Below are 130,854 nucleotides of genomic sequence, written 5' to 3' on the forward strand. Positions count from 1 at the left end.
ATTCTCACAGCAGATCTTGTGTTTAAGAATACTAACAACTAACATTAGCAACAGGACTACTAACTACTGGCACTTTGCTATATGTAATATTAAATAGGATTATTTCCAGTTTTTAAATACTTAAAAATTATTGAAACCTTACTCTGTTTGCTTACTGGTCAATGTTTTATCAGATGTAAATATTTCACATAAAATCCAAACCAACAAGTTATCATTAAAGCTTAGCAAACTGCCTGCTTTATGGAAAGACTTGGGATATTTTTCAGGCTTGTGACAATCATTAGTTACAGGCTTTTTGCTGGAACATTTTTTATTTCTTTCTTTTTATTTCTTTGCATTTCCTTGCCAAACCATCAACATTTTCATTTTGAAATGAACAGATCTTTCCTCAGAGCCAAGTAGATTCATACCTGCTCAGAAATTAGCACAAGAATCTCACACATCTGGCATACTTGCTGCCAGCAGCAGGAAGGAAACAGCCCTTAAACTCACCCTTGCGTTATCATGTGCAAAAGATTACTGAGAAGGTAAAAGGAAATGTCCTGGCTTCAGGCAACAAACCAACACTGCACACTGTCTCTCCTGCTCTGAAAGACTGTTACAAGAGATGGAGCCCAACGTCATGGTCTGGATGAACTCAGCATCTTTATAGGGATTGGTCCATGCACTAAGGAATGATATCTCTCTCTTTCTGTGTGGGTGGGTGTATATATATATATATATATATATATATATATATATATGAGACAAGAATGATGGTATATTGAAAAAGATGGGATCTGAGCATGATGTGAATGGTATGGAATAAGGGGTGGATACTGTCCTGGGTTCAGAAGTAGCAGTCATTTTTTTCCTTCTTAGAAGCTGGTGTAGTGCTGTGTTTCGGACTTTCAGCCTCAGAACAACGCTGATAACACCAATGTTTTTAGTTGTTGCTCAGGAATGTTTACTCTGACCAAGGACTTTCTGAGTCTCATGCTCTGCCAGGGAGGAGGGGAAGCCAGGAGGAAGCAGAGACAGGACACCTGACCCAAACTAGCCAAAGGGGTATTCCATACCACAGCACATCATCCCCAGTATATAAACTGGGGGCAGTTACCCAGAAAGGCTAGATCACTGCTCGGGTCGGGCTGGGTATCTGTTGGTGGGTGGTAAGCATTTGTATTCTCTCCCCTCGTTATTTCCCTTATCATTATTATTATTTTTGGTAGCAGTAGTGGTTTTGTGTTATATCTTAGTTAGTGGACTGTTCTTATCTCAACCCATGGGAGTTACATTCTTTCTTTTCTCCTCCCCATCCCTCCAGGAGCAGGGGAAGGAAGGGGGGGGGGGGGAGTGAGCGAGCAGCTGCATGGTTCTGGGTTGCTGGCTGGCTGGGTTTAACCACAACAGGAAATCACAGGCAAGATTAAGATTCCTAAGTTTCTTTACAAACTGTCACCCTGAAGCACACCCATGGCTCTGCCCCAGTACTGTAAGGACTCCACTAGTTTATGTGCTGGCCTTACCCGTCCATGCAAAGTGAGCAGAGCAGTGTGTAACATGGGATTATTCTGATGAATTTATTGCCCTTTTCCACAAGGCCCAGTAGCTAACTGTGGCAAAAGGCAGATGAGAATCTGGCCCTTGTCTCATCTGAGCCTTAGAGCTGTTGTGAGCACCAGAGAAGTGCTGAAAAAAGGAACAGGAAAAAGATGGGAGATGAGATTTTTTCAAATGCCACAAATATCTAAGACTTTTTGGTCTCACACCTGAGAAAGGCTGGGCAGTACAGCACAGATGCGCAAGGAGAGAGCAACAAGAAGGAAGTACAGCAGGAGGGCCAGGAGACATCCTTGGATGGATAAGGAGCTCCTGAGAAAAATTCAAATTAAAAAACAGGCTTATAAAAGGTGGAAGCAAGGACAGACGGCCTGGGAAGAGTACAGGGATGTTGTCCGGGAAGCTAGGGACCAGGTTAGGAAAGCTAAGTCCCAGTTAGAATTAAACTTGGCTAGGGATGTTAAGGATAACAGGAAGGGATTCTATGCGTACGTAGCGAATAAAAAAAAAGACTAGGGACAACGTAGGACCCTCCGGAAGCTATCGGGAGAACAGGCTACAGGCTACAGGATTTGGAGAAGGCTGAGGTTCTGAATGACTTCTTTGCCTCGGTCTTCACTGGCAAATGCTCTGACCGCACAACCCAAGTCTTGGAAGGCAGATACAGGGACTGTGAGAATGAAGACCTTGGGCCCACTGTAGAAGAGGATCTGGTTCGAGACCATCTTAAGAACCTGAATGTACACAAGTCCATGGATCCTGATGAAATAAATCTGCGGGTCATGAAGGAGCTGGCGAATGAAGTTGCTAAGCCACTGTCCATATTTGAAAAATCATGGCGATCAGATGAAATCCCTGATGACCGGAAAAAGGGAAATATAACCCCCATTTTCAAGAAAGGGAAAATGGATGACCCAGGAAACTACAGACCAATCAGTCTCACCTCTGTGCCTGGCAAAATCTTGGAGCAGATTCTCCTGGAAGGCATGCTAAGGCACATGAAAAACAACAAGGTGCTTGGCGACAGCCAGCATGGCTTCACTAAGGGGAAATCCTGTCTGAACAATTTGGTGGCCTTCTATGATGGGACTACGGAACTGATGGACAGGAATAGATCAGTTGATGTCATCTACCTGGACTTGTGCAAAGTGTTCGACACTGTCCCACGCTTCTAGGTACTAGTTGGCAGAGGCTAGCAGTAAAAGTGAGTCCTCCTGATGTGATTACACTTTGGACTGCTCGTTGATCTTCCCATCTATACAAGGTCCACTTGAAAGGTTGATGAACATTTCTTTCTACCGGGATTAATGTCCATCCCCATATCCAATAGATGATCCAGAAAATTGGTGGGTTACCTCCTCTCATAAATCCAGATTTCCAATTCTTCCCTTGAAATTTGGTAGGGGTCTTACTACCCACCTGGCCCATCGCCTCTTTCCACCATAAACTTTTGGTAACTATGGCTCCTCTATATCCCCACCTTAGTACGTCTCTGCCTCCATCGCCTACTCCGTTGCCTCGAGCAGCGAGGTCATTTTTCTTCTCGGCAGCAGTCGCAGTCTTCAGGGGCTCAGCCATAGTTGAATCCTAATATCCTTGAGGGCATAGTGTTAGGGCTCTCAGGTATATGTTCCCCTTGTTTCAATTGCCTCCCCTTTTGGATATAGGTAGCGGCTCTTAAAGGCACTTATGAGCCCACCAATTTTCTGATTCCCAAAAATCAATTTCCAATTGAATTTTGCAAATTTCAGTTGTTTGATCCCAACCACCTCTGGTGTGTATTCCCTGATTAGATTGGAAGATTTGAACCTTTCCACAGACACAGGGTATTATGGAAGGTCTTTTCAATATGCAATCTTTCCACAGGTGGTTGCTCCCAATCCAAAGTTACTACCCTTCCTGCGGAAGTTCTATATATTCCTTCTAACAGGACTCGTTTGTCAAATCTAAGTACATAATGTCTTATGGGGTTCCTCACAACGTCTCTGGACCTTCCCGCAGCCGCGTTTTAATTATATTTTATGTCCCTTTCTTTAAGGTGATCTTAAGGTCCCCAGGTTGGCTGGTCACTTTCCACTGTATATATTGAATCAGTCCCTTGACGCGTGTCGCATGGGTCCATCCATGTTCGGCCGTACAAATCGCTGTTTCTGTGGTGAGTAAAACAAGAAATGGTCCCTCCCATCGAGGAGTTAAAGATGCCTCTTTCCATGTTTTAATTAATACTTTATCCCCTGGTTTAATGGAGTGTATAAACGTATTTAGAGGTGGTCTCTGGGCTATCATACCCCGTTTGTGCAATTCTTCCCTTCTCTGCATTAAATGTACGATGTAAGGTTTAAGATGTTCATCCTCTACCTTCAGGTGTTCGGCTGGGAGTTCCATATCATATGGCATTCCATACAACATTTCAAAGGGTGATATCCTTACATCAGTTCTTGGCTGAGTTCTCACATTCAATAATGCTAGAGATAAACTCTTTACCCAGGAGGTTTTAGTTTCTAACATAATTTTTGTTAACTGTTTCTTAATTTCCGCATTCATTCTTTCCACTCATCCAGAGCTTTGAGGATGCCACGAGGTATGGTACTCCCACTTTGTTCCCATAGGAGCTAACGCTTCCCTAACTGTTTTGGAAATGAAATGAGGACCCCTATCAGAGTCAATGACTTCTATAATTCCATACCTTGGGACTATATTCTCCAGTAATATTTTCACTGCACTTTTGGCTGTGGCTCTAGCAGTAGGGAATGCTTCTACATATTGTGTCAAATGGTCTACTATTACTAATAAATATCTATCTCTCCCTACCCTAGGCAGTTCAGTAAAATCTACCTGTATTCTAGCGAAAGGACGGGTTGCCAATTCCCGCCCTCCAGGTATTTGCCTTCGGAGGTGTTGTTTATTCACACCCTGGCAAGTCAAGCAACCTCCTATCACCTGTTTTGCAACGTTATGAACTGCAATACACATATATTTTAGGGCAAACTGATCTATTAGGGCTTGGGTTACCCAGTGTGTGGCCCTGTGGAATTCTTTCATAACTTTCCAAGCCAAAGTTTTCGGTAGGATTATTCTGCCATCCGGTAATTTCCATTCTCCCTGACTTTCTTTTACTCCCATCTGTTTGGATGGAGTTTTTCTCGTTCTTGTGTGGTGAACACTACCACTTGAGGTTCCCTATTCTTGGGCTGCTGATCTTGTAGACCTTTTCTCTGATGAGTTATAGATACTGTTAAGAGCGCTGCCCGCTTTGCTTCCGTGTCTGCTAAATTGTTTTATTGTGGGAGATAATCCCTTCTGATGTCCTCTTACATATACTACAGCTATTTTCCTTGGTTCCCTTAAAGCCTGGAGAGTTTGAGTAATGAGTGCTTCATGTATAAGCCCTTTTCCTTGTGAATTTATTAATCCTCTTTCTTCCCATATTTTCCCAAAAGTATGAACTACTCCAAAAGCATATTTTGAATCCGTATATATGGTTCCAACTTTTCCTCTTAATAACTGTAAAGCCTTTAATACTGCATATAATTCACATGCCTGAGCAGACCAACTGGGGCTTAGGGGTCCCGACTCTATTACCTTGAATTCCTTCCCATCAACTATTGCATACCCTGATTTTCGTTTCCCTTCGACTACCCAGGAAGATCCGTCTACAAACAGCTTCTCTCCCTCCCCTAGCTCCTCTTCTTCTAAGTCTGGTCTAATCTTTGTCTGTTCCTCAATGTTGTGCAGGCAATCATGAGTCAAATTTTCACTTGGCTCTCCATATAAAAATTGTGCTGGATTTTGTAAGTTTGTTACTTCAAGTTCTAATTTAGGAGAGGAGATTAAAATGCCTTCATATTTCATAAGTCAGGCGTCTGTTATCCATTTATCGGCTTTCTGCTGTAATATACCCCTGATATTATGTGGCGACAGTACCTTTAGTTCCCCTCCAAAGGTGATTTTATGTGCTTCTTCTACTAGGAGAGCTGCAGCCACTTGTAAACAGGTAGGCCATCCTCTACTCACAGGGTCTAAAAGCTTAGAGAGGTATCCCACTGGCTTCTTTCCTCCTGCCCATTCCTGAGCCAAAACCCCGAATGCAGTTCCGTCATCAATATTGACGAATAAATAAAATGGTCTCTTTACATCTGGAAGGCTTAAGACTGGGGCGTTAACTAAGTCTGCTTTTAATGCTTCTAATTGCCCCTCATCATCTGCTGTCCACTTTAATAATCCATCCTTAGTCAACTTAGTATAGAGGAATTTCACCTTTTTGCTGTAGTCTTCAATCCACTGCCTACAATAACCAAAGAGCCCTAACAGCTGTCTAACTTGCCTCTTAGTTTTAGGGGCTGATAGTGATAGTATGCCATTTACTCTCTCGGGGTCTAACTTCTTTGTTCCTTTGCTTAGTCTATGTCCCAGGTATTTTACTTCTTCCTAAACAAATTGCACTTTTGACTTTGATACCTTCAATCCCTGTAGGCTCAAGAAATTTAATAATTTAATGCTCTCCTGTCGGACTTTCTCCTCACTTTTCCCAGCTAAAAGTAAATCATCTACATATTGAACCAGAGTGACACCCTCACTTAACTCATATGCTTTTAAAATTTTTTCCAAGGCTTGTCCGAATAAGTTCGGAGATTCTGTGAACCCCTGAGGCAGCACTGTCCACTGTAATTGTTGTTTTCTATGGGTATCCGGGTCCACCCATTCAAAGGCCAAGTAGTCTCTGCAATCTTCTCTCAGAGGACATGCCCAAAAGGCATCCTTAAGATCTATTACACTGTACCACTGCTCATCAGGACCTAATTGACTTAACAGAGTGTGAGGATTTGCCACTACAGGGAATCTAGCTACTGTTCTTTTATTGATTTCTCGTAGATCATGCACTAACCTGTATTTTCCATCTGCTTTTCTTACAGGCAGGATGGGAGTGTTAAAGGGAGACATAAAAGGTTCCAGTAATCCTTTCTCAAGTAACCTCTGGATTTCGGGCCTCAAACCCTGTCTCCCTTCTTTAGACAAAGAGTATTGTTTTATCCTTACTGGTATTTCTGGCTTCCTTATCATGACTGAAAATGGTTCAATATCCAATTTGCCTACCGTTTCCGGGGTATACCATACTTCAGGGTTTATCTTTTCTTCATCTGTTACTCGCAGTGGGCACAATTTAATCTTCAGTGTTTCATCCTGAAACTCTAAACTAATCCCTAATTCAGTCATTAGATCTCTGCACAATAAATTATAGTTTTCTTCAGGCACTAACAGCAGGGACCCCACACCCACTTTAGAATGCGTTTCAAAAAGTATATCCTTTATTACAGGTACCCCAAAAGGTTCTCCTTTTGCTCCAATGACCTGTACCGTCTCCAGGGATATCTTACATCCTCGGGGCAATTTTTGAACAGTTGATCTTTCCGCTCCTGAGTCCACTAGGAACTCAACTTCTTGTTGCCAGGGACCCACTTTTAATTTTATCAAGGGCTCTGTTCTTTCTTAAGTCCCCAGCAGATAGACCCCCTGACACCCCTAATCTTCCTTGAACATCTCCTCATCCATCATCCTCTTTCTACAGTCTTTCTTAACATGTCCTTTTCCTCCACAATAGAAACAAAGCACCGTTCCTCGCTCTTTTTCCCTTGGAGGTCTCCGGGGTCCCGATCCCGATTGTCGGGATTCAGGCCCCTTCCTAGGAGGGGGTACCCTCTGTCTTTCTCTGACCGCCGCTACCAGCATTCTAGCCTGCTTCTTTTGTGTCTCCTCTTCCCTTCAAACATATACCTTCTGAGCTTCTCTCAGTAGTTCATCTAAACCGCGGTCCTGCCAATCTTCTATGTTTTCCAGCTTCTTCCTAATATCCATCCATGATTTAGCTACAAATTGTGTTTTTAGTAAGGCTTGCCCTACCGGAGTACTAGGATCTAGCCCTGAATAAAGTTGGAGATTTTTTCTAAGTGTCTCTAACCATTCCGTAGGGGTTTCATCCTTTTTCTGGTGTTCACTGAAGGCTTTCTTAATATTTTGTCCCCTAGGGACAGATTCCCTTATCCCCTGAACTATGATAGTCCTTAAGTCCTGCATATGGCCTCCATCCATTTCATTTTGATTATTTCAATTAGGTCTCTGGAGGGGCCACTTAAATCTGCCGCAGGACCTTGCTGATGTTGCTGGTCCCAAATTCTCATTCCGGCCCTCCGGACCATATCCCTTTCTTCTGCCGTGAACAAAATACCCAATATGGCCTGCAGTTCATCCCAGGTGTAAACGTTGGGCCCCCAAAACTGGTCTACTCGTTCTGCAACTCCCAGGGGATCCTCTAATAAGTTACCCATTTCCTTCTTAAAGTCTCTAACGTCTCCTGAGTTTAAAGGGACAGAGGCATATCCCATACCAGGTTGCGCTCCTCCCACTGCAACCTCTCGGAGGGGATATAGATTACCCCTGCTTTCCTTTGCCCTACTTTGGCTCCGGGTCACCCGCCTGTTTTCCTCAGGGGAACTAGGGGTAGAATCTGAATCACTTGGGTAGTTTGGAGCTGTTGGAGGAGGAAAGGACTGCGGTAGCGGTGGTGGTGGTATATAAGGGGGAGGCGAAATGGGGATTTCATCTTCACTCCGCGTCTTCTTCTTTGCCCCCCCTTGTCTTTCTTTTAAAGGATATAAATTTATCCTAGTCTCGGACCCTATCCATAAACTTGCATACTCGCTTTCCTCCAAACTAAATGGTTCCTTTGTGTTAACATAAATACTTAAAGACTGGCAGATCCAGTCCTCAAAGGACCCAAATACGGGCCAATATAAATGATCACCTCTAATCTGCTTACCTCCCCAAACTTCCATGCAATAATGTGCCATTTTTACTTTGTCCTTACCCCGCCTAGAAGGGTAGTCATCCCAATATTTAATCATCAATCCCAACGTACTATCCAGTGGCATCTGGGGTAGCTTAGCCTTAAGCTCTGACCCCCCCATGGAATCAGAAGGTTTGCTTTTCTTCTGTCCAATTTTCCAGAGTGCCTTCTCACACACACACAGTCTTTTTGCCCCCTGTTCGTGGCCCAGTCCCTCGCGGGAGATGGGAACCGCACTACTAAGGGGTCCGCACTCGTTTCGTCCTTAATTGGACGTCTCACACAGGCACACTCTGGGATACCCAACCCCAACCGAACGGGTAACCGGCCTATACTTACGCACTCCTGCGTCTTCGTTCGGAGCTTCGTGCACAAAGATTGCAGGGTTGCCGGCTTTCTTTTGCTTGCTGTCGAATTTAGGATTCGTCGGTAGAGGGTATGGTGAGATAGCACCCAAGCAAGGGCCACTATACAGCGGGGCGCCTCCCCTGTGTGGGGCTTCGCACCAGATTGCCTTTATCTGAGTCACGGCACCAAAATTGTTATAAATGTGGCTCAAATAAATTGACGAGAGCCAGACCAATGAATCAAATCGGTTTATTGAGCAAGCGACAGCAAGCAAAACAGCACTGGGTGGCGGGGGGGGGGCTCCGCTCTGCCAACGGCACGCCACCCACTTCCCCAAAGTCACTGGTTTTATACTCTTCTTCATCCGATATACGTGTCACCTCCTGGGTCCTCTGCGTCTGTGTGATCTGTAGATAAGGGGTCTCATTCTGTCTCCCTGGTGGGTGTTAGATAAGGGGTCTCATTCTGTCTCCCGGTGGGTGTGGGGACCAAGGTTCCTTATCTCCTTAGGTGTTTCATTCTGTCTCCGGGTGTGGTGAGAAAGACTCCTTATCTCCTTCAGGGTTTCATTCTGTCTCCCGGTGGGTGTGGGGAGAAAGACTCCTTATCTCCTTCAGGGTTTCATTCTGTCTCCCGGTGGGTGTGGGGAGAAAGACTCCTTATCTCCTTCAGGGTTTCATTCTGTTTCCCGGTGGGTCTGGGGAGGAAGGCTCCTTATCGCCTTCCCCATGCATAGTTTACTTTAACAGTGTCGTGGTTTAAACCCAGTCAAGTAATTCGTTGGCTCATTTCCCCCCCTTTCTTGCCCTCCCCCTGCTCCCGGAGGGACGGAGAGGAGAATCAAAAGAATGCAACTCCCACAGGTTGAGATAAGAACAGTTTAGTAACTAAGGTATAACACAGATCACTACTGCTACCACCAATGATAATAATGATAAAGGAAATAACAAGGGAAGAGAAAACAACACCTCAGCACCAGCTGACCGATAACTCGCCCCCCAAGCCCAACCAAGCTCCGACCGATACCTCCTCCAACCCTGCAGTCTCCCAGCCCTTCCGGCTAACTCCCCGTTACATCCTGGACATGATGTGCTGTGGTATGGAATACCTCTTTGGTCAGTTTGGGTCAGGTGTCCTGTCTCTGCTTCCTCCTGGCTTCCCCTCCTCCCTGGCAGGGCATGAGGCTCACAAAGTCCTTGGCCAAACCAAAACATCTCTATCAGCTCTGTTCCCGAGCCGAAAGTCAAAACACTACACTGCACCAGCTACCAAGGAGGAGAAACATGACTGCTACTGCTGAACCCAGGACAAACAGATACCCGCGGTCTATAAGCAACATGTCAAAGCACTGTAATTTTCCAGTAACTATTAAGCAAGCAAGTAACTCTAAGCAAGTAACTCCTAAGCAAGCAAGATTTGATTAACAAACAGGAATTTACTCATTACAGATCTGGTATTAATTTGTGGGATTGTGCTACAAAAAATGATAAAGTTGCTGCCACTTTATAGAGCCTGTGTTGAGTTATTTCTGAAACTTTAAATGTTCACGCCAGCACACAAGCACAGTAAGTAGAAATGGCACCTTCGGCTCCCTTACCACTGATTCGGAGAAAACTCCAGGAACAAACTTGCCAACACAACTTCGCGGGTGCTGAGGGAACTGGCGGAAGTCATTGCTAGACCACTCTCCATCATCTTTACCAAGTCTTGGGAAACAGGAGAGGTGCCTGAGGACTGGAGGAAAGCAAATGTCACTCCAGTCTTCAAAAGGGCAAGAAGGAGGACCCGGGTAACTATAGACTGGTCAGCCTCACCTCCATCCCTGGGAAAGTGATGGAACACCTTATCCTTGGTGCCATCTTAAGGCATATCAAGGATAAGAGGGTTATGAGGGGCAGTCAACGTGGCTTCACCAAGGGGAAATCATGCTTGACCAATCTCTTAGCCTTTTATGAGGAAATAACACGGTGGATGGATGATGGCAGAGCGGTGGATGTGGTCTACCTTGACTTCAGCAAAGCATTTGACACAGTCTCCCACAGCATCCTCACAGCTAAATTGAGGAAGCGTGGTCTGGATGATCAGGTAGTGAGGTGGACTGTGAACTGGCTGAAGGAGAGAAGCCAGAGAGTTGTAGTCTATGGGGCGGAGTCTAGTTGGAGGCCTTTATCTAGTGGAGTACCTCAAGGGTCAGTACTGGGACCGGTATTATTTAATATATTCATCAATGATTTAGATGAGGGAATTGAGTGTACTATCAGCAAGTTTGCTGATGACACTAAGCTGGGAGGAGTGGCTGACACGCCAGGAGGCTGTGCTGCCATCCAGCGAGACCTGGACAGGCTGGAGAGTTGGGCAGGGAATAACTTGATGAAATATAACAAGGGAAAGTGTAGAGTCCTGCATCTGGGCAGGAACAACCCCAGGTTCCAGTATAGGTTGGGGAACGACCTGTTAGAGAGCAGTGTAGGGGAGAGGGACCTGGGGGTCCTAGTGGACGACAGGATGACCATGAGCCAACACTGTGCCCTTGTGGCCAAGAAGGCCAATGGCATCCTGGGGTGTATTAGAAGGGGGGTGGTTAGTAGATCGAGAGAGGTCCTCCTTCCCCTCTACTCTGCCCTGGTGAGACCGCATATGGAATATTGTGTCCAGTTCAGGGCGCCTCAGTTCAAGAATGACAGGGACCTGCTGGAGAGAGTCCAGCGCAGGGCAACTAAGATGATTAAGGGAGTGGAGCATCTCCCTTATGAGGAAAGACTGAGGGATAACTGCAGTTATTTTCCATTACAAAGCCATCAAACTTAACATTACTTAGAACTGATTACATTTTGTACTTTTGTGCCTCCTTGTCTCAAATCCCCCCTTTTTCTGTCCTTTTGCAAATTCTTTTGCAACATTTTATATATTACCATTACCATCTAGAGTCTTTTTGAAATAGTTTCCTGTTTCTACTTGATGCTTGATTTCATTTCTTTTCCAATCTTCATAACTTATCATAGATCGTTACAATACCAGAAAGAAAATTGTATCATAGCACAAGTAATCAATATTAAAACAATTAATATTCCTGCAACCAGTTGCCTTAACCAGGAGAGATTAGGTAACCATGAGGTTAACTTTTTCCATATCTCTTCAAATCCCCAGGAGGTATCATCTTTGGCCATTTCATGAAATATCTTAGTTTGTTTCCAAATTTCCTCCAGATCTGTTTCAATCCTGCCGCGTTGATCTGTATAGGAACAGCAACTTTCATTGATTATGGAACAGACCCCTCCTTGTGAAGCCAGTAACATTCGGTTCTGTAATACCATTTTAGATAGGCTAGTTATCTCTTCTTGTTCAGCTTGGGTTATATCAATGGTTCTCTTTTCTATTTCCTCTATGGTTGCTGAGATATTTACGATTGCCTTCTCTAATTCTCTTACTCCCAAAGATGGAATTAGCCATCTCACAAAACTATGAAATGCAGTGTTTCGTTCAGCAATAGGGTTAACCCCTCACTTAATCCGTTTAGCAAAACTTAATCCATTTAGCAAAACTTCTAACCCAGGTTCCAGGAGGATGCATGTCAATAGTAGTAAGATTTGGTATCACAGCACCTAAGGTGCATGCCCCCTTCCAATTGGGGGGTAGGGTCTTATAAGCATTTTTCCCACATAACCAGTACCATCCTTTTCCTTCAGGAATGGGCCACCTCTGAACCACTATACCATCTATATTACTAGCATGATTACAATGGGAGTAGTGACCTACACCTGTGGCATTTAAACAAACACAGTCTCCTACTCTGGTTCCTAGGGTGATACATCTTTGTATACAGGTATAATATTCTCAACTTGGACTAAGATCAGCTATCCCAAATTTTAACCTTTCCCTTGGATATAGGTTGCTGATGTTTACCCACAAATTAGTCCATGACACAGTATTGGGAATTGGAACGCCAATTAAAGGTAGGTCCGGATTTTCTCCTGATTTAGGCAACTGTGCACACACCCAGCAGTCACTACGATTAAAAACATGAGTAACATTCTGCATTAACTTCAGGTATAAGTTTTGGTCCCAAGCTGGTACGCCAGTTGTCATATAAGTCCAAATTATGACCGATACAATTTCATACGTAAGGGTCCTGAAGGTTTGATCCGCCATGTCTTCTCAGGTTCTGGTGCTTTCTTTATTCTTGAATAATGTATCCAAGCAGGTTGTTCCTTTATCTTCACTGCTGTAAAGGCGGTCAATAATTGTTGCAGAATGACTCTAAGAGCAGAACCATAGAGTTCTGGAGGACTGTGCAAGCAAGGCAGGGGGTGGCCCCCACAGGTAACCGGAGACCGGACATGGGAGGAGAATGTGGAGGAAGCTGTGGGGGCTAACCAATACTGTTATGCCAAGAAGGAGTGGCTGAATACCACTCCTATATATGTGTGAACTGCGTCACAAATAAAGTAGAAGTTGCTTATCACCCGTATTGGGTTGGTCTGTCTGCTTCTCCTCGCCGCTTACAAATGGCGCCCGAACAGGGACGCGGACTACAGGGCCCTGGTCGCTGGGGACCCGGATTACAGGGCCCCGACTAGTGGGGACCCGGGATACAGGGCCCCGACTAGCGGGGACCCGGATACAGGGCCCCGGTCGACGGGGACCCGGGATACAGGGCCCCGACTAGCAGGGACCCGGATACAGGGCCCCGGTCGACGGGGACCCGGGATACAGGGCCCCGACTAGCAGGGACCCGGATACAGGGCCCCGGTTTAACGGGGACCCGGGATACAGGGCCCCGGTTTAACGGGGACCCGGAACGGCGAGTGAGCGGCGCCGGCGGCAGCGGCCGGGAAACGCGGGCAATGCTGCTGCGGTGGCGTGACGGACCCGGGTGCTTGGACCAACCGAAAAAAGGATCCGCCGCTGGGGCAAACCAGACACTGCTGCGTCGGGAGGCCGGTCCGGAGACCGAGGTTACAGGACGACCCAGAAGAAGACGATCCGGAAAAGGCTGGCCATGAAAATGGACCGAGAGGTAGCCCTGGACTTATTACAGTGCTTCTTATAAAAGCGGAGAACTGAGCCCTGAACTTTTTACAGTGCTTTTTATAAAAGCGGGGAATTGAGCCTGAGACTCTAAAGCAGCTAGCAGGTCTAGTGGCTGTAGGGAAGGCTAAGGGATTTTTTGCAGATCCTAATATAATATTTGAGGAGAGTGAGTGGCGAAAGTTTGGTGATGAACTACTTGACTCAGTGCTTAAAGATTATAAAAAGGCAAAGAAACTCGGTAAACCACGGAGGGAAGTAATGAACTGTATAAAAAGATACAAGGCAGAAAAGAAAACTGCCGCGGTAGCAACGGAGAAACTAGGAACAGACGTCCCCGGTCGGTTGAAACCGGGGGAAGATTACAACTCGTTCCCCCCCCCCAACTCGCGGGAGCACAGGGTTTCCCACCCCGTACCCCCCCCTTTCTTTTCTCCCCCCCCCCCATCAGAAGGTGCCGCGGAGGAGGTGTAACCCCCTGCTCCCCCACCACCCCAGTTCCGAAAGTAGGGACTTTGAAAAGGACAGAGAAAGTATATTAGAAGGTATACGCATGATAAATGTCGAGGAAATTCGAAAGAAAGAGGGCGGTGCCTCGGCGCCGGATCGATTGCGGCGCCACTGTGAAGCACGCAGTAGAAAATAGGGATCATGCGCTAGCAGGAGATTTAAAGGAACCGCGAGCCTCTCCAACCCACTACGCCCTAGAGTGAAAAATTTTTTAACTCAGTCACGGAGGAGCCAGGTCTGCAGATGGCTACATACCGAACGAGATACACCTGATAAGAAAGACACAGCTGCGAGCAACGGAGACCCCGAGTTCGGCGCAGGATCAGCCCCTGAATCCGAGCCAGATTTGTATCCTCTGCTTCCAGACCCTGACTCTTTGTCTCCCGGGTCGGTCTCCTCAGACTTACTGGCCCTGGAGACGCTCAGTTGTAACAATGGGTAACCAAAGAGGTGAACATTACTGGGGAATTTTCTGCAATGGGCATCTTTGCATATCCTGTGTTTACTACACAGCAGGGGGCTAAAGAGTGGGAAGCTCTTGATCTCAAAATAGTTAAGGAGGCCTGACAAGCAGTGACCACGTATGCGTTAAAATCCTCTTATACTCAAGCTGTATATGTTATGAGTTTTTTCTTGCAATTGACAGGGGGAGCCCATGCAGTTTCTCTGTGATTCTCATGTATTAGAAGTTGGTAAATATAAGTATGTCCAGGTTTCTATCAACCCTTGGAGACCTCTGTAGATACTGCTGGCCACTTCTTCCAGCACAGGCTGGCCACCTGTGTTGGAATGAGTGTGCATTTTGGTCAGTATAAAAGCCCAAGCCTCATATGATGTGGGGGAGGCAGAGCCACTGTGGGGACACCCGCTAAGGTTGAGCCTGCCACCTCACACTGCAATGATGCTTCTCGGAGCTGGTTTGCTGTTAGTCTCCACAGGGTCCTTGTGCCACATTCTGTACGTGGAACTGTAGTGGGAATAATGATAGCTTTTGCAGGGACAAAAAAAAAAATAGGGGGGAGAGAGAGAGTAATGATGTTACATTTAACTTTAACCTGTCTACTTCTGAAGAACTGATAACCTGGGGGAGGGGGTATATTTGTGCCCTCCTGCCTACAGGTCCATGGTGACTGTCTGCAAAGTTTGTCAAGCCCTGCCATGAGCTGGACAGACGAATGGATAAACCTGATGCCTCAGCTACAGGAGCTGACCGTGATTACCCCAAGCAGAATGAGATAGAGGAAGAGAAAGAACAAATAACTGCAAAACATCACTTGGGGGCAACTGAAAAGTAACATCCTGAATATGTGTGCTTGTAAAGTAGCTATATTAGAGGTTGTGATTTTGTGTATAAAACCACCTGTATTTACTAGCTAGTTGCTAATAAGAAACTGCACCTTGTATTGTATAGATTTGTCACTTGTAAAAGAGATGTTAGAGTATGGAAATTTGCAGTAGCTGCTAGAAAATGCTAAGGCAAAAGCTAGAAAAATTTTAATACAATGGTAGTGTTATAAAGCAGGTGATGGAACAAATTAAGAGGGGGGGAGAATTCCACTGGTAAGAAATTTCTTTGGCTAGTCCTTCACTGCCATCAGCATCTTCAACATGCTGCTGCTGCACCCTGTAATAGTTACTCTGCTAATGTAAATGTGTGTGTGCCTTGCTGTAGTAGTGACTTGTTACTGGATAAAACAAAAGGGGGGAGATGTGGAGACAGTGTTCTCACAGGAGAATGCATAATTGGTACATAAACTTTGAATAGTCCTGAAAGATACAGAAAGGCCATGAGAGGCCTGAAGAAGCTTAAGCAAGCAAGATAAGAGGCTGGAATTCACCAAGTTAATGAGAACTGTGGACTGTTGGCAAGCTTTCAAGGTTGAGTTCTCACACCTGTGTTTAACCAATTATATTTTAGTCACTAAGGGTCTTCAAAACATGTATCCAATCATAATATGCCAAATCACTGTAAGTGCTTCAGCCTGGGCCTTGACTCAACTAAGCAGACTGGGTTGCTGAGTTGCTAAGCAGACAATTCTACATCGAAGGCAATTTCTGATTTGTTTTAATGTTGACTCTGTAAGACATGCAACACTGCAGAACCTTTTGTTGTTGGAACACGGACATGGATGTGAAGAGTTTGATAGAATGTGTTGTATGAGTCTCTCTGATTATGTTAATTTGATGCACGCACAGCTGAGAACCCTGGCTCAGCTTACCCAGCAATAGTAAATGAGCAATATCCTAAGAATAACTAGATGGTTGTCTTCACGGGGCATTACAGGTTGAGTCAAACACTGTTGTTTGAAGTATTGCACTTATGTATCATTGTTAGGTTAATCATCGTAGCTATTAGACTTGTTTATAGTTGTGTGATAAAACAGGTGAACAGAATAACCCATAATGCCTTGCTTGCACAAAGGAAAAGGGGGGAATTGTTGCAGAATGACTCTAAGAGCAGGACCATAGAGGTCTGGAGGACTGTGCAAGCAAGGCAGGGGGTGGCCCCCACAGGTGGTTGGAGACCGGACCTGGGAGGAGAATGTGGAGGAAGCTGTGGGGGCTAACCAATACTGTTATGCCAAGAAGGAGTGGCTGAATACCACTCCTATATATGTGTGAACTGCGTCACAAATAAAGTAGAAGTTGCTTATCACCCATATTGGGTTGGCCTGTCTGCTTCTCCTCGCCGCTTACAAATAATATCTGGTACTGTCCGCTCCACTTCTCCTGTAGAGGATCTCCTGAAAAATTCTTAACGTAAACCCAGTCTCCGGATCTAAAAGGGTGAATTGGGTAATCCAAACCTCTTGCTCTTGTCCCTACTATTCTCTTATTTATTTCTTCTAATTGTTTTCCCAGATTGACCAGAAACTGTTGGAGATAGCCTTCTCCCACTTCCTGAAGGCTCTGTCCTTTAAACTGGGACTGATATGGTCTTCCATATAACGTTTCAAATGGGCTAACCCCTTCTTTTGACTGACGTTTAGTTCAAATTCTTAATAGGGCCAATGGTAAAGCTTGGTACCAATATAAGTTTGTTTCTTGGCGTATTTTACTAATCTGTTGTTTAATCAGATGGTTCATCTTTTCTACTTGCCCACTGGCCTGAGGCCTGTATGGAACATGCAGTTTCCAATCAATTTCTAATTTTTCGCTAAATTTTTGTAACAATTTTGCACTAAAGTGCGAGCCTCAGTCAGAAGAAATTGCCGCTGGTACTCCAAAACGAGGTATTATCTCATTTAATAATGTTTTAATTACTTGTCATGCATTATTTATTCTACAAGGGAATGCTTCTGGCCAGCCTGAAAAAGTATCCGTTAATACCAACAAATATTGGTAACCTCCTTTTCTCAGTAATTCAGAAAAATCTATTTGCCACTGATGTCCTTGATAACTTCCTCTCCCAATTGCCCCATTTTGATTTCTGTTTTCAGTTTTAGGATTATTCTTAAGGCAGAGCTGACATTGCTTTGTCACTAGTTGAACTGTGATGTATAGATTCCTTCCTACAATTTGTTTGTCTAAATATTTATACAAAGAGTTGCTACCCCAATGAGTTTTCTTATGTTCCTCTTGAACTAGCCTCCAGAGTTGGTTATAGGGGATTACAATTCACCCATCAGGAATCTGAACCCAACCGTCTTTGTTTTCCTGTCCTTTGAGATCCTCAATCAATTTTCTATCCTCCTTTGAATATCTAGGTTTAGATTTCTCAATTGTTAGTTTGCCGTCAGGGATTAAGGACATAATTTTAGATTGTTCAGCCGCTCGTTTGGCTTCAAAGTTGGCCAAATTATTTCCAATTTCCTGATGAGAGTCACCTTGTTGATGCCCTGGACAGTACATAATAGCTACTTCCTCAGGTAGCTGAACAGCTTCCAGTAGCCGTAGAATTTCTGTGGCATGTTTAATCTGTTTCCCTTGTGTGTTCAAAAATCCTCGTTCTTTCCAAATGGCACCGTGTGCATGAACCACACCAAATGCATATTTAGAATCAGTCCAAATATTTATCCTTTTTTCTTTAGCCAATTCCAGGGCTCTTGTTAGTGCTATTATTTCTGCTTTCTGGGCAGAAGTGTTCGCAGGTAAAGGTTTAGCTTCTATTACCTGTGTAGTGGTTGTAACGGCATAGCCTGCCTTTCGCTCACCGTTTTTCATGAAGCTGCTACCATCAGTAAACCAAGAATCAGCATCTTCCAGTGGTTTTTCTTTCAAATCTGGTCGGCTAGAATATACAGTCTCTATGGTGGCCAAGCAGTCGTGTGTCAGTGGTTCTGCCGACTGTTCCTGCAAAAAGGATGCTGGATTCACAACATTAGTGACCACAATTTCTATATCATCATGCTCCACAAGGGTGGCCTGGTATTTTAGGAAACGTGAAGGAGATAACCAGTGGGCTCCTTTCTGTTCCAGGACTGCTGATACAACATGGGACACTAGCACAGTAATCCTTTGTCCCAAGGTGAATTTGCGAGCCTCTTCAATATTCATGACAACTGCTGCCACAGCCCTGAGGCATTCAGGCCATCCTCTGCTCACTTCATCCAGCTGTTTTGAAAAGTATGCCACTGCCATTCTGTAGGGTCCCAGTTTCTGAGCGAGGACCCCCAGAGCGATTCCCTGTTTTTCATAGGAGTATAGCCAAAAGGGTTTAGTCACATCTGGAAGTCCCAGAGCTGGAGCTCTCATCAGCTCTGGTTTTAAATTTCTAAAAGCCTCCTCTGCTGAATCAGTCCATTCTAAAGAGGGAGGGTTTCCCTTCAACAGTTCATATGGTGGTCTTACCAAAACACCATAATCATGGACCCAAAGTCTGCACCATCCAGTCATTCCCAGGAACATCCAGAGCTCCTTGATGGTCGACAGCCATGGAGTTTGGCAAATAGCTTCTTTTCTAGCAGTTCCAAGTTCTCTCTGTCCTCCTATTATTTCATATCCTAGGTAGGAAACTCGGGTTTGAATTAGTTGGGCCTTTTGCCTGGATACCCGATAACCATTCAGTCTCAGAAAATTCAATAATCCCACTGTCCACTGGATACATTCTTCCTTTGTTTCAGTAGCAATTAATAAGTCATCCACATATTGTAACAGAGTTCCCGTCTGAGTGGGTGGTTTCCATGACTCTAATTCCCGTGCTAACTGGTTTCCAAAAATTGTTGGACTGTTTGCACATTGATCCGGACTAAGAGAAGTCCTTCTATAATCCCCTCCTCTACCTTTTGTCACCATTCCCCGGCCACGCCCTCTACCTCTCATTCCATTATATCCCTCATTTGCTTGTTCCAATGCTGCGACTGTGGCTTTTGCCAAAACCTTTCCTAATTTTTCTTTTACTTGTTCTCTATTCCTGTATACTTTCCAGGCCACTTCCAATAATTTTTCTATATTTCTTATTTCAGCCGCAGATAATTTTTGGAGCTTTCGTCTGATATCCTCTGATGACTGCCTCACAAAGGAATTTGCAAGCTGTAATTTCCCTTCCTCTGAGGAAGGATCCATTGTGGTGTATTTTCGCATAGTTTCTCTGAGTTTGTCCAGAAACTCTGTCGGTGACTCCTTTGGCCCCTGTCTTATTTCGAATAGCACCGACCAATTTATTGCTTTAGGTATAGCATTCTCAAGCCCATATTTAATCCAATTTTGATATCTCTTTAAAGATGCATAATCTCCAGCATCATTATAATCCCAGTCTGGAGCTGCAAGAGGGATATGATCTTCAACCCTCCCAGCTATCACCCCTGCAGTAATTAGAGCATTTATCTGGGTACAAGCAGTTTTTATAACCAATTGTTTTTCTGTCTCTGTTAATGCATCCAATATTACATCTATATCCTTCCAATCAGTATCCTGACTTTTTACCAGCATTTCAAATTTCTTAGCTACCCCTATGGGGTCATTTCTATAGTTTTTTGCAATCCATTTCCAGTTATCCAAATCTCCCAGAGAGAAGTTTACTTTTATCCTGGTACGCCCCTCCGGTCCCATTGATTCCCTAAGAAGGGCTTGCAGGACAGTCTTGGTTTTACTACGGACACGGGCGGCAACAGGAGTGGAAGAATTCTTTTCTACCCTTTTTTTTTTGCTCTTCATCTGAATCAGAGGATTCCTCCTGAATTGGAGGTGATCTCTGATCCGGTATCTTCGGAGAAACATAATCCTTCATCCTGTCCCCAGCCATAGTATCCTCAGCTCTTTTCTTAAGTTTCAAACACAGTTCCCCAATATCACAACCAGAACAACATCTTTCCAATCTATTCCCACCCTGCTTCCTTTCTTTTTCTAAGGCTAAAATTAAAGGATCCGAAGGTGCTATATTAATTCCACAACCTTTCTGCCATTCTGGGTGGTTTCGCAATGTAAAAAACATATCTGCATACATTACTTCATCCCATTTTCCCTGCCGCCTCAAAACCAACATTAATTGTAACAATGTATTATAATTCAGAGTTTCATTTTTAGTCCATTTCTCCTGATCCTCCAGAGTATACAACGGCCACCATTGGTTAAAATATTTCACCAACGTTTTCTTATTTACTGAGTCCCCAGTAGACCCTCCCAGCTCTTTCCAATGTGCCAAAATGCACCCTAAAGGACTCTTTTTCAAGATTTCTCCACCCTGCTGATTTCCCATCATCAATCTCGCATTCACACACACACAGGATCCCACAGACACACTCCACACAGTTACAACACAGACAAGAGACCAAAATGCTGTCAAACTAACAATTAACAGTTATAAAAGTCTGTCATCAATACCAAAATCACAAGACCACAATCATAACTATAACAAGCCACAACATAAGTCAAATACCAGTAAAATCAAAAACCTTTCCTACAAGACGCCCACTGCGTCTTGTCAGACCCAAACCACAAGATGCCCCCTGCTTCCTGTGCGTAAAACCTTTAGTGCAAGACGCCCAATGAGTCTTCTCGGACCCAAACCACAAGATGCACCCTGCTTCTTGTGTGTAAAACCTTTAGTGCAAGACGCCCACTGCATCTTGTCGGACCCAAACCACAAGATGCCCACTGCTTCTTGTGCATATAATAGTGCAAGACGCCCACTGCATCTTGTCGGACTCAAACCACAAGATGCCCACTGCTTCTTGTGGGTGTATACCAAACGGACGCTAGCAGCAGGGTATACGCCTTTACCCACGAGATTTCCTATCTCGATTTACGGAAGGCTTCCTCACAGTGCGTACGCTTACCAAACCAATTTACCAAACCGAGATGCCCCCTGCGTCTTAAAGACTATATAAAAGAAAAGAATACCTTTTATAAGATGGTCCTTGTCTGCTCCCGCAGTGATCTGAATGAGTCGAGGGGTCCCTCCGGGAAAAACTCCCAAGGGCCCTAGGGAGCCCTGTCCTCAGCGGGTCCTGCAGCCGAGCAGAGAGGGTCCCACCTGGGTCACCAAATTGATTCGGAGAAAACTCCAGGAGCAAACTTGCCAACAGAGTTTCAAGTTGACAAGCAGGTATTCTTTATTGCGGTGCCGGGAGACACGGGGGATAGCTCCTCCTAACGTGTGTCCCCGAATTGCTATACAGGTCATCCTTATATGGTCACTGAGCATATTACATCATTTTCCAAAAGGTTTCCGGCATGCATACAAAAATGTGGTGGTCTTTAAGGGTCGTTTACTTTTCCCAACAAGCTTAATTAACATTACAGACATAGCAATCATCCTGGCCTTCTACTTATCAGTTAGTTTAACTGCTCTCATCCTGGACATCTGCTAGTCCGGGATACTCCCCATCCCAGGTCCTGTCCGTCTATTCTGCTTTTCTCACACCTTTTGTACTGAGGCCCTGAGGGCCTGAAACTATGTCAACTACCTCCAAGCACCGCAGTTATTTTCCATTACAAAGCCATCAAACTTAAAATTACTTAGAACTGATTACATTTTGTACTTTTGTGCCTCCTTGTCTCACCACCACCCTCTTTGCCTGACTCTGCCATGAGATCAAAAAAACAGTCTGCTGTTGTTGTTCCTGTGGTTCTGCCGCCTGATAATTCTGATGCTGACCTGAATGGTCCTTTGACCCAGGGCCTATGGATCCAGAAAAGGATGATGCGCAGATTGACTCCACAACTCGTTAAAGTTGTAAAGTAGGCATACTTTTTATTCAGCGCTGAGACACACGGGGATAATTCCTCAAAGTCATGCGTACCTCAGTGTTGTTTCCCTCTACATTTATTCTCTAAAGTTATATATATTCATAAGGTTGCACAACATGCCTATACATATTCATGTCCTATCCCCGCTTCGTATTATAATGAGCCAGAAGGTCCTCTGCGCCTGCGAAGTGCCCCTTCTGGTCATGGGCAGGGGTCTCAAGATGAAGTAAATGAGTCTTCCTCCTCTGGGTAGGGGTCTTCAAGATGAAGTAAATGAGTCTTCCCCTTCTTGCACTTTTCACCTTTTTTAGTCTTTACGTGTGGCCTTAGAGTTTGGTCAGTGTCCCAGCCGTAAATCCTCTGCTTCTCCCCTTTATCAGTAGATTCAGGCGTCTGCTTATCAACAGGACCGGAGGTCTCTGTTCTGCTTAGCAGGCATTTACAACAGATAGTCCTTTTGTTTAAGCAAGCAAATTCCTCTAACCCCCTTGTATAACCCCCTTGTACAACCCCCTTGTACAACCCCCTGTACTACCCCCCTGTACATTGGTCAACCCTCTGTATCAAGGAGCCTGATTTATATCCCCCAGACCCTCACGATATATGGGCAGCTGTAAAGGGAGAAGCAGGGGGATGCAGAAGACAGGCGGGGGATGCAGAAGTATTGTGTACTTTCCCAGTGGTGTATGTTGGGCAAAGAAGAGATTCAGAGCAGCCCTGCAGAGAAGGACTTGGGGGTGCTGGTCGATGAGAAAATGAACATGAGCCGGCAGTGTGCACTTGCAGCCCAGAAAGCCAACCATATCCTGGGCTGCATCAAAAGGAGCGTGACCAGCAGGTCGAAGGAGGTGATCCTGCCCCTCTACTCTGCTCTTGTGAGACCTCACTGTTAGGAAAACTTCGTCTCAGCCATGGTCTAATTCAATTATTTTATTACAATTGATTAATATCAAGAGGCAATAAGCAAGCAGCGCTGGGTGCGCAGGGGAGTCTCCACTCCACCAAAGATGCACGCTGGGATCTTTGGGGTATAGTCTCTTATACTTCTTGGTCTTGGGTTTTAGCCAATCCATCATCTTCTTTACCCGGATGTCAACGTGGCTCCTTTCCATTGTTCTTTTCTTGTTGCTGGGGTCTTTCTCCGGTGAAGAAGTTGCTGAACTTCTTGGGAACGTATTAACAGGAAAACGCTTACAAGCTTAGCCGCAGACTTACTTCGAATTTTGTTCTATACCTTATATGGCTATTTGCCTAGTACCCAAGTTTCACAGCATCCTGTAACAGGATGTTTCTCTTGGTTATCTAACCCCCTAAAGGCATTCAAGCAGTTAAACAAATCTCTCTTTGAGCAGTAAAGTGGTTGAGTAAGAGGGATTATTCCTTTGTCTTCTCTTCCCTTTCATCATTGTATTGACAGGAACATCTATCATAATAATGATCATTCCTATATTCTCCACACATGGTACAATGGTCACAAGGGGTTCCAATTCCACACAAAGTGCAAGGGTTACAAGGACTTCTAAGTTGCTGACACGAATCATCCCTATATACTCCACATCACTTGGAGTATTGTGTGCAGTTCCGGTGTCCTCAACATAAAAAGGACATGGAACTGTTGGAACAAGTCCAGAGAAGGGCCACAAGGATGATCAGGGGACTGGAGCACCTCCCGTATGAGGATAGGCTGAGAAAGTTGGGGCTGTTCAGCCTGGAGAAGAGAAGGCTGTGTGGAGACCTCATAGCAGCCTTCCAGTATCTGAAGGGGGCCTATAGGGATGCTGGGGAGGGACAATTCATTAGGGACTGTAGTGATAGGACAAGGGGTAACGGGTTAAAACTGAAACAGGGGAAGTTTAGATTGGATATAAGGAAGAAATTATTTCCTGTTAGGGTGGTGAGGCACTGGAATGGGTTGTCTAGGGAGGTTGTGAATGCTCCATCCCTGGCAGTGTTCAAGGCCAGGGTGGACAAAGCCTTGCGTGACATGGTTTAGTGTGAGGTGTCCCTGCACATGGCAGGGGGTTTGGAACTGGATGATCTTAAGGTCCTTTCCAACCCTAACTATTCTATGATTCTATGTGCCGGATGAAGGCCCGTGGTGGGGAGGTCTCTTGTATGCTCTTATGAAAGGTATCAGGCGAACAGTGACGGACCATGGACTTGGGGCCCCATATACAACTCATTTGATACAGTCTGTCTGTGATACTCATGTATTTATCCCAAATGACTTCCAAACGTTGTTTCTTTTGATAATGACAGACATGCAATACACTATGTGGGAGTCGAAAATGAGGCAGCTTGCAGGCACCCAGGCTGCTGAAAACTTAGCATTGGGGGCGCATGACCCATTGCGAGCTGTTACTGCCGATGCATTATTGGGTCAAGCTGATTTTGGCACCAATGCTGCGCAAGCTAGGATTTCCCAGGTGGGCTTGCAGCAAGTTAAACAATTGGCACTGCGGGCTTTGAAATCTGTCCTTGACGCTAGTAAACAGAGACAGCCTTTTGTCCAAATCAAACAAGAGGCAAATGAGCCATTTATGAAGTTTTTAGACCAATTTAATGAGGATCTGGAGAAAAAGATTGATAATGAGAAAGCACATGAATATATTTTCAAACAACTTGCTATTGAGAATGCTAACCCTGACTGTCAGAAAGTATTGCAGCCATTAAAAGATCTGACCATAGATGATATGTTAAACGCTTGTATGAAAGTTGGGTCTAGACAACACGATCTGTCTCTGATTGCAGAAGCATTTGCGGCATTGTCGGTTAAGTCACAGCAGTGCTTTTCATGCGGACAGTACAGCCATTTGAAAAAAGACTGTCCAAAAATAAAAGCAAATAATAAAAAGGGAGCACCTAGAATTTTCTCATGCTGTTGTAAAGGGCGTCATTGCTGATCGAAATTTGACCAGGATGGCCAGCCTTTAACTTTACCGGGAAACCTCAAGCAGAGTGTGGCGAGGGGCTGTGCCATGACAACAAATTACTCCTCTGAATGGCCCCATCAGGGAGCTGCTGCAGTTTGCATGCCAGCACAAGCAGCAGCACCAGAGTGGACTTGGCCACCAAGGGAGAGACAATAATTCAAGACACATTAGTTGTGCTTATTCCAACAGGCACATATGGCCCACTTGGGCATGGAAAGGCAGCATCGTTAATTGGACTATCCTCTACAGCAATAAGGGGTCTTTTTGTGCTGCCAGGGGTCATTTGCAAGGAATTGTTGATAGTGGAGCTGATATAAGGAAAGCAAGTGCCTGGAAAACATAGGGTTAAGATACTTTTAACTTAACTTAGGTCTAAGACAGAGAACAATGTTTGTGTTGTAAGTCTGTGGTGTGATAACAGAATTTAGTAGTTGTCTTGGTTTAAGCTCAGCCGGTAAATCAGAACCACGCAACAGTTAGCTCACTCCCTCCCTTCCTCCCCCTGCTCCCAGAGGGATAGGGAGGAGAAAAGAAAGAACGTAACTCCCACAGGATGAGAGAAGAAGAGAATACAACCTCTCACAACCCACCAACCAATACCCAGCCCGACCACAGCAGTGATCTAGCCCTTCCAGGTAACTGCCCTCAGTTCTACATCCTGGTCATGATGTGCTGTGGTATGGAATACCTCTTTGGCTAGCTTGGGTCAGGTGTCCTGTCTCTGCTTCCTCCCGGCTTCCCCTCCTCCCTGGCAGAGCATGAGACTCAGAAAGTCCTTGGTCAGAGTAAACATTACTGAGCACCAACTAAAAACATTGGTGTTATCAGCGCTGTTCCCAGGCTGAAAGTCAAAATCACAGCACTACACCAGCTACTAAGGATAAAAATGACTGCTAGTGCTGAACCAAGGACAGTAGTCTTACTAACAAGAGTGAATTATTTCTTTCCATCCTTCTAATGAGCGATTTTTTTCTTACCATACTTCTAATTATCAGTTAGTTTGGAGACAGTGACTCCTGAACATCTGCTAGCTTAGAACACTCCTTGTCTACCCATCCTGTTCTGATTGCAATAAATTTTGTACAAAGGTCACACTGTTCTAAATCTTTGCCAGCTATCAAAAACTTACAGATATGTCTGCTTTCAGCTAGTTTTGTGATTACTGGGGCATCCAACTGTGCCAGAGGTGAAAAGTGCACCATGAGGAAGACTTACTTCATCTTGAAGACCCCTGCCCACATGAGGAAGACTACTTCATCTTGAAGACCTCTGTCCATGACCATTGGAGGGCAGTCTGCAAGCTCCAAAGGGAGGAGACTTATGCTAATGAGTACCTAAACTAACTGTAATATCCCCTCCGCTCTCTTGTGAACCTAATGAATATGCATGTTTGTGTGTAATAAATATCTGCTTGCTTAACCTCTCGGTGTGCAAGTTAAGAGGAGTGATCCCCCTTGCACGCAGCACCCTGATAAACATACCTGCTTTATAACTCTCCTTGAGTTGTAGAGTCTGACTCTGTGCTTCAGAGCAAATGTTACAGTCATTTCTGCATCACAATGGCCGGATCATTGGCCTTTAATGGATGCTCATGCCTCATTAGTGGGAATTGGTGGTCAAACCTCTCCAAAGCAGAGCAGAGAGCTTGTTATTATTTTTGGACCAGAAGGGAGATCTGCCTCGATTAGGCCTTTTGATCTGGATCTCCTACCCTATGGGGCAGAGACTGTTTAAGCCCATGGGGAGTACATTGAAGTACTTATTTTTCCTAGGGGACACTATTTTGCAGCAGGTCCCACCTTTAACCTGGAAATCAGATGAGCCTGTGTGGGTAGATCAGTGGCCCCCTCCCAAGAGAAAAACTGATGCAATTACACAAATTGGTGGATGAACAGCTGAAAGCTGCTCACATAGTCCCCACAACCATCCCATGGAAAACACCTGTCTTTGTGATTCAGAAGAAAAATAATGCTTGGAGGCTTTTACACCACCTAAGAAAGATAAATGAGGTCACTGAGGATATGGGAGCTTTGCAGCCTGGGCTCCCCTCACCAAAAATGTTACCACAAACATGGACTCGCATAGTCATTGATTTAAAAGACTGTTTTTTTCATGATACCTCTTGCTCCACAAGATGCACTGCGATTTGCCTTTTCTGTGCCTTCGATCAATGCTGCAGAGCCACATAAAAGTTATCATTGGAAAGTGTCGCCACAAGGCATGAAAAACAGTCCTATACTATGCCAGCAATTTGTAGTGGCAGTTTTAAGCCCTATACAAGAGTGCTTTGAGAATGTTTTAGTCTATCATTATATAGATGACATTTTAATTGCTGCAGAATCGGAACAAACAGCCCAAAAAGTGAAATGGAGAGTGATCCAAGCAGTCTCAACAGCAGGACTCCAAATTGCAGAAGAAAAAAATCAAGAAGCTCCACCCTGGAAATATTTAGAATGGAAAATATCCGAACAAAACACTCAATCTCAAAACATCACCCTGTGGACATGAGTAAAGTCTCTAAATGACTTACAAAAGCTCTTAGGAGCCATAAATTAGATCCGTCCTCTCTTGGGAATATCTATGGAAGAACTCCATCCCCTCTTCAAATTATTGGAGGGGGATCCATGTTTGACGTCTCCTTGAACACTCACCCCCTCTGTGCGATCCACCCTTGATAAAGTAGTTGTAAAATTAATCAGTCAAGTTGCTCATAGGCGAAAAATGGACCATCCTATTAGCTTTTTCATTCTTTATTCATCTTTTCAACCCTATGGGCTCTTAGCACAGTGGGTTCCGCAAGACGTAGATCCATTGATTATTTTGGAATGGATATTTTTGTCACAGAATTTTGGAAAAACAGTTATAACAGCCATTGAAATGATAGCTACGGTCATTCAGAAAGGAAGAGAGCGGTTACTGACTTTAGATGGTATGAAACCTAATATTATCTGTCTCTTGATACAAAACAACTAACATTTTAACTCACCAGTCTTTTGCTTTTCAGTGTGATCTAGCAGATTTTACAGGGCAAATTAGTATTCATTTCCCAGGACACAAAATTGTCAAATCCCTACATTCTCTCATATACGCCAATAACTGAGGCCCTCACAGTATTCACTGATGGGTCTGGCAAGACAGGACAAGCAGTAATAGTTTGGAAAGATGCTGAAGGACACTGGAAAAATTATATACACATTGTCATGGGATCACCTCAGGTAGTAGAACTCTCTGCTGTAGTCCATGTTTTTAAATTATGGACTACTCCAATAAATATTATCACAGATTCTGCCTATGTAGCAGGCCTTGTTTCTAGGCTAGAACACGCTTTTCTGAAGGAAATTTCCAACGGAACATTATTTGCCCTTCCCTGGGAGCTCAGGTGGCACTTGGATCGATGGGTACACCCATACTTTATACAGCTTATACACCCACATACTTCTCTAACTGTACCTGTAAGCGAGGGAAATACACAAGCTGATAGGCTTGCAGGTATTAAAGTCTTACCTGACCATTTTGCACAAGCTCACTTATCCCATGAATTTTATCATCAAAATGCAAAAGCTCTGCAATGTGCTTTTCAGCTGACTCAGGGCCAGGCGGGGCAAATCATACAATCGTGTCCTGACTGTCAAGTTTTGCCCACACCAATGATTGGAACTAATCCTCACAGTCTTTTGTCACTTGAAATTTGGCCAACAGATGTTACTCATGTACCAGAATTTGGCAAATACAAATATGTCCATGTTTCTGTCAACACTTTTTCATCTTGAAGTTATGCAATTCAGGTGAAAAGGCCAAAGATGTTTGTTGACATTTTATTACAGCTTTTTCTACCCTGGGAGTTCCAAAAAACATAAAAACAGATAATGGCACAGGTTATATAGCACACAAAACACAAGCATTTTTTCAGCAGTGGGGAATTCAACATGTCACAGGTATTCCACATTCCCCCACAGGCCAAGCCATTATTGAACACACACACAGCACCCTTAAAACTATGTTGCAGAAACAAAAAAGGGGGAGTTCAGGGTTAACCCCACAAGAAAATATAGCAAAAATATGTTATGTTTTGATTTTTTTAAATCGCTGGACAGAGGATGGACCTCCTATACAGTGCCATTTGGGAGGTTCTAAGAATTTTAAATAGGGGAAAACTCATATTAAAGTAGGTAATCTTGAAACTCATGAATGGAAAGGCCTGTTCCCTTTAATAACCTGGGGACGAGGGTATGCTTGTGTTTCCACAGATAAAGGACCTCGTTGGGTCCCTGCACGATGGGTTCATCCTGCCTTGTCTTCTGTATCTTCCTTACAACAGGGATGACCCTACCGTGGTTTCCTGCCCAGCCAAAAGAGAACATTAGCCAATGTGACAGGACAAGACACCCTGTGCCTGTTGGTTGCTACACCTATGAGTCCTTTCAGACTGCTGTTGAAAGAAATGGCAGCCTTGAACCTGTGGACACATGGGATGGCTGGGGGGTATAACAAAACAGCAGCAAGAAATTGATTTGTTAAGATCTGTAAAAATGGATATGTATAGTTCGAAACCAACTGTTAGTGCAGAATGTTAGCTGCTTTTTAACTGTTTATTTGCTAGGCTAGGAGCACGAGTGAAAAGATTGTATTAAGAGTGTTTGTTTTGTTAGTTTTTATTAGCTTATATGGTTTCTTGTTAACAGTGTTGATAGTGAATATAAAAAACAAAGAAGGGGGAGATGTGGGGAGTGAAGGCGATATGATTTGCATGAAGAACAGTTTGGGAATGAGCTCTGAGGCCTTGGTGCTTTGACAAGCCCTAGGGCATTGAAGGCCAGAGAACGTGTGGGTTGTGAGAGGGTCTGCAGCATTGTGATTGGACTATTTACCTGGAGGGTTTTACAGCGGCCAATGAGACTGAACATTGTATGTATGTGCAAGTTGGGAAAGTACTGAACAGGGGGATAAAAAGGGCTTGGTTGTAATAAAGCTGGATTTGCGTCTCTGCATCAAATTGAATCCGTGTCATGAAATGCCACATTTGAGTGCAGAGTTTTGATGGACAGATAGAATGTACTCTTATATCAGACTCCATCAAAGCATGCTAAAAGTTGATAGCATATAGAATGATAGAATACTTAGGGTTGGAAAGGACCTTAAGATCATCCAGTTCCAAACCCCCCTGACGTGGGCAGGGATGCCTCACACTAAACCATGTCACGCAACACTCCATCAAACCTGGCCTTCAACAATGCCAGGGAAAGAGCATTGACAGCTTCCTTGGGCAACCCATTCCAGTTCCTCACCACCTTCACAGTAAAGGACTTCCTTATATCTAATAAAAACTTCCCCTATTTGAGTTTGAAGCCATTACCCCTTGTCCTATCACTACAGTCCCTAATGAATAGTCCCACCCAAGCATCCTTATAGGCCCTCTTCAGATACTGGAAGGCTGCTATGAGGTCTCCATGCAGCCTTCTCTTCTCCAGGCTGAACAGCCCCAAATTTCTCAGCCTGTCGTCATACAGGTGGTGCTCCAGTGTGGGAATTGCAAGCCATTCCATTCCTGCTGTGTGAATGATTAAAGAAGTACAATTAGCTTCTTTCCTTACATAACATCCTGGGTTCATCAGTAGCAGTCATTTTTCTCATTCTTAGAAGCTGGTGTAGTGCTGTGCTTTTCACTTTCAGCCTGGGAACAACACTGGTAACACACATGGTTTTAGTTCCTGCTTAGTAATATTTACTCTGACCAAGGACTTTCTGATTCTCATGCTGTGCCAGGGAGGAGGGGAAGCCGGAAGGAAGCAGAGACAGGACACCTGACCCAAACTAACCAACAAGATATTCCATACAACAGCACATCATCCCCAGTATATAAACTGGGGGCAGTTACCCAGAAGAGCTAGATCACTGCTCAGGTCAGGCTGGGTATCTGTCGGAGGGTGGTGAGCAGCTGTATTCTCTTCCCTTGTTATTTCCCTTCTTATTATTATTATTATTGTTGGTAGCAGCAGTGGTTTTGTGTTATATTTTAGTTACTGGACTGTTCTTAACTCAACCCATGGAAGTTAAATTCTTTCGATTCTCCTCCCCATCCCTCTGGGAGTGGGGGGAGGAAGGAGGGGAGTGAGCGAGCGTCTGGCTGCATGGTTCTGGGTTGCTGGCTGAGCTTAAACCATGGCTGTTCTTTGTGGCACCCAATGTGGGGCACGAAGGGCTGAGATAAAGACAGATCTGACCAGAGTGTGTTTAATTGTATTTGAGATAAGCATTCATTGTTTTGGATTAATAGTCACTTGTCGGAGAGAGCAACCGGAATCAAGAGAACAACTCAATATGAGTTATGCCTCTTGTTTGTTTTATACAAATCCTTAACCCCTTATATACTATTTCTTACATGCACTTACAGTGATTTGGCACATTATGATTGGATACATGCCTTGAAGACCCTTAGTGACTAACATATAATTGGTTAAGCACAGGTGTGAGAACTTGACCTTAAAAGCTTGCCAACAGTCCACAGTTCTCCTTAACTGAGTGAATTCCAGCTTCTTCTTATCTTGCTTGCTTAAGCTTCCTTGGGCCTCTCACAGCCTTGCTGTGTCTTTCAGGATTATTCAGAGTTTACATGCCAATTATCCATTCTCCTGTGAGAACACTGTCTCCACAGTCACTCATCACAATGCTGACTTATTGGCTCTCAAACTTGTTGCTCTTGATCTCACAGTTCCAGCATGTCGAACCTTACTTACAGCTGATATTTGCTGTGTTAGTGTTTATCGGCTGGGGAACCAGGGCTAAGGTTCTTGTTTCACTGTGCTTTGTGGTAATGACTTGTAATACAATAGACTCATTAAACATGAAACTGATTTGGCTTGCTTTCCCAGTGTGGTCATCACCTCTATACTTTGGGAAGTATATAATAGAAGTGTTTAGCAACTACACATCTTTTTTCCCCTCCTTGGGTTGGCAATCTATGAAGGAGACATTCCCTTACCTTCCCAGCCCCCCCCCCTCCAAACTATTTACAGCAACATCTGAGAGTTATGAGGGTTTAGAATGGCCTTTGGGTACCCTTGAGACCTGCCTGCTGATTGTGATGGATATCAGTGTGTTGGCACACGTACAGAGTGTGTTTTACCCATGACCGTTTGGTCTGATCTTGAAAGTTAGGCAAGTTCAGGTTTGGTTCATGTCTACGGTTAGACGACAATATAGGAGGACGAAGAGATTTTCCTCAAGGCTGGACAGTCATTTGGCAGGGGGTGTGGGATAGTATGGGCAAGTGTGTAGGCCAGCTGGCCCCTCCAGTGCTTTGGAACTTCACCACTGAACAAGTGCAAAATCCAGAAAAAATAGTAAAACATTTAAATAAGGTGTGTTGCCATCCTGCTCATACCAGAGAGGGAGAAATCATGGCAATGTGCTGGGGCTTGGCTGATGCTTACAGAGCCCTGTTCAACACTTTCCAGCACTTTCAAAGGAAAAAAAATGTCTCTGGATCTGATGGCAAAGCAACAGGCAACGCAGCTACTCCAACTCCAAATACAGCAACTATACCAGACAGGTTCCGTGGTGTCATCAGCAGGTAACAATCCAACACTGAACACCGTTTCTCCTGCTCTGAAAGACTGTTACCAGAGATGGAGCCTGACATCATGGACCAGATGAACTCAATAGCTTTATGAGGATTAATCCATACACTAAGGAATGATATCTCTTTCTTTGTGTGTGTAAGAACACAAGGAGAAGCAAGACAGGCCAACCCAATCTGGGTGATAAGCAAACTTCTACTTTATTTGTGGCGCACTTCTATTATATCCACGTGGTGTTTAGCCACGCCTACTAGTCACAACAGTATTGGTTAGTTCTACACAGCTTCCTTCACATTCTCCTCCCACATCCGGTATCTGGTTACCTGTGAGGCCTACACCTTGCTTTGCTCGCACAAGGCCTCTAAGGATCCATGGCCTTGCTCTTGGAGCCATTCTGCAACATGTGTGTGGTGGATAAAGAACTGGATGGATGGCTGCACACAAAGAGTTGTGGTCAATGGCTCAATGTCTGGCTGGAGACCAGTAATAAGTGGGGTCCCTCAGGGATAGGTGTTGGGACCGGTCTTGTTCAACATCTTCATCACTGACATGGACAGTGGGATTGAGTGCCCCCTCAGCAAGTTTGCTGATGACACCAAGCTGTGTGGTTCGGTTGATACGCTGTAGGGAAGGAATACCATCCAGAGGGACCTTGACACACTTGTGAGGCGGGCTGATGCCAACCTCATGAAGTTTAACCATGCCAAGTGAAAGGTCCTACACCTGGGTCGGAGCAATACCAGGCACAGCTACAGGTTGGGCAAAGAAGAGATTCAGAGAAGCACTGCAGAGAAGGACTAGGGGGTGCTGGTTGATGAGAAAATGAACATGAGCAGGCAGGGTGCATTTGCAGCCCAGAAAGCCGACCATATCCTGGGCTACATCAAAATGAGAGTGACCAGCAGGTTGAAGGAGGTGATCCTGCCAATTTACTCTGCTCTTGTGAGACCTCACCTGGAGTACTGTGTGCAGTTCTGGTGTCCTCAACATAAAAAGGACATGGAACTGTTGGAACAAGTCCGGAGGAGGGCCACGAGGATGATCAGGGGACTGGAGCACATCCCATATGAAGACAGTCTGAGAAAGTTGGGGCTGTTCAGCCTGGAGAAGAGAAGGCTGCATGGAGACCTCATAGCAGCCTTCCAGTATCTGAAGAGGGCCTATAGGGATGCTTGGGAGGGACTATTCATTAGGGACTGTAGTGATAGGACAAGGGGTAATGGCTTCAAACTCAAATAGGGGAAGTTTTTATTAGATATAAGGAAGTCCTTTACTGTGAAGGTAGTGAGGAACTGGAATAGGTTGCCCAAGGAGGTTGTGAATGCTTCATCCCTGGCAGTGTTCAAGACCAGGTTGGACGAGGCCTTGGGTGATATGGTTTAGTGTGATGTGTCCCTGCCCATGGCAGGGGGGTTGGAACTAGATGATCTTAAGGTCCTTTCCAACCCTAACTATTCTATGATTCTACGACACATATATATAAGACAAGAGTGATGGTATATTGAAAAATGTAGGATCTGATCATGACGTGAATGGTATGGAATAAGGGGTGGATACTGTCCTGGGTTCAGCCGTAGCAGTCATTTTTCTCCTTCTTAGAAGCTGATGTAGTGCTGTGTTTTTCACTTTCAGCCTGGGAACAGTGCTGATAACACCCATGGTTTTAGTTGTTGCTAAGTAATTTTTGCTCTGACCAAGGACTTTCTGAGTCTCATGCTTTGCCAGGGAGGAGGAAAAGTCGAGAGGAAGCAGAGAACGGACACCTGACCCAAACTAATTGTCCTGGGTTCAGCAGTAGCAGTCATGTTTTTCCTTTGTGTTAACTGGTGCAGTGCTGTGTTTTGACTTCTAGCTTGAGAACAGTGTTGGTGAAGCCGATGTTTTCGGTTGTTGCTAAGTGATGTTTACCCTGACCAAGGACTCTGTGAGGCTCATGCTCTGCCAGGGAGGAGGGGAAGCTGTGAGGAAGCAGAGACGGGGCGCCTGACCCGGGCTGGCCGGGGAGGTATTCCATACCAAAGCACGTCATGCCCGGGGGGGGGGGGGAACTGGGAGTTACCCGGAAGGACAGGGGCTTCCGGGTGGAACTCGCTTTCTTGGCCGGTGGTATCGTATTCTCTTCCCTTGTTATTTTCCCTTATCATTGTTTTAGCTGATAGTAGCGGTGGTGATTTGTTGCTGGACTGTTCTTGTCTCAACCCGTAGGAGAGTTTTGAATTTTTTGAATGGCCTTTTAATGCTGTTGAGACTTGTTTGCTGATGGTGATGGGAATCACCATGCTAACCCGCATACAGAGTGTGTTTTGCCCACTACTGATTTCAAGAGTTAAGCAGATTCAGGTTTGGGTCTTGTCTGGGGTCAAACGACGATGTAGGAGGACCGAGAGATTTTCCCTGAGGCGGGACAGCCATGAGTGGCAGGGTGTGTGGGATAGTATGGGCAAGTATCTAGGTCAGTGGGCCCCTCCAGTACTTTGGAATTTCACTACCGAACAACTGCAAAATCCAGAAGAATTAGTAAAACACTTAAATGAGGTGTGTGGTCATTCTGGCCATACCAGAGATGGACAAATCATGGCAACGTGCTGGGGCTTGGCCTATGCTTACAGGGCCTTGTTCAACACTATCCAGCACCTTCAAAAGGAAAAGAATGTCGGCGGATTTGAGGGCAAAGTGACAGTCGCTACTCAAACTTTGGCTGCAATGAACTGCGCAGCTACCCCAGTGGCAAGTACAGCAGCTGCTCAAACTTCAACTGCAACAGACAGCGCGGTTACCCCAGCTCCAAGCACAGTAGCTACACCACCCCCAGCAACAAGTACAGTCGCTACTCAAACCACAGTGATAAACACTGCAGCCAAACCAGAGGACCAATTCGTACCAATATCAGTTGCCCCTGTACGCAAGAGAACAAGCAAAAAGGAGGCAAAAAGGGTGAAGCGAGATGAAGAACCAATGAATTCACCACCCGGTCCAGAATCTGATCAGGAGTCATCCTCACATGACGAAGAAGAAGAAGAAGAGGTAACTTCTCGACCTCGGACCTCAACCGAGCTGCGGAATATGCGAAAAGATTTTACCCGTCAACCAGGGGAGCACATCATCACCTGGTTACTCCGATGCTGGGACAATGGGGACTGTCGTGGTTTAAACCCAGTCAGGTAACTTGTTCACTCACTCCCAGTGAGTGGTGCCGAGCTGACAACAGTCAAGGTCCGTGTTCGTCTCCGCCCCCTCCCTGCACCGGGGCTCTCCCCTTCCCCGCTCCCGGAGGAACGGGGAGGAGGATCGAGAGAGTGCAACTCCTACGGGTTGAGACAAGAACAGTCCAGCAACAAATCACCACCGCTACTATCAGCTAAAACAATGATAAGGGAAAATAACAAGGGAAGAGAATACGATACCACCGGCCAAGAAAACGAGTTCCACCCGGAAGCTCCTGTCCTTCCGGGTAACTCCCAGTTACCCCCCACCCCGGGCATGACGTGCTGTGGTATGGAATACCTCCCCGGCTAGCCCGGGTCAGGCGCCCCGTCTCTGCTTCCTCACAGCTTCCCCTCTTCCCTGGCAGAGCATGAGCCTCACAGAGTCCTTGGTCAGGGTAAACATCACTTAGCAACAACCGACAACATCAGCTTCACCAACGCTGTTCTCTAAACTAGAAGTCAAAACACAGCACTGCACCAGTTAACACAAAGGAAAAAAACATGACTGCTACTGCTGAACCCAGGACAGGGCCGATGGTCACAAACTAGAAGGTACAGAAGCCAAGCAGCTGGGATCACTTGCTAGAGAAGGGGGAATTGACAAAGCAATTGCAAGAGAGAAAAAGTCCCTCAGCCTTTGGAGGCGGCTCTTGGCAGCTGTGAAAGAAAGGTTTCCGTACAAGGACGATATTACGAGTCGTTCGGCCAAGTGGACAACTACAGACAAAGGCATCCAGTCTTTGAGGGAATCAGCCATCGTAGAGATGATCTATCACATCAAGCCGAATAACGGGGATACACCTATAGATCCAGATGAAGTTGAATGTACACAACCCATGTGGCGAAAACTTACATGGAATGCACCATCATCATATGCCCGTTCATTGGCGACAGTGACCTGGAATGACATAGTACCACTAACAGTGGATGAAATGGTTCATAAACTCCGAGAGTTCGAAGACAATCTCACCCCTTCCATCATCTCAGCTGTGAAAAAACTGTCCCAGGACCTCGAAAAATTGAGGGACGATGTATCTGATTTATCCAGCTCCTCACGTGTACCAACACACGTCTCAGCTATTAACAAAAGGCGTCCTATTGTTCAAGAGAGGAGATACAGAAGGTATACGCCACGGGGTACCCTATGGTTTTACCTGCTGGATCACGGAGAAGACATGACAAAGTGGGATGGAAAACCTACTTCAGCTTTGGAGGAACGGGGGAGTGAACTGAAGAGGGGAGCAAGGGCCAAGACTGATCGTCCCATGAGAGCTACGGCTTCAGTCTCTGGTGAGCAGTTTCCCAGATGGAGAGGAAGACCTGATTTTACTCCAGCTCCTGTGATAATGAAGAATAATCCCTTTCAACACGACTTAAGTGTCCAATGCTGTGACGACCATTAGAGGGGCCCTGCCTCCAGCCAGGTGGAGGTAGGGGACAATCGCATTTACTGGACTGTGTGGATCAGATGGCCTGGCACATCAGTCCCACAGAAGTATAAGGCTCTAGTAGATACCTGTGCACAGTGTACCCTGATGCCATCAAGCTGTCAAGGGGTGGAACCCATCTATATTTCTGGAGTAACAGGAGGATCCCAAGAGTTGACTGTGCTGGAGGCTGAAATCAGCCTGACTGGGAGGGAATGGCAAAAGCACCCTATTGTGACTGGTCCAGAGGCTCCATGCATCCTCGGCATAGACTACCTCAAGAGAGGGTACTTCAAAGACCCAAAAGGGTACCGGTGGGCTTTTGGTATTGCTGCTTTGGAGACTGAGGAAATTGAGCAGCTGTCCACCTTGCCTGGTCTCTCAGAAGATCCCTCTGCTGTGGGGTTGCTGAAAGTTGAAGAACAACAAGTGCCAATTGCGACCACAACAGTGCACCGGCGGCAATATCGCACCAACCGAGACTCCCTGATTCCCATCCATCAGCTGATCCGTAGACTGGAGAGTCAGGGGGTGATCAGCAGGACCCGCTCACCCTTCAATAGCCCCATATGGCCAGTGCGAAAGTCTAATGGAGAATGGAGACTAACAGTAGACTATCGTGGCCTGAATGAAGTCACACCACCATTGAGTGCTGCCGTACCGGACATGCTAGAACTTCAGTATGAACTAGAGTCAAAGGCAGCCAAGTGGTATGCCACGATTGATATTGCCAATGCATTTTTCTCAATTCCTTTGGCAGCAGAGTGCAGGCCACAGTTTGCTTTTACTTGGAGGGGTGTCCAGTTCACTTGGAACCGACTGCCCCAGGGGTGAAAATGCAGCCCCACCATTTGCCATGGACTGATCCAGACTGCACTGGAACAGGGGCAAGCTCCAGAACACCTGCAATACATTGATGACATTATTGTGTGGGGTGATACAGCGGAAGAAGTCTTTGAGAAAGGGAGGAAAATAATCCAAATCCTGCTGAAAGCCAGTTTTGCCATAAAACGGAGTAAGGTCAAGGGACCTGCACAGGAGATTCAATTTTTGGGAATAAAATGGCAAGATGGACGTAGACAGATCCCCACAGATGTGATCAACAAGATAACAGCAATGTCTCCACCAACTAATAAGAAAGAAACGCAAGCTTTCTTGGGTGCAGTGGGGTTCTGGAGAATGCACATCCCAAATTACAGTTCGATTGTAAGCCCTCTCTATCATGTGACCCGGAAGGAGAATGATTTTAAATGGGGCCCTGAGCAGCCACAAGCCTTTGAGCAAATTAAACGTGAGATAGTTCATGCAGTAGCCCTTGGACCAGTCCGGACCGGACCAGATGTAAAACATGTACTGTACACTGCAGCTGGGGAGAACGGTCCTACCTGGAGCCTATGGCAGAAAGGTCCAGGGGAGACTCGAGGTCGACCCCTCGGCTTTTGGAGTCGGGGATATAAAGGATCTGCGGCCAGCTATACCCCAACTGAGAAAGAGATACTGGCAGCGTATGAAGGGGTTCGAGCTGCTTCGGAAGTGATTGGCACTGAAGCACAGCTCCTCCTGGCACCCCGGCTGCCCGTGCTGGGCTGGATGTTCAAAGGCAGGGTCTCCTCTACACATCATGCAACTGATGCTACATGGAGTAAATGGGCTGCACTAATTACACAACGAACTCGAATAGGAAATCCCAGTCGTCCAGGCATTCTAGAAGTCATCATGGACTGGCCAGAGGGCAAAGATTTCAGAATGTCACCAGAGGAGGAGGTGATGCGCGCTGAAGAGGCCCCACCATATAATAAACTGTCAGAAAGTGAAAAGCAGTATGCCTTGTTTACTGATGGCTCTTGCCGTATTGTGGGAAAGCATCGGAGATGGAAGGCAGCTGTATGGAGTCCTGGACGACAAGTTGCAGAAACTGCTGAAGGAGAGGGTGAATCGAGTCAATTTGCCGAGGTGAAAGCCATCCAGCTGGCCCTGGACATTGCTGAACAAGAAAAGTGGCCAGTACTTTATCTCTATACTGACTCATGGATGGTGGCAAATGCCCTGTGGGGGTGGTTGAAGCAATGGAAGCAGAGCAACTGGCAACGCAGAGGTAAACCCATCTGGGCTGCTGCACTGTGGAAAGGTATTGCTGCCAGGGTGCAGAACCTGGTGGTGAAGGTACGTCATGTAGATGCCCATGTACCCAGGAGTCGGGCCACAGAGGAACACCAGAACAACCAACAAGTGGATAAAGCGGCTAAGATTGAAGTGGCTCAGATGGACTTAGATTGGCAACATAAAGGTGAATTATTTTTGGCCCTGTGGGCCCATGACACTTCAGGCCATCAGGGCAGAGATGCAACATATAGATGGGCCCGTGACCGAGGGGTGGACTTAACAATGGACACTATTGCCCTGGTTATTCATGAGTGTGAAACATGTGCTGCAATTAAACAAGCCAAGCGGTTAAAGCCTCTTTGGTATGGAGGACGATGGTTGAAGTATAAATATGGGGAGGCCTGGCAGATTGACTATATCACACTGCCACCAACCCGCCAAGGCAAGCGCCATGTGCTTACCATGGTGGAAGCAACCACCGGGTGGCTGGAAACATACGCTGTGCCCCATGCCACTGCCCGGAACACCATCCTGGGCCTTGAGAAACAGATTTTGTGGCGAAACGGCACCCCAGAGAGAATTGAGTCAGACAATGGGACTCATTTCCGGAATAACCTTATAGATATTTGGGCCAAAGAGCATGGCATTGAGTGGGTATATCACATCCCCTACCATGCACCAGCCTCTGGGAAAATCGAACGGTACAATGGGCTGTTAAAAACTACCCTGAGAGCAATGGGTGGGGGAACTTTCAAGCACTGGGATACGCATTTACCAAAGGCCACCTGGTTGGTCAACACCAGAGGATCTGCCAACAGGGCTGGCCCAGCCCAGTCAGAACTTTTACATATTGTAGAGGGGGACAAAGTTCCCGTGGTGCATATGAAGAATTTGCTGGGGAAGACAGTCTGGGTTATTCCTGCTTCAGGTAAAGGCAAACCCACTCGTGGGATTGCTTTTGCTCAGGGACCTGGATATACTTGGTGGGTAATGCGGGAAGATGGGGAAGTCCGATGTATACCTCAAGGGGATTTGATTTTAGGGGAAAACAGCCAGTGAACTCAATTGTATGCTGTTGCCTGCTGTGTAATACATTTATAGCCCATCAACTAGATGTCTCCAGGTCACCAGCGACTGGCCCTGACTTCCCTCCAGCCATCATCCCAACAGAGAATGAACTTTGAACATCATGGACCGAATGGACTCAGCAGCATTATAGGGATTGGTCCATGCACTAAGAAAATGATTTTTTCCTCTTGGTCTGTATGTATATGGATGTATATATGTGGGAGAGCGATGGTGTATTGAAAATGTGGGATCTGAGCACGACGTGAATGGTATGGAATAAGGGGTGGATAATGTCCTGGGTTCAGCAGTAGCAGTCATGTTTTTCCTTTGTGTTAACTGGTGCAGTGCTGTGTTTTGACTTCTAGCTTGAGAACAGTGTTGGTGAAGCTGATGTTTTCGGTTGTTGCTAAGTGATGTTTACCCTGACCAAGGACTCTGTGAGGCTCATGCTCTGCCAGGGAGGAGGGGAAGCTGTGAGGAAGCAGAGACGGGGCGCCTGACCCGGGCTAGCCGGGGAGGTATTCCATACCACAGCACGTCATGCCCGGGGTGGGGGGGTAACTGGGAGTTGCCCGGAAGGACAGGGGCTTCCGGGTGGAACTCGTTTTCTTGGCCGGTGGTATCGTATTCTCTTCCCTTGTTATTTTCCCTTATCATTGTTTTAGCTGATAGTAGCGGTGGTGATTTGTTGTTGGACTGTTCTTGTCTCAACCCGTAGGAGTTGCACTCTCTCGATCCTCCTCCCCGTTCCTCCGGGAGAGGGAAAGGGGAGAGCCCCGGTGCGGGGGGGGGGGGGAGACGGACACGGACCTCGATTGTTGTCAGCTCGGCACCACTCACTGGGAGTGAGTGAACGAGTTACCTGGCTGGGTTTTAACCACGACACTAATTAAAGAGGTATTCCATACCATAGCATGTCATGACCAGGATGTAGAACTGGGGGCAGTTACCCAGAAAGGCTAGGTCACATCCAGGGTCAGGCTGGGTATCAGTTGGCGGGTGGTGAGCGGTTGAATTCACTTGCCTTGTGTCCTGGGTTCAGCAGTAGCAGTCACGTTTCTCCTTCGTGGTAGCTGGTGCAGTGCTGTGTTTTGACTTCCAGCCTGGGAACAGTTTTGGTGAAACCGATGTTTTCGGTTGTTGCTAAGTGATGTTTACCCTGACCAAGGACTTTGTGAGGCTCATGCTCTGCCAGGGAGGAGGGGAAGCCGTGAGGAAGCAGAGACGGGGCGCCTGACCCAGGCTAGCCAAAGATGTATTCCATACCACAGCGCATCATGCTCTGGGTGGGGGGTAACTGGGAGTTACCCGGAAGGACACGGGCTTCCGGGTGGGACTTGTTTCTTGGCCAGTGGTATCGTATTCTCTTCCCTTGTTATTTTCTCTTATCATTGTTGTAGTTGATAGTTGCGGTGGTGATTTGTGTTGTACATTGGTTGCTGGACTGTTCTTGTCTCAACTCGTGGGAGTTGCACTCTTTCGATCCTCCTCCCCGTTCCTCCGGGAGCGGGGAAGGGGTGAGCCCCGGTGGGGGGGGGGGCGACGGCCCTCGATTGCCATCAGCCTGGCACCACTCACTGGGAGTGAGTGAACAAGTTGCCTGACTGGGTTTAAACCACGACACCTTGTTATTTCCCTTATCAACATTATTATTATTGTTGGTAGCAGTGGTGGTTTTGTGTTATACCTTAGTTACTGGACTGTTCTTACTTCAACCCAATGGAGTTACTTTTTTTCAATTGTCCTCCCCATTCCTCTGGAAGCGGGAGGGGAGGAAAGTGGGGATGTGAGTGAGCGGCTGTCTGCGTGGTTGTGCATTGCCAGCTGGGCTTAAACCACAACACAGATGCAGCACTCCAGCCCCCCTGATCATCCTCGTTACCCTCCTCTGGACTTTTTCCAACAGTTCCATGTCCTTTTTATGTTGAGGACACCAGAACTGGACACAATACTTCAAGCGAGGTCTCACAAGAGCAGAGTAGAGGGAGAAGCAGAGCAGAGCCCAGAAGCAGATCATCTCCTTCGACCTGCTGGTCACACTCCTTTTGACGCAGCCCACGATATGGTCAGCTTTCTGGGCTGTGAGCACACACTGCCGGCTCATGTTAAGTTTGTCATCAACCAACATCCCCACGTCCTCCTCCACAAGGCTGCACCAAATCTCTTCTCTGCCCAACCTGTAGCTGTGCCTGGGATTGGCCCAACCCAGGTGTAGCACCTTGCATGCTAGATTGATACTAACTCACCATCGTTTTGCTGGGACTAGGCACCTGTGGTGTGACCACATTGGCCAGGCCAGTTGTTCCTTGTTCTGGGAACATCCCGGTTCTGGGAACATCCCTGCTCTGGGGTGGGCTTCACCCCCAGGGGTGACACCCCAGTAGTCCAAAAAGTAAATGTCCTTTGTTCAGCAGTAGCAGTCGTTTTTTTTCCTTCCTAGTAGCTAATGCAGTACTGTGTTTTTGACTTTAACCTGAGAACAGCACTGATAACACACCAAGGTTTCTAGTTGTTGCTAAGTAATATTTACCCTGATCAAGGACTTTTCAGTCTCTCATGCTCTGCCAGTGAGGAGGGGCATGGGAAGCCGGGAGGAAGCAGAGTCAGGACACCTGACCCAAACTAGCCAAAGGGGTATTCCATACCACAGCACATTATGCCCAGTATATGAAATGGGGGGAGTTAGCCAGAAGGCCCAGATTGCTGCTCCGGTCAGGGTGGGTATTGGTTGGTGGGTGGCAAGCTGCACCCACTCACAGCAAAGGGTATTGTGCATCACTTGTGTTTATTGTTTTTTTTCCCTTTCCCCTTTTATTTTTATATTCTCTCCCCTTGTTATTTCCCTTATCATCATTATTGGTGGTAGCAGTAGTCGTTTTATATTATACCTTAGTTATTGTAATGTTCTTATCTCAACCCATGGGATTTACTTTCTTTTGATTCTCCTCCCCATACCACCCAGAGTGGGGGAGGGGGAAGAAGGGGGGTAGTGAGCAAGCAGCTGTGTGGTTCTGAGTTACCAGCTGGGCTTAAAGCATGACAAGGACTTAAAGACCTCCTGGTCAATAGCTCACTAAACATGTCTATGCCTCTTCTTCTCTGAATTAACCCTTCAGGAGCTGGGGCTTCCTTTGGATTTGTTAGGACATTGATCACAGATCATGTTTGCTTTCTAAACTCTCTTTCTGCTTTGAACTTGACAGATAGTTTCAGTGTTGCAGTCAAGCAGCAAATTCACTGCAGCCACATGGAGAAAGACAGCTGCAGGGAACAGCTTCTCCTGTGACAGAGATGTCTCTTCTGTAGCCTCCAAAGGAAACAGGCTCGCTGTTATCAGAGAAACTTGTTCTCAAAGGACTTTTCTAATTAAGCAAATTCTGAAATGTTAAACAATTTCAGATATATTTTCAGTATTAGAAAAATTTGTATTAAATTAAAATATGCTTTAGCCTAATTTAGTGCTTCTTTTCCAATTGAAAATCATACCCCTTTTCAGGAAGTGTTTGTAAATGGGCATGAACATTTAAAAGATGACCAGCTGTGATAGCTCCACTGTCTCTGGTTAGGAACAGATTAAAGAAGCTCTTAATAATTGCCGAGGTGAGTAGCTCGAGAGAGGACACCTTCAACACGGGAGCGAGGGGGAGATCAGCGTCCAGGAGCCTCAACTCAGAGAGACAAGAGCCACCGAGGGAGCCTCAAGTCCTCGACAGGACCTGCCCAGGAGCTGGCAGCTCAGCTGATGAAAGCAGGGACTCACAGGGGGCGGAGCCAGAAGTAGCGGCACCATCCCTGACTGGTTAAAAACCTGCCCCAGGGAGAGCAGCGAGGCAGTTTGCGCGGGCAGGCGAGTAGGATGGTGAGCACTCGTCGTATGACCAGGGCCCGGTCTGGGAGTTATGCTCTGGCTGCCCCGGCGGTGGCCAGCATAGGCACCCAGACAGAGCCGATGAGAGGAGAGGCTGCAGTGCAGAGCTCGGAGTGTAGAGAGTGCCTGCACTGGTCTTGTGAGGGGAGGGTGTACAACAGGCAGGGCTGCACTCGGTGTTACCTGGTGGAAGTCCTCCTTCAGCAGGTGGCTGAGCTGCGGGATGCTGTTAATAGGCTGCAAGATGTCAGGGAAGCTGAGAGGAAGCAGGAATGCTTGCTCCCTGCCCAAACTGTGCAGGGCCCTCAAGCTTCCCCTCTAGTTCATGAAGAAAAGAAGGAGGCTGTTAACCTGGGAAGCTGAGAATTAATGACAAAGAAAAACCAACAAAAAAAAAAGGAGGAAAAGGACAATCAAAAGCAAGGGGCTTCCACCTAAATCTGTTGTCCCCACGCAGAACCGCTTTGCTGTCCTGCAGGGGGCTAATGAGAAAACGCACTCGAGCCAGAAACAGCCGGCTGATGCCCTGGTAAAGAAGATCTCTACTGGTGCTGCCAGGAAAAAGCAGCGGGTCATAGTAGTAGGGGACTCTACATTGAAAGGGACAGAAATACTTGTCTGCCGGCCAGACCCCGTCTCAAGGGAGGTGTGTTGCGTACCAGGGGCACGGATCAGGGATGCTGCAGAGAGGCTGCCTGCTCTAGTAAGTCCCATGGACTATTACCCAGTTCTAGTGATACATGTGGGTGCTAGCGATAGATAGTAGTAGCCTGTGGAACATAAAGAAGGACAACAGAGCCCTGGGGGAGGTGGTTAGGGGCTCTGGAGCTCAGACAGTCTTTTTGTCAATTCTCCAGGATACAGGGGAGGACCTAAAAAAAGCTAGGAGGATTGGCCAGGTTAATAAATGGAAAAAAGCGTGGTGTCATAGTCAGGGGTTTGGGTGCCTTGAACAGGGGAGCCAAGATTGTAGGCCAGATCTAGTGGGGGCTGGTGGAGCTGGTCTGATGTGAAGAAGGGAAAGAGCAGTTTTGGTAGGAGGCTTGCCAGACTGGTCAAGGAGGCTTTAAACTAGATGTGTTGGGGGAGGGGGGCATCATTGCATCCCAACACCCCCAGTCAGTTGCCAGAACCTATAATAAATGCTCGGAGCAATGTAGAGATATCCCAGCCGCTCCAGTCAATGAGCCGGCTTCATTTGGAGCTCAGCTCAGATGCCTCTATACAAATCCCCGTAGCATGGGGAACAAACAAGAGGAATTAGAGATGTGGGCACATCTACAGGGGTATGATATAAGAGGCATCACAGAAACATGGTGGGATGGCTCCTATGACTGGAGTGTCGGAATGGAAGGTTACAGGCTTTTTAGGAAAGACAGGGAGGCAGGCAGGGAGGGGGGTTGCCCTTTATATTAGGGATAGTCTGGAGAGTATGCAACTCTGTCTGGGGACAGGTGAGCAGTCAACAGAGAGTTTGTGGGTCAGGGTTAAAGGGAATATAGCTATGTGAGACATTACTGTGGGGATCTGTTACAGACCTCCTGATCAAGGAGAATCTGCGGATGAAGCACTCTATAGGCAGATAGGAAAAGCCTCACTCTCACAGGCCCATGATCTCATGGGTGACTTAAACCACCCTGACATCTGTTGCAAGGACGGTACGGCCCGGCACAAGCAATCTAGGAGGTTCCTCGATTGTGTAGAAGACAACTTCCTTCTGCAAGTAATAGAGGAGCTGAGAAGGAGAGGTGCCATTCTTGACCTCATGCTCACCAACAGGGAAGGGCTGGTTGGAAATGTGACTCTCCGGGGCAGCCGTGGATGCAGCGATCACGTGATGGTTGAATTTGAGATCCTCAGGACAGTGAGAAGAGAGTGCAGCAAGCTCACTGCCCTGGACTTCAAAAGAGCAGACTTTGGCCTCTTCAGGAACCTGCTTAGTAAGGTTCCATGGGATACAGGCCTAGAGGGCAGGGGGGGGCCAAGACTCTTGGTTGATATTCAAGGATCACCTGCTACAAGCTCAGGAGTGTTGCATCCCAACTAGAAGGAAGTGCAGCAGGAGGGCCAGGAGACCTCCTTGGATGGATAAGGAGCTACTGAGGAAAATTCAAATGAAAAAAGACACTTGTAATAAGTGGAAGCAAGGACAGGCAGCCTGGGAAGAGTACAGGGATGTTGTCCGGGAAGCTAGGGACCAGGTTAGGAAAGCTAAGGCCCAGCTAGAATTAAACTTGACTAGGAATGTTAAGGACAACAGGAAGGGATTACACAGGTACATAGCAAATAAAAAACAGACAAGGGACAACATAGGCCCCCTCGGGAAGCTCTCAGGAGAGCAGGCTACACAGGATTTGGAGAAGGCTGAGGTTCTGAATGACTTCTTTGTCTCGGTCTTCATTGGCAAAGGGTCTGACCAAACCACCCAAGTCTTGGAAGGCAGATACAAGGACTGTGAGAATGAAGACCTTGTGCCCACTATAGGAGAGGATCTGGTTCAAGACCATCTTAAAAATCTGAACGTGCGCAAGTCCATGGGTCCTAATGTGATCCATCCGCGTGTCCTGAAGGAGCTGGCAAATGAAGTTGCTAAGCCGCTGGCCATCATATTTGAGAAATCATGGCAGTCAGGTGAAGTTCCTGACACCTGGAAAAAGGGGGATATAACCCCCATTTTCAGGAACGGGAAAATGGATGACCCTGGGAATTACCGAAAAGTAAGTCTCACCTCTGTGCCTGGCAAAATCTTGGAGCAGATTCTCCTGCAAGGCATGCTAAGGCACATGAAAAACAACAAGGTGCTAGGGTTTTTCCTCTTTTTATGTTTTGAAGGTTTTGTTTTTACAATTCTGCATGGACTGCATGCAAGCCATGCCTTTCCCAGTCTGCTATACAAGAATAATCCTCTCACCATACAACATCTAAGTTTATCCTCTTTTTAGGCATTACATTTAATAACAAAACCCCCAGGAAGGTGGTATAAAGCCTCCTCTAAACCTTGCCGTTCCTCAATCTAGAGTGGTTTAGCCCCTCTTTCCTCAAATGATCACTCCCTTTCCATCTATGTTCTGTTGGGTTTAACAGCAATGGAATCTTCCTTTGCGCATCAGCTGAACTTCTCTAAGTATCCCTGAGTGGGAGGAGCATCGGCTAACAAGATGGAACATTTCAGGCCAAGAATGCTAAAATATTATAAATTCATTACAGACAAATCATGACGTGTGACCCTGTAGAGCACAACTTGGATGTCATGTGACAGAGCAGGCAATCATTACAAATCTCTCATTTAAGTGAAACATCTAAATTTTGTGAATTTAACATACTGCCTCTTCCCCTGTTGCATAATCCTAAAGAGAAAGGTTCTCTCCATTTGAATAGTCACATCAGAGAAGATGCCAATAAGAGTCACAATTTAAAGTTCTTATAAACCTGGGAATAATTATCATTTCAGTGCTGCTGCTGGTTTGTGATGTCATACTCAGGATGCCACATCACTTCCCCACTCCAGCATGGGGGTGACAGTTCCCTGCTCATTTCAAAGGCGTGTTGATAGGATCAGTTAACACTTTTCCATCGTTTGCATTGTATTAAGTATGGATCATCTCTATGGTTGGCTGCTACATGAGTAACAGTGCATGGCCCTGGGTTTATTGATCCGGCCCCTTCACAGGAGTCTGGGTGGGCACTGGTCCCCCAAAGGGCCAAAGCCTGCACCTCCTCATGGGGAAGTGGAGTCTTATGCCTGCAGAAAGTATTTGTTTAAGAGGATTTCCTTTCTCATGCAGTGACAGCAATAGCCTTGCCAATAAGGATGGGAGTGATTATGAGAGATTGACTGGTGGAATATAATCCCTGTGCAATACCGATTGGGTCTGGTACAGATTGCTTTTCAAAGGTAACAGCTCATCCTGCTCCAGGAGTGGTGTTCCACACATAAATAGGTCTTTAATGAGATTTCTCTGCTGATACAGTAAAATTCTGATGGTTTGGGGTCCTGACCTTTAATAAGCACTTGCGATGTAGGGCAAACTGCCCAAGAGATGGAGGGGCAGGATGCCAGGGGGACAAGGTTGGCAGATAATGAAGTAGTCAGTATTGGATTTCTGTCACTCAGTGTTTAAGTACAACAGTGAGGGACTTCAGTAAAAGAAACTGTGAAAGAGCACATGCAGAAATAACAGAGACCAGGGAATCTGGGAAGGACTTCAGTTAACTTTTGCTGTGAACTTGGACAGTCCAAGAGACTTTGGTAATGAAGAGGGTGAGTGCAGAAAACATGCAAAGAGAGGAAGAGAACAAGGAGGGGACAAGAGAGTTTAAAGCATACAGAGAAGGAAAGACAAGGGGAATTGTAATGGGAGCAAGTACTACAGTCAGGTCCTGAGACAAAAGAAAGGAAAGGAAGCAACGGCTGCAGCAAAACAGAGGTCTAGACCAGAGGTGACTGAAGATAGAATCATAGAATAGTAAGGGTTGGAAAGGACCTTAAGATCATCCACTTCCAACCCCCCCTGCCGTAGGCAGGGACACCTGACACTAAACCATGTCACGCAACACTCCATCAAACCTGGCTTTCAACAATGCCAGGGATGGAGAATTCACAACTTCCTGGACAAACCATTCCAGTGCCTCACCACCCTCACAGTAAAGAACTTCTTTCTTAAACAGGGGAAGTTTAGTGTTAGGATTAAGTCTGAACCCATTACTCCTTGTCCTAACACTACAGTCCCTAAAGAAGAGGCCCTCTTCAGCATCCCTATAGGCCCCTTTCAGATACTGGAAGGCTGCTATGAGGTCTCCATGCAGCCTTCTCTTCTCCAGGCTGAACAGCCCCAACTTTCTCAGCCTGTCTTCATACAGGAGGTGCTCCAGCCCCCTCATCATCCTTGTGGCCCTCCTCTGGACTTGTTCCAACAATTCCATGTCCTTTTTATGTTGAGGACACCAGAAATGGACACAATACTCCAAGTGAGTGTCGTGGTTTAAACCCAGCCACACAGCTCGTTCACTCACTCCTCCCCTTCTTGCCCTCCCCCTGCTCCTGGAGGGACAGAGAGGAGAATCAAAAAGAATGCAACTCCCAGGGGTTGAGATAAGAACAGCTTAGTAACTAAGATATAACACAAATCACTACTGCTACCACCAATAATAATAATGACAAAGGAAATAACAAGGGAAGAGAATACAACGCCTCAACACCAGCCGACCGATAACTCGCCCCACCCCACCCGACCGAGCACTGACCTATACCTCGTCCAACCCCGCAGTGCACTAGCCCTTCCGAGTAACTCTCAGTTACATTCTGGGCATGATGTGCTGTGGTATGGAATACCTCTTTAGGTAGTTTGGGTCAGGTGTCCTGTCTCTGCTTCCTCCCGGCTTCCCCTCATCCCTGGCAGAGCATGAGACTCAGAAAGTCCTTGGTCAGACCAAACATTTGAGCAGCAACTAAAAACATCGGTGTTATCATCGGTGTCATAAGCAAACTTGTTGAGGGCGCACTCAATTCTACTGTCCATGTCACCAACAAAGATGTTGAAAAACATCAGTCCCAACACCAATCCTTGAGGGACACCACTCGCTACTGGTCTCCAGCTGGACATTGAGCCGTTGACCACAGCTCTTTGCATGTGGCCATCCAGCCAGTTCTTTATCCACCGAGTGGTCCATCCATCAAATTGATGTCTCCAATTTAGAGACAAGGATGTTGTGCGGGACAGTGTCGAATGCTTTGCACAAGTCCAGGTAGTTGACGTCAACTGCTCTACCCCTGTCCATCAGTTCTATAGCCCCATCACAGAAGGCCACCAAATTGGTGAGGCAGGATTTCCCCTTAGTGAAGCCATGCTGGCTGTCACCAAGCACCTTGTTGTTTTTCATGTGTCTTAGCATGCCTTCCAGGAGAATCTGCTCCAAGATTTTGCCAGGCACAGTGGTGAGACTGACTGGTCTGTAGTTCCCTTGGTCGTCCATTTTCCCCTTCTTGAAAATGGGGGTCATATTACCCTTTTTCCAGTTGTCGGGAACTTCACCTGACTGCCATGATTTTTCAAATATGATGTACCTGAATTTCAAATAAGATGGAGCCCTGGATTTGCCCAACAATCATTGCAGCAGCTGTTTGCATCCATCTAGTGATTCATGCCCTCCCCAGCATGTGAGAATGCGCCTGAGCACTGCCCTGGACTAAGACCTACCCAAATCAGTGTACACTGTGGAGCAACGCCCTGACCATGTGTCCACAGCCAAGGTGCCTCCAGGCTCAACCTGTCCCTGCTGCTTGGAAGTCCTCTGAGGTGGCAGGGATGGCTTGTCTCCTTTTAGGTTCTTCTGTGCTGCTATATATGTAAATTTAGTGGGACTATTAACTAGGAAAAAAACACATTTGGTATCAGAATACCTGCTGTGAATTCAAAGAGACAAATGGTAAAATATAGAGGAAAGTAAAACCTGTTATTAAGGAGGCATCAACAGCCAATTGTGTACAAATGTAAGATCTTTCCTTTGCACATGTCTTCCTTTAGACCTGATTTTAACAGAAATATTTCATTACAAATTTGCTAAAACATCTATCTAGGTGTCCTGGGTTCAGCAGTAGCAGTCATGTTTTTTCCTTTGTGTTAACTGGTGCAGTGCTGTGTTTTGACTTCTAGCTTGAGAACAGTGTTGGTGAAGCCGATGTTTTCGGTTGTTGCTAAGTGATGTTTACCCTGACCAAGGACTCTGTGAGGCTCATGCTCTGCCAGGGAGGAGGGGAAGCTGTGAGGAAGCAGAGACGGGGCGCCTGACCCGGGCTAGCCGGGGAGGTATTCCATACCACAGCACGTCATGCCCGGGGTGGGGGGTAACTGGGAGTTACCCGGAAGGACAGGGGCTTCCGGGTGGAACTCGCTTTCTTGGCCGGAGGTATCGTATTCTCTTCCCTTGTTATTTTCCCTTATCATTGTTTTAGCTGATAGTAGCGGAGGTGATTTGTTGCTGGACTGTTCTTGTCTCAACCCGTAGGAGTTGCACTCTCTCGATCCTCCTCCCCGTTCCTCCGGGAGCAAGGAAGGGGAGAGCCCCGGTGCGGGGGGGGGGGGGGGGGGGGGAGACGGACACGGACCTCGATTGTTGTCAGCTCGGCACCACTCACTGGAAGTGAGTGAACAAGTTACCTGACTGGGTTTAAACCACGACAGTTCTTTTTGGCGCCCAACGTGGGGCACGAGGGGTTGAGATAAGAACAGATCTGACTGGATTGATAGTCACTCGTCACAATGCTGATTTATTGGCTCTCAAGGTTTTTCCTCTTGATCTCACAGTTTCAGTATACCATATCTTACGTCCATCCGGTATTGGCTGTATTAGTGTTTTTCAAGTGTGGGGCTTGGGCTAAGGTTTTTATCCCATTGTACTTTATGGTAATGACTTGTAATACAATAGAATCATTGATCATGAAACTGATCTGGCTTATGTTCCCAGTGTGGTCACCACCTTTATACTTTGGGAGGTATATGATGGAGGTGCTTAGCAATTACACATCTTTTTTCTCCTTCTCAGGTGCTCAACCTGTGAAGGAGACATCCTTTTACCCTCCTAGTCGTCCCCCCAGACCATTTACATTTGAGAGTTTTGAATTTTTTAAATGGCCTTTTAATGCTGTTGAGACTTGTTTACTGATGGTGATGGGAATCACCATGCTAACACGCATACAGAGTGTGTTTTGCCCACTACTGATTTCAAGAGTTAAGCAGATTCAGGTTTGGGTCTTGTCTGGGGTCAAAAGACGATGTAGGAGGACCGAGAGATTTTCCCAGAGGCTGGACAGCCATGAGTGGCAGGGTGTGTGGGATAGTATGGGCAAGTATCTAGGTCAGTGGGCCCCTCCAGTATTCTGGAATTTCACTACCGAACAACTGCAAAATCCAGAAGAATTAGTAAAACACTTAAATGAGGTGTGTGGTCATTCTGGCCATACCAGAGATGGACAAATCACGGCAACGTGCTGGGGCTTGGCCTATGCTTACAGGGCCTTGTTCAACACTATCCAGCACCTTCAAAAGGAAAAGAATATCGGCGGATTTGAGGGCAAAGCGACAGTCGCTACTCAAACTTTGGCTGCAATGAACTGCGCAGCTACCCCAGTGGCAAGTACAGCAGCTGCTCAAACTTCAACTGCAACAGACAGCACGGTTACCCCAGCTCCAAGCACGGTAGCTACACCACCCCCAGCAACAAGTACAGTCGCTACTCAAACCACAGTGATAATCACTGCAGCCAAACCAGAGGACCAATTCGTACCAATATCAGTTGCCCCTGTACGCAAGAGAATAAGCAAAAAGGAGGCAAAAAGGGTGAAGCGAGATGAAGAACCAATGAATTCACCACCTGGTCCAGAATCTGATCAGGAGTCATCATCACATGACGAAGAAGAAGAAGAAGAGGTAACTTCTCGACCTCGAACCTCAACCGAGCTGCGGAATATGCGAAAAGATTTTACCCGTCAACCAGGGGAGCACATCATCACCTGGTTACTCCGATGCTGGGACAATGGGGCCGATGGTCACGAACTAGAAGGTACAGAAGCCAAGCAGCTGGGATCACTTGCTAGAGAAGGGGGAATTGACAAAGCAATTGCAAGAGAGAAAAAGTCCCTCAGCCTTTGGAGGAGGCTCTTGGCAGCTGTGAAAGAAAGGTTTCCGTACAAGGATGATGTTACGAGTCGTTCGGCCAAGTGGACTACTATAGACAAAGGCATCCAGTCTCTGAGGGAATCGGCCATCGTAGAGATGATCTATCACATCAAGCCGAATAACGGGGATACACCTATAGATCCAGATGAAGTTGAATGTACACGACCCATGTGGCGAAAACTTACACGGAATGCACCGTCATCATATGCCCATTCATTGGCAACAGTGACCTGGAATGACATAGTACCACTAACAGTGGATGAAATGGTTCATAAACTCCGAGAGTTCGAAGACAATCTCACTCCTTCCATCATCTCAGCTGTGAAAAAACTGTCCCAGGACCTCGACAAATTGAGGGACGATGTATCTGATTTATCCAGCTCCTCACGTGTACCAACACACGTCTCAGCTATTAACAAAAGGCGTCCTATTATTCAAGAGAGGAGATACAGAAGGTATACGCCACGGGGTACCCTATGGTTTTACCTGCTGGATCACGGAGAAGACATGACAAAGTGGGATGGAAAACCTACTTCAGCTTTGGAGGAACGGGGGAGTGAACTGAAGAGGGGAGCAAGGGCCAAGACTGATCGTCCCATGAGAGCTACGGCTTCAGTCTCTGGTGAGCAGTTTCCCAGATGGAGAGGAAGACCTGATTTTACTCCAGCTCCTGTGATAATGAAGAATAATCCCTTTCAACACGACTTAAGTGTCCAATGCTGTGACGACCATTAGAGGGGCCCTGCCTCCAGCCAGGTGGAGGTAGGGGACAATCGCATTTACTGGACTGTGTGGATCAGATGGCCTGGCACATCAGTCCCACAGAAGTATAAGGCACTAGTAGATACCTGTGCACAGTGTACCCTGATGCCATCAAGCTGTCAAGGGGTGGAACCCATCTATATTTCTGGAGTAACAGGAGGATCCCAAGAGTTGACTGTGCTGGAGGCTGAAATCAGCCTGACTGGGAGGGAATGGCAAAAGCACCCTATTGTGACTGGTCCAGAGGCTCCATGCATCCTCGGCATAGACTACCTCAAGAGAGGGTACTTCAAAGACCCAAAAGGGTACCGGTGGGCTTTTGGTATTGCTGCTTTGGAGACTGAGGAAATTGAGCAGCTGTCCACCTTGCCTGGTCTCTCAGAAGATCCCTCTGCTGTGGGGTTGCTGAAAGTTGAAGAACAACAAGTGCCAATTGCGACCACAACAGTGCACCGGCGGCAATATCGCACCAACCGAGACTCCCTGATTCCCATCCATCAGCTGATCCGTAGACTGGAGAGTCAGGGGGTGATCAGCAGGACCCGCTCACCCTTCAATAGCCCCATATGGCCAGTGCGAAAGTCTAATGGAGAATGGAGACTAACAGTAGACTATCGTGGCCTGAATGAAGTCACACCACCATTGAGTGCTGCCGTACCGGACATGCTAGAACTTCAGTATGAACTAGAGTCAAAGGCAGCCAAGTGGTATGCCACGATTGATATTGCCAATGCATTTTTCTCCATTCCTTTGGCAGCAGAGTGCAGGCCACAGTTTGCTTTTACTTGGAGGGGTGTCCAGTTCACTTGGAACCGACTGCCCCAGGGGTGGAAACACAGCCCTACCATTTGCCATGGACTGATCCAGACTGCACTGGAACAGGGGCAAGCTCCAGAACACCTGCAATACATTGATGACATTATTGTGTGGGGCGATACAGCGGAAGAAGTCTTTGAGAAAGGGAGGAAAATAATCCAAATCCTGCTGAAAGCCGGTTTTGCCATAAAACGGAGTAAGGTCAAGGGACCTGCACAGGAGATTCAGTTTTTGGGAATAAAATGGCAAGATGGACGTAGACAGATCCCCACAGATGTGATCAACAAGATAACAGCAATGTCTCCACCAACTAATAAGAAAGAAACGCAAGCTTTCTTGGGTGCAGTGGGGTTCTGGAGAATGCACATCCCAAATTACAGTTCGATTGTAAGCCCTCTCTATCATGTGACCCGGAAGAAGAATGATTTTAAATGGGGCCCTGAGCAGCAACAAGCCTTTGAGCAAATTAAACGCGAGATAGTTCATGCAGTAGCCCTTGGACCAGTCCGGACCGGGCCAGATGTAAAAAATGTGCTGTACACTGAAGCTGGGGAGAACGGTCCTACCTGGAGCCTCTGGCAGAAAGCTCCAGGGGAGACTCGAGGTCGACCCCTCGGCTTTTGGAGTCGGGGATACAAAGGATCTGAGGCCAGCTATACCCCAACTGAGAAAGAGATACTGGCAGCGTATGAAGGGGTTCGAGCTGCTTCGGAAGTGATGGGCACTGAAGCACAGCTCCTCCTGGCACCCCGGCTGCCCGTGCTGGGCTGGATGTTCAAAGGCAGGGTCTCCTCTACACATCATGCAACTGATGCTACATGGAGTAAATGGGCTGCACTAATTACACAACGAACTCGAATAGGAAATCCCAGTCGTCCAGGCATTCTAGAAGTCATCATGGACTGGCCAGAGGGCAAAGATTTCGGAATGTCACCAGAGGAGGAGGTGGTGCGTGCTGAAGAGGCCCCACCATATAATAAACTGTCAGAAAGTGAAAAGCAGTATGCCTTGTTTACTGATGGCTCTTGCCGTATTTTGGGAAAGCATCGGAGATGGAAGGCAGCTGTATGGAGTCCTGGACGACAAGTTGCAGAAACTGCTGAAGGAGAGGGTGAATCGAGTCAATTTGCCGAGGTGAAAGCCATCCAGCTGGCCCTGGACATTGCTGAACGAGAAAAGTGGTCAGTACTTTATCTCTATACTGACTCATGGATGGTGGCAAATGCCCTGTGTGGGTGGTTGAAGCAATGGAAGCAGAGCAACTGGCAACGCAGAGGTAAACCCATCTGGGCTGCTGCACTGTGGAAAGATATTGCTGCCAGGGTGCAGAACCTGGTGGTGAAGGTACGTCATGTAGATGCCCATGTACCCAAGAGTCGGGCCACTGAGGAACACCAGAACAACCAACAAGTGGATAAAGCGGCTAAGATTGAAGTGGCTCAGATGGACTTAGATTGGCAACATAAAGGTGAATTATTTTTGGCCCTGTGGGCCCATGACACTTCAGGCCATCAGGGCAGAGATGCAACATACAGATGGGCCCGTGACCGAGGGGTGGACTTAACAATGGACACTATTGCCCAGGTTATTCATGAGTGTGAAACATGTGCTGCAATTAAACAAGCCAAGCGGTTAAAGCCTCTTTGGTATGGAGGACGATGGTTGAAGTATAAATATGGGGAGGCCTGGCAGATTGACTATATCACACTGCCACCAACCCGCCAAGGCAAGCGCCATGTGCTTACCATGGTGGAAGCAACCACCGGGTGGCTGGAAACATACGCTGTGCCCCATGCCACTGCCCGGAACACTATCCTGGGCCTTGAGAAACAGATTTTGTGGCGACACGGCACCCCAGAGAGAATTGAATCAGACAATGGGACTCATTTCCGGAATAACCTTATAGATATTTGGGCCAAAGAGCATGGCATTGAGTGGGTATATCACATCCCCTACCATGCACCAGCCTCTGGGAAAATCGAACGGTACAATGGGCTGTTAAAAACTACACTGAGAGCGATGGGTGGGGGAACTTTCAAGCATTGGGATACACATTTACCAAAGGCCACCTGGTTGGTCAACACCAGAGGATCTGCCAACAGGGCTGGCCCAGCCCAGTCAGAACTTTTACATATTGTAGAGGGGGACAAAGTTCCCGTGGTGCATATGAAGAATTTGCTGGGGAAGACAGTCTGGGTTATTCCTGCTTCAGGTAAAGGCAAACCCACTCGTGGGATTGCTTTTGCTCAGGGACCTGGATATACTTGGTGGGTAATGCGGGAAGATGGGGAAGTCCGATGTATACCTCAAGGGGATTTGATTTTAGGGGAAAACAGCCAGTGAACTCAATTGTATACTGTTGCCTGCTGTGTAATGCTTTTATAGCCCATCAACTAGATGTCTCCAGGTCACCAGCGACTGGCCCTGACTTCCCTCCAGCCATCATCCCAACAGAGAATGAACTTTGAACATCATGGACCGAATGGACTCGGCAGCATTATAGGGATTGGTCCATGCACTAAGAAAATGATTTTTTCCTCTTGGTCTGTATGTATATGGATGTATATATGTGGGAGAACGATGGTGTATTGAAAATGTGGGATCTGAGCACGACGTGAATGGTATGGAATAAGGGGTGGATAATGTCCTGGGTTCAGCAGTAGCAGTCATGTTTTTTCCTTTGTGTTAACTGGTGCAGTGCTGTGTTTTGACTTCTAGTTTGAGAACAGCGTTGGTGAAGCCGATGTTGTCGGTTGTTGCTAAGTGATGTTTACCCTGACCAAGGACTCTGTGAGGCTCATGCTCTGCCAGGGAGGAGGGGAAGCTGTGAGGAAGCAGAGACGGGGCGCCTGACCCGGGCTAGCTGGGGAGGTATTCCATACCACAGCACGTCATGCCCGGGGTGGGGGGTAACTGGGAGTTACCCGGAAGGACAGGGGCTTCCGGGTGGAACTCGTTTTCTTGGCCGGTGGTATCGTATTCTCTTCCCTTGTTATTTTCCCTTATCATTGTTTTAGCTGATAGTAGCGGTGGTGATTTGTTGCTGGACTGTTCTTGTCTCAACCCGTAGGAGTTGCACTCTCTCGATCCTCCTCCCCGTTCCTCCGGGACCGGGGAAGGGGAGAGCCCCGGTGCAGGGGGGGGGGAGACGGACACGGACCTTGATTGTTGTCAGCTCGGCACCACTCACTGGGAGTGAGTGAATAAGTTACCTGACTGGGTTTAAACCACGACAATGGGCAACTGAATGTGGGGCTGGTCAAGGGTCCCTGTCCTCTCTTGCCCTGCCGTGATGGCCCTGCGCATCGGAGACCAGCTTTGGGAAACCTCTCCTATGGTGCTCAGGCCCAGAGGGACACCAGGGCCTTTATCTCTTGGGTTTTGGTGTAAGCTGAAGTGCTGAATTAGGAACTGAGTCTCCAGATATCTTCACAGGTCTGTTCACCAGACCTGCAATACAGCCTGCAGGAGTGACCAGCCAGCCCCAGCCCTGTGAGGGCTTTTGCATGATCTTCCCTCTCCTCCTGCCACAGTCAGCCTGTGGATTTTGGCTCTGAGTCACGGCTTCCTGTTTGTGATTGCTGACTGGTGGCAGCAGTTGCAGAAGCAATAAGAGAGATTAAAAAGTGTGAACTTTCACTGGGACCAGAAGATACAATTAGGGCTGTGCCAAGAAACACACTAAAGTCAGATGTTGTTTAAAGGGATGTGGAGCACTGCAACCCCCCCATTCCCTTGCTGCAGGAAGTAGGAAAAATGAACATCACTAGCCTTTTATCATCTCTGAACCTGAATAAAAATTGTGTTTGATTTCTGAAGCACACTCTGACTCTTTAACATGCTCTTCCTCAGAGTGTTTGATCCAGCCTTCCAGTCTGGGTCTCCTCTACCTGCTGCTGCCGAGATGTAGGGATCCTTGTTTCTTGCTTTCACCGGAGACTGACTCTCCACAGAAAGCCTACATGCTACTGTGTAAAGGGGGCTACTTTAGAAAGCTTGCACAACCATAATGCGATTTCCATTCCTTTTTAATGGGAAATATCTCTGGGGAGAAGCATGAAAGTATATGGTGAAAGTGCTCCTTGATCATTAAGATCTAAATGCAGAACTGAAACAGCGTGGCTGTTTCTTCATATTACTCTGGAAATTCATCTTCAAGCACTTCTTCTGGGTGGGCATTTTCCCGTTTCTCCTTTCTTGGCTAAAACTTTTGAGGAATTGCCACCAGTTTCATTTCCAGCCCTCCTGATGATTGATTGTCTGCAAAAGCTATTTCTCCACCCTATTGTTTACTGTATTCATATCACCCTTTCAATTTGTGTTTTAATTCCATAGTAACTTTTTTAGCATTATTGTAAGAATATGCGTCCTGGTTATTCAGATAAGGACAGGAATTACAGGAATGTTTCTATGGATTGCGTGTCACTGGTGGACAGAAAATGTGCTGTCATGGTTTAAGCCCAGCTGGTAACTCAGAACCATGCAGCTGCTCAATCACTTCCCTGCCTTCTTCCCCCCCCCACTCCCAGAGGGATGGGGAGGAGAATCAGAAGAATGCAACTCTCACAGGTTGAGATAAGAACAGTCCAGTAACTAAGGTACAATACAAAACTACTACTGCTACCACCAATAATAATAAGAAGGGAAATAAAAAGGGGAGAGAATATAAAACTAAAAGGGGAAAAGGAAAGTTTGCTGATGACACTAAGTTGTGTGGTTCAGTTGAAGCGCTGCAGGGAAGGAATGCCATCCAGAGGGACCTTGACACACTTGTGAGGTGGGCTGATGCCAACCTCATGGAGTTCAACCAAGCCAAGCACAAGGTCTTCCACCTGGGTCGGGGCAATCACAGGCACAGCTACATGTTGGGCAAAGAAGAGATTCAGAGCAGCCCTGTGGAGAAGGACTTGGGGGTGTTGGTTGATGAGAAAATGAACATGAGCCAGCAGTGTGCACACACAGCCCAGAAAGTCAACAGTAACCTGGACTACATCAAAAGGAATGTGACCAGCAGGTCGAAGGAGGTGATTCTGCCCCTCTACTCTGCTCTTGGGAGACCTCACTTGGAGTATTGTGCAGTTAAGGTATCCTCAACATAAAAATTACATGGAACTGTTGGAACAAGTCCAGAGGAGGGCCACGAAGATGATCAGGGGACTGGAGTAACTCCCATATGAAGACAGGCTGAGAAAGTTGGGGCTGTTCAGCCTGGAGAAGAGAAAGCTGTGTGGAGACCTCATAGCAGCCTTCCAGTATTTGAAGGGGGCTCATAAGGATGCTGGGGAAGGACTCTTCACTAGGGACTGTAGTGATAGGACAAGGGGTAACAGGTTAAAACTGAAACAGGGGAAGTTTAGATTGGATACAAGGAGGAAGTTTTTTACTGTAAGGGTAGTGATGCACTGGAACGGGTTGCCCAAGGAAGTTGTGAATGCTTCATCCCTGGCATGGTTCAAGGTCAGGTTGGACAGAGCCTTGGGTGACATGGTTTAGTGTGAGGTGTCCCTGCCCATGGCAGGTGGGTTAGAAGTGGATGATCTTAAGGTCTTTTCCAACCCTAACTATCTTATGATTCTAAGCTGGCAAGGAGCCCTTTCTTGAAGAATATAAGTTTAACTTTTAGCATTCAAGTGTCTGGGCTTAAGTGTCATTATGAGCAATACTTTCCTGCAGTAGAGCCTCTCCTGCCTGGAGGAGGGTTCTGTGCAACCTCATCAGTTTTCCTCTTCCCTTTACTGACTATAAAAATAGGTCTGTCTGTCTGCATATGCTCAGCAAAATTACTTTTAGTGGCAGTGCCTCACTTGGCAAAGCAAGGATGGCTCTGGAGGGGTCCAGGGAGGCTCTGCCCCATCCTGGGGTGGCCAATGCAGGTTCTGCTGCAGCTATGGCTTGATAAAGCAAGCACTATGTCAGACCAGTTGCCTGAATTTAGGTTAAAGTTTTTGTACCCCAGTCGAGCCAGCTAGCTGGGACAGGTGCTCCCCCAAAGCCACTGCTGCATTCAGGGCTTTAGGCTGCCCAGCTTGGGAGCAGCCACACCAGGTACTGCTGCTGTTCCCACTAGCTTGTTTTGGCCACAGGAAGAAAGAGGATCTGCTGGCAAATTGCTTTTGTGAGAAGCAAACTAAAATGAAGAGGAGGGAGGGATGGGCCTGGTGTCATCATCATCACACACACCCTCCCTGTGCTAATCTCACTCTTTGATAGAGCGAACAGAGAAAAAAAATTAGACAGCAACAGACAAACATCAGACCTGGCTGGCAAATGAACAGGTTAGATATGCCCTCCCAAATCATCTTCAGCTGTATATCACTTCAGGGCTGATAAAAACCACACACATCCTGGGCATAGCCCAATCTGTAAAGCTGCATTCCAATAAAAATGCAGCACAGACCTAAAAGAAACACTGCCCAGGATTCCTGCCTTAGGCTGGATGTACAGTGACCCCTCCACTGAATGCAGGGCTGGGTGCCCACGGGGGTGCAGGGGTAACAGTGGAGCCCCCAGCCATCACTGCAGCTCCTTGTCCCAGCCCACCCAGGGGATAAATCAAAGCAGCTATCCAGCTAATAGGGGAGGTTCTGGGTTAGCTGCAGGATATATCACCAGCTGAAATCTGAATTTCAATAAGCATGCCTCACATCAGAAGCTGTGCTGCAAATGTCAAACGTGCTTATGTTAAATACAGGTAATACTGTGAGCGTACGTTTAAGAGCATGATTACCTCAGATATCTTGTCTGATGAATTTTGCATCTTGTGTTTGTGATTTTTCCATGCAAAGAAATGCAAGGAATGAGATCTTACATTTAGAAAGACGTACAAATGAACTACTTGATTAACTGTAGCAAAGATGCTATGTCAGATCAGATTTCTCACTGCTTACAACTTAGGTTTTGAGTACATGGTTACTGTATAGAAAGTGCAGCTGGTATTGGTGCTTCACAGAATAATTTGATGCAGGCTTTTCTGCAAATATCTGTCTTAATTCTAAAGTAATTTGGAAGGGAAGAAGGCAGAAAGAGCTTTTGGTACCTGTCTTGTACTGAAAGATGAAAGGTTCACAGTGCTGTCCCTTGCTCCTGGCCCACAGTGGGGAATGACAATGGGAATGTACCAGCCCTGGGCCAGGGTCCCTCTGCCACTGGTTCAGCCTGAAAGACCTAGAGTAGCCCCAAGATAAGCCACATTGTCTTAGTCATTGTATTGACATACTCTCAATGTTGTGGAAGCTACCCTGTGAACCAGAATTCTGCTCAGTGCTGAAAACATTTTTGTCTTTCTCATTCTATGGGAACTGTAACATTATTTTGTAACTTATTTCACTCTTTTCCCCCTTTCAGATAGTTCCCAAACATTTATTGTGGGATTTTTCATTTTAAATACTTTCCTAGGGAAATTACTGTGACAGCAATTTAATTGTTTAATTAAAATCTGACATTGATGACAACAAATACAATAGGCATGAGGTGATATAGGCATTAAACAAGTGCAATTGTGGAATACATCAAGTACTCCGATCACACAGAACAGCTCACAAAGAAATGATGTTCGGTATTTATGAAGTTAGCGAGTCCAAATTAAATGCCAAGACTTTTTTCTTAATTATTCTAAAAAAAGCAAAGAAATATATAGATGCATTCCAAGTGTTTATTTCCATTGCAAACACATTTATTCATGTTGTGTCGTGGCCTGCCAAAAAAGCAAATTCATACTAAAAAACTGCTAGTTGACTTCAGGGGTATTTACTCAGCCTGACTACAGGAACCTAGCCAGAGGTTTGGAGGTGGCTGGAATAGCCCAGTGATGTCCCATCACTCCCTGTGGCTATAGTAAGTCCAGTGATTACAAAATGGATGGACAGATTTATTATTAATTGCATAAGACCCCAGAAATATATTGAAGACAAAAGAACAAACCTTCCTCTGAATTCCTCTCCCCCAGCCCAAATCTCTCCTAAATCCTACACCATATATTTCTTCTAGAGAAATACATATGCCCCCCTCTAGCATACCCCCACATCTCAGCAATAAAGGAGACAACCCCATGCCCATTGAACCACGTATATGTGCCTCCATTATCTGGCTAGAACCGCTTGGCAGTGTGGGTCTCAGCCCTCTCCTTTAGATCCCTGCTGCATTTCTGCATCCCAACAATTAACACACTGCAGTTGGAATATCCCTTTCCATGTTTCTCGCTGAGCATCTTTAAACAGTAGCAGATCGCTTCTGCAGCTTAGACAACCCTTTGCAATCAGTCACTGGTGATCATCTGCTCTTTCCCAACCCCCCTAAATAACTGCATCTGCTCTAGCCTAATTCATGTCAGCTTTCCCCCCTTCTTGTATACAACTTCATGCAAACAAACTTCCTAAATAAAAAAATAGCTTACCTGAGCAATGCTCAGAGTATAAAATAATAACAACTGATAAAGGCAGACATCCCAACTCCAGTACAGGGATTTGATTGCAGATTTCCATTGCAAAGGAATACAGGGAACTGGAAAACTGACAAATGCCTTCAAATTGACTTGTGTTTTCACAATGCATGATGTGTTTAAAATGAACGGCAGACTTGATCATTTGGAGCTCCTTCAAGTACTCTGGCCCTCTATGCTTTGTTCTGATTCTTCAGACACATTTCCAAAAAGCACAAAGCTACATAGCTGGATAAAACTGTGGAGATCTTTTTCTAAGCAGGATTTCCTCCCCCTCACCCCAATAATTTTTAAAGCCTAAATTTAAACAAGCTAGCCTGTGTCCTGGGTTCAGCAGTAGCAGTCATGTTTTTCCTTTGCGTTAACTGGTGCAGTGCTGTGTTTTGACTTCTAGTTTGAGGACAGTGTTGGTGAAGCCGATGTTTTCGGTTGTTGCTAAGTGATGTTTACCCTGACCAAGGACTCTGTGAGGCTCATGCTCTGCCAGGGAGGAGGGGAGGCTGTGAGGAAGCAGAGACGGGGCGCCTGACCCGGGCTAGCCGGGGAGGTATTCCATACCACAGCACGTCATGCCCGGGGTGGGGGGTAACTGGGAGTTACCCGGAAGAACAGGGGCTTCCGGGTGGAACTCGCTTTCTTGGCCGGTGGTATCGTATTCTCTTCTCTTGTTATTTTCCCTTATCATTGTTTTAGCTGATAGTAGCGGTGGTGATTTGTTGCTGGACTGTTCTTGTCTCAACCCGTAGGAGTTGCACTCTCTCGATCCTCCTCCCCGTTCCTCTGGGACCGGGGAAGGGGAGAGCCCCGGTGCAGGGGGGGGGGAGACGGACACGGACCTTGATTGTTGTCAGCTCGGCACCACTCACTGGGAGTGAGTGAACAAGTTACCTGACTGGGTTTAAACCACGACAGTTCTTTTTGGCACCCAACGTGGGGCACGAGGGGTTGAGATAAGAACAGATCTGACTGGATTGATAGTCACTCGTCACAATGCTGATTTATTGGCTCTCAAGGTTTTTCCTCTTGATCTCACAGTTTCAGTATATCATATCTTACGTCCATCCGGTATTGGCTGTATTAGTGTTTTTCAAGTGTGGGGCTTGGGCTAAGGTTTTTGTCCCATTGTACTTTATGGTAATGACTTGTAATACAATAGAATCATTGATCATGAAACTGATCTGGTTTATGTTCCCAGTGTGGTCACCACCTTTATACTTTGGGAGGTATATGATGGAGGTGCTTAGCAATTACACATCTTTTTTCTCCTTCTCAGGTGCTCAACCTGTGAAGGAGACATCCTTTTACCCTCCTAGTCGTCCCCCCAGACCATTTACATTTGAGAGTTTTGAATTTTTTGAATGGCCTTTTAATGCTGTTGAGACTTGTTTGCTGATGGTGATGGGAATCACCATGCTAACATGCATACAGAGTGTGTTTTGCCCACTACTGGTTTCAAGAGTTAAGCAGATTCAGGTTTGGGTCTTGTCTGGGGTCAAACGACAATGTAGGAGGACTGAGAGATTTTCCCAGAGGCTGGACAGCCATGAGTGGCAGGGTGTGTGGGACAGTATGGGCAAGTATCTAGGTCAGTGGGCCCCTCCAGTATTTTGGAATTTCACTACCGAACAACTGCAAAATCCAGAAGAATTAGTAAAACACTTAAATGAGGTGTGTGGTCATTCTGGCCATACCAGAGATGGACAAATCACGGCAACGTGCTGGGGCTTGGCCTATGCTTACAGGGTCTTGTTCAACACTATCCAGCACCTTCAAAAAAAAAAGAATGTTGGCGGATTTGAGGGCAAAGCGACAGTCGCTACTCAAACTTTGGCTGCAATGAACTGCGCAGCTACCCCAGTGGCAAGTACAGCAGCTGCTCAAACTTCAACTGCAACAGACAGCGCGGTTACCCCTGCTCCAAGCACGGTAGCTACACCACCCCCAGCAACAAGTACAGTCGCTACTCAAACCACAGTGATAATCACTGCAGCCAAACCAGAGGACCAATTCGTACCAATATCAGTTGCCCCTGTACGCAAGAGAACAAGCAAAAAGGAGGCAAAAAGTGTGAAGCGAGATGAAGAACCAATGAATTCACCACCCGGTCCAGAATCTGATCAGGAGTCATCATCCCATGACGAAGAAGAAGAAGAAGAGGTAACTTCTCGACCTCGGACCTCAACCGAGCTGCGGAATATGCGAAAAGATTTTACCCGTCAACCAGGGGAGCACATCATCACCTGGTTACTCCGATGCTGGGACAATGGGGCCGATGGTCACGAACTAGAAGGTACAGAAGCCAAGCAGCTGGGATCACTTGCTAGAGAAGGGGGAATTGACAAAGCAATTGCAAGAGAGAAAAAGTCCCTCAGCCTTTGGAGGAGGCTCTTGGCAGCTGTGAAAGAAAGGTTTCCGTACAAGGATGATGTTACAAGTCGTTCGGCCAAGTGGACTACTATAGACAAAGGCATCCAGTCTCTGAGGGAATCGGCCATCGTAGAGATGATCTATCACATCAAGCCGAATAACGGGGATACACCTATAGATCCAGATGAAGTTGAATGTACACGACCCATGTGGCGAAAACTTACACGGAATGCACCGTCATCATATGCCCATTCATTGGCAACAGTGACCTGGAATGACATAGTACCACTAACAGTGGATGAAATGGTTCATAAACTCCGAGAGTTCGAAGACAATCTCACTCCTTCCATCATCTCAGCTGTGAAAAAACTGTCCCAGGACCTCGACAAATTGAGGGACGATGTATCTGATTTATCCAGCTCCTCACGTGTACCAACACACGTCTCAGCTATTAACAAAAGGTGTCCTATTGTTCAAGAGAGGAGATACAGAAGGTATACGCCACGGGGTACCCTATGGTTTTACCTGCTGGATCACGGAGAAGACATGACAAAGTGGGATGGAAAACCTACTTCAGCTTTGGAGGAACGGGTGAGTGAACTGAAGAGGGGAGCAAGGGCCAAGACTGATCGTCCCATGAGAGCTACGGCTTCAGTCTCTGGTGAGCAGTTTCCCAGATGGAGTGGAAGAGCTGATTTTACTCCAGCTCCTGTGATAATGAAGAATAATCCCTTTCAACACGACTTAAGTGTCCAATGCTGTGACGACCATTAGAGGGGCCCTGCCTCCAGCCAGGTGGAGGTAGGGGACAATCGCATTTACTGGACTGTGTGGATCAGATGGCCTGGCACATCAGTCCCACAGAAGTATAAGGCACTAGTAGATACCGGTGCATAGTGTACCCTGATGCCATCAAGCTGTCAAGGGGTGGAACCCATCTATATTTCTGGAGTAACAGGAGGATCCCAAGAGTTGACTGTGCTGGAGGCTGAAATCAGCCTGACTGGGAGGGAATGGCAAAAGCACCCTATTGTGACTGGTCCAGAGGCTCCATGCATTCTCGGCATAGACTACCTCAAGAGAGGGTACTTCAAAGACCCAAAAGGGTACCGGTGGGCTTTTGGTATTGCTGCTTTGGAGACTGAGGAAATTGAGCAGCTGTCCACCTTGCCTGGTCTCTCAGAAGATCCCTCTGCTGTGGGGTTGCTGAAAGTTGAAGAACAACAAGTGCCAATTGCGACCACAACAGTGCACCGGCGGCAATATCGCACCAACCGAGACTCCCTGATTCCCATCCATCAGCTGATCCGTAGACTGGAGAGTCAGGGGGTGATCAGCAGGACCCGCTCACCCTTCAATAGCCCCATATGGCCAGTGCGAAAGTCTAATGGAGAATGGAGACTAACAGTAGACTATCGTGGCCTGAATGAAGTCACACCACCATTGAGTGCTGCCGTACCGGACATGCTAGAACTTCAGTATGAACTAGAGTCAAAGGCAGCCAAGTGGTATGCCACGATTGATATTGCCAATGCATTTTTCTCCATTCCTTTGGCAGCAGAGTGCAGGCCACAGTTTGCTTTTACTTGGAGGGGTGTCCAGTTCACTTGGAACCGACTGCCCCAGGGGTGGAAACACAGCCCTACCATTTGCCATGGACTGATCCAGACTGCACTGGAACAGGGGCAAGCTCCAGAACACCTGCAATACATTGATGACATTATTGTGTGGGGTGATACAGCGGAAGAAGTCTTTGAGAAAGGGAGGAAAATAATCCAAATCCTGCTGAAAGCCAGTTTTGCCATAAAACGGAGTAAGGTCAAGGGACCTGCACAGGAGATTCAATTTTTGGGAATAAAATGGCAAGATGGACGTAGACAGATCCCCACAGATGTGATCAACAAGATAACAGCAATGTCTCCACCAACTAATAAGAAAGAAACGCAAGCTTTCTTGGGTGCAGTGGGGTTCTGGAGAATGCACATCCCAAATTACAGTTCGATTGTAAGCCCTCTCTATCATGTGACCCGGAAGAAGAATGATTTTAAATGGGGCCCTGAGCAGCAACAAGCCTTTGAGCAAATTAAACGCGAGATAGTTCACGCAGTAGCCCTTGGACCAGTCCGGACCGGACCAGATGTAAAAAATGTGCTGTACACTGCAGCTGGGGAGAACGGTCCTACCTGGAGCCTCTGGCAGAAAGCTCCAGGAGAGACTCGAGGTCGACCCCTCGGCTTTTGGAGTCGGGGATACAAAGGATCTGCGGCCAGCTATACCCCAACTGAGAAAGAGATACTGGCAGCCTATGAAGGGGTTCGAGCTGCTTCGGAAGTGATTGGCACTGAAGCACAGCTCCTCCTGGCACCCCGGCTGCCCGTGCTGGGCTGGATGTTCAAAGGCAGGGTCTCCTCTACACATCATGCAACTGATGCTACATGGAGTAAATGGGCTGCACTAATTACACAACGAACTCGAATAGGAAATCCCAGTCGTCCAGGCATTCTAGAAGTCATCATGGACTGGCCAGAGGGCAAAGATTTCGGAATGTCACCAGAGGAGGAGGTGGTGCGTGCTGAAGAGGCCCCACCATATAATAAACTGTCAGAAAGTGAAAAGCAGTATGCCTTGTTTACTGATGGCTCTTGCCGTATTGTGGGAAAGCATCGGAGATGGAAGGCAGCTGTATGGAGTCCTGGACGACAAGTTGCAGAAACTGCTGAAGGAGAGGGTGAATCGAGTCAATTTGCCGAGGTGAAAGCCATCCAGCTGGCCCTGGACATTGCTGAACAAGAAAAGTGGCCAGTACTTTATCTCTATACTGACTCATGGATGGTGGCAAATGCCCTGTGGGGGTGGTTGAAGCAATGGAAGCAGAGCAACTGGCAACGCAGAGGTAAACCCATCTGGGCTGCTGCACTGTGGAAAGATATTGCTGCCCGGGTGCAGAACCTGGTGGTGAAGGTACGTCATGTACCCAAGAGTCGGGCCACTGAGGAACACCAGAACAACCAACAAGTGGATAAAGCGGCTAAGATTGAAGTGGCTCAGATGGACTTAGATTGGCAACATAAAGGTGAATTATTTTTGGCCCTGTGGGCCCATGACACTTCAGGCCATCAGGGCAGAGATGCAACATATAGATGGGCCTGTGACCGAGGGGTGGACTTAACAATGGACACTATTGCCCTGGTTATTCATGAGTGTGAAACATGTGCTGCAATTAAACAAGCCAAGCGGTTAAAGCCTCTTTGGTATGGAGGACGATGGTTGAAGTATAAATATGGGGAGGCCTGGCAGATTGACTATATCACACTGCCACCAACCCGCCAAGGCAAGCGCCATGTGCTTACCATGGTGGAAGCAACCACCGGGTGGCTGGAAACATACACTGTGCCCCATGCCACTGCCCGGAACACTATCCTGGGCCTTGAGAAACAGATTTTGTGGCGACACGGCACCCCAGAGAGAATTGAGTCAGACAATGGGACTCATTTCCGGAATAACCTTATAGATATTTGGGCCAAAGAGCATGGCATTGAGTGGGTATATCACATCCCCTACCATGCACCAGCCTCTGGGAAAATCGAACGGTACAATGGGCTGTTAAAAACTACACTGAGAGCGATGGGTGGGGGAACTTTCAAGCATTGGGATACACATTTACCAAAGGCCACCTGGTTGGTCAACACCAGAGGATCTGCCAACAGGGCTGGCCCAGCCCAGTCAGAACTTTTACATATTGTAGAGGGGGACAAAGTTCCCGTGGTGCATATGAAGAATTTGCTGGGGAAGACAGTCTGGGTTATTCCTGCTTCAGGTAAAGGCAAACCCACTCGTGGGATTGCTTTTGCTCAGGGACCTGGATATACTTGGTGGGTAATGCGGGAAGATGGGGAAGTCCGATGTATACCTCAAGGGGATTTGATTTTAGGGGAAAACAGCCAGTGAACTCAATTGTATGCCGTTGCCTGCTGTGTAATGCTTTTATAGCCCATCAACTAGATGTCTCCAGGTCACCAGCGACTGGCCCTGACTTCCCTCCAGCCATCATCCCAACAGAGAATGAACTTGGAACATCATGGACCGAATGGACTCGGCAGCATTATAGGGATTGGTCCATGCACTAAGAAAATGATTTTTTCCTCTTGGTCTGTATGTATATGGATGTATATATGTGGGAGAGCGATGGTGTATTGAAAATGTGGGATCTGAGCACGACGTGAATGGTATGGAATAAGGGGTGGATAATGTCCTGGGTTCAGCAGTAGCAGTCATGTTTTTCCTTTGTGTTAACTGGTGCAGTGCTGTGTTTTGACTTCTAGTTTGAGGACAGTGTTGGTGAAGCCGATGTTTTCGGTTGTTGCTAAGTGATGTTTACCCTGACCAAGGACTCTGTGAGGCTCATGCTCTGCCAGGGAGGAGGGGAGGCTGTGAGGAAGCAGAGACGGGGCGCCTGACCCGGGCTAGCCAGGGAGGTATTCCATACCACAGCACGTCATGCCCGGGGTGGGGGGTAACTGGGAGTTACCCGGAAGAACAGGGGCTTCCGGGTGGAACTCGCTTTCTTGGCCGGTGGTATCGTATTCTCTTCTCTTGTTATTTTCCCTTATCATTGTTTTAGCTGATAGTAGCGGTGGTGATTTGTTGCTGGACTGTTCTTGTCTCAACCCGTAGGAGTTGCACTCTCTCGATCCTCCTCCCCGTTCCTCCGGGAGCGGGGAAGGGGAGAGCCCCGGTGCAGGGGGGGGGGAGACGGACACGGACCTTGATTGTCGTCAGCTCGGCACCACTCACTGGGAGTGAGTGAACAAGTTACCTGACTGGGTTTAAACCACGACAGCCTGGAACATCTTCCTTACTGTATCCATAATTAGTCTCTCATGCCCAGTTGGCCTCTTTGAAGAAGCAGCCTGTTCCATGCAGTGTCAGGCAGAGGAAGGCAGCATGCAGCCACCTCGTGCTGAGCAACAGGACATGGTTGTGGTCCTTAAAAATTCACCCTAGTCAACTGCTTTCACCACAACCCTGGGCAGATCTGGCCCAGGACAAGCTGCTCCAAAGCCACTCGGCAGCCAAGCCCTATTTCTAGGGGAGGACTCTGCCTCCCTTCAGAACCCAAGGAACTGAAGCCATTTTACCCATATTTCACATGTCCAAGACAACAACTGTCTTTTCAGAAAGTTATGTCCAGAAAGCCATATGCTCTGCCTCAGAAAAACCTTTTGCTTCAAAGTCATGCCTGTAATCCATATACATTTTTACAAATAACTTTCCTTTAAAGCACTGGTATTAGTTCTATCTGTTCAAAATAACAGAAATGGAACTATACAATTCTATGTGCAAATAGATCAGATATGCTGTGAGAGTTAACCTAATATGCATGTGTAGAGATACATACACAGAACCAAGCGGCATCTATAGCATTAAAGATGAGGCTGTATTAAGACTTCTAATTAAAGCAAGGATAGTCCCTTCTTGTATTTTACTGCCTTTTTTAGCAACTGTCTTTTTGCCCAGAACAAAGAAACCTTGAGGGAAGTAAATTTGCAAGAGGAGAAATGCACACACATATGTGTAACTGTACCTAATGATTCCTGTACAAATTATTCCTCAATTCCTTAGATTTATTTTGGTACTTGTGCAGTGATTTACCTGGCCAGTCCTACAGCCATCGCTTGTTTGGTCCCTTCTTCCCCTACACACACAACCACCTTTTTCTGCCCCCCAGTAGAAGTGGGAGCTCTTCCATCCCCCATGCTCTGGGCAGCCATGTCTAGGACACAGGTCAAACCTCTGCCATGGTTCCATCTGGCCATTCCCCTCCCCAGCCTCATCTTCTGCCCTCACCAGGGAGGGAAGATGCCCTAGGACTTAAACCCTGCACAGAGCCTGCATAGTCTTGGACCCAGCTCCCAGGAGGGTGGGAGGCCACAGAGCATGCTCCCCACTTAACCCCTGAGCACCTCCAACCCTGGCACCCATTGCCCTCCTCCCTTTCAGGGCACACAGGATCACCCTGGGAGCATGAAAGGACAAGAATGTAGGAGCAGTGAGAGGCTGTCACAGGAGTGCACAGAGGAGTGTCAGAACTGCCAAACAGGGATATTTGGTTGGTGTTAACCATCCAGACAGATGTACTCCAGCATATTTGCATTTATGGGACCCATATGTTGTCATGGAAAATTAGAGGACAGCAGCACAAAACTAGAATTCACAATGCAAATGCAAAGAAAACGTACATGGCTACCAGACTGCATTTACACATGTTCCTGTGAAGCTGTCTATTTCTGGAGCATCAACAGGTACCAGATCTACCTTCTCCACATATTTACTTTTTCTTTGCCCTGCAAAAAAATGGGTATGCAGGCAGCAGCCATTCCCAGCCTGGTCCACCAGATCTACAGCCTCTGGTGGAAACATGCACTACTTCTAAATTACACCAAGTACCAAAAGACAAGGGCTACTTTATTCTCGACTCAACATCAACAACAACAGTTACCAATTACATGCACCTTTACAGACAGCACACCAAGAAGCCCTGAAAAAACTGACCAGCCCCAGGGCTTGTTGGTTTGGGCTTCCCCTCTCCCTTTCTTTTTTTTTGTTTGGGGTTTTGTTTTTCTGTTTTGGAAGGGCAATTTAATTATTCTTCTGTAAAACTAGACAAACCTATTTTGACACATTTTTAAGGACAGCTTTTAAAGGCAAACTGGTAATGTACTGGAGTCTACGCATTTAACAATATACATATTGTTAACCCATACACAGCATGCACATCACAACAGTACACCTCAGTGCTGCGTTTATAATACATATAACTATGGTACAGATTAAACCTCGAGTCTAAAAAACCTAGGAATACCTTCCAAACGCAAGACACTTCCAGAACCTTATCAAGTAGTGCGGCCCTTCTTCAATTTCTGATCCCCCTTCTTTCATCTCCTCATCCCACCAAAAGGGACTTGTCAAAATTCCAAAGAACTACCCCCACTATAAGAAACCTGGATACATTTCATTACAAGTATTAACAAAGATGTAGCTTATTACCTTTCAGTATAAAAAACATATACATTAAGGTTTTCCCAAATAGAAAGACTGAACCCAACTACATTTCTTGTTCAGTACAATAAAGCAAACCAGGAAGTTAATTATTTGGGTTACTAGGAAGAAATAAAAAAATTAAGAAAAAAAAAAAGGAGGGGGGAACCCCAAGGCAATTTGAAAAACTTAGTTAGATTTTCAAGAGATGAGTTAATTCAGCTGCATTTCTGCCAATAATAAAATAGCCTCTTACAAAAAGATGAAGAAAATACATTCTTGAAGCCTGGATAGAAGTTTTTTACTAGTCCTTCTAAAATTCAAATCCCACGTTTCCAACGACTGGCTACATTTTTCACTAAGGCTGGAAAGGGGGGGGGGGGAATCTGATGGGGCAAAAAAAAAAAGAACGCAGAGGAACTCAAGCAGGAAGTGAAAAATGTTTCTGTAAGGAGAGAAATAGTTATTTAATCAAACCAGACGTTCGGACTAGAAAAATGTTGCATCCTTTCCTAAAATATGAAAAACAAAACACAAAGCAAAAAAAAAAAAATGGGGGTGTAATGAGTAAATTCCTGTTTGTTAATCAAATCTTGCTTGCTTAGGAGTTACTTGCTTGCTTAATAGTTACTGGAAAATTACGGTGCTTTGACATGCTGCTTATAGACAGTGGGTATCCGTTAAAGTAAACGATGCATGGGGAAGGCGATAAGGAGACTTCCTCCCCAGACCCACCGGGAAACAGAATGAAACCCCGAAGGAGATAAGGAGTCTTTCTCCCCACACCCACCGGGAGACAGAATGAGACCCCTCATCTAACACCCATCGGGAGACAGAATGAGACCCCTTATCTACAGATCACACAGACGCAGAGGACCCAGGAGGTCACACGTATATCGGATGAAGAAGAGGATAAAACCAGTGACTTTGGGGAAGTGGGGTGCGTGCCTTTGGCAGACCAGAGACTCCCCGGCCGCCCAGCGCTGTTTTGCTTGCTGTCGCTTGCTCAATAAACTGATTTGATTCATTGGTCTGGCTCTCGTCAATTTATTTGAGCCACATTTATAACAATTTTGGTGCCGTGACTCAGATAGAGGCAATCTGGTGCGAAGCCCCACACAGGGGAGGCGCCCCGCTGTATAGTGGCCCTTGCTTGGGTGCTATCTCACCATACCCTCTACCGACGAATCCTAAATTCGACAGCAAGCAAAAGAAAGCCGGCAACCCTGCAATCTTTGTGCACGAAGCTCCGAACGAAGACGCAGGAGTGCGTAAGTATAGGCTTCCAATTTCGTCCAATTAAGGACGAAACGAGTGCGGACCCCTTAGTAGTGCGGTTCCCATCTCCCGCGAGGGACTGGGCCACGAACAGGGGGTAAAAAGACTGTGTGTGTGCGAGAAGGCACTCCGGAAGATGGGACAGAAGAAAAGCAAGCCTTCTGATTCCATGGGGGGGTCGGAGCTTAAGGCTAAGCTACCCCAGATACCACTGGATAGTACGTTGGGACTGATGATTAAATATTGGGATGACTACCCTTCTAGGCGGGGTAAGGACAAAGTAAAAATGGTACATTATTGTATGGAAGTTTGGGGAGGTAAGCAGATTAGAGGTGATCATTTATATTGGCCCGTATTTGGGTCCTTTGAGGACTGGATCTGCCAGTCTTTAAATATTTATGTTAACACAAAGGAACCATTTAGTTTGGAGGAAAGCGAGTATGCAAGTTTATGGATAGGGTCCGAGACTAGGATAAATGTATATCCTTTAAAAGAAAGACAAGGGGGGGCAAAGAAGAAGACGCGGAGTGAAGATGAAATCCCCATTTCGCCTCCCCTTTATATACCACCACCACCGTCATCACAGCCCTCTCCTCCTCCAACAGCTCCAAACTACCCCTAGTTCCCCCGAGGAGAACAGGTGGGTGACCCGGAGCCAAAGTAGGGCAAGGGAAAGCAGGGGTAATCTATATCCCCTCCGAGAGGTTGCAATGGGAGGAGCGCAACCTGGTATGGGATATGTCTCTGTCCCTTTAAACTCAGGAGACGTTAGAGACTTTAAGAAAGAAATGGGTAACTTATTAGAGGATCCCCTGGGAGTTGCAGAACGAGTAGACCAGTTTTTGGGGCCCAACATTTACACCTGGGATGAACTGCAGGCCATATTGGGTATTTTGTTCACAGCAGAAGAAAGGGATATGGTCCGGAGGGCCGGAATGAGAATTTGGGACCAGCAACATCAGCAAGGACCCGCGGCGGATTTAAGTGGCCCCTCCAGAGACCTAATTGGAATAATCAAAATGAAATGGTGTTGGAGAATGGCTTAGAAAGAAAGGGCACAGTGGGTCTAGTGACCCTCTGTATCGAGAAAGTCAGTTTTGATGATTGCGGCCTAGTCTGGTTCAGCGGCCTTGACATCTCTACTGCTACGAGACTGACGTGGCAGTGGAAAAGTACCGACCGCTAATAACCCTAGGTCAAGTTCGGTTGAGGACAAGTATGATAAACAACTTTGAGGAAGTGCCCTCTCAGGAATGAGGATGTTAGCCTGCCGTTAAACCGCAAGTAAACCGCAAGTAGGAGAAGTATATTAATGTAACCTTTAGGCTTGCAGCCTATCAGCAACTGACTAGTAGGCATAAATCATTGTAAGAGTATAAAAGATGGCAAGTTGAATCAATAAACGAAGTCTGCTTATCACTCATATTGAGTCTGATTGCATTCTTCCTCCGCCGATGAAAGATGACACTGCTTGCGGGTCTGGGACTCTGACTCAATAACCACCCGACATTTGGCGCCCGAACAGGGACCCGAAGTCGGTGTCACCACGACGGATCGGCGGACAGGAGCACGGCACCGGGAGCAGCCACCGGTGGGCAAGAGCGACTCAACACTGTTGCGGTGTGTCGACTCCGAGGTCCGGTCCGACTGAAGACCGCCGCTGCCAGGGCTACAGGCTGAGGGGCTGCAGGAACGGGACGTTAGGGTAAGACAGCGCGCTTTATAAAAGATAAGAGGTTATGGATCTAGAAGTAGCCCTAGAAATGTTAGAAGGCTTTTTAGAAAAGCGGGGGGTTGATAAAAGTTGCGTTAAAGCACTAGCGGGACTAGTGGCAACAGGGCGTACACAGGGGTGTTTTAGGAGCTCAGAGGATATATTTGAAGAGGAGGAGTGGCGTAAGCTAGGAGATTATTTGTGGGACAGGGTGATAGATGATGACAAAACAGCAAGGAAACTGATGAAACCTTGGCGTGAAATCATTAACAATATAAAACGTTATAAGATTGAAAAAGGTCTTGCGGCAGTCGCCTCGGCAAAACTGGAGCAGGGGGGGCCTTCCCCATCCTCCACAGCCGACTGTGGCCTCTCTACATTCTCTAGTAGCGCCACGCAGGCTCCGACAGGAGGAGGGGTGATGTTTAGTGGTACACGGATACCTCCAGAGCCATGCTGGCAAAAGGTGCCTGTGAGTAAACACTCAAAGGAGCCAAGACAAGAGACAGATAGTGATACGGAGGATAAAACGGAACCGGTCACGGAATCAGATTCTATTAGGAGGTGAGTGACAGGGACGAATTGGCAGAAGGTTATGGAAGATGCGATAACTGAGGAAGGAACAGGGATACTGTCAAGTTTAGCCTTCCCAGTAATGTTCAATATTAACGAACATGGGGATGTGCACGGGGAGCATAATCCAATTAGTTGGAAAATGTTATCACAATTAAGGCAGACAGTAAATGACGCTGGGCTGCATGGGGAGCCAACGAAGCAGTTCATGAATTATATATGGGGAAGCACGCTATTGTGTCCCGAAGACATTAAGGTAATAATGAGAATGATAATGACGCAGTCGCAGATTTTATTGTGGCAAGCACATTGGCAGCGACTCTGTGAAGCCTCAGTGCAGCAGCCCAGAGGAGATAATGATCCACTGAGGGGGGTCACTGTTGAACAGCTGATGGGGTCAGGACCCTTTATTACGGTTAGAGCACAGCTGGAGATGGGACCGGAGAGGTGCCTAGAAGCAATGAGAACGGCTAAGGCAGCCATAGAGTTAGTTAAAACGACACCCCCGTCCCCATCATATATGAATATTAAACAGGGAAGAGAGGAGCCTTTCTCTGCATTCGTAGACAGATTGACCAGTGCCATAGAACAATCAGATGTTCCCGACTGGATGCATGGGGCACTACTCAGGCAGTGTGTTTTACAGAATGCAAATTCATCAACAAGGAGTGTGCTAGTGACGTTGCCGGTTGATGCGACTATCGAGATGATGTTAGAAAGAATGAGCAGGGTGCCGGTAGGTGCGCAAGCGATGTTAGTAGAGGCGGTGAAAAATCTAGGGAAAGATTTCCTGCAAGCCCAACAGCAAGCCCTCGTAGCACAGCAGCAAGCGACACAACAAGTTTTTGCTGCGTTAGCTCCGCTGAGGCCTCCAGATAAAGGCGAGCAACGAAAGGGCTCTTCTGGCAGACGACACAATAAATGTTTTCGCTGTGGCCGTGACGGGCATATTCGGCGAGACTGTCGCGCAGGTCAAGTGTGGTGTGAAAACTGCAAGTCGAGCAACCATAATACCGCAGCCTGTTATCGCTCGGGAAACGGCCAGCAGAGCGCGTCGAGCCGCCGCGCCCAGACAACAGTAGCTGCTCCAGCGCTTCAAACTCCCGTGATGCAGCAACAAGGGCCACCGGACCCGCAAGGCCCTCCTGCCAGCTACAACCAGCTACCAGAGGGAGCCTCGGGCTGGACCTGGCAACAGCAGTAGATATTACCTTGATTGACAGCAAACCACAACGCGTCGCATCGCCAGTTTATGGTCCGCTCATCATCAACGGGCAAGCTGTTGGAGCACTATTGTTAGGGCGATCATCTACCGGACTCAAAGGACTAATGATTTTGCCGGGAGTCATCGATGCCGATTACCAGGGACGAATTGACATTGTGATGTACACCTTATTTCCGCCGCTCCATATCCCGGCGGGGAGCCGCGTTGCACAGCTAGTCCCAATAGCACAAGTCACAAAGGGCATGACGTCTCTTAGTAACCAAGAAAGAAATGATCAGGGGTTTGGATCTACAGGGGTAGCGGCTATGCTCACCCTCTCTATGAAAAAGAGGCCAATTGTGACTGCGCAACTATGTGCTCGGAATGAGACTGTGACCCTTGCATTACTTCTCGATACGGGTGCGAACTTGACTATCATAGACAGCAACTATTGGCCCCAGCGCTGGCCCCTCCGATCTTCCACCAGAGGAGTGGAAGGGGTTGGAGGCCATTCATCAGTTCAACAAAGTGTCGATAGAGTCCAGATATACATAGGTGGATGTCAAGCTAACACCTTTGTTACTGTAATGAAATTACCTGAGGGAGTGCAAGGACTCGTTGGTAGAGATGTGCTCGATCAGATGGGAGCAATTCTAACTACCGACCAAGGTCCAAATTTTGGCTGACGGCCACTGCACAATGGGCTTTCCCGATCCCGCTAAAATGGACTACCGATAACCCAGTATGGATCGAACAGTGGCCGTTAAAATTGGAAAGCCTGCAAGCTGCACATCACTTAGTGCAAGAACAGTTCAGTCAGGGACACCTAAAACTTTCTACGAGCCCTTGGAATACTCCAATTTTTGTGATCAGGAAAAAATCTGGGAAGTACCGTCTGTTACACGACCTCCAAGCTGTTAACGACCAGATGCAAGCCATGGGGGCGCTACAGCCTGGTCTACCTAATCCTGCAATGCTGCCGGAATCTTGGCACCTTTTGGTGATTGATCTCAAGGACTGCTTCTTTACCATCAGTTTACATCCACAAGATACCCAGCGTTTTGCTTTTACCTTGCCAGCAATTAATAGGGAAGCGCCTGCTCAGCGCTTCGAATGGACGGTGCTGCCTCAAGGGATGAAGAACAGTCCCACCTTATGTCAGTTGTTTGTCGACAACGCTTTACAACCCATCAGGCAACTATGGAAGGGCGTCTTTATATATCATTATATGGATGATATTTTGTTTGCACAACAGCAGCCATTTGACCAACACCAATTACAGACCTTGCGACAACAGTTAAACTCCAAAGGCCTGGTCGTAGCAGAAGAAAAAATCCAACAGAAAGCGCCGTGGCTTTATCTTGGCTGGAAGATTACGGACTCTCAAATACGTCCTCAAAAGATACAACTTAGGACGGAAATAAAAACCCTCAACGATGCGCAGAAATTGTTAGGAGATATCCAGTGGATTCGCCCGGTAGTTGGCATTCCCACCCATCAGCTTGAGGTTCTTCGTCCGCTACTCAAAGGCACGGATCCTGCTGCCAAGGTGGACGTTACAATGGAACAAGCTACTGTAATTCAGACACTTGCTGAACAGATCACAGAACATTTTGTTTCAAGACGCAGTCTTGCTCTCCCCATCGATCTTACTATTTGGCATACTCACCATCAGTTATTAGGCGCCTTGACGCAATTTAAAAAGAAAAAGGGGGAGAAAAGCGAGCTTAAGATCTTGGAGTGGGTATTTACAAGTTTGCAGCCAAAAAAGTCGATTCAGCCCAAAGTAGAAAACTTAGCAGAGTTAATTAAAAAGGGCCGAACCAGAATTTTACAAATAACAGGAAAAGAACCACATTCTATACAGTTGCCGATATCCAAGGAGGACATTGACTGGTACCTGCAACACAGCCCAGGGCTACGAGACAGCCTGCTGTCAGAATATTCTCCAATTATCATAGAGCCGGTAAAATCACCCATAGTGCAGTGGATCAGTCGCAATGAGTGGATACGGCGGCCACTAAGGAGTGAGACTCCAGTAAAGGATGCGCTCACGGTCTTTACAGATGCAGGCAAGAGGTCTATGCGAGCAGCAATTACCTGGATGGCTGACGGTGAATGGCACCACCATTTGCTGAATGCTGTCCCTGGGGACTCGCTGCAGACACTGGAACTTGCCGCAGTAACGTGGGCCGTAGAGTACTGGATTACCGTACCACTCAACGTCGTGACAGATTCACTTTATGTAGCTGGGGTGATGGAAAGGATAGAGGATGCTCGAGTAAAAGAAGTTGCCAATCCCAGACTTAATGAACTTTTTAGACAATTGCAGACTGCACTGAGCCTTCGGTCGGTCCCTTATTCGGTCATCCATATAAGGAGCCATATGTGGACAGTGGGGCTACGGGAAGGAAATGACAAGGCGGATCAATTAGTCATGCATGCAGTACCTTTAAATGACTTTGTAAGGGCCAGGGAAGCGCATAACATATTCCATCAGAATGCACGAGGGTTAAGGTCTCAGTTCAATATCACCATAGAAGAGGCAAAGGGAATTGTGAAAACTTGTCCGCAATGTAGTCATCATGGGCCTGGCCTGGGGGTTGGAGTCAATCCTCGGGGGTTGAGGTCCTGTGAGATATGGCAGATGGATGTTACGCATGTATCTGAATTTGGAAGGCTAAAATATGTGCACGTTACCATTGATACTTACAGTCATTTTGTATGGGCCACCGCACAGGCGGGAGAAAAGGCTATTCATGTGATACGGCACCTAACGAGCTGTTTTGCAGTCATGGGGGTGCCAAAAGAAATTAAAACAGATAATGGTCCAGCCTATACCTCTGAGAAAATGAGAAAATTCTGTCAACAGTGGGGAGTCCGACATGTGACAGGAATCCCACATTCTCCCACAGGGCAGGCCATAGTAGAAAGGATGAACCAAACGCTGAAGCGTTATTTTGATAAGTTTGTAGATGTAAAGGATGTCCATGAACGGGTCTCAAAAACATTGTTTGTATTGAATTATTTATGTATCTTTGGCCCTGAGGAAGAGCCACCAGTCAGAATACATTCCGGGGTGCAGGAACGACGACAGGTTCAGATGAAAGTGTTATACAAGGATCCAGAAACTGGACAATGGCAAGGGCCTGTTGAGGTACAATATGTAGGCAGGGGTTATATGTGCGTGCTTACACCAACAGGACCCAAGTAGATTCCGGCCAAGTGGACCCGCGCGGTTCACCTGAATGAACAGCCCGGAAGCGAGGCGACGTCGTCGTCTGCAGAGTGTACTACGACCGCTGTTGGAACCGATTGAGAGACACTTTGGGGTCCGGTTATCATATAGAACGGAAGAAGAAGCAGAAACATGCCTAAGTTGGGAACTCAACTCCCTTTGTGATAAGTTTGCTCTGCCGCGATATTGTTTTGCTTGCTTGAAAGAAACGCATCTTGCCTGGGTAAAAATCAACTGTGGGAAGTGTCATAAAAGGTGGTGGGTCTCTCAACATCAGTTGAGGCTACTTAATTGTTGCATAGATTGTAGTTGGGAATTGCAGCACAGTAACGATAACACTCCCCTTAGAGCATTTTTTGTGGAAACTGGAGCTCTCTTTTTATCGGCCTACCCAATAATTGAGAACAGAGAGGATCTAAATTTACGATACCTGAAGTGGCGGGTACAACAACAGCTTAATTGTCTTCAGGCCGCAGCCGCCACCACAATCTTAGATTCAAAGTGTGGACAAAATGTGGGCATCCCCACCATGTGGCAAATTAGGCCTAGTGATTGGGATCGCACTTGTCGCCGCTTCCGTCCCGGTTGTGGAAGCCCGAGGGACGGAAGCTGGCCCGGAGCATCTCCACAGGCCTAACATGTGGGTAACTTGGGCAAAAGAAACCAACACTTCTAGTTTTTGTATGTCCTTAACAGCTGTGTCCGACCCATTTCGCACTTGTCTAATTGGTATACCCTTTTTAGAGCCTGAAAAATTTGTGGGGTATGTAAGCAACGTCTCCTTAACCAATCTAACTATATTAAGACAGGAAGGAAAAAGGGCTAATGACGCTGATGACTGGTGTCACGGAAATCAGACAGCCTGCCGACAGCCCGGGGCTAATCGACAGGTCTGGTGTGGAGGCTGCACCCTTGGTAATATTGCAAATCGAACCTTGGCTTGGATGTCTGTCCGGCTAATCGAACATCTAAATAAGCCCTTACCATGGGACCCACAAGAATTGCATTTAGCAGGATCTGTAAACAAAACCAGAGATGGCTTGTGCTTTGGCTTTAGTGCTAAGATAACCGACACCCCAATAGGTAAAGTTAGATGTAACTCTACCACGACGGGCACAATATGTGAGCCACTTAAGGCATGGACAGATGTGTCTGGATCAGGTGTCTATGGGATACAAAATGCCTCTGACGCCCAAGCATGGTGTGGAGGGGTTGTGGGATTAGAAGAAAGTTACCGATATGAACTTTTCCCAGACAGGTCATTAGCCCTGCCTAAAGGAATCTTTTTGATCTGTGGTGATCGCGCTTGGCAAGGCATCCCGCGATTCCCACTTGGAGGGCCATGTTATTTGGGAAGGCTTGGCCTCTTAGCGCCTTCAATGGAACAAATCAAGGCAAAAAATAGCACTCGAAGCAAGCGCAGTGTGAACGCCCTGTCAGACACCTGTCAGGATTCAGTAACCTTGATAGGGAAGACAGAAAATTTGTTTGCCAGTATATTTTGTCCTGGCTGCTCGGCAGCAATTGCTAATGCTAACCTACAAAAATTGGCATGCTGGGCTGCCAAGCAAGCTAACCTCACTTCTGAAATTTTAACCGATTTGATGAAGGATGTTAGTAGCAATCGCAAGGCTATATTACAGAATCGCGCCGCTATAGATTTTTTATTGTTAGCACATGGACATGGGTGTGAGGATTTTGATGGAATGTGTTGTTTTAATCTATCTGACCATTCGGAGTCTATCCACGGGAGGATCCGAACCTTGCAACAACGAGTACAATTGCTACAGGAAGATAATGGATTTTTTGGAATCAACCTTGGTAATTGGGGTATAACGGGGTGGCTGAAAGGATTATTAATCGAAGGCATACGCTTTTTAATCATAATTAGCTTAATAGGAATTTGTATTTGTATAGCTTTTAAGTGTATCAAAAGGGGGCTCATGAAGGCATCTGATCAGATTTTGATAGCCCAAAAAGAAAAAGGGGGAATTGTTGGAGAATGGCTTAGAAAGAAAGGGCACAGTGGGTCTAGTGACCCTCTGTATCGAGAAAGTCAGTTTTGATGATTGCGGCCTAGTCTGGTTCAGCGGCCTTGACATCTCTACTGCTACGAGACTGACGTGGCAGTGGAAAAGTACCGACCGCTAATAACCCTAGGTCAAGTTCGGTTGAGGACAAGTATGATAAACAACTTTGAGGAAGTGCCCTCTCAGGAATGAGGATGTTAGCCTGCCGTTAAACCGCAAGTAAACCGCAAGTAGGAGAAGTATATTAATGTAACCTTTAGGCTTGCAGCCTATCAGCAACTGACTAGTAGGCATAAATCATTGTAAGAGTATAAAAGATGGCAAGTTGAATCAATAAACGAAGTCTGCTTATCACTCATATTGAGTCTGATTGCATTCTTCCTCCGCCGATGAAAGATGACACTGCTTGCGGGTCTGGGACTCTGACTCAATAACCACCCGACAAAATGGATAGAGGCCATATGCAGGACTTAAGGACTATCATAGTTCAGGGGATAAGGGAATCTGTCCCTAGGGGACAAAATATTAAGAAAGCCTTCAGTGAACACCAGAAAAAGGATGAAACCCCTACGGAATGGTTAGAGACACTTAGAAAAAATCTCCAACTTTATTCAGGGCTAGATCCTAGTACTCCGGTAGGGCAAGCCTTACTAAAAACACAATTTGTAGCTAAATCATGGATGGATATTAGGAAGAAGCTGGAAAACATAGAAGATTGGCAGGACCGCGGTTTAGATGAACTACTGAGAGAAGCTCAGAAGGTATATGTTTGAAGGGAAGAGGAGACACAAAAGAAGCAGGCTAGAATGCTGGTAGCGGCGGTCAGAGAAAGACAGAGGGTACCCCCTCCTAGGAAGGGGCCTGAATCCCGACAATCGGGATCGGGACCCCGGAGACCTCCAAGGGAAAAAGAGCGAGGAACGGTGCTTTGTTTCTATTGTGGAGGAAAAGGACATGTTAAGAAAGACTGTAGAAAGAGGATGATGGATGAGATGTTCAAGGAAGATTAGGGGTGTCAGGGGCTCTATATGCTGGGGACTTAAGAAAGAACAGAGCCCTTGATAAAATTAAAAGTGGGTCCCTGGCAACAAGAAGTTGAGTTCCTAGTGGACTCAGGAGCGGAAAGATCAACTGTTCAAAAAATGCCCCGAGGATGTAAGATATCCCTGGAGACAGTACAGGTTATTGGAAACAAAGGAAAACCAGGAATAAAAATTGATTATTGAGAATCAGAAAATTGGTGGGCTCATAAGTGCCTTTAAGGGCGGCTACCTATATCCAAAAGGGGAGACGATTGGAACAAGGGGAACATATACCCGAGAGCCCTAAACTCTGCCCTCAAGGATATTAGGATTCAACTATGGCTGAGCTCCTGAAGACTGCGACTGCTGCTGAGAAGAAAAATGACCTCGCTGCTCCAGGCAACGGAATAGGCAATGGAGGCAGAGGCGTACTAAGGTGGGGATATAGAGGGACCATAGCCACCAAAAGTTTAGGGTAGAAAGAGGCGCAAATTAAGTGGATGGGCCAGGTGGGTAGTAAGACCCCTACCAAATTTCAAGGGAAGGATTGGAAATCCGGATTTATGAGAGGAGGTAACCCACCAATTTTCTGGATCATCCATTGGATATGGGGATGGACATTAATCCCAGTAAAAGGATACGTCCATCAACCTTTCAAGTGGACCTTGTACAAGATGGGAAGATCAACAAGTAGTCCAAAGTGTAATCACATCAGGAGGGTCCACTTTTACTGCTAGCCTCTGTCAACTAGTACCTAGAAGCCTGTGTTTAGATCACGTGGGAGTTTACTTCTGCCCAAGTTCGAATCCAGGAAGAGGATATTGTAATCACCCCGGGAATATTATTGTGCCTACTGGGGATGCGAAACAATAGCCTCAGATTGGGTCCCTGGAAATCCGGACAAGTTTTTAAGGGTACAATGGGGGCCTTATGGACCAAAAAAAAAAATTGTAATGGAGGGGTAGTATTGGCTCCCCATGGGAGAATCGAATTGGGGAACTGTCAGCATCTTATGATTAATGTAACGAACACTTTTGATCAAGGGTGGATAACAGGGAAAACTTGGGGGGTATGATATAAGGAACCAGGAGCCGAGAGCGAGGGCCTCATTTTAATAAAGAAGGAACCAATCCCACAAGATCCTAAACCTGTAAGCAGAAAAACCATCAGAGGCAATTCCTAAAATAGACAAAGTGGGGGTTAAAAATGACACAATAATTTCCAACAACTCAATGAATCTCATATTAAATGACACTCAAAATCCTAAGGACAGTAATGGAGACAACTTTCTTTGGAAATTAATGGAAGCTAGTTACCAGTTGTTAAATGCCACCAATCCCAACCTAACCAAACATTGCTGGCTATGTTATGGGATAAAGCCTCCTTTTTATGAAGCAGTGGGAGTTATTACAAAGGCTAGGCATGTAAATGGTTCTAACCCAGAAGAATGTACATGGGAAAAGGAAAATCAAGGGATAACATTGGCTCAGGTCACTGGGAAGGGCAGATGTATAGGAAAAATTCCAAAACGTCAAAAACATCTATGTGAAGTTAATACAATTGCTGCTAAACAGAAAAAAACAGCTAAGTGGTTATTACCAGCCAAAAACGCCAAGTGGGCTTGCTCAAACATAGGTGTAACACCTTGCCTGTCGCTAGAATTATTTAATGATTCCTCAGATTTTTGTATCCAAGTAATGATAATACCAAAAATTCTTTACCATCCTGAAAATTTTATGTATGACCACCAGACTGCCCAAGACCATCACCTGTTTAAACGAGAACCTTTCACTGCATTAACGATAGCCGCTTTAATGATTTTGGGAGGTACAGGAGTAGGTACAGGAATAGCCTAATTAGTAAAACAAAGTAAAGAATTTCACACCTTAAGAATGGCTGTAGGTGAGGACTTAGTCAGAATTGAACAATCCATAAGTGCCCTAGAAAAATCTGTACGGTCGCTATCTGAAGTAGTGTTACAAAATCGAAGAGGATTAGACCTAATGCTCCTACAACAAGGAGGGCTTTGCGCCGCACTTAAGGAAGAATGTTGTGTGTATGCTGATCATACTGGAATTGTAAGAGATACCATGACCAAGCTACGAGAAGGACTAGAAAAAAAGAAAAAGGGAGCGAGAAGCCCAACAAAGTTGGTATGAGTCACGGTTTAATTACTCTCCATGGTTGACTACATTACTGTCTACCATTGCAAGACCCTTAATATTGGTAATTCTGGGACTAACTTTTGGCCCCTGTGTGTTTAACAAAGTGATTGCAATTGTGAAAAGCAGGCTAGAGGCTGCCCACTTGATGCTCATTAGGGCTCAATACCAGCCACTAGATAAGGAATCTGCAGTAGAAGACGCCTTAATTTTAAGCCACGCGGCACTCCAAAGATTTGATGAACAAAATGGTAAACAGAAAAAGGGGGGATTGTAATGAGTAAATTCCTGTTTGTTAATCAAATCTTGCTTGCTTAGGAGTTACTTTCTTGCTTATTGGAAAATTACGGTGCTTTGACATGTTGCTTATAGACCACGGGTATCCGTTAAAGTAAACGATGCATGGGGAAGGCCATAAGGAGCCTTCCTCCCCACACCCACCGGGAGACAGAATGAGATCCCTTATCTACAGATCACACAGACGCAGAGGACGCCAGGAGGTGACACGTATATCGGATGAAGAAGAGTATAAAACCAGTGACTTTGGGGAAGTGGGGCGCGTGCCTTTGGCGGAGCGGAGACGCCTCGGCTGCCCAGCGCTGTTTTGCTTGTTGTCGCTTGCTCAATAAACCGATTTGATTCATTGGTCTGGCTCTCGTCAATTTATTTGAGCCAGATTTATAACAGGGGGAGAAGAAAGAAAAAAAAAAAAAAAAAGATGGGAAAGAAAAGAGCAAGAAAGAAAAAAGGCAGAGGCACAGCCGCCTCCTGGAGGTCCCCACTGCCCAGGACTATAGAGACCCCGGTATAGCATTAAGCTCACAAAAGGGACATCGTGCGAGGAACAAAAAAGCCTTTTCTACAATAACTTTTAGCTTTTCTTTTTTTTAGAAAATGACAAAGCTATTACCAACGATAGCTGGTGAAACCTATAATCCAGCTCCCAGCGAGGCCAGGCGCAGCCGTACCGATCTGATGTCCCGCCTCGGAAGGGCAGCCGCAAAGTCCGAGTGGGCGCGTGCCGCTCCGCAGGGCCGGAGGCCGCGGGGCCACATGCCGCGAGAAACCGCAAAGCCGCTCCGCCAGGCTCCGCGCCCTGCCCCGAGAGGGGGCTGGGGCAGCGCGAGCACAAAGTTGCGTTTCACTACCAATGCAACTTTCCCGGCCATTTCCAGGGAAACTTCGGCAGTAGCCGGCCTGGCCCTGCTCCGGGCGCGGGGACAGGTGGTCCCACGGAACATCCCACCATCGCAGGACGGTGCGGAGCCACTCTGCAACCCACGTATTCCCTTCTCCTTCCCCCCCCCCCCCCCCGCTGCTGTTGCTGTTGCTGCTGCTGCAGGCCAGCGCCCAATCCCTAGCACTCTTCCCCACTTCCTAGGCTGAATCTTATTGATCCAGAAGGTGGCTAATTAGCCCTTCCCGTCGTGCCTGCGTAATGAGGCACATGCGCACTACACTCAGCCTTTTTTTTTTTTTTTTTTTTTTGCAGGAAACTAATTAGCAGAATAAAGATCCAAAGAGTTTTTTTCTTTCCAATCATTACATCTAAGTTTGGGTGCTTCCTGTTCTGGTGATTGCTAATCCTACTGTTCGCTCCACTCCGACTGCTGCTGCTGTTGCCGTCGCCTGCGGCCTCCTCTCTCCAGGGGATTGCAAACTCCCCGACAACGATGCCGCAGCTGGGCAGCCGCGGCGGCGGCGGCAGCAGCAGCAGCTTTCGCTCGGTTCTGGCTGCTGCCCCTAGCTCCTGCTGCTGCTGCTGCCGCTGCCGCCGCCCCGGGCCCCTCCGCCGAGCGCGCTCCTGCTGCCGCAGCCTGCATGGGATCTGGAGATCTCGCGTTGCTACTCGGGATTAAAGGCGCCGCTGCCGGAGCAGTGACCGCGTAAGTGGCAACTTTTCTGCACTGTCTCCTGCTCCGGGCGCCTGGGCTGCTTTGCATGGGGCTGGTTCCGTTTCTCTTCCCGCCTGCTCCCACCCACCGCCTCGGATCCCCTAGCAAACTTTGTGCCGGTCGCCATCCCGGAGCCCTGTCGCTGGGGACGCGCCGGTGCAGGCACCATGGGGGCCGCTGCTCGCCTGCGGAGCCCCCGCCCTGCCTGGCGGCCATGGCCGTGGGGCGCGGAGTGGCGCGGCTTTGTCCGTGGCTGGGTGCAGGCGGCGGGGGCCCGGTGCTCTCCAGGACCCCGCTCGGAGAGAGGCCGCTCGGGCATACCCCGCGGGCGCGCCGAAGAACAAAGGGGTGAAGAAGTACTCGAGTGGCCCCTGAGCGGCCTGGCGAGCCCGAGTAATTCTGATTTTTGTTTTCCGCGGGCAGGCTCGGTTTTGGGAAGAATGCGGCTAGGGGGATGTGGAGGTGAAATAGCCAACAGCGCTGTAAGCCGATCCCCCCTTCTCACTTTCAGTTTTTAGTTGTTTAATGCTGAATCGTACGGTGCTTATCTAAATATTAGTAAATGCTCTTTCTTATTGATTTCTCTGAATAAACTGTGCTCCTCTCCCGTGGAGGGAAGGCGGCTTCTGAGCCAGCTCTCCCGAGCGAAGCCGGGGGCCGCGGGGCCGCGGCCGGCAGCCGTGCGGCTCTGCACGCGTGTGGTACGCATCCGCGGGCTTCGGGTGCGATATTTATCATTTAGGTTGCGTTTGTTGTGGTTTTGTTGTTTGTTTGGTTTTTTTTCTATTGCTATTAACTATTATTATTATTTTAAATTGTTAAGTTCCCTTTCCTCACTTTTCTTTTTTAGTATCTATATATATTTATTTTTTTTCTCCGAGAAAGTATGTTTCTCTTTCAAGCTGGGCTTGAAGCCTCTGGGGGGGTTTGTCCTTTACTTTGTGTGGATATGGAATACAGACGTGTCCCTTCCTTGGCCGCCTTTCTCCTCACTCTCATTTAATATGGAACAATTTTCTGAAGGCTCAGTGACTCCTTCCTTAGGGTCACATTGAGTTTGAATCCCACTGAAGGTGCAGGGATTCTGCGATGGAGGAAATAAGAGAATAGAGAGAATAGGGACAAGTTGGCTGCTCAGAGGCCAGAACTCCCACAGCTGCCTTTAAAAAAAAATAAAAAATATATACAAAAATATTTGGCTTTCCTCACTGTATCAGAAATTTTAGTCTCCCCTTTCAGGTATTTTTTTTACAGCTTAAAGCCCTTTCTTCCTTTTGCTTCGCCCCACACCCCCCGTTAGGGGAGAAAGGGGGAGGAGGGAAGATAAAAGGAAAAAAAAATGGGGGGGGGAAGGGTTAAAAATAAAACCCATTGAGTTTAGGAAAATAAGGTTTGGTCTCCATATCCTATTACAAAGCACTTTGAATATGCAAGACATCACACAAGACCAGTTATTCCAGTTACAACAAACTTAAAAAGGGGGGGGGGGGGGGGGGGGGGAAGGGGAATGTTTAGATAGTAATTTGTTAGGGCAAGAATTGTATTTAAAATTGTAATTTATTTTTTTCCCCAGTCTTTTCTGATGTCTAGGGCTTGGGGTTGGCTTTTTGTTTGTTTGTTTGTTTTTATTTCATTACTATTATTAAAATCTTTCCATTGAGTTTAGGAAGACTGCTGTGAGCAACACATTTTCTGTATTTTTGTTCCTGTATCTTGGAGGAGAGTTAGCAGGGATTCCCTGGTTTGCAGCTACACAATATGTTATCATGTTTTTAATCACTAAATCGTTGCAGTGGTTATAGATTTACAGTCTTAGGGTATTATTGTGAGGAGTAGTGCAGATGCGTGTACAGAACATACGAGACCATGCAGTTAACATGCTTGTGAACTTTGCTTTTAAACTACTTCCCAGCCGAGCTCTAGCAGAGAGGAGGGAAAAGCTTTTGGCATCACCCCTCCAAGTGCTTGAAAAAAGTTTGTGCAAGGCTCCCAGCCAGGTACAAGCTCTGATGGGTACTGCGCGTGCCCTGTCCTGCAGCACTGGTGGTAAGCAGCAGGTCAGGGGTGTGGGGGTCTGCTGGGGAGCCGGGGGAGCGGGCACCCCGCTGGCTGCCCCCCGTGCCTGCTTCCCCTTTATTATGTAACGGAGCCCTCGGCAGCATTAAAAATTCAGCACTGTCTGGTCCGGTGTCAAGCATAAGAAAGAGAGTGTGGCTTTTTGGCTGTGACACCAGCCAGGGTTAGGGAGCAGCCGGGTGGAAGGTGGTGGTGGAGCAGAGTGCCCCGGCCCCCATAGCCCCCCCACGGGGCTGCGCTGGCCCCGGGGCCTCCCACTCAGCCTCCTGGCTGAGGGCTCTCTCCCTGCACTGGCTTCATGAGCCTGGGTCCTGCTCTGCAGGCTGCCTTCGACTAGAAACAAAAGCAAAGAAAAGGCATATTAAAGGGGAAAGGAACTCTGTGCCTGGATGCAGAGGTTGCTTTGCTGTATTTCTATTTTCTCTCTCACACACACCTCTTTTCAAACCGTGGTTTTGGGAGCAGTGGGCAGCAGGAAGTCTGTTGCAGCCCCTCTCCTGCAAGGCAATGGTGCAGCTCTTGGTAGCACTGGCCCTCAGCTGTGGAAGGCCCATGCTCTCCCTCCCTCCCATCCTGCTGCTTGCTATTTGTTCATGCAGGACTGAGCCAAGGTGCTGCTTGCTGGCAGAGGCAGTGTGGGGCCTGGCACCTTTGCCTGGCCTTGTCATGGCTCCTGTCAAACTGGGGCTGGGTAGTGGCCACTTTGACAAAGGCAGAGTCGTGTCCCTCTTTTATTTCTCTGTTCTGACCCTTAACTCCAGTCCCATTGCTGTCATGCCAGAGGCCAAGAGCAGTGCAGAGGAGCAGATTTACTTTGGGCCTGGTCAGCAGTTGAATGGCTTCAGCAGGGATTGCTAAATTCCAACCGATGAACATGTGCCTGGCTGTATTAGCCTGTCTGTTAAGGCTCCTGCTGTCCAAAATAATAAGAGTAGTGATAATAATAAAAATGTTGCATGCAGAAGCTGAAAAATGACTAGTGGGCTTTTACATCAACTTTATTCACACACTGTTGGGGCTCGACTCCCTTGTGTGACTGTTTTTTCCACCGGTGTCAGGCTTGCTCATCTGTGATGGGAGAGTTTTCAGCAACCATCTTCTCATAGGTGCTGGTGGTGCGTGCACCGGCCCTGCTGCGGTGCTGGAGCCGGAGGTGTGTTTGCACTGGAGAGATTGGTGTGGTTCAGGAGGGATGGGCTGAGAAGAGGCAGTGTTTCATGGCTTTGCTTCCCTTCACCAGAGCATGGCCAACATTTGTCCTTTGTGTGGTTTCAGGGGCCATGTCCAGCTGTTGGGAGAGCTGGGCCATGAACAAAGCTGGGTCTCACCTGATCTGCTTGGCCACATGTGGGACCCCTATGCTGCTCGTAGGGCTGCGCCTGTCCTGCAGCCTACTGACTGCGGGGGCTTTTGCCTGGGAGATCCCCTGGGGCTGGAGTGGAGTGCCTATGGGTATGCCCCCCTGTGCTGCTTCTGTTTTCTAATTGTGAGGTGTTCCTCCACGATATTCTGGGAGCCCCTGGGGGAGGCCAGCAAAGAGAGACTGGAGGGAGGAATATCTCCCGTAGGGAGCAGGGTTGCCCTTCCCTCCTCACCCCTGCTCTTGCCAGCTGAAATTTGGGCTGGGCATCCAGCGTGTGGCTGGCGAGGGCTGTCCTGGCAGGAGGGTGGGAATCAAAACATCTGTACACAGGCCTGGGTGCCTCAGCCTCTAATGGTTCTGACGGAGATGTGGTCTGTTTTCTGGAAAATCTGCATTCTGCGCCGCGCCTTGAGGGGGGGCGCGGCACCGCAGACCGTAGCAGTACCTAAACATAACTGACTCTCGCCGTGGGGTGAGGTGTGGGCAGGAGGGAGCAGGGCTGCCCATCCCTCCTCCTAGTTTGTCTCTCATCTGTGATTCGTGCATATGTGTTTGCTCCCGAGGTTCGGTTTGTGTGTAGGAGAAAGACAAATGCCAGATAGTTTAAAAACCCCCAACAAACAAACAGGGAGATGAGTTGGGCTTCCCTTGTTGCTGTTGGCCAGGAGGCGACAGCTCTTGCTGCAGTGTTGGGGATCCCACTAACCTGGAAGCCCCAATGTGCTCCCACTCCACAGCCGCCCAGTGTGGCAGTGAGCTGCACCACCCTGCTTGTGCTGGTGATTCTCTTTCTCCTGGTAGATGCTGCAGGTCTTGCTTGGGTCCCACCATGCTGGTGAAGAGCAAGTGCATTCCAGCGCTTCCTTGTTGGCTCAGCCAGGCAGATGTGTCCATCTTTCAGTGCAGGAGGTGGGTGTTCATCTCCACGGCATTGCCAGCTGCAGAACAGTGGCATTCTGCACCTGTGTGTGCTTCCAGAGATGTACTGCAAATACAGTTTAAAGTTCATTCCCATCTGAAGTTATTTCTCAGTTGGGGGTGTTGGGAAGGAGACTTATGCTGGTGGCCATGTGGCTGCAGTTGACAGGTGGCTCCCAGTGTGTCCCAGCAGGGATCTGGGGTCCAGCTGTGTGGGATGGAAGGACGGTGGGACAGTCTGGTGCTGAGGTTCCCTGCTGCTGGCAGGCTACAGCCACCCTGCTTTGCCCTTGAGTTTGCTGCTGGGAGAAAGATACTTAGCTGTTGATTGTAATTTCATTATGTCACAAGTGCAAACATGCCTCTTGCTAATAAAGGCAAAGCAGAGCAGCAATATGGTGGTTTTGGTGTTTTTTTTTTTTTCTACCCCTGTAAAGCAAACGTTCCCCAGTGTTTTGCACTGCATAGTGCACATAGCTGGGAGGCAGGAGGGTGCTGGTCCTGTAGTGCCAGGGCTTTTGGGTCCTGAATCTGGTGAGGGCTGAGCCACGTGGGTTCCCTCACTTGGCAGTGATGCTGTAGCAGATGATGTGCATGGCAGTTCTGGTAAAAAGGTTTTCTTCTATCTAGCCTCCGGGAGTATCTGGGAAAGTGGAACCTGCAGGGCATGTAATGTGTTAGCTCTCAGTAAATGTTTGTTTTGATGGCACAAGGGTGCCTGCTGGGGAGTTGGTACCTCCTCAGGCAGGATGGGAGCAAATGTGCTCTGGGAGCTCCTCCCAACCCCTCAGGTCCTGGCAGCGAAGCACCCTGTGTCCCGCCTTGGGTGTGCCTCAGAGCACAGTTGTACTTCCCTGGCCAGTGGTAGCCTAGCTCCAGAATGGCTGATTGGCTTGGTACAGTAGCAGGAGTTTTAACCCTCCTTTTCACGCACCATCACTGACTGTCTTGTGCAAACAGGCTGATGCTCCCCTCAGAATTCAGAGCATGTACTTAAATGTTGATAGTAACATTTCAATGATGTGCTTGATTCTGAGAGGCTGGATTGATGGGTTTCCTGAATGTCTGTGACATCTGGTATGGGCTTGGTGGTTTCTAGTCTATTCCTTCTTGTTATAGTGCAGTTGAGTGAAGAAGGGGTGGTGAGAGGGGGTGCAGAGGCATAGTGTCCTGGGTTCAGCAGTAGCAGTCATGTTTTTTTCCTTTGTGTTAACTGGTGCAGTGCTGTGTTTTGACTTCTAGTTTGAGAACAGTGTTGGTGAAGCTGATGTTTTCGGTTGTTGCTAAGTGATGTTTACCCTGACCAAGGACTCTGTGAGGCTCATGCTCTGCCAGGGAGGAGGGGAAGCTGTGAGGAAGCAGAGACGGGGCGCCTGACCCGGGCTAGCCGGGGAGGTATTCCATACCACAGCACGTCATGCCCGGGGTGGGGGGTAACTGGGAGTTACCCGGAAGGACAGGGGCTTCCGGGTGGAACTCGCTTTCTTGGCCGGTGGTATCGTATTCTCTTCCCTTGTTATTTTCCCTTATCATTGTTTTAACTGATAGTAGCGGTGGTGATTTGTTGCTGGACTGTTCTTGTCTCAACCCATAGGAGTTGCACTCTCTCGATCCTCCTCCCCGTTCCTCCGGGAGAGGGGAAGGGGAGAGCCCCGGTGCGGGGGGGGGGGGGGGGGGGGGGAGACGGACACGGACCTCGATCCTCGATTGTTGTCAGCTCGGCACCGCTCACTGGGAGTGAGCGAACGAGTTACCTGACTGGGTTTAAACCACGACAGTTCTTTTTTGGCGCCCAACGTGGGGCACGAGGGGTTGAGATAAGAACAGATCTGACTGGATTGATAGTCACTCGTCACAATGCTGATTTATTGGCTCTCAAGGTTTTTCCTCTTGATCTCACAGTTTCAGTATATCATATCTTACGTCCATCCGGTATTTGCTGTATTAGTGTTTTTTCAAGTGTGGGGCTTGGGCTAAGGTTTTTATCCCATTGTACTTTATGGTAATGACTTGTAATACAATAGAATCATTGATCATGAAACTGATCTGGCTTATGTTCCCAGTGTGGTCACCACCTTTATACTTTGGGAGGTATATGATGGAGGTGCTTAGCAATTACACATCTTTTTTCTCCTTCTCAGGTGCTCAACCTGTGAAGGAGACATCCTTTTACCCTCCTAGTCGTCCCCCCAGACCATTTACATTTGAGAGTTTTGAATTTTTTGAATGGCCTTTTAATGCTGTTGAGACTTGTTTGCTGATGGTGATGGGAATCACCATGCTAACACGCATGCAGAGTGTGTTTTGCCCACTACTGATTTCAAGAGTTAAGCAGATTCAGGTTTGGGTCTTGTCTGGGGTCAAACGACGATGTAGGAGGACCGAGAGATTTTCCCTGAGGCTGGACAGCCATGAGTGGCAGGGTGTGTGGGATAGTATGGGCAAGTCTCTAGGTCAGTGGGCCCCTCCAGTACTTTGGAATTTCACTACCGAACAACTGCAAAATCCAGAAGAATTAGTAAAACACTTAAATGAGGTGTGTGGTCATTCTGGCCATACCAGAGATGGACAAATCACGGCAACGTGCTGGGGCTTGGCCTATGCTTACAGGGCCTTGTTCAACACTATCCAGCACCTTCAAAAGAAAAAGAATGTCGGCGGATTTGAGGGCAAAGTGACAGTCGCTACTCGAACTTTGGCTGCAATGAACTGCGCAGCTACCCCAGTGGCAAGTACAGCAGCTGCTCAAACTTCAACTGCAACAGACAGCGCGGTTACCCCAGCTCCAAGTACAGCAGCTACACCACCCCCAGCAACAAGTACAGTTGCTACTCAAACCACAGTGATAACCACTGCAGCCAAACCAGAGGACCAATTCGTACCAATATCAGTTGCCCCTGTACGCAAGAGAACAAGCAAAAAGGAGGCAAAAAGGGTGAAGCGAGATGAAGAACCAATGAATTCACCACCCGGTCCAGAATCTGATCAGGAGTCATCATCCCATGACGAAGAAGAAGAAGAAGAGGTAACTTCTCGACCTCGGACCTCAACCGAGCTGCGGAATATGCGAAAAGATTTTACCCGTCAACCAGGGGAGCACATCATCACCTGGTTACTCCGATGCTGGGACAATGGGGCCGATGGTCACGAACTAGAAGGTACAGAAGCCAAGCAGCTGGGATCACTTGCTAGAGAAGGGGGAATTGACAAAGCAATTGCAAGAGAGAAAAAGTCCCTCAGCCTTTGGAGGAGGCTCTTGGCAGCTGTGAAAGAAAGGTTTCCGTACAAGGACGATGTTACGAGTCGTTCGGCCAAGTGGACTACTATAGACAAAGGCATCCATTCTCTGAGGGAATCGGCCATCGTAGAGATGATCTATCACATTAAGCCGAATAACAGGGATACACCTATAGATCCAGATGAAGTTGAATGTACACGACCCATGTGGCGAAAACTTACACGGAATGCACCGTCATCATATGCCCGTTCATTGGCAACAGTGACCTGGAATGACATAGTACCACTAACAGTGGATGAAATGGTTCATAAACTCCAAGAGTTCGAAGACAATCTCACCCCTTCCATCATCTCAGCTGTGAAAAAACTGTCCCAGGACCTCGACAAATTGAGGGACGATGTATCTGATTTATCCAGCTCCTCACGTGTACCAACACACGTCTCAGCTATTAACAAAAGGCGTCCTATTGTTCAAGAGAGGAGATACAGAAGGTATACGCCACGGGGTACCCTATGGTTTTACCTGCTGGATCACGGAGAAGACATGACAAAGTGGGATGGAAAACCTACTTCAGCTTTGGAGGAACGGGTGAGTGAACTGAAGAGGGGAGCAAGGGCCAAGACTGATCGTCCCATGAGAGCTACGGCTTCAGTCTCTGGTGAGCAGTTTCCCAGATGGAGTGGAAGAGCTGATTTTACTCCAGCTCCTGTGATAATGAAGAATAATCCCTTTCAGCACGACTTAAGTGTCCAATGCTGTGATGACCATTAGAGGGGCCCTGCCTCCAGCCAGGTGGAGGTAGGGGACAATCGCATTTACTGGACTGTGTGGATCAGATGGCCTGGCACATCAGTCCCACAGAAGTATAAGGCTCTAGTAGATACCGGTGCACAGTGTACCCTGATGCCATCAAGCTGTCAAGGGGTGGAACCCATCTATATTTCTGGAGTAACAGGAGGATCCCCAGAGTTGACTGTGCTGGAGGCTGAAATCAGCCTGACTGGGAGGGAATGGCAAAAGCACCCTATTGTGACTGTTCCAGAGGCTCCATGCATTCTCGGCATAGACTACCTCAAGAGAGGGTACTTCAAAGACCCAAAAGGGTACCGGTGGGCTTTTGGTATTGCTGCTTTGGAGACTGAGGAAATTGAGCAGCTGTCCACCTTGCCTGGTCTCTCAGAAGATCCCTCTGCTGTGGGGTTGCTGAAAGTTGAAGAACAACAAGTGCCAATTGCGACCACAACAGTGCACCGGCGGCAATATCGCACCAACCGAGACTCCCTGATTCCCATCCATCAGCTGATCCGTAGACTGGAGAGTCAGGGGGTGATCAGCAGGACCCGCTCACCCTTCAATAGCCCCATATGGCCAGTGCGAAAGTCTAATGGAGAATGGAGACTAACAGTAGACTATCGTGGCCTGAATGAAGTCACACCACCATTGAGTGCTGCCGTACCGGACATGCTAGAACTTCAGTATGAACTAGAGTCAAAAGCAGCCAAGTGGTATGCCACGATTGATATTGCCAATGCATTTTTCTCCATTCCTTTGGCAGCAGAGTGCAGGCCACAGTTTGCTTTTTCTTGGAGGGGTGTCCAGTTCACTTGGAACCGACTGCCCCAGGGGTGGAAACACAGCCCTACCATTTGCCATGGACTGATCCAGACTGCACTGGAACAGGGGCAAGCTCCAGAACACCTGCAATACATTGATGACATTATTGTGTGGGGCGATACAGCGGAAGAAGTCTTTGAGAAAGGGAGGAAAATAATCCAAATCCTGCTGAAAGCCAGTTTTGCCATAAAACGGAGTAAGGTCAAGGGACCTGCACAGGAGATTCAATTTTTGGGAATAAAATGGCAAGATGGACGTAGAAGGATCCCCACAGATGTGATCAACAAGATAACAGCAATGTCTCCACCAACTAATAAGAAAGAAACGCAAGCTTTCTTGGGTGCAGTGGGGTTCTGGAGAATGCACATCCCAAATTACAGTTCGATTGTAAGCCTTCTCTATCATGTGACCCGAAGAAGAATGATTTTAAATGGGGCCCTGAGCAGCAACAAGCCTTTGAGCAAATTAAACGCGAGATAGTTCATGCAGTAGCCCTTGGACCAGTCCGGACCGGACCAGATGTAAAAAATGTACTGTACACTGCAGCTGGGGAGAACGGTCCTACCTGGAGCCTCTGGCAGAAAGCTCCAGGAGAGACTCGAGGTCGACCCCTCGGCTTTTGGAGTCGGGGATACAAAGGATCTGAGGCCAGCTATACCCCAACTGAGAAAGAGATACTGGCAGCCTATGAAGGGGTTCGAGCTGCTTCGGAAGTGATTGGCACTGAAGCACAGCTCCTCCTGGCACCCCGGCTGCCCGTGCTGGGCTGGATGTTCAAAGGCAGGGTCTCCTCTACACATCATGCAACTGATGCTACATGGAGTAAATGGGCTGCCCTAATTACACAACGAACTCGAATAGGAAATCCCAGTCGTCCAGGCATTCTAGAAGTCATCATGGACTGGCCAGAGGGCAAAGATTTCGGAATGTCACCAGAGGAGGAGGTGGTGCGCGCTGAAGAGGCCCCACCATATAATAAACTGTCAGAAAGTGAAAAGCAGTATGCCTTGTTTACTGATGGCTCTTGCCGTATTGTGGGAAAGCATCGGAGATGGAAGGCAGCTGTATGGAGTCCTGGACGACAAGTTGCAGAAACTGCTGAAGGAGAGGGTGAATCGAGTCAATTTGCCGAGGTGAAAGCCATCCAGCTGGCCCTGGACATTGCTGAACGAGAAAAGTGGCCAGTACTTTATCTCTATACTGACTCATGGATGGTGGCAAATGCCCTGTGGGGGTGGTTGAAGCAATGGAAGCAGAGCAACTGGCAACGCAGAGGTAAACCCATCTGGGCTGCTGCATTGTGGAAAGATATTGCTGCCCGGGTGCAGAACCTGGTGGTGAAGGTACGTCATGTCGATGCCCATGTACCCAAGAGTCGGGCCACTGAGGAACCCCAGAACAACCAACAAGTGGATAAAGCGGCTAAGATTGAAGTGGCTCAGATGGACTTAGATTGGCAACATAAAGGTGAATTATTTTTGGCCCGGTGGGCCCATGACACTTCAGGCCATCAGGGCAGAGATGCAACATAGAGGTGGGCCCGTGATCGAGGGGTGGACTTAACAATGGACACTATTGCCCAGGTTATTCATGAGTGTGAAACATGTGCTGCAATTAAACAAGCCAAGCGGTTAAAGCCTCTTTGGTATGGAGGACGATGGTTGAAGTATAAATATGGGGAGGCCTGGCAGATTGACTATATCACACTGCCACCAACCCGCCAAGGCAAGCGCCATGTGCTTACCATGGTGGAAGCAACCACCGGGTGGCTGGAAACATACGCTGTGCCCCATGCCACTGCCCGGAACACCATCCTGGGCCTTGAGAAACAGATTTTGTGGCGACAAGGCACCCCAGAGAGAATTGAGTCAGACAATGGGACTCATTTCCGGAATAACCTTATAGATATTTGGGCCAAAGAGCATGGCATTGAGTGGGTATATCACATCCCCTACCATGCACCAGCCTCTGGGAAAATTGAACGGTACAATGGGCTGTTAAAAACTACACTGAGAGCAAGGGGTGGGGGAACTTTCAAGCATTGGGATACACATTTACCAAAGGCCACCTGGTTGGTCAACACCAGAGGATCTGCCAACAGGGCCGGCCCAGCCCAGTCAGAACTTTTACATATTGTAGAGGGGGACAAAGTTCCCGTGGTGCATATGAAGAATTTGCTGGGGAAGACAGTCTGGGTTATTCCTGCTTCAGGTAAAGGCAAACCCACTCGTGGGATTGCTTTTGCTCAGGGACCTGGATGTACTTGGTGGGTAATGCGGGAAGATGGGGAAGTCCGATGTATACCTCAAGGGGATTTGATTTTAGGGGAAAACAGCCAGTGAACTCAATTGTATGCTGTTGCCTGCTGTGTAATGCTTTTATAGCCCATCAACGAGATGTCTCCAGGTCACCAGCGACTGGCCCTGACTTCCCTCCAGCCATCATCCCAACAGAGAATGAACTTTGAACATCATGGACCGAATGGACTCGGCAGCATTATAGGGATTGGTCCATGCACTAAGAAAATGATTTTTTCCTCTTGGTCTGTATGTATATGGATGTATATATGTGGGAGAGCGATGGTGTATTGAAAATGTGGGATCTGAGCACGACGTGAATGGTATGGAATAAGGGGTGGATAATGTCCTGGGTTCAGCAGTAGCAGTCATGTTTTTTTCCTTTGTGTTAACTGGTGCAGTGCTGTGTTTTGACTTCTAGTTTGAGAACAGTGTTGGTGAAGCCGATGTTGTCGGTTGTTGCTAAGTGATGTTTACCCTGACCAAGGACTCTGTGAGGCTCATGCTCTGCCAGGGAGGAGGGGAAGCTGTGAGGAAGCAGAGACGGGGCGCCTGACCCGGGCTAGCCGGGGAGGTATTCCATACCACAGCACGTCATGCCCGGGGTGGGGGGTAACTGGGAGTTACCCGGAAGGACAGGGGCTTCCGGGTGGTACTCGCTTTCTTGGCCGGTGGTATCATATTCTCTTCTCTTGTTATTTTCCCTTATCATTGTTTTAGCTGATAGTAGCGGTGGTGATTTGTTGCTGGACTGTTCTTGTCTCAACCCGTAGGAGTTGCACTCTCTTGATCCTCCTCCCCGTTCCTCCGGGAGCGGGGAAGGGGAGAGCCCCGGTGCCGGGGGGGGGCGGGGGAGACGGACACGGACCTCGATTGTTGTCAGCTCGGCACCACTCACTGGAAGTGAGCGAACGAGTTACCTGACTGGGTTTAAACCACGACACATAGCCAGCTGTGCTGTTCTCAGATGCACCTTGTTTGGCCTGAGAGCTTCCATCAGGCTCATGTTGTTTGGGATAATGCAGAATGTGGGGGTTCTTCACCAAGGTGTTTTTGGTGACATACCACATAATGGGAAAATGTGCTAGCAGGCCTGGAGGTTAGTTCAGAAGACTTAGCAGGGGGAGTGTGTGAAGCACAGAACTGTTCAGTGTCTTGAACATGTTTGAGATTTGCAGGATCTGCTAACTAAAGCTGAGGCGTGAAGATGTTAAGGATGCAGGCTGTGCACACAAGCTTGTGCATTTTACCCATGCCTCTTGTGTTGCAGAAGCTGGTGCACAGACCCTTGGACACCTCCAGAAACAGAGCAGAAAGGCTGCCCCTGAGGTGTTGAGGTGCAGTAAGTTCTTACAGTACAGTTGCAGAGGTGATGCCGCCAGGCTGTAGCTCCCTCTTGTTTGCTCTGTTTGACGGTGTTGGTGGTCCATGTGCAGCGGCAGGAGCTGGTCTCAGATGAGCTCCATCAGTGTGTGGTGGCCACTGGGGTTTCAGCAGTACTGCCTGGGCACTGTCGCCAGGGTGGGCTTTGCTGCTGGCACGTGTTCCCTGGCTGGGCTAAGGTTGCATTGTTTTGCTGGTGCAGGAGTGAGTGCAGCTGGGCCAATGGCAGTGGCTGGCTGGAGGAGCAAAGCATGGCTGGCCACCGCCACCCCACTGTCCTTGTGTGGCTCCCACTGCAGCACCGTGACTGCACCAGACAGAACTGTAGTTGTCAGGCTTTTCACAGAAAGGAGAGCAAGGAGGGAGGCTGAGGGAGAGAGAGACAAGTGCCCAGCACCAGAGCTGTGAGCTTCAAATTAACCTTCTGCTTTGTTGGTGTCTTGGGTGAGGTGCCTCCAGGCCCCCCAGTGAAAGGGGCTCAGAGCCAGTTGTGGTTTACATGCTGCTGGGCTGGTAGTTCTGGTGCTGGCAGTGGCACTTCCCTCCCCAATGGTTCTGGGGACGATGGGACAGCAGGTGCCCAGGGCAGTTGCTGGGCCTGGCTGCTGGAGGCGAAGGTGCCTGCTGGGTCCTGCTGGGTCTCTGTGCACCCCAGGGTGCTGCAGCCAGCACTTTCGCCTCCAGCTTTGAGGAGCAGGAGCTCTGGCCTTCCCTCAGGGACATGGGTCTGCAGTACCCAGGCGTTTACCCCTCGAAAACTCCTTCAGATGTCAGAGCCTAAATTTCTCCTGTTTAATGTTCTTCTGTTAATTTTGTCCCTTTTAGTCTTACATACTTCCTTCCCCAAGTCATTTCTTCTTGCTGTTTTTCATCTTCCACAGAGACAGTTAAAAGCAGTTTAACACTGGGAGCTTGTTTGGAAGTCAAAAGATCTATTTTAGCTCTGACACTGACTTTGGGCAAGCTGATCATAATTTCTTAAATTCCCAGAGCATTGTTACATCCTTAAATTTTGTTCTTTGTTGCTTTCCTAATCCCCCCTCCCCCCCCAATAACTCACAAGCTGTTATACTTTGCACCCACTGCTCTCTGGTACACAAATACCTTCCCACCTGGGGCTGCAGTGCTCTAGCCATGATTGCACTGGAGTCCTTACAGAAGGATGTCCTCTCCTCCTCTGTCCACATCATAGATTTCATGCTGTTGGTCTTTCTTGTTTTCACAGTGCTTTGTATGTGCCAGAGGATTTTGTTCTGGCACCTTGGAGAAGAGGGAGGCAGCAGGGTGAATGCATTTGTAGTAACGTGGCAGGTCTGAACCTGGCCAGGCAGATGCTGCTGTTGGCCAAATAACTGGTTTCTGAACTAGCAGAGGGTCATGAGGTGCTGAACAAGGGCCGGGCATCCCACGCCAGAACGCAGCATACATCCCACTCCAACAGAGCAAGCAAAGGAGTTTGCTTGCAAGCAAACGTGTTGCTGGCAGCAACACCTGGTACACCACCTCCTCTCCCCTTTGCCAGCCATTCACTATCCACCACAGAGGTCATCCCGTTGGTCTTCCTCCAGCATCAGCCTGTCATGAGGCAGCACATGCTTGTCTTCCATCATCCTCGTTCCGTTTCCAATAATTCAGTCCAGTCGCTGGCACACTCCTCCCACCGCCTCTCCCTCCAACTGCGTTGCAGAACCAACGCAATGCCCACAGGAGCTCATCCTGAGGAACAGGATGGAGTTCACAATGTACACACATCATACGTGGCCCTGTTTAGGATTGGACTCTCTAGGACCACGAACCCTGGCCGATGCAACCAAGCCTTCTACACGCCAGCGCTCTGCTCCAGAAAGCAGCAAAACCAGGAAGGATGAAAAAATGTTACAAGACCAGCCATCCTGCTTCTCTAGCACGACCCACCCTCCAGGAGGTGCCAGGCCACTCTGAGCAACCCCTTGGCTGCCCTCAGAATGGCAGGTACCCCTTCCCCACTCCACAAGCAGGGCTAGCACGCATCACCCTTGTGAAAAACCTGGCTCAGAAAAGGCATTCACCCCTCCCCTCCTCCACCACCGTAATAAAGGTCAACTGAAGCAGGACGGGCAATGATTCCATCAGAACAAGGCCTGTGACCAGGTAACTGCAGCAAGGAGAACAAGGAATAGGACCCTGCTGTGCTGTCTGGGAGCGCAGTCACTTGGGTGACACACAGGTACTGCAGGGTTGAGCTCTGCTCTGTGCAACGCTGGCTGGGCTCAACTTCACAGTAGGGGTAGCACAATCGACTTCTCTTCATTGAAACCTCCCAGATGTGCCCAGGGCTCTAGAACTGAGTGCCAGAAGCCCCCTGCACGGTCCTGCTGTTGGCAATGCAATTGGAAGTGTCAGACCAAGCAGTCCTCCATCAATGCTTCTCTGAGTAGCATCGCTTTATGACTCTGAAGGGATAGATGTTCTTTCCTTGGAGTTGAGATTTCTTTCCATATATTCTGCATGGCTGCTGGGCTGTGAAATTAGTTACTGCAGGCAGAAGCTGGATGTCAGGACTCTGTATTTTCTTCCTTCAGCCACCTTTTTCTCGGCCCCTTCTGGGTGTGAAGCCTGTGAAGTAGCAATGATTAGCGAGATGCTTTTGATGAGATTCTGCAAGAAGCACTGGCTATCCTCTGGAAATCATGGGTTACATGGTGTCACTGGTCTTCAGTGTGGTAGAGCTGTCCACTGAGCTCCATCCTCTGTTGAAACCATGGCTGGGCCTCTCCTGGTGTGCCAAGGCAGGGACAGTGCAGTGGCAGTCTGCTGAGGCCAAACAAGATATACCCTAGTGTGTTTTATTACAGAAAGCAAAGAGCACGAGCAAACCAGCTCCCTCCTTACTGCCCACCTCTGTCCATGCAGGAGGAGCTGGGTGCCTTGCAGGGCTTTGTAGAGGATTCAGACTTTCAGAGGTTTAGGTGTCACCTAAATAGAACTAAGGTGGCCAGCAGGATGTTTGGGAGTAAAGTTCTTTGCTGCAGAATTTGTGCTGTGCCTTCTTCAGCTGGGGCTGGTGAGGGTGGTGGGAGCAGGAGGGGGGCTGCTGGTGCACTGCTGCCAGGGGCTCTGGAGTGGGATGTGGTGGTTGGGTCCCCCCACTGAAATTCTCCACCACTAGCCCCAGGAGAACCTGGGTGGAGAGGTGGCAGGCACTACTGAGGGTGCCCAGTGGGTCTTCTGCATTTTAAAAATAATTAAAAAGAAAAGCTGGGGAAACCAAAAGAACTATAGCCTTCTATTTAAACATAGCATGCCAAGAGGAAAAATATGGTATTTTTGTCACAATTTTCCCCATTCAAAATATTGGGGATATTAAAAACTGTTTCTATATCTTGTTGGAGGAGGCCTTACTGGATTATAGAGAAGGAATGGATGCTTTCTTCGCTTCTGTTTTAATTTACCTTTATTAAGACTTCCACTCACTTTGTTACTGCTGGTACCTGGATGTTGAATAGTTCAGCCCCTGCAGACAGTACCGAGTGATGCTTGTGGCTGCACTGAACCCAGGCAGCTCCTGGGAGAGGAAGTGGGTCTGGAGTCAGCCCTCTGATGGCAAAACAGGCGAGGGACAGGCACCATTTGGGAAGGAGCAGCTTTCCTCTTGCTTCTACTCCCCAGGTCACTGTGTTGGAGCATTTGACGCATCCAGCAAGAGCTTTTATCAGAGCTCACCAGTGTTCCCTGTGACTCCTCCCCCTGCATGCCTTCCCAGGGCTTTCCCTTCTTTGATCTCTCCTTTCTGGTTGACTTGCTCAAGCCTTACTCAAACTGCTTGGTTTGGATTCATGATTTCCTCAATGTGCTTGGCTTGGAACAGGCTCTAGCAGCTGATGGAAGCCATACAGGGGGCATGGATGCCTGTCAGCCTGCCCCATGCAGTGTTAAGGTTGCTCATGGGGCTGCTGGGGTTTGCCTGCAGAGGTGCATGTGTGCTGCCCAAGCTCTGCTTGGAAGGGTGATGTTTTACCCTTGTACCCAGGTGGTGTGGGTAAGTGATGTTCCCAATGTCACCCCACGGAACAGAGTTTAGATTCTGTCACTGTAACCAGATTGCTGCTTTTTTTTTTTTTTAATCTTTCCAAAATACTTAACTGTTGGAGGAAAGACCTAAATACCTGTTTACCTTAATGAGCAGCTGAGCATCTCAAACTCCTCTCCAGAGGAGCAGGTAACGCGCTTCCCTGAGCAGCAGCTTTGAACATCAGTCTGGGGGATGGCATCTTTATAAGTGTTGGCTGGAAGTGTTAAATTCCAGCTCTGGGTTGCAGTGTTCTTGTTTAGCTCAGCTGCAAGAGCCTGCTGCAAAAGATCCAGTTTTTACTCCAGGGTAGGACTCCCATGAGGTTTTCTTTGACTTTTGCTCAGGACCTCACAGCTAACTTAAAGTTGGGTCAGGCAGCTCTGCAGAGGCACTGGGTAGCACCTACCAGCTTTCATTTGGTTATTGAAGTGTTCAATGTAGGTAGCATAGCTCCTGTTCGTGTGGCATCAGGCTGCCTCTGTTAAAGTCTGAAGCTAGGGTCTGGATGAAGATGAGGCCCTGGGGTTTCAGGAAGTTCCCACTCCATTCTGATGTACAGGAGGAGGTGTGCAACCTGCTGGGAGCAAGGGCCCAGCTCTGGCTGCAGGATGATGCCCACTGCTCCACCTCACTGGGGAGATGGGTTTTGTGACCTTTAGGTTGGGGTGAGGCCAGGAGAGCAAGGGCTCGGGGGAGTCTCCATGTGCTCACTTTGTCTGCTTCAGTAAGAAGATGATAGAGGGTCTCAAAGTTTAATTAGGGTTCCTTTTTGAAGGTGGCAGAAGTGCAATCTCATATTGCTGTACTGAGGTCATTGCTATCTAGTGCTTTATGAGAGGGGCATCTCATGGTGGTGTGACTGCCTGCTACAGCTGTCCAGCTGTAATGGGGAAAGGAGATGATCCATGTGCTTGGAGCTCTTAATTCGAGTGTGGGAAATAATTTTGGGGGGACAAACCCCACACTTTCTCATTTTCTGGGTAAGTGCAGAAATGCTGATTTTTATTTTTTATCTTTTTTCCAGAAATCCTCATGAGCAGATTCCCAATGCTGTGGTGGGCTTTTAACTTCATAAAGATGAGATTTTATAGGAAACAGAGGTCAGCCTGGGTAGGGTCCAGGCAGGAGGGTCTCAATTTAGGATCTTGTGGTGTGAAATACGTGTTTTTCTTGTTCCATTTGGGCTGGTGGAGCTGTGTCTGTCCTAGTGACTCAGTACAAAGGTCTGAGGTGAGAAGCAACTCGAAAGGGCTGCGTGGCATGTGAGGAAGTAAGTTAGCTCTTAATCATATAATATTAGCCTCCTTTGCAGTAGACACATCTGCTGTAAAATGCTTAGTGCTGAGAGCCTGATTGGGCAGCCCATGCTAAGTGTTCAATCTCCTGCTGCCTTTTTTCTTCAAACAGCATCTTCTGGCTTCCAGATTTCTGATAAACTGATAAGAGGAATTTCATGAGTCAATAGAGTTGTAGATGCTTTGCCAATGTAACCCTAGTGATATTGATCTGCCAGTAAATTAAAGTCTTAGAGGCTGCCGATATTTCTAATCTGCCTCACCAATTACATCCTCCCAGCTAGCTGTGAAAGACAGCGGATTGGAGACAAGGCTTCAGAATTTTTTCCCAGTGAGCCTGGGGCAGAGGGGGCTATGGGAACAGCTTCTGGGGCAGCAGTAAGGCAGGTGCGTGTTTGGGATTGCTGAAGATGTGTGTCTACCAGTTCAGGGTTTATCCTGCCACAGTTCCCAGGGTGTAGCCTTGGCTGCTGGAGGATGGAGGCAGTTTGGAGGGGCAGCGAGTCCATGTCTCTGGGTTACATCCAGTGCCCCCAGCCCCCTGACTTCCCATCATGGCACAAGGCAGACAATGCCATTGGGGTCGTGGCCACAGAGGGGGACTCATGGGTCCCTGTGGCAGAGCAGGTCAGAGGGATGCTTGCTGGAGGAGGAGGGATGTGGGAAACCTGCTGTCTGGTGGTTCCTTCCCCTGGAGCTGTGCCTCTGTTTGAGTCTTGGGACAGAGCAGGGTGTTCAGCTGTCTGAGGGCTGATGGATCATGGATCAGAGAGCTCCTGTAGGGCTCCCACTTCAGATGAGGTTTCAGCAGATCCTTGCCCAATAAGCCCTTTTCAAGTCTCATTTACGTTTGAAAGTCTGTAGTTAGCTTTAGGAAGAAATCTCCAGATAAATGCTGTGTTCTTTCTAATACTCCAGAGTGAAAATCAATGGGAGGGATAATTCCTTCCCTTGTCCTACACAGACTTTGATGTGTTTCTAAATCCATCAGCACCTTTTAAATAAAGAAACAGCCCTCCCCTTCCTCTTCTGCCTCTTGGGGCATAGCCCAAGCTCCTGGAGGATCACTCCACCTGGCAGCTGACTGACAGGGTAGTCAGTCAGAGGGTCTCTGTCAGCCCCTTGGCATTGATTTGGGCTTTTACTGGGATGGGGGTTGGCTGCAAGCACAGCATGTTGATGGGTTTGTAGGGCTTGGAATAGGGATGTTTCTGGGAATTACGTAGAGAGTGGCCTGGTAGCTGGAACAGAGGACCCAGGTCTTGAAGTTGCTGGTAGAGCAATACTATGGTGAAGAGGTTTATGAAAAAAATCCAACATTCTCTTTTCCCTAAATCCAGCATAGTGAAGGTACTCGCTGTTACTAAACTGCTAGGCAGGTGGAAGATGTGCCCACAGGATTAGTTCTTTTTTATCCTAAGTTTGTACAGAATGCTCTGGGCAGTGACCTCTCTTCTGCTGGGCATCTGGCAACATCTGTTTCAAGGCAGATCCATTTTCCAGAAATAACTTGGTAGGAATTAGTAGCTGTGACATTACAAGACAGCTAATTCAGAGCCCTGGAACATGCTTATGTCTAAAAGATGTACCCTCCAGAAATGAAGTCATTTATCTGTCCACCTCTCTTCTAGCTGTATTGAATTGTATTTTCCCTGATGTTGTGAAGTTAGCATATAGGATGTAACGATTCCAAGTGCTGCAGTTTTGGCAGGGTTTTGCTGAGTCTCATGATCCATCTGTAATGGATTGGAGATGCTGAGCTGCAGCAGGATATAGCAGCGTCCAGGAGCCTCAACTCAGAGAGACAAGAGCCACCGAGGGAGCCTCAAGTCCTCGACAGGACTTGCCCAGGAGCCGGAAGCTCAGCTGATGCGAGCAGGGACTCACAGGGGGCGGAGCCAGGAGGAGTGGCACCATCCCTGACTGGTTAAAAACCTACCCAAGGGAGCGCGGCGAGAACAGGGCGGGTCGAGGCAGTTCGCGCGGGGAGGCGAGCGGGATGGTGAGCATTCGCCGTATGACCAGGGCCCGGTCTGGGAGTTCTGCTCTGGCTGCCCTGGCGGTGGCCAGCGTAGTCACCCAGACAGAGCCGATGAGAGGGGAGGCTGCAGTGCAGAGCTCGGAGTGTAGAGAGTGCCTGCACTGGTCTTGTGAGGGGAGGGTGTACAACGGGCAGGGCTACACTCGGTGTTACCTGGTGGAAGTCCTCCTGCAGCAGGTGGCTGAGCTGCGGGATGCTATTAATAGGCTGCAAGATGTCAGGGAAGCTGAGAGGAAGCAGGAATGCTTGCTCCCTGCCCAAACTGTGCAGGGGCCTCAAGCGTCCCCTGTAGTTCATGGAGGAAAGAAGGAGGCCGTTAACCCAAGAAGCTGGGAGACAGCAACAAAAAAAGGAGGAAGAGGACAATTAAAAGCAAGGGGCTTCCACCTAAATCTGTTGTCCCCACCCAGAACCGCTTCACATTTCTGCAGGGGGCTAACAAGGAAACACATACTTTGCACATGAACAACTGGCTAATGCACCAGTAAAGAAGATCTCTACTGGTGCTGCCAGGAAAAAGTGGTGGGTCGTAGTAGTAGGGGAATCTACTTTGAAAGGGACAGAAGCACTTGTCTGCCGGCCAGACCCCGTTTCAAGGGAGGTGTGTTGCCTAGCAGGGACACAGATCAGGGATGTTGCAGAGAGGCTGCCTGCTCTAGTAAGTCCCACTGACTATTACCCAGTTCTAGTGATCCATGTGGGTGCTACTGATATAGATAACAGTAGCCCAGAGAACATAAAGAAGGACTTCGGAGAGTGGTTAGGGGCTCTGGAGCTCAGATAGTCTTTTTGTCAATTCCTCAGGATACAGGGGAGGACCCTAAAAAGACTAGGAGGATTGGCCAGGTTAATAAATGGTTAAAAGGGTGGTGCCATAGTCAGGGGTTTGAGTGTCTTGAACACGGGACCCAAGATTGTAGGCCAGGTCTACTGGAGGCTGGTGGAGCTGGTCTAAGGGGAAGAGAGGTTTTGGTAGGAGGCTTGCCAGACTGGTCAAGGAAGCTTTAAGCTAGATGTGTTGGGAGGGAGGCATCATTCCATCCCAACACCCCCAGTCATTTGCCAGCACCTGTAATAAATGCTCGGAGCAATGTAGAGATATTCCAGCTCCTCCAGCCAATGAGCCAGCTTCATTTGGAGCTCGGCTCAGATGCCTCTATACAAGCATCTGTAGCATGGGGAACAAACAAGAGGAAGTAGAGATGTGTGCGTGTCTACAGGGTTATGATATAATAAGCATCACAGAAACATGGTGGGATGGCTTCTATGACAGGAGTGTTTGCATGGAAGGTTACAGGCTCTTTAGAAAAGACAGGCATGACAGAAGGGGAGGGGGAGTTGCTCTTTACGTTAGGGATAGGCTGGAGAGTATGGAACTCTGTCTGGGGACAGGTGAGCAGTCAATAGAGTTTGTTGGTCAGGGTTAAAGGGAGAACAGCTATGGGGGGCTTTATTGTGGGGATCTGTTACAGATCGCCTGTTCAAGAGAACTCTGTGGATGATGAAGCACTCTATAGTGATTCGGAGGAAACTCCAGGAACAAACTCGCCAACAGTTTCAAGTTGTCAAGCAGGTATTCTTTATTGCGGTGCCAGGAGACACTGGGGATAGCTCCTCCTAACGTGTGTTCCCATATTGCTACACAGGCCATCCTTATATATGAGGCTACACATGAATTACATCATTTTCCAGAAAGTTCCCACATGCATACAAAAAATGTGATGGTGGTCTTTAAGGGTCGTTTACTTCTCCCAACAATCTTCATAACTTCGATCACTTCATAAGGTTCGATCTGCCATGTCTTCTCTGGTTCTGGTGCTTTCTTTATTCTTGAATAATGTATCCAAGAAGGTTGTTCCTTTATCTTCACTGCTGTAAAGGTGGTCAGTATTATCTGGTATGGTCCGCTCCACTTCTCCTGTAGACGATCTCCTGAAAAATTCTTAACATAAACCCAGTCTCTGGATCTAAAAGGTTGAGTCGGATAATCCACACCTCTCTCTCTTGTCCCCAGTATTCTCTTATTTCTAATTGTTTTCCCAGATTGACCAGAAACTCTTGGAGATAGCCTTATCCCACTTCCAGAAGACTTTCTCCTTTAAACTGGGACTGATATGGTCTTCCATATAAAATTTTACATGGCCTAGCCTCTTTCGACTGAGGTTTAGTTTGAATTCTTAATAGAGCCAGTGGTAAGGCTTGGTACCAATATTAATTAATTTCCTGACATGTATTTTACCAGTCTGTTGTTTGATCAGATGAACCATCTTTTCTACTTACCCACTGGCCTGAGACCTGTATGGAACATGTAGTTGCCAATCAATTTCTAAGTTTTTGCTAATGTCTTGTAACTATTTAGCGCTAAAGGGCGAGCCTCAGTTGGAAGAAATTGCCTCTGGTACTCCAAAACAAGGTATTATATCATTTAACAATGTTCCAGTGACTCGTCTTGCATTTTTTATTCTACAGGGGAATGCTTCTGGACACCCTGAAAAAGTATTCGTTAACACCAACCAATATCGATAACCTCCTGTTCTTGGTAATTCAAAAAATTTATTTGCCAATGCTGTTCTGGATAACTTCCTCCCCAGTTGTACCAATTTGATTTCTATTTTCAATTTTGGGATTATTCTTGAGACAGAGCTGACATTGTCACTAATTGAGCTATGTTATATAGATTCCTTCCTACAATTTATCTAAGTATTTATACAAAGAGTTGCTACTCCAATGAGTTTTATTATGTTCCTTCTGAACTAGCTTCCAGAGTTGGTTATAGGGGATTACAATTCACCCATCAGGTATCTGAACCCAACCTTCTTTATTTTCCTCTCCTTTGAGATCTCCAATCAATTTTCTATCCTCCTTTGAATACCTAGGTTTAGATTTCTCAATTGTTAGTTGGCTGTCAGGGATTAAGGGAATGAATTTAGATTGTTCAGCTGCTTGTTTGGCTTCAAAATCAGCCAAATTATTTCCAGTTTCCTGATGAGAGTCACCTTGCTGATGCCCTCTACTGTACATAATAGCTACTTCCTCAGGTAGCTGAACAGCTTCCAGTAGTCATAGAATTTCTGTAGCATGTTTAATCTGTTTCCTTTGTGTGCTCAGAAGTCCTCGTTCTTTCCAGATGGCACCATGTGCATGGACCACACCAAATGCGTATTTAGAATCAGTCCAAATATTTATCCTTTTTTCTTTAGCCAATTCCAGGGCTCTTGTTCATCATGTTCCAAAGGTTTCTTTCAAGTCTGGTCAGCTTGAATATGCAGTTTCTATAGTGTGTTAATAGTTCTGTTGATTGTTCCTGCAAATGGATGCTGGATTCACAACATTAGTGATCACAATTTCTATATCATCATGTTCCACAAGGGTGGCCTGGCATTTAAAAAAACATGAAGGAGATAACCAGTGGGCTTCTTTTTGTTCCAGGACTGCTGATACAACATGGGACACTAGTACAGTAATCTTTTGTCCCAAGGTAAATTTGCAAGCCTCTTCAATATTCACGACAACTGCTGCCACAGCCCTTAGGCATCTGGGCCACCTTTGCTCGCTTCATCCAGCTGTTTCAAAAAATACACCACTGCCCTCTTATAGGGTCCTAGTTTCTGAGTAAGGACCACCAAAGTTACTCCCTGTTCTTCATAGGAATATAGCCAAAAGGATTTAGTCACATCCAGAAGTCACAGAGCTGCAGTTCTCATTAGCTCTGTTTTTAAATTTCTAAAGCCCTCTTCTGCTAAATCAGTCCATTCCAAAGAGAAAGGCGTTTCTTTTAACAGTTTATATAGTGGTCTACCAGAACACCATAATCATGCATCCAAAGTCTGCATCATCCAGTCATTCCCAGGAACGTCCGGAACTCCTTGACGGTCGACGGTCGTGGAGTTTGACAAATGGCTTCTTTTCGAGCAGTTCCAAATTCTCTCTGTCCTCCTGTTATTTCATATCCTAGGTAGGAAACTCAGGTTTGGATTAGTTGGGCCTTTTGTCTGGTTACCCAATAACCATTCAGTCCCAGAAAACTCAGTAATCCCACCATTCACTGGACACATTCTTCCTTTGTTTCTGTGGCAATTAATAGGTCATCCACATATTGTAACAGAGTCCCCGTCTGAGTGGGTGGTTTCCATGATTCTAGTTCCAGTGCTAACTGATTTAGAAAAATCGTTGGACTGTTTTTAAACCCTTGAGGTAATACTGTCCAAGATAATTGGGTTTTCCTTCCTGTGTCAGGATGTTCCCGTTCAAAAGCAAATAAATTCTGGCTTTCTTTGGCCAATGGTAAGCAAAAGAAAGCATCCTTTAAATCCAGGACAGCAAACCATTTCTGATTATTATTCAATTTAGTCAGTAAGGTATACGGATTAGGTCTTACTGGAGGAATATCCTCTACAAATTTGTTGATTGCTCTGAGATCTTGAACCAATCTACAACTTTACTTCTTTACTGGCAAGATAGGAGTATTATATTCCAATTCACATTCAATTAATAATTTATATTTTAAAATTTATCAATGATTTTTAATTCACTTTCCCTGCAATTTTAGGGGGATATTGTTTTACTCTAATTGGGCAGGCCCCTTCTTTTTATTTCTACTTTAACAGGCAAAGCATTTTTTGCCTTACCTGGAAGTTCAGAGGCCCATACTCCCAGATATACTTGAGTAATATTTTCTTCTGTTTCAGGGAGGTCCTCCTGTTTGCTTTTCTGTTGAATTAAAGATAAACTCAAAACTTCAATTAATTGATCATTTTTAATTCTTAAATCTGTTTTGCCGTCTTTAAATGTTACTTTGCATCCTAATAAAGATTTTAGAGAATTTGGCATGCATAAAAATTTATGCATTCCCATTTGTTTTCTCAAATTGTACTTTAACAGTTTCAGAAAGGGTGCTTTTTTTTTTTTTCTTGGTAGCCAGTAGCTCTCACATCTGTAACAAATTCTTTTCTCTCTGATGTAATGCCAAATAAGTTGCTCCTGTATCCACTGAAATTCCACTTTATTTCCTCTAGTCCCTAGTTTTAATTTAACCAGTGGATCTGCTAGGGTAGATTCCCCAGGTCCTCGTCAGTCCAGTTCCAGTTCAGTCACCGGAGCCACACCATGGCACTCCCCCCAGGGCAGTCTTGCTTCCAACATCCAAACTCCCCACAGCACACACGGATCCGGTCCCATAGGAAAAGAACCCACTCCCCTGTAAGCGGCGAGGAGAAGCAAGACACGCCAACCCAATATGGGTGATAAGCAAGTTTCTACTTTATTTGTGGTGCAGTTCGCTTATATAGGTGTGGTGTTTAGCCATGCCTCCTAGTCACAACAGTATCGGTTAGTTCTACACAGCTTCCTTCACATTCTTCTCCCACATCCGGTGTCCGGTTACCTGTGAGGCCTACACCTTGCTTTGCTCGCACAAGGCCTCTAAGGATCCATGGCCTTGCTCTTGGAGCCATTCTGCAACACTCCCCCACCCACATCCCTCCACCTCTGCCTCCCCAGCACTCATCCCACGCTCAAACACAGGATCTGCTTGAGCTCCCCTCCTTTCCCCCTTGGTTTTAATTAATATCTTTCCCCAGTATCAGAATCTGAACAACATCTCTCCATCTTAGCTTTCAGTTTTTCCCTGTCCTTTTCCAAAGCCAAAATTAAGAGATCTGGCAGAGCTATATTAATTTTGCATTTCGTCTGTCACTTGGGGTGGTTTCTTGAAGTGAAAAAAATATCTGCATACATTACTTCATCCCATTTTCCTTGCCACCTCAAAACCAAAGTTAATTGTAACAATGTATCATAATTTGTCGTGGTTTAAACCCAGTCAGGTAACTTGTTCACTCACTCCCAGTGAGTGGTGCCGAGCTGACAACAATCAAGGTCCGTGTCCGTCTCCCCCCTCCACCCCCGCACCGGGGCTCTCCCCTTCCCTGCTCCCGGAGGAACGGGGAGGAGGATCGAGAGAGTGCAACTCCTACGGGTTGAGACAAGAACAGTCCAGCAACAAATCACCACCGCTACTATCAGTTAAAACAATGATAAGGGAAAATAACAAGAGAAGAGAATACGATACCACCGGCCAAGAAACGAGTTCCACCCGGAAGCCCCTGTCCTTCCGGGTAACTCCCAGTTACCCCCCATCCCGGGCATGACGTGCTGTGGTATGGAATACCTCCCCGGCTAGCCCGGGTCAGGCACCCCGTCTCTGCTTCCTCACAGCTTCCCCTCCTCCCTGGCAGAGCATGAGCCTCACAGAGTCCTTGGTCAGGGTAAACATCACTTAGCAACAACCGAAAACATCGGCTTCACCAACACTGTTCTCAAACTAGAAGTCAAAACACAGCACTGCACCAGTTAACACAAAGGAAAAAACATGACTGCTACTGCTGAACCCAGGACATAATTCAAAGTTCCATTTTTAGGCCATTTTTCCTGATCTTCCGAAGTATACAAAGGGGCCACCATTAGTTACAATATTTTGTCAACGTTTTCTCATTTACCAAGCCCCCCGGAAACCCTCCCAGTTCTTTCCCATGTGCCAAAATGTACCCTAAAGGACTCTTTTTCAAGATCTCTCCGCTCTGTTGATTTCCCATTATCAATCTCACATTCACACACGTACAGGGGATCCCACAGACATACTCCACACAGTTACAACACTTGAGACAGAGACTAAAACTATATCAAACTAACAACCTGTCACCAGTAACAAAATCACAAGACCAAAATCTTACAGCACTTGAAACAGAGACAACAATTAATAATGCATTTATAAGTCTGTCACCAATACCAAAATCACAAGACCAAAATCATAACTATAACAAGCCACAACATAAGTCAAATACCAGTAAAATCCAAAACCTTTTCTACAAGACACCCGCTGTGTCTTTTAGTACCCAAACCACAAGATGCCCTTTGCTTCTTGTGATTGCATACTGGTAAAAAGCAAGACCTTTTCTACAAGACACCCACTGTGTCTTGCAGGATCCAAACCACAAGATGCCCTCTGCTTCTTGTGTGTGTATACTAAACGGACGCTAGCAGCTGGGTATATGCCTTTACCCACGAGATTTCCTATCATCTTGATTTACAGAAGGTTTCCAAACCATGCGTACGCTTACCAAACCACTTTACCAAACCGAGATGCCCCCTGCATCTTACAGATTATAGAAAAGAAAAGAATGAGATGGTCCTTGTTAGCTCCTGCAGGGATCTGAATGAGTCGAGAGGTCCCTCCGGGAAAAACTCCTGAGGGCCCTAGGGGGCCCTCTCCTCAGCGGGTCCTGCAGCCGAGCAGAGAGGGTCCCATCTGGGGTGCCAAATTGATTCCGAGGAAACTCCAGGAACAAACTCGCCAACAGAGTTTCAAGTTGACAAGCAGGTATTCTTTATTGCGGCGCTGGGAGACACGGGGGATAGCTCCTCCTAACGTGCGTCCCCGAATTGCTACACAGGCCATCCTTATATATGAGGCTACACATGAATTACATCATTTTCCAGAAAGTTCCCACATGCATACAAAAAATGTGATGGTGGTCTTTAAGGGTCGTTTACTTCTCCCAACAATCTTCACAACTTCTGGAAGTCTTTGAAGCACCAGCTTAACTAACATTACAGACATAGCAATCATCCTGTCCTTCTACTTATCAGTTAGTTTAAATGTGCCCATCCTGGACATCCACTAGTTCCAGATACTCCCCATCCCCAGGTCTGGTTTTTCTATTCTGCTTTTCATACGCTTTTTGTACTAAGGTCCTAAGGACCTGAAACTATGTCAACTACCTTCAAGCACTGCAGTTATTTTCCATTACAAAGCCATCAAATTTAACGTTACTCAGAACTGACTACATTGTGCTTTTGTGCCTCCTTGTTTCAATAGGTAGTTAGGAAGAGCCTCACCCTTGCAGGCCCTTGTCCTCATGGGGGACTTCAACCACCCTGATGTCTTTTGGAACGATGGTACAGCCCGGCACAAGCAATCCAGGAGGTTCCTCAATTGTTTGGAAGACAACTTCCTTCTGCAAGTAATAGACAAGGAGAGGTGCCATGCTTGACCTCGTGGTCACTAACAGGGAAGGGCTGGTTGGAAATGTGATGCTCTAGGGCAGCCTTGGTTGCATCGATCATGAAATGGTTGAGTTCTAGATCCTCAGGACAGTGAGAAGAGCGTGCAGCAAGCTCATTGCCCTGGACTTCAAGAGAGCAGACTTTGCCCTCTTCAGGAACCTGCTTAGTAAGGTTCCATGGGATAAAGCCCTAGAGGGCAGGGGGGCCCAAGACTATTGGTTGATATTCAAGGATCTGCTACTACAAGCTAGAAGGAAGTGGAGCAGGAGGGCCAGGAGACATCCTTGGATGGAAAAGGAGCTGATGAGGAAATTTCGAGGGGAAAAAAGAGGCTTATAAAAGGTGGAAGCAAGGACAGGCAGCCTGGGAAGAATACAGGGATGTTGTCCCGGAAACTAGGGACCAGGTTAGGAAAACTAAGGGCCAGTTAGAATTAAACTTGGCTAGGGATGTGAAAGATAACAGGAAGGGATTCTGTAGTTACATTGCAAGTAAAAGACAGACTAGGAACAACGTGGGCCCCCTCCAGAACCTAGCAGGAGGCCTGGCTGCCTTGGATTTGGAGAAGGCTGAGGTCCTTAATGACTTCTTTGCCTCAGTCTTCACTGGCAAATGCTCTCACCACACCACCCAAGTCTTGGAAGGCAGATACAGGGACTGAGAGAATGAAGACCTTGGGCCCACTGTAGAATAGGATCTGGTTTGAGACCATCTTAAGAACCTGAACGTGCACAAGTCCATGGGACCTGATGAAATCCATCTGCAGGTCCTGAAGGAGCTGGCAAATGAAGTTGCTAAGCCACTGTCCCTCACATTTGAAAAATCATGGCAGTCGGGTGAACTTCCCGACAACTGGAAAAAGGGAAATATAACCTCCATTTTCAAGAAAGGGAAAATGGATGACCCACGGTTAATGAGAAAATGAGCATGAGCAGGCAGTGTGTGCTCACATCCCAGGAAGCCAACCGTTTCCTGGGCAGCATCAAATGGAGCATGACCAGCAGGTTGAAGGAGGTGATCCTGCTCCTCTACTCTGCTCTTGTGAGAACTCACCTGGAGTATTGTGTGCAGCTCTGGTGTCCTCAACGTAAAAAGGACATGGAACTGTTGGAACAAGTGCAGAGGATTGCTACTAGAATGATCAGGTGACTGGAGCATCTCCCATATGAAGCCAGGCTGAGAGAGTTTCTCATCAACCAACACCCTTAAGTCCTTCTCCGCATGGCTGCTCTCAGTCTCTTTTCTGCCCAACCTGTAGCTGTGCCTGGGATTTCTCCAACTCAGGTGTAGGACCTTGCACTTGGCATGGTTAAACTTCATAGGGTTGGCATCAGCCCACCTCACATGTGTGTCAAGGCCCCTCTGGATGGCATTCCTTCCCTCCAGTGTATCAACTGAACCACACAGCTTGGTGTCATCGGCAAACTTGCTGAGTTCACACTCAATCCCACTGTCCATGTCACCAACAAAGATGTTGAACGCAACCGGTCCCAACACCGATCCCTCAGGGACACCACTCGCTACTGGTCTCCAGCCTGACATTGAGCCATTGACCACAACTCTGCGTGCTGCTATCCAGCCAGTTCTTTATCCACCAAGTGCTCCATCCATCAAATTGATGTCTCTCCAATTTAGAGACAAGGATGTCATGCGGCACAGTGTCGGACTCTTTGCACAAGTCCAGGTAGATGACATCAAGTGCTCTGGCCCTGTCCATCAGTTCTGTAGCCCCATCATAGAAGGCCACCAAATTGGTGAGGCAGGATTTCCCCTTAGTGAAGCCATGCTGGCTGTCACCAAGCACCTTGTTGTTTCTCATGTGCCTTCACATGCCTTCCGGGTCCAAGATTTTGCCAGGCACGGAGGTGAGACTGACTGGTCTGTAGTTTCCTGGGTCATCCATTTTCCCTTTCTTGAAAATGGGGGTTATATTTCCCTTTTTCTAGTTGTCAGGAGCTTCACCTGACTGCCATGATTTTTCAAATATGATGGCCAGTGGCTTAGCAACTTCATTCGCCAACTCCTTCAGGACCTGCAGATGGATTTCATCAGGTCCCATTGACTTGTTCACATTCAGGTTCTTAAGATGGTCTCAAACCAGATCCTCTCCTACAGTGGGCCTAAGGTCTTCATTCTCACAGTCCCTGCATCTACCTTCCAAGACTTGGGTGGTGTGGTGAGAGCATTTGCCAGTGAAGGCTGAGGCAAAGAAGTCATTAAGGACCTCAGCCTTCTCCAAATCCAGGGTAGCCAGTTCTCCTGATAGCTTCTGGAGGGGGCCCACATTGTCCTTAGTCTGTCTTTTATTTGCAATGTAACTACAGAATTCCTTCCTGTTATCTTTCACATCCCTTGCCAAGTTTAATTCTAACTGGGCCGTAGGTTTCATAACCTGGTCCCTAGCTTCCTGGGCACTTGTGGTCAGTACAGGAAAGGGCATTTCAGCACCCGAAGTGCTGATGTAATTGCTTTAAGGTAATTACTTGACGTTTAAAACCAGTCAGGCAGCTCATTCACTCACTTCCCCCCCTTATTGCCCTCCCCCTACTCCCGGAGGGTGTCGTGGTTTAAACCCAGTCAGGTAACTTGTTCACTCACTCCCAGTGAGTGGTGCCGAGCTGACAACAATCAAGGTCCGTGTCCGTCTCCCCCCCCCCCTGCACTGGGGCTCTCCCCTTCCCCGCTCCCGGAGGAACGGGGAGGAGGATCGAGAGAGTGCAACTCCTACGGGTTGAGACAAGAACAGTCCAGCAACAAATCACCACCGCTACTATCAGCTAAAACAATGATAAGGGAAAATAACAAGGGAAGAGAATACAATACCACCGGCCAAGAAAACGAGTTCCACCTGGAAGCTCCTGTCCTTCCGGGGTAACTCCCAGTTACCCCCCACCCCGGGAATGACGTGCTGTGGTATGGAATACCTCCCCGGCTAGCCCGGGTCAGGCGCCCCGTCTCTGCTTCCTCACAGCTTCCCCTCCTCCCTGGCAGAGCATGAGCCTCACAGAGTCCTTGGTCAGGGTAAACATCACTTAGCAACAACCGACAACATCGGCTTCACCAACGCTGTTCTCAAACTAGAAGTCAAAACACAGCACTGCACCAGTTAACACAAAGGAAAAAACATGACTGCTACTGCTGAACCCAGGACATTATCCACCCCTTATTCCATACCATTCACGTCGTGCTCAGATCCCACATTTTCAATACACCATCGCTCTCCCACATATATACATCCATATACATACAGACCAAGAGGAAAAAATCATTTTCTTAGTGCATGGACCAATCCCTATAATGCTCCCGAGTCCATTCGGTCCATGATGTTCAAAGTTCATTCTCTGTTGGGATGATGGCTGGAGGGAAGTCAGGGCCAGTCGCTGGTGACCTGGAGACATCTAGTTGATGGGCTATAAAAGCATTACACAGCAGGCAACAGCATACAATTGAGTTCACTGGCTGTTTTCCCCTAAAATCAAATCCCCTTGAGGTATACATCGGACTTCCCCATCTTCCCGCATTACCCACCAAGTATATCCAGGTCCCTGAGCAAAAGCAATCCCACGAGTGGGTTTGCCTTTACCTGAAGCAGGAATAACCCAGACTGTCTTCCCCAGCAAATTCTTCATATGCACCACGGGAACTTTGCCCCCCTCTACAATATGTAAAAGTTCTGACTGGGCTGGGCCGGCCCTGTTGGCAGATCCTCTGGTGTTGACCAACCAGGTGGCCTTTGGTAAATGTGTATCCCAATGCTTGAAAGTTCCCCCACCCATCGCTCTCAGTGTAGTTTTTAACAGCCCATTGTACCGTTCGATTTTCCCAGAGGCTGGTGCATGGTAGGGGATGTGATATACCCACTCAATGCCATGCTCTTTGGCCCAAATATCTATAAGGTTATTCCGGAAATGAGTCCCATTGTCTGACTCAATTCTCTCTGGGGTGCCTTGTCGCCACAAAATCTGTTTCTCAAGGCCCAGGATGGTGTTCCGGGCAGTGGCATGGGGCACAGCGTATGTTTCCAGCCACCCGGTGGTTGCTTCCACCATGGTAAGCACATGGCGCTTGCCTTGGCGGGTTGGTGGCAGTGTGATATAGTCAATCTGCCAGGCCTCCCCATATTTATACTTCAACCATCGTCCTCCATACCAAAGAGGCTTTAACCGCTTGGCTTGTTTAATTGCAGCACATGTTTCACACTCATGAATAACCTGGGCAATAGTGTCCATTGTTAAGTCCACCCCTCGGTCACGGGCCCATCTATATGTTGCATCTCTGCCCTGATGGCCTGAAGTGTCATGGGCCCACAGGGCCAAAAATAATTCACCTTTATGTTGCCAATCTAAGTCCATCTGAGCCACTTCAATCTTAGCCGCTTTATCCACTTGTTGGTTGTTCTGGTGTTCCTCAGTGGCCCGACTCTTGGGTACATGGGCATCTACATGACGTACCTTCACCACCAGGTTCTGCACCCGGGCAGCAATATCTTTCCACAGTGCAGCAGCCCAGATGGGTTTACCTCTGCGTTGCCAGTTGCTCTGCTTCCATTGCTTCAACCACCCCCACAGGGCATTTGCCACCATCCATGAGTCAGTATAGAGATAAAGTACTGGCCACTTTTCTCGTTCAGCAATGTCCAGGGCCAGCTGGATGGCTTTCACCTCGGCAAATTGACTCGATTCACCCTCTCCTTCAGCAGTTTCTGCAACTTGTCGTCCAGGACTCCATACAGCTGCCTTCCATCTCCGATGCTTTCCCACAATACGGCAAGAGCCATCAGTAAACAAGGCATACTGCTTTTCACTTTCTGACAGTTTATTATATGGTGGGGCCTCTTCAGCACGCACCACCTCCTCCTCTGGTGACATTCCGAAATCTTTGCCTTCTGGCCAGTCCATGATGACTTCTAGAATGCCTGGACGACTGGGATTTCCTATTCGAGTTCGTTGTGTAATTAGTGCAGCCCATTTACTCCATGTAGCATCAGTTGCATGATGTGTAGAGGAGACCCTGCCTTTGAACATCCAGCCCAGCACGGGCAGCCGGGGTGCCAGAAGGAGCTGTGCTTCAGTGCCAATCACTTCCGAAGCAGCTCGAACCCCTTCATAGGCTGCCAGTATCTCTTTCTCAGTTGGGGTATAGCTGGCCTCAGATCCTTTGTATCCCCAACTCCAAAAACCGAGGGGTCGACCTCGAGTCTCCCCTGGAGCTTTCTGCCAGAGGCTCCAGGTAGGACCGTTCTCCCCAGCTGCAGTGTACAGCACATTTTTTACATCTGGCCCGGTCCGGACTGGTCCAAGGGCTACTGCATGAACTATCTCGCGTTTAATTTGCTCAAAGGCTTGTTGCTGCTCAGGGCCCCATTTAAAATCATTCTTCTTCCGGGTCACATGATAGAGAGGGCTTACAATTGAACTGTAATTTGGGATGTGCATTCTCCAGAACCCCACTGCACCCAAGAAAGCTTGCGTTTCTTTCTTATTAGTTGGTGGAGACATTGCTGTTATCTTGTTGATCACATCTGTGGGGATCTGTCTACGTCCATCTTGCCATTTTATTCCCAAAAATTGAATCTCCTGTGCAGGTCCCTTGACCTTACTCCGTTTTATGGCAAAACCGGCTTTCAGCAGGATTTGGATTATTTTCCTCCCTTTCTCAAAGACTTCTTCCGCTGTATCACCCCACACAATAATGTCATCAATGTATTGCAGGTGTTCTGGAGCTTGCCCCTGTTCCAGTGCAGTCTGGATCAGTCCATGGCAAATGGTAGGGCTGTGTTTCCACCCCTGGGGCAGTCGGTTCCAAGTGAACTGGACACCCCTCCAAGTAAAAGCAAACTGTGGCCTGCACTCTGCTGCCAAAGGAATGGAGAAAAATGCATTGGCAATATCAATCGTGGCATACCACTTGGCTGCCTTTGACTCTAGTTCATACTGAAGTTCTAGCATGTCCGGTACGGCAGCACTCAATGGTGGTGTGACTTCATTCAGGCCACGATAGTCTACTGTTAGTCTCCATTCTCCATTAGACTTTCGCACTGGCCATATGGGGCTATTGAAGGGTGAGCGGGTCCTGCTGATCACCCCCTGACTCTCCAGTCTACGGATCAGCTGATGGATGGGAATCAGGGAGTCTCGGTTGGTGCGATATTGCCGCCGGTGCACTGTTGTGGTCGCAATTGGCACTCGTTGTTCTTCAACTTTCAGCAACCCCACAGCAGAGGGATCTTCTGAGAGACCAGGCAAGGTGGACAGCTGCTCAATTTCCTCAGTCTCCAAAGCAGCAATACCAAAAGCCCACCGGTACCCTTTTGGGTCTTTGAAGTACCCTCTCTTGAGGTAGTCTATGCCGAGAATGCATGGAGCCTCTGGACCAGTCACAATAGGGTGCTTTTGCCATTCCCTCCCAGTCGGGCTGATTTCAGCCTCCAGCACAGTCAACTCTTGGGATCCTCCTGTTACTCCAGAAATATAGATGGGTTCCACCCCTTGACAGCTTGATGGCATCAGGGTACACTGTGCACCGGTATCTACTAGAGCCTTATACTTCTGTGGGACTGATGTGCCAGGCCATCTGATCCACACAGTCCAGTAAATCCGATTCTCCCCTCCCTCCACCTGGCTGGAGGCAGGGCCCCTCTAATGGTCGTCACAGCATTGGACACTTAAGTCGTGTTGAAAGGGATTATTCTTCATTATCACAGGAGCTGGAGTAAAATCAGGTCTTCCTCTCCATCTGGGAAACTGCTCACCAGAGACTGAAGCCGTAGCTCTCATGGGACGATCAGTCTTGGCCCTAGCTCCCCTCTTCAGTTCACTCACCCGTTCCTCCAAAGCTGAAGTAGGTTTTCCATCCCACTTTGTCATGTCTTCTCCGTGATCCAGCAGGTAAAACCATAGGGTACCCCGTGGCGTATACCTTCTGTATCTCCTCTCTCGAACAATAGGACGCCTTTTGTTAATAGCTGAGACGTGTGTTGGTACACGTGACGTGCTGGATAAATCAGATACATAGTCCCTCAATTTGTCGAGGTCCTGGGACAGTTTTTTCACAGCTGAGATGATGGAAGGAGTGAGATTGTCTTCGAACTCTCGGAGTTTATGAACCGTTTCATCCACTGTTAGTGGTACTATGTCATTCTAGGTCACTGTTGCCAATGAATGGGCATATGATGACGGTGCATTCCGTGTAAGTTTTCGCCACATGGGTCGTGTACATTCAACTTCATCTGGATCTATAGGTGTATCCCCGTTATTCGGCTTGATGTGATAGATCATCTCTACGATGGCCGATTCCCTCAAAGACTGGATGCCTTTGTCTATAGTAGTCCACTTGGCCGAACGACTCGTAACATCGTCCTTGTACGGAAACCTTTCTTTCACAGCTGCCAAGAGCCTCCTCCAAAGGCTGAGGGACTTTTTCTCTCTTGCAATTGCTTTGTCAATTCCCCCTTCTCTAGCAAGTGATCCCAGCTGCTTGGCTTCTGTACCTTCTAGTTCGTGACCATCAGCCCCATTGTCCCAGCATCGGAGTAACCAGGTGATGATGTGCTCCCCTGGTTGACGGGTAAAATCTTTTCGCATATTCCGCAGCTCGGTTGAGGTCCGAGGTCGAGAAGTTACCTCTTCTTCTTCTTCTTCGTCATGGGATGATGACTCCTGATCAGATTCTGGACCGGGTGGTGAATTCATTGGTTCTTCATCTCGCTTCACACTTTTTGCCTCCTTTTTGCTTGTTCTCTTGCGTACAGGGGCAACCGATATTGGTACGAATTGGTCCTCTGGTTTGGCTGCAGTGATTATCACTGTGGTTTGAGTAGCAACTGTACTTGTTGCTGGGGGTGGTGTAGCTGCTGTACTTGGAGCTGGGGTAACCGCGCTGTCTGTTGCAGTTGAAGTTTGAGCAGCTGCTGTACTTGCTGCTGGGGTAGCTGCGCAGTTCATTGCAGCCAAAGTTTGAGTAGCGACTGTCGCTTTCCCCTCAGATCTGCTGACATTCTTTTCCTTTTGAAGGTGCTGGATAGTGTTGAACAAGGCCCTGTAAGCATAGGCCAAGCCCCAGCACGTTGCCGTGATTTGTCCATCTCTGGTATGGCCAGAATGACCACACACCTCATTTAAGTGTTTTACTAATTCTTCTGGATTTTGCAGTTGTTCGGTAGTGAAATTCCAAAGTACTGGAGGGGCCCACTGACCTAGATACTTGCCCATACTATCCCACACACCCTGCCACTCATGGCTGTCCCGCCTCAGGGAAAATCTCTCGGTCCTCCTACATCGTCGTTTGACCCCAGACAAGACCCAAACCTGAATCTGCTTAACTCTTGAAATCAGTAGTGGGCAAAACACACTCTGTATGCGTGTTAGCATGGTGATTCCCATCACCATCAGCAAACAAGTCTCAACAGCATTAAAAGGCCATTCAAAAAATTCAAAACTCTCAAATGTAAATGGTCTGGGGGGACGACTAGGAGGGTAAAAGGATGTCTCCTTCACAGGTTGAGCACCTGAGAAGGAGAAAAAAGATGTGTAATTGCTAAGCACCTCCATCATATACCTCCCAAAGTATAAAGGTGGTGACCACACTGGGAACATAAGCCAGATCAGTTTCATGATCAATGATTCTATTGTATTACAAGTCATTACCATAAAGTACAATGGGATAAAAACCTTAGCCCAAGCCCCACACTTGAAAAACACTAATACAGCAAATACCGGATGGACGTAAGATATGATATACTGAAACTGTGAGAACAAGAGGAAAAACCTTGAGAGCCAATAAATCAGCATTGTGACGAGTGACTATCAATCCAGTCAGATCTGTTCTTATCTCAACCCCTCGTGCCCCACGTTGGGCGCCAAAAAGAACTGTCGTGGTTTAAACCCAGTCAGGTAACTTGTTCACTCACTCCCAGTGAGTGGTGCCGAGCTGACAACAATCGAGGTCCATATCCGTCTCCCCCCCCCCCCCCCCTGCACCGGGGCTCTCCCCTTCCCCGGTCCCGGAGGAACGGGGAGGAGGATCAAGAGAGTGCAACTCCTACGGGTTGAGACAAGAACAGTCCAGCAACAAATCACCACCGCTACTATCAGCTAAAACAATGATAAGGGAAAATAACAAGGGAAGAGAATACGATACCACCGGCCAAGAAAGCGAGTTCCACACGGAAGCCCCTGTCCTTCCGGGTAACTCCCAGTTACTCCCCACCCCGGGCATGACGTGCTGTGGTATGGAATACCTCCCCGGCTAGCCCGGGTCAGGCGCCCCGTCTGCTTCCTCACAGCTTCCCCTCCTCCCTGGCAGAGCATGAGCCTCACAGAGTCCTTGGTCAGGGTAAACATCACTTAGCAACAACCGAAAACATCGGCTTCGCCAACACTGTTCTCAAACTAGAAGTCAAAACACAGCACTGCACCAGTTAACACAAAGGAAAAACATGACTGCTACTGCTGAACCCAGGACACAGGGCTTCACAAACTTTGCAGACAGTCGCCATGGACCTGTAGGCAGGAGGGCACAAATATACCCCCTCCCCCAGGTTATCAGTTCTTCAGAAGTAGACAGGTTAAAGTTAAATGTAACATCATTACTCTCTCTCCCCCCTATTTTTTTTTTTTTTTTTTTTAGTCCATGCAAAAGCCATCATTACTCCCACTACAGTCCCACGTACAGACCGTGGCACAAGGACCCTGTGGAGACTAACAGCAAACCAGCTCCGAGAAGCATCACTGCAGTGTGAGGTGGCAGACTCAACCTTAGCGGGCATCCCCGCAGAGGCTCTGCCTCCCCCACATCGTATGAGGCTTGGGCTTTTATACTGACCAAAAAGCACACTCATTCCGACACAGGTGGCCAGCCTGTGCTGGAAGAAGTGGCCAGCAGTATCTACAGAGGTCTCCAAGGGTTGATAGAAACCTGGACATACTTATATTTACCAACTTCTAGTACATGAGTATCACAGAGAAACTGTATGGGCTCCCCCTGTCAACTGCAAGAAAAAATCATAACATATACAGCTTGAGTATAAGAGGATTTTAACGCATACGTGGTCACTGTTTGTCAGGCCTCCTTAACTATTTTGAGATCAAGAGCTTCCCACTCTTTAGCCCCCTGCTGTGTAGTAAACACAGGATATGCAAAGATGTCCATTGCAGAAAATTCCCCAATAATGATCACATATTTGGTTACCCATTGTTACAACTGAGCGTCTCCAGGGCCAGTAAGTCTGAGGAGACCGACCCGGGAGACAAAGAGTCAGGGTCTGGAAGCAGAGGATACAAATCTGGCTCGGATTCAGGGGATTCGGGGGCTGATCCTGCGCCGAACTCGGGGTCTCCGTTGCTCGCAGCTGTGTCTTTCTTATCAGATGTCTCTCGTTCGGTATGTAGCCATCTGCAGACCTGGCTCCTCCGTGACTGAGTTAAAAATTTTTTCACTCTAAGGCATAGTGGGCTGGAGAGGCTCGCGGTTCCTTTAAATCTCCCGCTCGCGCATGATCCCTATTTTCTACAGCGTGCTTCAAAGTGGCACCGCAATCGATCCGGTGCCGAGGCACCGCCCTCTTTCTTTCGGATTCCTCGACTTTTATCATACGTATCCCTTCCAATATACTTTCTCTGTCCTTTTCAAAGTCCCTACTTTCGGAACTGGGGTGGTGGGGGAGCAGGGGGTTACACCTCCTCCGCGGCACCTTCTGATGGAGGGGGAGAAAAGGAAAGGGGGGGTGGGAAACCCTGTGCTCCCGCGAGTTGGGGGAGGGGGGGGAAACGAGTTGTAATCTTCCCCCGGTTTCAACCGACCGGGGACGTCTGTTCCTAGTTTCTCCGTTGCTACTGCGGCAGTTTTCTTTTCTGCCTTGTATCTTTTTATACAGTTCATTACTTCCCTCCGTGGTTTACCGAGTTTCTTTGCCTTTTTATAATCTTTAAGCACTGAGTCAAGTAGTTCATCACCAAACTTTCGCCACTCACTCTCCTCAAATATTGTATTAGGATCTGCAAAAAAAATCTCTTAGCCTTCCCTACAGCCAGTAGACCTGCTAGCTGCTTTAGAGTCTCAGGCTCAATTCCCCGCTTTTATAAAAAGCACTGTAAAAAGTTCAGGGCTCAGTTCCCCGCTTTTATAAGAAGCACTGTAATAAGTCCAGGGCTACCTCTCGGTCCATTTTCATGGCCAGGCTTTTCCGGATCGTTTTCTTCTGGGTCGTCCTGTAACCTCGGTCTCCGGATCGGCCTCCCGACGCAGCAGTGTCTGGTTCGCCCCAGCGGCGGATTCTTTCGGTTAGTCCAAGCACCCGGGTCCATCACGCCACCGCAGCAGCATTGCCCGCGCTTCCCGGCCGCTGCCGCCGGCGCCGCTCACTCGCCGTTCCAGGTCCCCGTTGACCGGGGCCCTGTATCCCGGGTCCCCGCTAGTCGGGGCCCTGTATCCCGGGTCCCCGCTAGTCGGGGCCCTGTATCCCGGGTCCCTGCTAGTCGGGGCCCTGTAATCCAGGTCCCCGTCGACCGGGGCCCTGTATTCCGTGTCCCTGTTCGGGCGCCATTTGTAAGCGGCGAGGAGAAGCAGACAGGCCAACCCAATATGGGTGATAAGCAACTTCTACTTTATTTGTGACGCAGTTCACACATATATAGGAGTGGTATTCAGCCACTCCTTCTTGGCGTAACAGTATTGGTTAGCCCCCACAGCTTCTTCCACATTCTCCTCCCAGGTCCGGTCTCCGGCCACCTGTGGGGGCGACCCCCTTCCTTGCTTGCACAGTCCTCCAGGGCTCTATGGTCCTGCTCTTAGAGTCGTTCTGCAACAGTTGTGAGCCTGTGTAATCTCTTGGCTTTGGGATGGCTGGCAGCACTGCATTTCCCAACATGAGCGAGAGCTGCAGTGTAGGCGAGTGTCGCTTTGGTTGTGGCAGGAGCACCCAATTTCCTACTTTCTGCTGTTTGTTGCTTTTAAATCCCTCTGTCTTACTCTTGCCTTACACTCTCATTTCTTGTAACCTCAGGGATTTTGCTTTCTTGCTGCCTAAAGGTCTTTCCACCCCTCCTGTGCTTTGCTGTGGTGTCTGATGCCCCTCCAGCCTGGGCTGGGTGGCATGGCTGGTTCTGGGCTTTGGGCTCTAATTGAGTTACAGATTTTGCTACCTGGCTATTCAGCTGTTTTCTGGCATCACTAGTATATTTGAAACAAAACACACTGGATTTGGTGTATACAATCTATAGCAAATGCTGGCACCTCAAATATTAAAAAGGAAGTTGAGGCTAAAAGTAAAGTGTTGGTTTTTGTAAAATAGTAAAAGTTGGATAAAAATAAACGCTCCCATAGGAACAGTAACTTCAGCGGGAATGTGCTTACCTCAGGTTGTCCTGGGTTCAGCAGTAGCAGCCATGTTTCTCCTTCTTGGTAGCTGGTGCAGTGCAGTGTTTTGACTTTTGGCCTGGGAACAGACCTGATAGCGATGGTACGTCATGTAGATGCCCATGTACCCAAGAGTCAGGCCACTGAGGAACACCAGAACAACCAACAAGTGGATAAAGCGGCTAAGATTGAAGTGGCTCAGATGGACTTAGATTGGCAACATAAAGGTGAATTATTTTTGGCCTGGTGGGCCCATGACACTTCAGGCCATCAGGGCAGAGATGCAACATATAGATGGGCCCGTGATCGAGGGGTGGAATTAACAATGGACACCATTGCCCTGGTTATTCACGAGTGTGAAACATGTGCTGCAATTAAACAAGCCAAGCGGTTAAAGCCTCTTTGGTATGGAGGACGATGGTTGAAGTATAAATATGGGGAGGCCTGGCAGATTGACTATATCACACTGCCACCAACCCGCCAAGGCAAGCGCCATGTGCTTACCATGGTGGAAGCAACCACCGGGTGGCTGGAAACATACGCTGTGCCCCATGCCGCTGCCCGGAACACCATCCTGGGCCTTGAGAAACAGATTTTGTGGCGACACGGCACCCCAGAGAGAATTGAGTCAGACAATGGGACTCATTTCCGGAATAACCTTATAGATATTTGGGCCAAAGAGCATGGCATTGAGTGGGTATATCACATCCCCTACCATGCACCAGCCTCTGGGAAAATCGAACGGTACAATGGGCTGTTAAAAACTACACTGAGAGCAATGGGTGGGGGAACTTTCAAGCATTGGGATACACACTTACCAAAGGCCACCTGGTTGGTCAACACCAGAGGATCTGCCAACAGGGCTGGCCCAGCCCAGTCAGAACTTTTACATATTGTAGAGGGGGACAAAGTTCCCGTGGTGCATATGAAGAATTTGCTGGGGAAGACAGTCTGGGTAATTCCTGCTTCAGGTAAAGGCAAACCCACTCGTGGGATTGCTTTTGCTCAGGGACCTGGATATACTTGGTGGGTAATGCGGGAAGATGGGGAAGTCCGATGTATACCTCAAGGAGATTTGATTTTAGGGGGAAAACAGCCAGTGAACTCAATTGTATGCTGTTGCCTGCTGTGTAATGCTTTTATAGCCCATCAACTAGATGTCTCCAGGTCACCAGCAACTGGCCCTGACTTCCCTCCAGCCATCATCCCAACAGAGAATGAACTTTGAACATCATGGACCGAATGGACTCGGGAGCATTATAGGGATTGGTCCATGCACTAAGAAAATGATCTTTTCCTCTTGGTCTGTATGTATATGGATGTATATATGTGGGAGAGCGATGGTATATTGAAAATGGGGGATCTGAGCATGACGTGAATGGTATGGAATAAGGGGTGGATAATGTCCTGGGTTCAGCAGTAGCAGTCATGTTTCTCCTTCTTGGTTGCTGGTACAGTGCAGTGTTTTGACTTTCGGCCTGGGAACAGAGCTGATAGCGATGTTTTGGTTTGGCCAAGGACTTTGTGAGGCTCATGCTCTGCCAGGGAGGAGGGGAAGCCAGGAGGAAGCAGAGACAGGACACCTGACCCAAACTGACCAAAGAGGTATTCCATACCACAGCACGTCATGAGTCTCCTTCCCTGGAGACATTCAAAACTCGCCTGGACACATTCCTGTGTAACATTATCTAGGTGTTCCTGCTCCGGCAGGGGGATTGGACTAGATGATCTTTTGAGGTCCTTTCCAATCTCTAGCATACTGTGATACTGTGATACTGTGTGATGCCCAGGAGGTAACTGGGAGTTAGCCGGAAGGGCTGGGAGACTGCAGGGTTGGAGGAGGTATGGGTCAGAGCTTGGTCGGGCTGGGGGGGTGGGGAGTTATCAGTCAGCTGGTGCTGAGGTGTTGTATTCTCTTCCCTTGTTATTTCCTTTATCATTATTATTATTGGTGGTAGCAGTAGTGATTTGTGTTATACCTTAGTTACTAAACTGTTCTTATCTCAACCTGTGGGAGTTGCATTCTTTTTGATTCTCCTCTCTGTCCCTCCGGGAGTAGGGGGAGGAAAAGAAGGGGGGGAGTGAGTGAACGAGTTACCTGACTGGGTTTAAACCACAACACATGGATGAAAGGAGAGACTTCTGCCTGGAGGAATCTGTGGTCTTAGAGATAAGATAGCAAGGAAGGATGACAGATGGAGGGTAAGGGGCAAGAGGAGAGTTGATTCACTGAATGAATTTCTGTTATCTAGCAAGGAAATACTTTTTTTTTTTTTATTTTTTCCCCCAAAACCTACAGAAACTTGAGTTATAAAGGCTTTCTGATTACCTTTCATCCTTTTTCCATTAGTGATTTCTCGTTGCTAAAAGA

At 47.5% G+C, this 130,854-nt stretch overlaps 1 protein-coding gene across 1 annotated transcript; it reads right to left on the minus strand.

The window, feature by feature from the left end:
• Positions 1 to 17,237: 17,237 nt before the first annotated feature.
• On the minus strand, positions 17,238 to 112,587 carry LOC133283327 (uncharacterized). Its single transcript, XM_061480018.1, has 2 exons — positions 111,868 to 112,587; positions 17,238 to 18,562 (listed from the first exon to the last, which is right to left on the minus strand). Exons 1-2 carry the CDS (start codon positions 111,886 to 111,888, stop codon positions 17,888 to 17,890), a joined length of 696 nt encoding a protein of 231 aa, XP_061336002.1. The 5' UTR covers positions 111,889 to 112,587; the 3' UTR covers positions 17,238 to 17,887.
• Positions 112,588 to 130,854: the final 18,267 nt, after the last annotated feature.

The sequence above is a fragment of the Pezoporus flaviventris genome, unplaced genomic scaffold (genome assembly GCF_033815535.1).
Source record: "Pezoporus flaviventris isolate CSIRO_AGI_PZ_B2104156 unplaced genomic scaffold, CSIRO_AGI_Pfla_v1 ptg000164l, whole genome shotgun sequence".
Classification (NCBI taxonomy): domain Eukaryota; kingdom Metazoa; phylum Chordata; class Aves; order Psittaciformes; family Psittacidae; genus Pezoporus; species Pezoporus flaviventris.

Excerpts from the sequence above, each read along its gene's own strand:
- LOC133283327 (XM_061480018.1), bottom strand. The coding sequence starts at position 111,888 with ATGCATGATTATGGTGTTCTG. Across the intron at positions 18,563-111,867 it reads TGCATGATTATGGTGTTCTG|GAACAGTCGGCAGAACCACT; the intron begins GTAGACCACTAT and ends TCCTTTTTGCAG.